The 144,179-nt window shown below is 44.8% G+C and overlaps 1 protein-coding gene across 2 annotated transcripts; it reads left to right on the top strand.

Moving 5' to 3' along the window:
• Positions 1–73,948: 73,948 nt before the first annotated feature.
• On the top strand, positions 73,949–141,074 carry SPRED2 (sprouty related EVH1 domain containing 2). Of its 2 annotated transcripts, none has more exons than XM_074579273.1 (6): positions 73,949–74,427; positions 112,930–113,107; positions 114,440–114,608; positions 118,357–118,421; positions 136,969–137,118; positions 137,570–141,074. In XM_074579273.1, exons 1-6 carry the CDS (start codon positions 74,381–74,383, stop codon positions 138,218–138,220), a joined length of 1,260 nt encoding a protein of 419 aa, XP_074435374.1. In that variant the 5' UTR covers positions 73,949–74,380; the 3' UTR covers positions 138,221–141,074. The 2 variants fall into 2 exon arrangements, with proteins under 2 accessions (XP_074435374.1, XP_074435375.1); XM_074579274.1 differs by lacking the exon at positions 73,949–74,427 and adding an exon at positions 102,813–102,966.
• Positions 141,075–144,179: the final 3,105 nt, after the last annotated feature.

Here is a 144,179-nt window from a genome sequence, read left to right as displayed (position 1 = left end):
TTACGACAGCTCACACATGGACATCTGTTTTAAGACATTCTTATGACCGCAGGGACTCAGGAGGGCTTTCTTCCTCCCAACCTGGACATAAGACTTCCGCTGTCCATTGGGGACCTCCCTAACATTACCTGTGCTTTTATCACGTCGCTGATGTGTGGCCACAGTCTATTCCATGCACAGGCACATCATGGATTACTAAAAGCAAAATCCAAAGAAGAGTATAGCAGGTCCACTTTTTTGCACCACTTTTCAAGGGGTGTATTTGGTACGCATATCATGCAATTTCTTTCCCCTACAAGACACTGGTTACTACCTGGAGACAGCCCTGTACAACAAGGACTCATGCCAATGAATTATGTGGCCCAATAGGTCAGGATTCTTCTGTTTGCAGTGACTGCATTAAAGGGAGGCACTGGGAAACTCGGCCAAATGTAATAAAGCTGTGCTAATTTAACATAGTTGCTGTGTGGAGCGCTTAGGCAGACATGGGGCTTAATTTGGAACGTCCATCTAGCTTCCTCAAGGTACTGCTGTTTAAGGTTAACCTTACACAAGGACTACACAAGGACTGCACAGAGAAAAAGTGTTGGGCTCCTAAACTTTCTGACAAAATAAGATTCAGTGAGATTTTGTCGCTTTCAAGACCCACTCCAGACATTTCTTCCTTTTCCCGGTGCCCCCCTTTCTTTCCTCTTCCCAGAATCGCACTGCTGGTAAACTGTTTTCTTCCAATATATAACATTAGAAACCTATGGGTATTTTCCTTTCCTCTGCAGTTCCAGCCTCTTCTGGGGAATTAAGTTATGCATACTGCATGAAAATAGGACCACAGGCTGGGCCTCTACAAGCTGCTAATTGAAAACCTTGTCAGAAGTAGGAGGAAGTGGCAAGAAACTTGGCAGGCCCTCACGCTTTTCATGCCGTACTTAGCTCTTGGTACTTATGAATGGCAGCTCTGCAGTGCTTTGCAGAGGTTTACAAGTTGTGCCAGTGCTGTCTCTGCAATTATAGAACAACATGTTCTTCTCTACGAGCTGAAAAAAGAAGAGAGCGATTATATCCAGAAGGCCACCTCCTGTGTTTTTCATCCAGGTAATGCTGCCACTGAAATGAAAGTGAAGAAGACAGAAGACAAGACCTCACATCAAACATATCAGACAAGCATGGCTATCAGCTACAGAAAAAGCTGATGAGGCAATGTTATTCTTAGAAAAAAAAAAATAACGTGTGCTAGATTCCTGGCCAGTCTTAGGCTGTAGTAGGTAAGGAAGTGAAAGAGGGCAAAAAGGAAGATGCCTGGACCTGATCCCGTGGTTCTCAGTTGAATCCTGCTTCAAAACAGCAACTCACACGGGAGCTGAAGAATCCAGCCCCATTAAAAATTACTACAAATTACCTGATATGAAATGCTTACATTATGAAAACAGGGATGATTTTGCATCTGTTAATGAGGATAATGACTAATATATTCAGGCAGTAGACGTGACAGCTGTCTGTATGTTTTTAGGGGCATGTATTTTTAGATGCCATTTACCTCCAAACATATTAACTACTACATTCTTCCAAAGTGCTCCAAACCTCCAAAGCTTAAGAATGCAGGTTAAATTTCTTTCTGCTTCTGCATCACTCAGTTACATCACTCTGTCTCATTATTTGAAAGCTCTCCTGAATCTGCCACTCAGATCCTCAGCTAAGTGCTATGGTAAAGGGAAATGGCTAATGCCAACATGAAACAAAACAAATGTGAAATCACAGTCCACAGAAACACTGCTTAGAGACAACTGCACTGCCCGCTGCTCCATTTTAACTAGTTTAATCGCTTGCTGACCAAGCAGGGCTTATAACTGTTAAGGAATATATGTTTGTATTTCTCTCCTATTTTTCAAAACCAAAGATTTGCAAGACGAACTCCAGTTTTAAGACAAAAGTCACCCCATTAAATCTTAACAGATGTTTCTCAAGTTTAGAAGATTAAGAAAGATTTCAGCATCAAAAATCAAAGAAAATATTCTATGACCTTAAAAAAGGATAAATCGCAAAGCTCTAAACAAACCAGAAGTCCACTTTGACAGCTGCATCTGACTGAATTGATGAGGTGCTATTGATGTTTGGATTAAACTATGCCTCTGTGATCAAGTACTCAAACATGGGATAAAAGAGGAATATATTCTTTAATCCCACCAACTAATTTTGTGTAGGCAGCAGTTGCAGAAAGCAGTGGTTACAGAACAAACGTTGGAAGTGGCTTCACTTTTGCTTATTGACAAAGCTATTTTTATTTCATTAATTCACCAAGTATACTATCAGCGTTTAAACTAACACGGGGAAATCTATATCAGGCACAGTATTCTCCACAAACAAATCACTGAAAATTTCAAAGTCATTAAAGGTAGAATCGATAGGATATGATTCTGAAGGGCTAGGAAGATGCAGTGCTAAAGTGTAATAGAAAAATTAGATATTGATTTTTTTATATAATCTTGATAAACAGAGTAAACAACACAGGAGATTCCAGTTCTGTTTTTATAGCATCTCTTCTCCAAAAAGGGAAAGGGTTAAGAGACAGTTAAGTCACTTGTTAATTACTGTCTTCATCTATCACTCTGTAACCCTAGAAACTTGCCACCTCTAGCAGAAGACTACATTACCTGTGCTTTCCAAAACTCCTAGCAAGGGCGGAACCAAAGCAAAGTTATGCATTAGATGCTACGTTACTAGGAATCCAGATCGGAGAAACTCTAAACTTAAAAACTAGCCAGCTGGACGCCTGGATCCTCATCAGGCCACAATTGGGAAAGGGCTTTGGAGCAAATGAGAAGCAGACCTGTAACGTTTAAAGGGTGGCACTGTGTCCGCTGCTGTGTGCTGGGATACCTCCTGGAGTTCAGACCCATCATGAGAAGGATGCTGTATGAAGGGATGGGAAAGAGTCTGGCTACTTGCAGAAAGTCCAGTCCCAGGCTGACGCTGGGTTGTGCCATGGACTGTCAACACACGAAGCCCTGCAACCCGAGCAAGCAGCTGGGCACACCATTTTCTGGAGCAGAAAGGCCTGTGTTGAAAAAAAGGCTCTTGGGACATAGGGATCCCAGATCCACAGGAGGCAGGCACAGAGAGAGGGAAAACTCACATGTAGTAAATTTGTGTTCCAAGTAAATCTTCCCCACTCATGCACACAAAACAACATCTGAATATTTTTTTCACTTGAGGCACTCAAGAATGTGATTCTGAAGTAATTTACTGGAGAATGATGTCATTTTAGGGGAATGACTCCCATCAGTAAATATTTACTGTTAGCATCCTTTCACTAAAATAAAGGGGAAAAATGTCTCCTGAAGAGATCAAAGGATACAGTAAAGGTAGGCAGCCAGTCACAGAGCAGACTCTGTGGTCGGCGGGTGAATCCACTGAAGTCAGTGGCAAACTTCTCATTGGTTTCAAAAAAGCAAGGACTTCACCTCTAATTCTTTCCCCATCTGCCTCTTTTTGTAACTTCTGTTTCTCTTAACATACAGGTATGTTAAGATAAAATACCTGCTCTTTCCATACAGGTATGGAACACCTACTTTCAGATCCAGATTTGCACGCACTGTTATTTTATTGGGCATGCGTAAGTAGAAGAAAGATTTATAATTCTGAGAACTGCTTCTGAGAAGAGCCAAGCACTCCCAAGTTGAACTGAACTAACCCATACATTTTGCAGGGTTAGGCCCAAATTAACCAAAAGCAGCTGCCTTGCATTCAAGAGAGGCAGCAAAAGGGACAAATGATACCATGAACCGTAAAAGGGAATAATGAAAAGTATGGATGGTCTCTTCACCTGACTCGGAAACCTAAAAAAGGTATATTCTCAGCTTTGGGATAGTCTAGACTCTTTATCATTTCTCCAAGCACAATTATATACACATTTGCATGAAGAGGTTGGATACAAGAAGAACTTTACATTGCTATCAGTTTAGCCTGTCTTTACAGTCACTTGTGCTTGAAGGCTGCAAAAACACACAACAATATGACTGGAAAACACCAGATGAGAAAATGTATATGGTAATATGTCCATGTATTAATGGTTATTTATATAGAAGTATCGTGGTTTTATGTTGTAGGAAAATACACAGAATATTGACAAAATGCCTGAGCCTATTGCCGTGGTTTTTTTATTTTCAGCCGGATAAAATAAATTTTTGCAATTTTTTTTCAAATTCTTTTAAATTCACAAATAGATCTACTTATGCTTCCATAATCATAAATATGAAACCAAGCAACACCACTGGTTATGATTTATATAGCTGATCTGTGACTATTACGCAAAGACAGGTTTTACCATTACAATTATACTTATGTAATTCTGACAGTTTTCTTTGTGTTGCTAGGGAATTCTGTAAACAAACCAAATAAAACCACAGAGTACTTCAATAGCAGTGACAAAATTTCGTAGCCACAATACTGAGAATATAGTCTAATTATTCTATAAACACACTTTGATTTGTTTACTTCAGTGTCAAATTAACTTCAAATATGTAACAACAGTCACTGATTTGATATGGTATACAATACTGCCAGTGACTGCTTTCATTGTAGTGTGTGTAAATCTATCTCTTTTTAAAATGAGTTCATTTCTGAAAGCATCTCTGCCGTACATTGTGAATACTAAACAGGGAAACACATATGCAACTTATTTAAAAGAAAAGTATTTCCAATGAATTTTGCTATGATCCAGCATATTTCAGCTCCATTTTATTTTTCCTTTTGCACAGTAGAAGGAATAATTTTTAGGAAGATTAATAACTCGTGACTTAGAGAAACAAATTATAATCTCACTGGGGAAAAATGAGCCAAACTAACCTCATCTCCATCCACGCAATTGCCCCAAATCAGTAGACTGTGCTACTTTAAAAGAAAGACAGAACTCTGACCGTTAAAACCAATATATAAAACTGGGACAAAATCAAATTTTTTGAGCAGTTGCAAAGAACATGCACTGAAGCTGCAAAGAGATGCGCTGAAGAAACAAATGATTACACTGTGTTTTTCATTTCATACTATATTTAACTGAACTGTAATCTAGGGAAAACACCAATGGCTTGCAAAAAGATTCAGATGTGGGATTTTTGTTCTTTTTCGGGAGCTCTTTTCTGGGGAGTGGTACAAGGGTTGCTGCATACCATGACCATCAGTGGTGGCAAGTAACAAATTCGGTAATGACAGCCACTGCCTCTGCACAAATTACTTTGAAGTGGCTTGTGATATGTACACCAAAGCTTGGAAAACCCTGGCTTGGATCATAAAGTGCCTTTCACAGAGAAGGATCTCCAAATGGTTTACAAACTGCACGCTCTATAGACAGGTCAGAAGCCCACCCACTGAAGCAAGGCCAGCTAAGGACAGAAGGAGACCGCCAAATGGCATCTGTAAAGCTAAATAAGATAATTATGCAGAAAAAAAGAAAGAACATTAGTCCCATATTCTGCCAGTGACGGCTGTTTCTGCTCATTTGCCCACATAGTACTGGGAGGTGTGACAATATCCAGTGGACAAATTTCCCTTTCAGCAAGTAAGGAGTTAATGTCTCGCTCACCGGAGTCATGTGTATAAAGCAGAGAAAAGAAGGCAGGATCAGACCTGTCCCAGAAACCAGAAGGTAAACGAACAGAGGGTGGAAGCAAGGGCAGGTAGCCTGGGAGGAACGCAGAGAAGTTGTCCAAGCAGCCAGGGATCAGGTTAGGAAAGCTAAAGCCAGATAGAGTTAAATTTGCCAGGGATGTCAAGGGCAACAAGAAAAGCTTCTACAGGTACATCACTGATAAAACGAAGACTAGGGAAAATGTAGGCCCACTCCAGAAAGAAATGGGAGACCTCGTTACCTGGGATATGGAGAAGGCTGAGGTACTCAACGACATCCAGAGGGACCTGGACAGGCTTGAGAGGTGGGCCTGTGCAAACCTCATAAAGTTCAACAAGGCCATGTCCTGCACCTGGGTCTGGGCAATCCCAAGCACAAATCCAGGCTGGGAGGTGAATAGATTGAGAGTAGCCCTAAGTAGAAGGACTTCAGGGTGTTGGTGGATGAGAAGCTTAACATGACCCAGCAAAGCGTGCTCACAGCCCAGAAAGCCAACCCCACGCTGGGCTGCATCCCCAGCAGCGTGGCCAGCAGGGCGAGGGAGGGGATTCTGCCCCTCTGCTCCACTCTGGGGAGATCCCCCGCAGGGCTGCCTCCAGCTCTGGGGCCACCAACATCAGAAGGACACGGACCTGTTGGAGCGGGGCCAAAGGAGGCCCCGAAGGCGCTCAGAGGGCTGGAGCACCTCTGCTGTGAGGACAGGCTGAGAGAGTTGGGGCTGTTCAGCCTGGAGAAGAGAAGGCTCCGGGGAGACCTTAGCTCTAAGTCCCTAAAGCTTCCAGTCCCTAAAGGGACTACAGGAAAGATGGGGAGGGACTCTTGATCAGGGAGTGTAGTGATGAGATGAGGGGTAACGGTTTTACACTTAAAGAGGGGAGATTTAGATTAGGTATCAGGAAGCAATTCTTGACTGTGAGGGTGGTGAGACACTGGCCCAGGTTGCCCAGAGCAGCTGTGGCTGCCCCATCCCTGGAGGTGTTCAAGGCCAGGCTGGATGGGGCTTTGAGCAACCTGGTCTGGTGGGAGGTGTCCCTGCCCAGGGCAGGGGGTTGGAACTGGGTGATCTTCAAGGTCCCTTCCAACTCAAACCATTCTGTGACTCTATGATTCTATGAAAAATGTTAGTAATGAGAGCTATCACTCATGTCCACGGTCTCTTGGGACTGGACTGGCAAATTTTCTCCCCCTGGGCATAAAGTTTTGTGGTTTCAGTAGGCAAGGCAGAATGCAATAATCCATGCTGGAATTTCTTCGGGAGACCAACCACCCCCTTCTTCCCTCTCTGGAAATAGCAAGACCTGCAATAAGGTGGAAAAGATGAAACCGCATTTTCTAATCCTCATAATAGTAGGCCTACATCAGGTCTGTGTAAGACACTGACTCAAATGCATACATCCCTTTAACTCCCTGCCACGTGGCTTTACTACCACGGAAGATGTGACTGCATCCCTGTCTGCTGTGACAAAGAGCAAAACATTTCTGTTGCAACAACTGAAATGTCAAAATATTGCAGAAAAACATTGGAAGTTTTGGGGATCCTATCTCGCCTTGTACAGGAACCTCCCAGGGTTTTGAGAACAAAGAAGACAGAAGACTATCATCTTGGCAATATTTAGAGATGGATGAAACAAACTCCTATGAGTCATTCAGGAAAACAAAGCCAGCTGAACAGCTGATGACAATACTGGACTGGCATCCTTTCTGGCTCTGGCATGGAAAGTGATAATAAACAAATGGATTCTAGGGTAAAACAGTTGTGGAGAAAAGATGTGAAAAAGCCACATAAAGAAGTGTTGTATTTCCTCTGGGACATAAAAACCAGCTCCACAAAGGCTCCCTATTTACCTTTATCTTCAAAGATTGGTGAAGAAATAAATTGAGGAAATGAGCTAGGAAAAGGCAGAGGATGTGCCACCACACCAGGTCAGCCCCCCAGCACACACCGATAGCAGTACTGCTCAGGTTCCTTCAGCCCTCTGGTCTCTACACAAACACTTGTTGAGTTGTCTCACTCCTCTTCTGGTATGGGACACCTAAGGAAGCCTTGACTTCACAGAGATCCCAGTGACTGGGTATTGTGGAAAGCACTTGGTCCCAGGATGTTAATGTGCATGCAGTGTAATCATCAGCAAGACTCCACAGCGGACTCCAGTGTTCCCAGCCGTGCACCTAAACGGCACTGAGCAGAGACACAAGGACTCATGCCCTTTAAAGGTGTAAAATCTGGAAGGAAGAAAATACTGGATTTACTGTCATTAAGCCGAAACAATCTAGGGACTCATGGAGAGCTTAGAGTTTTAATACTTGTGAGGTAGAAATTGCGGAAATTAACAATGAAGTTGTGGAAATTAGAGGCTATTATTACAAAGCCTCTATTTAAGGGATAATGTTCTTGGCAGAGAAATATACGAGGCAATAAATTGCATTAGTAGGTGATTATATTCCCAAAGCAAAAACTGCAGTGATGGCTGAATAAGTAACCACAAACACCATTAAACAACAAAGGAAAGGATAAAAGCCATGAGATCGTGCCTTCTAAAAATATTTCATACACACACATTATTTTCCTCCATTATTAGTGCACTTAGGAGTCTTGTGCTTCATCCTTCTTAGCGTTTCCATATTTACCCAAGTCGTACAGATGGAGTCTAAAGGAATTCAGTTCAGAGGTGGGCCTTGGACACCTGACCCACCTGATACCCATTGGTAAGCATATACAGATGGTTTGCAGATCAAGTTCATGGGTCGGGAAACATTTTCAGCTTCTCAGAGTCCAGTATAGTTCTGCACTACCACTACCACAAGGGGACAGTAAGAAATCAAGGGGAAAGGACCATCTTCCCAGAAATCTGTGGTCCGAGCCAAGTGTGGGGCACTTCCACTTATACAGATAATACCTACCTCTAGGACAGAGCACTAGATCAGCCTCTCAGCCTGACTGGGGTATCATTCTCCCCACTCCGGGCTCTTAGTTCTCCAAAAAACTGACTCCTCCCTCCCACTTATTCAGGGTGAATATCATCCAAAGGAAGTAACTCTTCCAGCACACAACACATATGGTTAGCTGAAGCAAAGCAAACTATGAAATACAGCAAGGGCTGTATCTTCATCTTTCCTGTACTTTCTGTTTTGCAGCTTGAGGCTCTGATGGCTCTTCAGCTATTCCAAGGCTGCTAACAAGGATTCCCTTTCTTCCCTCATTATGTATGGCTGAAAAATTGTAACTGTTTCGCCAGCTCTGAGCCTCACTGCCATTATTCCTGCCTCCCTCACGTCACTATAAGCTTGCTTTATGTGTATGGAGCATGCACCAACCCCAGGCTACACTTAAAAGTTGCTTGGAAATGGGAGCAGAATGCAACATGCCAGTGTTATGCGCAAATACCTAAGAAAATTTTTCCTCTTCTACAATTTGCAGTGACTGCCAATAGGTTTCCATGAGGGGGAGGTGTAAAAGAGCTGATTTTGCCCTATAAATCGCTGCTTAGCTTGCTGTCCATCTACCTGGATATTACTCAGTTTCCAGAAAAGGAGGGGATGCTTGGGCCTCTGGAAAGACCAGTTTCAAGCTGAGGAAGACCAAGTTCTCTGGCCAGCTTCTACAGGAAATAGAGGGAGACTGATTCCTGCAATGAACTGGTGAAAATTGTGATTTTCTGAAGTCAGGTGCCTGGAACGAGTATCTATCCCTGTCTCCAGAGTTTGGGTTCCCTTCACTAGGGTTACCCTCTGTAAACACACTCTGAAACGGTGGCAGGGTTCTGTGCACAAAAGCTGACTGGCCCTGCCATTAACCCCCCTCTAGCTCATTTAATGAGTTTGTGAGAATTCATTTAATGAGTTTGTGAGAAAGCGTCTCTCTTCTGGTATAGTTTTATGGATGCAAAGAGTGAAGGGCAGAGGTGCAGGGTCTGGCACTTTTTACCTCAGCTGGCTTGGCTGAAGGGAGACCTGTCAGATCTGTCATAAGCCAGGATTAGCACACAAGCATGTACACATTCAGCCTACCCTATTCACCAGCTATCTCAATTCAGCAGCACTCCAAGCCTGAGAACACCTTGGTGAGGCAAGCTTCAAACATTCACCTCACCAGCCCTTTGCCATCTGAGGGGTCCCTGGGTACAAACAGCCATGAAACTCTCCTGGGCAGGAAAGGAAGAAAGGCATTAACTGCAAACTCCTTCCCCAAGGTATTTTCTGCGTGTCCTGAAAGTGGCCCCCTCACACACTTTCAGAGAAGTTTGATTTATTTTCAGCCATCATTTGCTAACCCAATAATCAATAAATTGGTCAATGGTTAACAATCCCGGTTTAAACCAGCCCATCTTGCTTTACCTGTAACGGATTAGGGACAATGCATATGATTCCTTTCTCAGGCAGAGTTATAACACTGGGAAAAAAAAAAAACAACTGGATTGTTTTCAGCTCTCGCAGCTGCCCGCAAAGCCTCAGACATGACAGCAGCAGTATTAAGTGAGCAACGCTCTCACTCTGAGGGCCGGAGATGGTCCCTTTGCCATAAGCATGCATTTTTACCTATGAATGGGTTTCCAGGCCTTAACATCTAAATCAGATGTGCCTCCATTACCTGAGGACTGAAAAGAAGCAAAGCCACATCCAGAGCAGACCTGTTCGGAGGAACGCCTACAGAGTTACCTGAAAGCAATATAAGGCTTTAGGGCGGATTTTACCTCTTTTTCTTTATTTTTCCTACTTATCATAAGAGCCTACAAAAAGGAATATGCCCTTGTGAGTAAGTCTTAACTGAAGAAATTGTTTGCCTGTCTTTTTTAGTATCCAACACAAGGACAATCATAACTTTTTTCCCAAGCATTTTTTTTTTGCCCTCAGTGGAGTCTTCTCTCACTACCTCCTCAAATTTTTACACATCTAAGACAATACCAGCTGCATTGCCAGCTATGCTGCCAGGGCTCTGTGCAAGAACAAAAGTCTGGGGATTTCTAGCACATGCATTTGGTGTGTCAGACACTTCATGGAGTGTTGCAAACCCCCAGTGGAGGCTTTGGATTTGCGTACATTGTCTGTAAGCAAACGCATTTCTTCTGGATTCCTCCATGCTCACAGAGGCCTTGTGCCACTCACTCCTCCGTGCGAGTTGACCAAAGTGGCTTTCAGGCATATGCTGCACCAGGTTATATCTCTGATGAAAGTCACCCCAAGGAAAAATAAATTAGTAGATATCACAGTTCTTTCTGTCCCTTTTTTCCTAAGACCAGATACATTTAAGACACAGAATAAGCAGAAAAAAAGAGTGGAAGCCTCTTTAAAATGTTAACCCTCCTACCGTGGTAATGAAGTTTCTGTGTTTTTCTCCTCACTTCACTCTGACCTCTTCCACCTTAAACAGCATGCTCCATTGCTACCAACGGACTGGGCAGTAACACGCCTTCCAAATCACCTGGTGCCAGCTGATGGTGCAGATAAAAGATCTAAAAAACACCCAGTATGTTGAATCACACTGAGAGTTGTTGGGAGAATTGCTGCAAATTATTGTCCTGAGATTCAGAGAGGAAAAAAAGCCCGCTACCACAAGTAACAGGTAAGGATTTCTATTTCTGCACCTTCAGTAGAGCAATTTGTAGCTGACAGGATCTGACAAGCATCCCACTAGGAAAAAATTACTTCCCCAGATGAGCTTCAAACCCATGGGATCACCAAGGCAGAGGACGGGGAGAAGTGTGTGGGGGCGGGTGGCAGAAAGAAGTTCTCTGCACGCTGAAGTGCAGTCAGATGCAATAAATATCATCAGCAACTGTGCATTGACAAATCATCCTGCCAAGGTCTGCAGCTAAGAAAAAACAGGGACTAAAGTATGTTCTTAATTCAGCATATTCTTAATTTCTGCAAGAACACTGCTGATGTACCCTGGGCATACAGCAGTGCTACCAGATCCTTCCATCAATGCAAGATGATATCTGGTGCAAAACTGAGATCCTGATCTCCCTCTAAAAGGAGGAAAAAAGTATTTTCAAATGAAGAAGATCCTGACGCAGTTCTGGACAGGTAACTTTCCAGAATTTCCCCAATATCTTTTTCTTCTGTGTCTGCTCCTGTGTGGGAACCAAAGCTTAGGAGGGTGAGGTCCTCATAGCCAAGGCCTAGGAAAAAGGTCATTCAATAGGAAGGAAGGCAAAACATCTCACACAAGGTTCACAAAAATACCCCTAACACTACAAAATTATCCATAATGCCAAAGGAACTGCTTGTACCATCTTGAACTGCAGCAGAGAAACATTTCCCTGAGCACTCCTGAGGATTCAGGCAAATTCAGATTGGCTTTCCCCACTCTGGACTCTGTAGTAAATCGGAGCTACCAAAAAATCTAAAGTGCATGGAACATAACTGACTTCTCTGAGATGTTCGGTCTTCTGACAAACTTTCTTGCCAAGACATAAGCGAAAGACAAACAACGCTGGTCTCAGCTTAAGAGATGGAACTGAGTACATAAGCAAACTGTTCAGTAAACTTCACTGCAAATTAAAACGGCCAGTAGCCCAGATTCAGCTATAAGATGGACCCAGCGGGTTGTGCCGCTGTCTGAAAAGGAAGGTGCTCTATCTGCCTGTAAAATAGCTTCTCCTTAGCTGGGTTTAGGGGTCTGCAAGGCCGAAGGGAGGCAGGACCCTGTTCTTCTACTGCATGGCAGGAAACAGCCTTCCATACTCAGTTCAGGAGCAATTTTTAAGATGTAGAGCATTTGTGGGATGAGCTCTCCCTGAGGACACAGTGAAATAAGAAGCCAAGCACCAAGCATAGGAGAAACAGAAACTGATCTTCCCAGAAAATCCTGTTATTCTAACAGCAATGCTGTTAGAAGAGGCTTCAGACAAAGAGTTGACCTTTTGTGTAGCCTATGTCAGTACTCAGGCTCAATGAATCATTTAGTCACTACCAGTACTCACTCCATCGCTATTAAATCTCACTACATCCAATTCGACAATCAACTGCTAAAACATTACACAGCACATTCAAAGTCAAATACCCTCAAGCTACCTCGGAGAGGGACAACAGCAAAGAAAAAGATGTTCATTAATTCCAGTTTCCTAAGCTATAGTGGGAACCCACTATACCCACCTATTCTCCTGTACCCGCCCTTTCTGGCTGTATATCCCGCATGAGCTCTGCCTTTTGGAACACAAGCTATAGAAAAGTACTCCTTGTATTGTCTCCTTCAGAGGCTGGGAAATATAATCCAGAGTATCACGGCAGAGATGGAAGGAGATAAATGGTCATAAGCAAAATGGCGGGTAAGGAGTGGGGAGAAAATGTGAGGAAGAATCTTTCTGTCCTTCGGTTACAAGGAAGAAAAAAAACAATTTAAATGGTCCTCTATGGCTACGTTTACGTAGATACCTTCAAGGCAGACGGGGAAATATCAACAAAAGGTGTCTGAGAGGTGTGCTACGTCTTTTTAAATGGTTCCTTAATAGACAGTGGATGTGTAAGAGGGGAGTTGGCTCAGCTGCCGACAGTAGAAATGTTAATGGTTTTGCAACACAGTAAAACACACACGGAGCTGAAAGTAAGTTGGAAGACAGAAACCAAATTTTGGGTCAGAAAATAAAAGGGCCTCTGTACCTGGCAGGAAGAGGGGAGTGTTAAGCTCAGCCAGGAGCTTGGGAACACCATGAGGGAGCCCATGTTAGAAACAGGCTGTTTTGCTGCTGAAATTCTCTCAGTTGTGAGTCTACCTGCCGACTCTGCAAACACATTAATAAAAGCAGACCGAGACAATTTAATAAGCTCACTCCTGCTGCCAATTCCTTTTCCTCCTTTAAAAGAAATAACCCATCCCTCTGGTTCCAGTCTGCTAACCATCTGGCATAAAGCCCAAGTGGGGCTCGGCTCTCCAGCCCTGAAAGGCAAGAGGTGAAATCCAGTCCTCGTTTAATACCAACAGTGTAAAGCCAATTTAAAAGTCTTTAAAAATCTATCTTTGATCGAAAGGAAGATGTTGTTTAATTGAAAAGTCTCCTTTTCTGGAACAGCTGGATTTTCCTCAAGCTGCAGCCACTTCAAAAGGATTCCCAGTAATGTCAGAGCTTCTTAGGTTTAAACTGTCAGCATCGGAAGGGCTGCTACAGGCTTTCGTCTCCTGCAGGTTCCTAAAGACCTCTAGTGTATAAAGATCTATTTTAAATAATATAAATGCTTTAAAAATACAGAAGGGAGGGAAAAGGCTAAGAAAAAAAATCCTTCCAAATATAAAGTTATCATAGTTTCTGCTGAGAACTGATTTCTGCAGCAGTTGGGTATTTTTTTCAATAGTAATCCTTTTGCTTCTTGTTCCTTAATTTGCATAACATGTAAACAGTAATGAGGTACCCATTGCTGTATACACACAAAAACATGTTTTGGAATTGCTGCTTTACTTCAAATGCATCGCATTTAAATGCAGATGGAAAATGCACTTAGGCAGGCATTATTATTCAATAAAGTGTGCCCTGTCATATCTCATCATGCTTGACTAAAACTTTGTAACTCTGGCATAGCTGGCATAAAAATAGGGATGTGCCAGCATCTGGATGGAGACATAACATTCTCCTCCAGGGAGAGCAGACAGCAGCTTAACAATATTGATGTCATTACCAAACTCCACCGAGCCCTTAAAATAAGATAGACTGGCTTCTTTAAAATTTCAGAACTGCCCTCTGCACCTTAACTTTCATGACCCGTGTGAGGATTTACCATTTCTGTATGTATAGCTTTAAATTCCTAGCACACACTGTCTTTATAGATCAGCAAAAACCATAGGCAATTGGCTTTAAAAACAATTCCTCCACACAGACACTGCTGAGGTCTGTTCAAAATTAAAGTAGATGAACTTTAACAACTCTCCTGTATTCTCAAATCCATGGGCTGCTCAGGTTTAAGGACAAAAGATCTGAGACCATTTCGCTGTTGACCAGGGGAGAGCTGTGCTCTAGAGTCTGAAAAACATCGTGCGGGATCAGACCCCCTGCTCCCCCAGCTCTGCCTGGACTCACACAGGCCATATTCAGCTGACCTGGGTTCTACTACACCTCCATGACTTGCCTTTCCTGCACATGGGTGCTAAGAGACTTTCCGTTCAGCAGCTCATGTAAACTTCAGGACTTTCCCTCCCTGGACTTAACATCTTGAGGGTGAGGTCCTCTGCAAATCTCATCCTTGTGTTTCTTTGTGCTTAAATTCCTCACTTGCACGATGAGAACCACGGGACTTCAAAGGGTACTTGTGAGGGCAAGCAGGGCTGCTCAGAGACTGTAGGTCATAAAGTGGGACACTGTAAAACACATGACAGGAAAATCTTCTAAAACATATGCACATATTTAATAACAACTGATTTTTGGGTTCCCCATGCATGAGGACCCCTAAGGAATCTTCTGTCATGTCACATTGTATTAGTCGTAGTCATACCAGTGTATTCCCTTTACAGTGGCTGGGGCGGCTGGTTTTCTGAATACTCATGTTTGCTATCAGTAAATTTGGGAGTGAGAGACAAGGGGTTAGATTAGGACAATTAGAAGCTTATTCCATTACCGATTACTTATATTGCTATGCTATCCCTGGTGTAATTCTATTAAGTTTTTGGAGTTGCAGCAGGGACAAATTTGGATCAATGTGCTTAAATATTTTTTTGTATTTGATACTCGTGGCTGTATTTATATCCAAAGCAATATGTCTCTTATTGCAAACATAAGTCTTTGTTATGGCATAAGGCCTGAATGCATAGGACATTTAGCCCATAAAAATAACCAAGGTCTGATCCAGTCTCCATTGAAATCATCTACAAAACTCCCATAATTTCTAAAGGGAACAGAATCAGGCCCCAGCTTTTCTGCCCTCAGAGGGGAGAGTTGCATTAAGAGTTAGTGGTAATATCCCCATATTGATGAGTCACTCACTTTGCAGTACATAACATTTTATGAAGTAGAGAATCACTTTCCCTAAGCAATTACAATTTTGAGACAGGATCTCAGACACTGGCAAGTTCCTTTGTTTCACAGTCCACTCCTGTGTGGCGCTACAGCCATTCTTAACATGCCTCCCTGGTTATTTGCTAGGGTAAATAATTTGTAAAATGTGCTTCCTGCGGTAAGAAGAGATCCCAGCTCGATATTAAAGTGTGGGTTATGATTTCAATGAGTGACGGTTTCCCTTACACTCCTCACCCCATTTCTTCAAGTTCTTGATTAGGGGCTTGTCAGTAAGAACAAGAACATCCACTGTGAAGCATATTAGCCCTACAGCGAGGAGTCCCCTTTAGCCCTTGTCCAGTATTAAGTGTGAACAACAGAAGCTCATCACATATGTAATAACATGAGCAAGTGCCACTACTACAGAAATCTTGAAAACCCTCTGCCTGTTACCTCAGCACTGACAGAAATGTAGACATTCCTTCCACCACGTTTTGGGAAATATTGCAGACTGCCAGCAAAATCCTCACATCTCTGCAGCCAGGCTGCTAAGATCTAACGTGAGCTCTGCCCACAGGAACAATAGGTTGTACTAAGAGCATTGCAACAACTGAGATTTACTGCTCCATCAGAGGGAAAAGTATGCATTGGTATCAATTGCTCGGCTTTGGTCAGTGAAATAGGAAGATTTAATTATTTGGGATGAAGCCTCCAAACCACACCTCTGTATTAAGAAAGAGAAAAGATGTATAAATGGATAGGGCATCAAATGGCATTTGAATGATTGGGCCAGAGGGTGGCTGTGTTCTTTTCAACTCAGAAACATTTTACAGTACTTAGGCAAAGCATTACCTTGGCCACTTGCTCTCTCTAGTGGCTAGTATGGAGAATAACCTAAGCCTTCAACAGCACGTACAAGGTTTCAAATGTTACTAAAGAAGAAACTCTAAAAGACAGACAAACTACAAGCTATAAACGGAGATCATTAAACACTTGATCTGCCACTCAAAGCTTTGTCGTCTCACCATCACGCTGAGGACAACGTAGGAAACAGGACTGAAATATCTGATTTTCCTCTAACAAACCTCGTTGAGCTGCTAACTGAACTCCCTGCTTCAGTTCTTGACATGGTCAAAGTGTCCGTGAGGCGCCCTGCTGATGCACACAGTGACTTCAGGTGGGGGAGAGGTATGATTCAGTGAAGATCCCTGTTCTGCCTAGCTTTAACTTGGTATTATTATAATATGGAATAGAATCTGCTCAAAGTCCAAGAGCAGCAAAAATGATGCTCTTTTAGAAATAAAATTGCTATGGGCTCTGCAAAAATATCCAATTCTTTTTTGAAAGGTAAATGCAATTATTATAATTCCACAGTCTCATCAGCCAGGCTTTCTGAACCAAAGTATCTGCTTCCTCTTCCACTACAGCTTCTGCTCTTACTAACTTCAGATTGTCCAGCAGTGCTGTAAATCCACTTCTAACATTTGCCAAGGAAGGGCTGTGGACCTTCGAACTATGCTCTACTAGAAGTGGAGAAAAAGACTTTTAAAATGTAAATAAGAAATAGAAGTTAGAGATGAGAGTCTAAAACAAGTGGAAAATAGATGTAAATTAAACACCGACTTACTGCATAATGGCAATGGAAAAGACAGTGCCAAGGCTTTGGTTTTAAATAGAATACTTTCATTCCATATAATTTTTTTAATCCAGAGATTGAAGTTACAAGGCACTACCTCAGTCTATTGTTTAATGACATTTATAACTCTATAATAGTATTTTGCAAAAATTACTGCTCAGGCTTAACATTTCTGATTATGGAATAGACAATACAGTGATGTCATGAACGCAAAGTTAGTATATTATAATCTGTCATTTGGCTTTAAATAAGTGTATTTCTTCCGACAATAGGCATGATGAATATAAGCGCAAATGAACCATGAATCTCTTCAATTATTCTTATTTAGATTCATTTTGCTATGAATTTTCATTTCATTCCAACCGCAATCTCTTTACCGTAAATCGAAGGCAGCCCTGTCTTGTGGCAACATGCCTACTTAATATAATGAAGAAACACCTACATTCATTAAAAATAGCATTTCCGTGATCCAAGGTTCTTTTATAGCAGTACAGCCTTGTGTTTGAGGCTATATTCTGGAGTTTGCAATGTTGTCCCTTCTCCTCTAGCATCAGATTCTTACTGTGAACCACAGCAATTACACAGAAACTACATTAAAAGCCTTTTACCTTTAACACTAAACCCAGGTAGCCTGTGGTGAATAAGGATATGATTCTCCTAGTGCTAGAACCTCAGCTCATCTACCCATCACCATTCACCTCTTGTCCTGACAGCATGGAAATGAGCTGGTATTATCAAAACAGCCCACGTTGCCTCACTTGGACTCAAGCCCAAGGCCTGAGAGATTCCAGATCCAGCTTTTCAGTTCAGGCAGATCCTCAGGGGGACAACGTGGGCCCTAATTGCATCAGTACTAATAAAGATGCTTAGCTTTAGCTGTCCCACTCAGGTCCACAGCCCCCTTGAACATGGCAAGCAGCTGGTCCAAAGTTTCCTAGCCCGAATCCTCGTGCTCCATCTGGCTCACGCTGTCTTTTGAGTTGCAAACTGCACATCTGCAACAGGATTCCCATGCTGCTCATGACACCCTGAAACCCTCCTTCTGGATGTCGTGGTCTCAGCTGAGGTCATGACCCCTTGTGAGAGTAAGCAAATGCATCCTAACCCTCCAAGAGGCTCCAAAAGAATCCTGTCATGCCCTCTGTTGGGACCACTGATTTAAAGCCACACACAAAGCCCCAGGGTCGTAGGGTACAAAAACTGTGCCACAGTTCTTTTGTGTCGCCTCTCCCTCACCTGTTTGCCTCCTAGAACCATATCAGAGTTTAATCTTCTGTTTTCCTAACCTTTGTGGCGTACAGTTGATCAACTTCAGCCCACTTCCCGAGGTGATCCTGGTCACCCGCGGAGCCTCCTGCTCCTCTCTCCCGACACTCTTCTATTGTAAGCTAGCAGAATAGGCAGAAGGCTAGGAGATAATCAGGCAGCCGATGTGGTCTGAATACAAGTCTCGTTATCTCTTTATGCATTCTCTCCTCAAATGGTATGACCTGCATTTCAGGCACCCTTGGGCTTGGGATTTACATTTTTAATACTGGGGGCTTGTGACACCGTCCTCTTGTTGGTTAATTGGTATCAGAGAGCAAGTGTTTTCCCTTCCACTGAAATAAATCTTCCCTAAAGCTGCAATTGCTCATTCTTTTGTTCCATCCTCATTTGAAATGGGTTCTGCAAAGCCTCCACACCATGCTAAATAATCTTCAACTCTCACTTTTTAAAATCTGTTGGTTTATGCCTTAATGGCTTTGATGGGCTTTGCTATTCAGTCTTGTTACTTAAACCACTTTCCTCATATTCCTAAACTCTGTGTTTTCATTCATCCTTACCACAGTGGACTCTTTGAAGCTGAAAGGATTTATTTATTATCCAGAATACTTTTCCCCCCTGATTTTGGAAACATACCTTTTTAAAAGACAATGGGACACAGCTCAGGGTATTTTCTTGGTCTAGAATACTGAGCCTAAAACAAACGCATTTTGTGTTCTGGTTTGCTGAAAAAATCCATCTGTACCTTGCAAGGAATCATTTTTCCAGTGGATCTGTGTCAGCTCCAAACAATAGAAATGTTGCACTCATCATCAGTTTAATGTGATCTGAAATAACATTCTGTTTGAATTCAGTTGTTAGTGGTGTTAATAAAAGCTAATCAGTAGCAATGCTGAATTTCTGGAAGATTACCGCATATGAGCTGTAATTCTCTGTCTTCAATATGCATTGCAATTTTAAATTAAACAAATTTGGACACACATAGGAAATGTCAGCCTGCGTAACGCTGTGTAAACAGACTGAAGTATCACAGAGGAGGATCAGGAACAAATAAAATCGTCTGTGTGACTTTGTTCTTAAATCAATGTTGACACTTTTGCTGCTCCTACAACGATAAAGTAACTTTCAGCTCTTTCTTCATGTGCTGTCCTTATTGTGCAACCATGGAAATATTGAAAAGCGTAATCATCATTTTGTCAGTCATTTATTTGAATATTGTTCTCCAAATATTTGAAAATATCTAAAAACAAGGGCAGAATTTCCGAAGCTCATCTATCAGTCGGAGGCAGTCAGCCCTCTTTCCAACCCACACACAGCTTCTTCAAAAACTGGAAAGATGTCCACGTATTTGAAACATTGCCAGTTGCTTCCAGGCCAGACAGCTGATGTGCCCAAATTCCTCCATTCTCTGGGGGGAAAAAAAAGCAACCAGAATCGTGAGCCAAAGCTGGTTTGCTTTCTCTTATATTTTTACAGTGATTCCAGAAAGAGATGGTGTCACCAAAACACTTCAGTCAAAAAGAGATTTTCTAATGACTGAAGCTGTGATTCAGCCCCAAAAGACACGGACCTTGAGCCAACCTGAAGCCGGAGAGTTCACTTCATCTGGCTTCTGTGGGAAAAGAACTGAATCCACACCGAGCGCAAATTTCTGGGCTGATATAGAACAGCATTTCCCTAATTACAGTCCAGCTGGAGGCTTATTTTATAGCAGCATACAGTGGGCTTTTACTTCTTCAAAGCAATTAGTCATGCCCACAGGCTTGGCCGGAGACCTTTACTTTCTGTCACATAACCAGGACACGATGGCATTTAATGGGACTGTGACTCTTGTCTTGCAAAATGGCCCCTGCAGAGCTCTGACTTTGCCTGCAGTCACGGTCTCTCACCTGCAGTACGTACTTGCTCCAAGCTGCAGGCTGAAATACCAGATTTAGGGGTGTGATCAAATACAGAGGCAGGAGCCAAGGTTTGTATCTGCATTGGGTGGCCTGGGGTTAACCCACTTGGCTACATTGTCATCTTCTTAGCTTTACACTGAGAATAATACCATCTATTTTAATGTCTCACGACAGGGGGGCACTACCAGGATTAGTTGACGCTTGCAAAGTGCTCTTGAGGTTGCAAAGAATTTTAAGTGCAATTTTGTAAAGTTGTGTGCAGAACATGACAACACAGGCCACTCCTTACCAGGTCTGTTGGTCAAGATGGATTTCTCCAGCGTCAGATTTCCAAGTGATACAGTTCCCTGCTCATATTGTGGCTTAAGTTTCACCAGTGAAGAATTTGGAGGGATCCTGCTCTTAGGCAAAAGGGAAAATTGAAATCCCATGAAAAAGCCTTCCAGGTTAGAAACGGGCTTCTGCATTATTGGATACGGTGGAGCCCAGGGGGAGGTAGTCACCAGGACCCTTATCTCCTTGCACAGTGAAGTGTTCAAGACAGGCAGGAAGAAATACGCCTTTCCTCTGCAAAGTCACCATGGACTGGATGTCATTCATGGCCACAGTTCCCCATGCTTCCAGGAGGACTGTAAATGGGACTTCAAAGGGATGTAGCGGGCTATCTCCATACTCCAGTGATACCAATCAGCATCCATTAGGACTGAGGCCTGCTATTAAGCACAGCAAAACGACAGCTCGCCTGCCACAGGTTTTTCCCAATTTTTGTGCAATGAGAGTCTCAGGCCTCAGACACACTTTCAAGACTGTGAGCATCAGCTGAGCTGTGGTAATTGCCCACACATGGACACAGAGTCTAAGGGACGATTTTGACTCATCTGAATTAGCTTAACTTTCAACAACAGAAATTAGCAATGTTCAAAGTACATTACCAGCTTGGGGATCAAGCGCTTGTCCCCGCATACTTACCACAGGTCAGGCAACATGACAAAATATATTATTCCCAAGACTGGTTGACACTCTTTAACCTGATTCAATTATTTCAGATGTGGTATTTATTTTGTAAAGTAACAAAAGTAAATCCATCACAGCCTTAATGCTGACACTTCAATAGAAGAGCAATGGTATAACTTCTACTGCTTTCATATATCCTCTTCCGATCACAGAGGACCTACCTCCGTCACTGCCCACCCTTCCACTTCTGCTAGAAGACAGTAAGGGTGGGAAGGTCACACAACAGCTAAGTTCTGGTCTAAACAAGTCAGGCTAAATAAACCAGCAGCAAGTCCTACTAAAAATGACCCAAGTTTAAAAGGGCAAGGCTTGTTAACAATCGCTTAACTGAACAGTGAAGACTAATTAACTTAAGTGGACTTGTTTGGACTTACACCAGTTCAGGCAGTGACCACACATACAGTTCAGAGAGCAGATGAGAAGGGAAGGAAAGGAATTAGACCCCTATCATTGAGCCCACAGGTATTAAATTGACGGGATGCTAAGAGGGGAGACTCCTTCAGCCAGCGTAACTCTCTACCTTGGAAAGAGACATCTGGGACAGCACCTTTCCTAACTGAGAGTAGCAGTGGCTCTACCTGGAATCTCTACAGGTCACGTTCCATGCCCCACAGCTCCTGCAGCCACCTCCCTGCAGGGTTTAGGTCCTTGTATGGGTAACTGGCTCCTGCCCTGTGCTACTTCAGCTGCTGGCTCTATTTTTGCTTGCATGGCCTCTGCTGCCCCAGCAGTATCAGCCCAGAATTTGATTCGTGAAGTCTGAACCCAGAAAAAAACCCAAGCCTGTACCATCTAAGAGAGACAACATCTCTCTCCCTTTGCTCTCTGATTGGTACATTTTAGCTGCTTCTATTCCCCCTTAAAACTTACAATTCAAGAAGTGGAGAAAAAAACCTCTTCTCATTAGCAATAACAGTCATGTGAAAAAAATACTTGTCTCACTAATTATGGGCATTGTGTTCACAGTCCATTTGCTCTTGATCACCACTTCTTTTCAGTTACTCCTTGTACTGCTGCTTCATCTTTCTCAGTGAGTAGGGCAGCAGCACAAGGGGATCCAGTACCTCTTACTGCTCAGCTACTTCTTTTTGCGCACAACCTTAGTGAGGCCTTTTCACCTCTCTCCCACAGGATAATTAGGTATAGCAAAGGATAATACTAGAAGTCCAGTGACAGAAGTCCTGTGTAATACTACTCTTTACAGGCATAGCATATCCTAAAACAGGTGAGCTAGTAGTATTTTTCTGTGGAGCTTTCTCTGTCACAAAGGAAAAAAAAAAAAGAAAACAATAAGCTAAATCTAGCAAGCCACTTAAACTTACATTATTTCCCTGGTCACCCAAAGGAGCAAGTGAGGACAAGATACCTCTGTGCTTAGGAAATGAAGTTAGAATAAGAGATGAGCTCAGCATCCCAAACTGGAGAGAAAAGAAATTTTGACAATTCCAAACTGCCTTCTGTTCATCTTGTTTGCAAGCAGACAAACCTCATTAGAGCTGAATTTCTGCAGAGCATCATAGTGACATTCAATGGACCACTTGCAAAGTATGCATTTCCTTCAAGTGTCCAGAACAAACTATCTGGACCTGGGGCCAGCTGTTTGTTAGAAAGCCAAGCTTCGGGCAAAACAGCCTTCCAAGCTTCCACACTTGCTCCAATTTGCCAATTAAACATACAAGGCAGTTACAAGGAAGGGGAAGAAGGAAGGAGGGATCACAATGTTGCTTTGCCAGAAAATGTCAAAATAAGCCAGACATAGGAGACAGTAGAGCTACTTACACCACATTATAATATGCAGAGCATTGCCTGCCTCCTGATCCTGATAGTAATTTGTCATTATACTGAAGCCTCACTGCATTTGTTTCCTTTAAGGGAGCCAGAAGTCTCATACGCCACCCCCCATCTTTCAGTGAATGTGGTCAGGCTGCCTATCAAGACATTTCAAAGGAAGGCCAAGATCTGCGCCTTGGAAAGCCGACAGTTTCTCTGTCTGTGCGGAAACCTAATGGACACAACCTAATGTGGAACAGTCTGTCCCAGCGAAGGGCTGAACAACTAATCTCTGGTACTGGCTAAAAGCAGCAAATGCTCCTGCTCTGGAAGCACAGTGAGGGATAGCTCTCAGCCAACACAAGCAAGCAGCCAGCGCTGCAAAGGATGGGATGCCTCTCCAAGTTTCAGTACCTGCCTTCTACCTGCTCCCAGAGGCAGGGAGCCACACACCAGGCAGACTAAAGGCAGGCTTGTGTAAGACCTTCTGTATTAGACTCACCTTGACCTCCAGTTTTGTTTGTGCACCAAGAACACAGCAACTGGACACCACTTAAAAAAGAACAACGCTGAAATATGCTCATTTTATCCATCTCTCTGGCACTATGAGGGAAGTTTCTGGTTGGGAAATGTGACTTAGCCAGGTTGGTTGTCAAAGCATACTGGCAATGATAGCTCTTCCTTATATCTAATCTAAATCTCCCCTCTTTCCGTTTAAATCCGTCACCCCTTGTCCTGTCGCTACACTCCCTGATAAAGATTTCCTCCTCATCTTTCCTGTAGGCCCCCCTTAAGATTATTCCATCCCACCATCCTGTTTTAGACTATAGCAATGAAAAAATGTCATCGGTAATTTGGAATATTGTTGAATATGGTTTGTTTTGTACTCTAAAAGGGAAATCACATAATTGCTTTGGCAAGACTGCACATTGCTACTATATATGGTTATTGCAAAAACCTCCAGCAAAGATATATTTTAAAAAAAGTTTTCAGAGACTCTTAAACCTACCCTCTTGTCCCCAGCACCCTCTTTTTTCCCCACCCCAAAATCTCTGAGCTTTACTTTAGCCCTGACTGCAAAATCAGCATAAAGAGTGAAACCTGACAGGAATTGGGTGAACAGTTTTTAAGTAAAGGCAAAACAAATCTTAAAAGGGTTTTGGTCATTTTTAAATATTTAAAGACTGCAACCACAAAATCAAAGTTTTGTGTTTCGGATACTTTTATGTACTGGTCTAACTGAAAACAGCTTTGTATAAAAATACAGTTTTGCAAGTCAGCCCACTTCCATAAAGAGAACTATCCCCTTAAGCTACTGCTAAAAGTCATTTGGCCTGCAGGGACTTGCCCCCTTCTCTTATACACTCCCGTTAGCAGAATGGGAATGACCCAGCATCCCATAAACCTCTAAGCCCTTGAAATACCAGAGGCACCCAAGTCAAAGAGTAAGAAAAGCCATTAATTTGGCATTCATTTCCCTTTTTAGATGCTTGGTGTGAGCCGTTTCTGGACCTGGATCCTGCAAAAGCTCAAACACAGGTTTAGCTTTACACACTGCATGGGGTTCCATTTACTTCAACAATTGCAAACACTGGGAGGCCCAGGGACTTACAGACAAACTGGAAATCAGGCTCCGCTATCTCTTTAAAAAGGATCCTATCTATCTGGAAAGCCCATTTGCATTTAGGGGGGTTGGGGCTGTTAACCTATTACAGTTACATTACACCATGATTAGTCCAACTGAAAGAAAACAGCAGGAAGAAAAAAAAAATAGCTCCTACTTCCTCTCCACTCCCAAGTTAGTTTATTATGTGTATTTGATGGCCCTTCACGAAGAGGCAGTAAGACCCTGAACCTGCAATGACCCCTGTTTCCACACAGAACATATGGACTTCAGTGCAGGGGTTTGCCTGGACAGGGCTCATTGTCAACTGAGACTCAAACATTCCTGAGCAAGCAGAAACACAAAAACATATTTTAATATTCCCCTTTAAAAAAAAAAAAAAATTAAAAAAAAAACCACCACAAGTCAAGCAGATTTTGAATATTCTGTTTCTATGAGACACTTCCTATCCTGTTGTTTTACAACTGGACACATCCCTGTAGGTGCTGGATGCTCTGCGGGGTCTGCACTATTTATGTGTAAGGCACCATTCTGCAGCATCTTGAACTGTGTTACTCAGCACCATCAACTCTTTCTGAACCCTGCTAGAGCTGAGGGCATTCAGCCCCTCTCCGGATGGGACACAAAACTAGTTTCCTTTGAACTTAAGTACTGGAATTGTTTGTGATTAAATTTAGTTTCATCAAATCCTCAAATTTATCCATTCCCCCTAACATTTGCAACTTCACTGAAAACAATACATGTAGAAATCACTAGCATCACACATCCTACTGAAGATGAAGTTAATTTACAGAATCTAGCCTTTAAAATACAAGGATTTCACAACAAATGTGTTGCTATAGCAACAGAGTAAGCTTATGTGAACTTCAGGCATTCATATTCATAGAAACTCCTGAAGCAAGACTGACTGTTGGCCATAACATCCCTACTCTTGCCAAGTTTCAAATAGTGCATGAATTATGCCAAAAATAAATGGGTGTGACTAATACAAGCACACAGAACACCGAGGGAAAAAGAAACACCCAAGCTTTTGCCTCTAAGGCAGCATTTGTTGATAGAAAAGATGGGCATTTGGAAAGCATGCCTTTTCCTTCCCTCTATCTTTTTGCTTTACTTGCACTTCATAAAAGCCCCACATGCACATTTGCCTCCCATAAATTGTACGACTGCTAGTAATCGCACATCTTTGCAGTCTATAGAACAAATCTTTTTTTAAAGACTTGCTCCCTTTGTACTCCCCTGGTATTTAAGGAGCACGTGTGTGCTGGAGGAGGAAAGTCAATCTGTTTTAACTCATACCCTTCTCTCTCACAGACCTGCAAGCAATTCTTTTTGCAGCCTCTGAAAAAAAGCATGCCTAGCCTTAGCCCGTGACAAGCCCTGCGACATCAAATCCATTTCTCTCACATCCTCTCCTTCCCATCTCATCTCTGCACCCCAGCCCAGCCTGCCCATTCTCATTTACCAAGGTCAGACTTTTCTAAGGGCCAGCCCCGCATTTAACACACTGTATCCAGATCCAGAAACTTCCTGCTAATTACTGTAGTCACACTTCCTAACCCAACAAGCATCAAACTGCACAGTAGTCTCTCAAGTGGAATAGGTCACCTAGCTATCTGCAGCAGGTCATTCAGTTGGCAGATTTTTCTTGATGAAAGATAGTTCTGCGAGGTAGCTGTTCCAACATGAACAGCAATAGACTAATTACATGTGATACACCCACTCTCACTCATGAGATAGCACAGAAGGAAAGGGAGGGAGGAAGGGGAAGGAGATGAAGAGAAACAGGAAGAGTAAGCATGATAAGTCCTTAACTCATCTAAGGAACAGAGGAAAGTTTCACACTTTCCACCATTCCCCATGGAATAGAAAGGTTCTGCAAGTTTTGGATTCCAAAAATTTATTCAGATCAAGATGTTACCCCTCTTTCTCTACCTGTCCCAGCTCCCCTTCCTAGGCTGTATGCTAGCTCCATTTTCCATTATGGTTCAACCAAAACCAAAATTTCCTTCTCAGAAGTCCGTAACTGCTCTTGGGTCTGATGAACTCTATAAATGCTGAACAACTCATTATTTAAAACAAACATGAAGGCAGTGGAAGCATCTCTCTGGCTGACATTTCACCCCATGTTCTCACAAATGATTTTAGAGTCATTCACTCTCCCCAGGTCTTGACTTTTGCTTAATGACGGAATTATCCCAGACACATGTTGAGAGAAGAATGTGAAGGCATGTGAGGGTTCAGGAGACCATGGTAGACCACCACGGAGCAGAGGTCTTGCAGTAGAAAAACATAAGGCCCATGGTATTAACTTTATAACTGATCTTGAAATTCAGTGTGGGATATGGAACAAGGATTTCTTCCTTACGTGCATTCCCTCAACATTCAGTCCACCTTCTCAGATCAAGTGTTAGACCCTGAACTCATGATCTTTCACAGTGTGTTTTAGACAGAATGGTGGCCTCTGACATGTCTCATGTCAGGCACTATGTCAATGTACCTTCCATCCTTTCAAGAGTGATGACATCCACAAAACTTCAGCTCAGCAAGTTCCCTGTGGACAGAATTTCACCCAGGCTTTAAGATGGTCACCTCATATCCCCCACAAGTTATTAGCACAGTTATTTTTCAGCTGTTTTGATAGTAAATGGATTTCAAGTGATTTGCATAGTTGTTCATTCCAGATTCTGTAGAGAAACTGTTTGATAAAAGTCAGCCAGGTCCACAACTGAACATAAGAACATGCCATCTCCTCAGGAACAAGAGGATAGATTAAGTAAGAAACAACTTGTTGTAACATGGTTGCTTCAGGACTGATGCCACTTGGCTGGGTTCCCTTGGATGTGTCCTGTTTCTGGTAGAGGTTGTACTGATCTAGAGAAAAGGAAGCCACCTACGTGTTGCTTGCTAATTATAGCACCTTCTGTTAGGACGTCTATGAACGTTCAAGAATTAAAAGCTGTGAAATACAATAGGTCCTTGTGAATAAGGAGGATGAGAACACAACTTGCTGATCCATTTTGACAGTCCATTGACAAGTCCACTGCTGCATGATAGAGACAGCTGTTTCCAGTTTCCAGGAGCTAGGCCTGGAAGCTGTGAGATCTTGTGTGAAGTATGAAAATAACAGAAAAATAAGAGGGAGAGGAAGAAGGTGAGAAATCACAAAAGCTACTCATGGTCCACGGATTATTTAAGAATACCTGTGTTACCCGAACACTTGACCTTGCTTTGCCCTGGATAATTCATAACGCTGGCATCGAGTTGCCACTTGCCAGGAAAATCATATTGGGTTACTCACCGTCACATGAGATGGGCCTTCCTCCAAACAGTGCAGATTCAACCAAAGCTGAAAATTGCACGTATTCATAAACCTTTGCCAATTGACTGCCTATTTCCCAGCCATAAGGGTTTTGGTAGTTTGCCCTCCAGCCTTGCTGCTAACACTCAACTGAACATAACAACATCTCTTTTGAGCATGCTGGGGCACTGGCAAACACTGCAAAGACAGGTCTGCCCCTGAGGGTTTGCTCAGAGCTCTTAAAAAGGCTTACCTTGGCTAACGTGGGCCTTGGGTCAAACTCCACTCCCTTGTATCAGGCTGCAACAGCCAGCAGTAGGGCGAGGAACCAAGATGTGGACTCACCCACTAGATTTTACACCACCGATCACAGTTGTCTTATGCTTGGTTTACCCTCTCATCTCATTCTGAAATGTTGGTTATGGATTTTGTCTTTTTGTTTCACAATCACATGTTGGTCTTTATTGATGGCTTCTTGAAGTCTCACGGAGTGCTTTCACTCCCATCTGGTCACAGCATAGCACTGTACCACATGAACACATTTTCCTCTCAGAGTTTTAGTAAAGGGCTTCTGCAGGGTGCAAACCCGCACTCCCTCAGGCTTCAGAACATCCGTCCTTTCAGCACTATACTGCCAGCAGCCTGGGGGCAATATGGACAGTCCCTGGAAAGGACTAGCAAGAGAATCTGGAACTTGCTTTCATTTCTACCTGTTACACATTTTGGGGGCCCTATACCCTTTGGCAGAAATACTGAACTACTGGAAAGAAGCAGCAAATTCCTGTAGCTTCATTCTAATAGTAGCCAAGGCTGTGTTGGCAGGCACAAGGAGTACCCATTGCCTTTAAATCAATTAATTCTGCTGTTTGGAAAAGCATGCAAGTGAGCTTTGGCAGAACAGGAATTAAGATTTCAGAGCGGTTGTCCCATAATAGTAGTTTAGCTTAAAGAATTACAGGTGTTCCAGATATGGGCCAGCATGTTCAAACTGGTATTCTTGATACCAGTTCCCAGAACTGCTCAGGACTTGTATCTTCGCCTTTATTCAGGAGCTGTGATTAGCTGACTTCACTGGAAACCTGAGCTTTTGTCCCAGTCAAGTTCCCTTTTCCATTTTTTCCCTTTAGAAAAGATAAATTTATTTCTACCTATTTTAACTTATTGTACTTCTTACTCTTTTCTGGAAGAAAAATGTTGGCTGTTTCTAGCCTGCAGGTTTTTGGAGGAAAAGAAACATTCGTTTCAGGCCAAAAAAAGCATGTAAGTCAGTTTGTAGCTGTTATAGCCAGGAAGCCATTGTTCTTCTGTGAACAATGAAAGGGCAGTCTCCGCAAAAGTGCAGGATGTTCTGGACACTGCCACCAAACTGCCCGCCATCTGAGTCAGAAGCAGCCTATCTAAGCAAGCACAGTAGTCTTGGCCAGGTACACTGGCAGGCCAACCTACCCCTAGAGGAGATACGTTTGGTCCTGAGTGCCCCAAGGCTACCCTTTGCTAGCAATACAGGCAATATCCAAAGATCCTTTGATACTTTGCTCCCAAGTAAATGCCCAAATACTTCTGGGAATTGAGGAGTCCTCTGCAAATTTGCAATGTCAGAAGTATGAGTGACAAAGAACATGCTATTCCTCAGGGCTTCCCATTTTCCAGCTTACAGGATCCAAAAGACCGTGTACTTTTAGTACTGACCTCATTCTGAAGTATCTGGGGCCAATGGAAAAGACTCCCACAAATATTCATGGATGTGAAACAGAGCCACTGCTAAGTGTTTGTAGATGAGTCCTATTACTTGCGCTAAATGAGCTGAACTACTTCTAAAAGAGAGAAAAGAAACTACATTCCTAAGTATTATTTTAAATAACTCCAGTTCTTTAAATAAGTGCACTAAATATCTATTGAAGTGTCAGGTTCAGAATGACTCTTCTCTTGGTAAATGAAGGCTTCAGTTTTCCTGGTAGCAAGATGGAGATCTGGTGCATAGAGATGAAAAACGTTTCTCTCATTAATTTCAATGGGTCTGCCTGGAGACCCAAATCTTAAGCACATGCTTATGTACTTGATTGAACACAGAAAGGACTTAAGCACATGTTTAAGTGTTTTGATGAGTGTTGCCATATGAATTTCAACATGGATTTACAGATCTACGGCTTGACTGACAGACTCAACCCTTTCAAACATATATTATCTAATTAGTGCCTGAAGGGAAAGGCCTAGATATAGAACATTTGTCTTTTAGCACACAACTCACGCAGCATTTCATGACGTCTTGACACTTATTAATTGCATTCAGTTTGAATATAAACACCGTCACATGATCCTTTATCGAGAATTGGCTGAAATACCATAAACAAAGGATTACAAGCAGAGAGCGGGGAGGATGTCTCTCAGGGGATGCCATGGGGAATTTTGGTTGTGTCCAGTCTTGTCCTCAAATGATAAGGAAAACAGAATTAAAAACAAGCCAGAGTTTGCAGATGGTAGAAAACAGACAGGAGAGGAGCTAGAAAAACAGAGTACCTAGAAATGTTTGAAACTTTGTGGAAAGAAAGAAAGTTATAATGGAAAGGAAGAAAGAAATTTCTATCTTCTTCCTCTCAGCTGGAACAGAGACAATATTCTCTACACCTGTACAAAGAGGTAAAAAAATCCACAGATGATCCAAAATATGCACAGAGCAATAGTAGAGACAGTATCACAGTATCATTCAGAGCAATAAGAGCGAGACATTGTCTCCAGGAAGAAAGGCAGAGGAAGAAGGTGTCTATAAAACTACCATGTCTTCTGAAAAAACCCTAGCAGCAGCAATGGCACCGGTCTAAATCCCTTTCCCACCTCCCCTGTGTACGCCAGCCTTCTTCCCCAAGGCTGTTCCAGCTTTGTCATCTCCAGGTCTATGGACTATGGACGTCAGTCATCCCAACTCTTGTTACAGGTTGGGACTTGCAACAGAGGCAAGAGAGACTACTTTTCCTAGGTTGTCATGAAATCTGGGAAATTCCTTCCTTGCTCGAGCAATCACAGCCTGGGACCAGGATGTGACCACCACCAACAGGCAGCGGAAGATGTGGATAACACAGAAGCACTCCTGGGTTTTAGAATCTCCTACGGGCATGTACGACTTTGCATGTGTTCGCAAGAGCACGGAAGCTCCTATGGGATTGCAGGGCAAGAGCCTAACCTTGCACTGGAAACTAAGAGGAGGACTGCAAACTCTGGCACCCTCTTTACGGATGAAATATGCTCTACCCTTCAGCTAAGAGGAAGCAAAATGCTGGAGCCTGCATTCTGTATTTGCAGACCTGCAAGAAGTTAGCCCAAAGGCATTTTTTCACATTAGTTTGGCATTTGCTAAAAGCCACTACAGTTGCATTTATAGCATATCATTTTTCAGATGACCAGAAGACTTATTTTCATCTGCCTGTCAATTAATTCATTTATCATTTGGACCTTTCCTTTAAGTGAAAGTGTTCTCTCATAACTTTCATACCATTGTAAATTTTTACCATGTGGGGGAATCAAGTAAAATTCATCAGAGCTTTCAATCAATGTAAGATATATATAGGTAGAGAGATAAATATATGAAGGAAGCACAGCGATGGTATTAAATTTCAGAGCAAAATCATTTATTCTGCCTAACAATGAAGCTGCTATCTAGAAACAAGACTGATTATTCATAATACTACCCACTGCTATTACCAGAACTCTTTACGGTCCCCGATAAGCTTTTATCCAACGTGTTTAACATGTCAAAGTCAATTTGCCTTTCTACATGTATATTTCATAACTTTACTTAAGTATACAGCCAGACACCCAAGTATTAAATAGAGTATACATTTGTTTGTATTTATTTAATACTGCCCTAGCTCTTGACAACTTTAAAAGAACACACGTCTTATAAATAACTAAAGTTTCCTTAGGAAAAGATCTGCCGTGAAAAGTTATGTTTTTTCTAAGCAACTTAATGGTAGAGGGCTACTATTTTTGAAGTGGGAAGAAAGATTGTGTAATTATATATCTTTATAGTTACATATTGCAATATTCAGTATAATTTACAGAGCTAGAGTAACAAAGGACGAGGACATCTCCCCTAGCAAACAGCCAGCAATGGCGAACTCCAGATAACATGAGAAATAAGGGGTACACCGGGGAGCACACAGCAGACAAACTGACCACATAGATTCAGCTCAGATCCATCAGGCCTCCTTACCCCTACAATGACACTAGTCCCAAGCCAGCTACTGGAATTACTGACAATGCAGGTGGGGCTACAACAGCTCAAGTAAAGCAACAGTACGTAGATACAGATCAGTCAATGCCGAACCGGCCTTTTCAGCCCCACTGACACAGGGGCAGGTTGTCTCTGCCTGTGCTCCCGCTTCTAGAGGCATCAGATCTATCAGCTAACTGCTCAAGGGCTGCTGAAGAGCAATGCCACCACAACTGACTGCTCCTGAAAGACATATAACTATTCTCACTTACTCAAGCAACTGAGCCAACACACCCTACGTCTCTGCAGAGAGCAAACTCACGTTGCCCCACATCCATAGCTCAGGTATAAGCCACGACCCAGCCAGCCACTTGCAGAACCCTGACAACATCCTGCTCATAGCTTCATCTGCCCAAGGAGCACCACAGCTTCACCTGGAGCACCTGCGGGGATAACACCCACCGCTTCCTCCCCACAACACCAAGGCCATCCTCATCAGCTCCCAACACAGACAGTATTGTAACAACAATTGTGAGACCCCACCTACAGTGCTGCGTCCAGCTCTGGGGCCCCCAACATCAGAAGGACATGGACCTGTTGGAGCGGGGCCAGAGGAGGCCACGAAGATGATCAGAGGGCTGGAGCACTTCTAATATGAGGACAGGCTGAGAGAGTTGGGGCTGTTCAGCCCGAAGAAGAGAAGGCTCCGGGGAGACCTTATAGCGGCTTTCCAGTACCTGAAGGGGGCCTACAAGAAAGGTGGAGAGGGACTTTTTACAAGGGCATGTAGTGATAGGACAAGGGGTAATGGCTTCAAACTGGAAGAGGGGAGATTTAGATTAGATTTCAGGAAGAAATTTTTCACTGTGAGGGTGGTGAGACACTGGCCCAGGTTGCCCAGAGAAGCTGTGGCTGCCCCACCCCTGGAAGTGTTCAAGGCCAGGTTGGACAGAGCTTTGAGCAACCTGGCCTAGTGGGAGGTGTCCTAGCCCATGGCAGGGTGAAACTAGATGATCTTCAAGGTCCCTTCCAACCTAAACCATTCTATGAGTCTATGAACAGATCACTTGCCCTCCAGAGAGCAGCTTCTGCTGCCTGTTAACCTCAGGATCCTGCTGCACCTCAAACAGCTACAGGGCACCATCTCCAGAACCCTCCGTCCCACAAGGGCACAGCTCTCCCACTCCACTCCAACTGAGTATCTCTTTATAGCCCAGCCTTCTCATACTGCATAGGACTCCTAGGCTGACTGAGCACCTTTTAATGCTCCTCTGATTGGTGAGGGCAGGAACGTGCGTCCCCACACTGCTTTACAAACACTGAACAACTTCACAGAGGCTCTGCAAGACAGAGAAATTGTCTTGTCCTCAGTGGGGAAACTGAGGCAAGCAGCTTGAGCACCATCTCTGCTGACTGTCAGCAACAAACCTGTGCCTCTCTCACATTAGCAGAGTCAGTCAGGAGTAGCTGTGTGGGCCATAAGCAGATCAGCTCCTCACACACGAAAACCCCTGTCTGAAGTGTCCAACACCAACCACCTCTGAAGCCGATTTCCACAGAGGACCAGCAGGGCTTCCTTTTGGATGAAGCACCTCCACAGCCAAAAATGAAAGCCTGAGGAAAGCTTATTATCCATGAAACACAGACTTACCAAAAAAATACAAAACCCGTCAGCATTTTGAATTTAGCTTACCTTGGAGCATCCCTGATAGTTTAACGGAAAGACACATAAGCACGCAAACACTGAAGTACAGGTTAACAACAGCTAGTGGAAACCCAGGGTGCAGTTTTCTTCCTGTTCACATTTCTGAAATAAGCCCATTTGGGGCTAGGATGTTCCTCTGCTTTCATATCACCAAAATCATGAGCAAAATCTAAACTATTCCTGGTAAAATACTTCTGGGACATTCAGCTTTAAAATACATGTATTCCTCCTTCACACTGTACACTGCATGTACCTGATGGCACAAGAGAATGACAAAATGCAATGTTTTTCTGTGTTCACTTGTGTTCTTCCAAATAAATACAGAAAATACTGGAGATTTTCCCCTAAGTTACTTTGGAAAAGCTCCTGCAGTCATTCTTGCAGCCTATTGAGCGATTCCTCTAATAAATGCAACACCCAGAAAGATTGAGTTCATGTCACAGAGACACATCCTTACAGCTGAGAATCATTTTCAGGCTTTGAATCCAGCTAAAAAGAGATACATTAGCAAATGCAGACAATGCATTACTATTTTCTTTTAAAGGAGGTCTGACCAGTACACATGATGAATTCTTAGACCCCTACATGATGTAAATAAATAGCCATCATTTGTTTAATTATTATCATTTGGAGCATCAGGCAAGCTTTTTCAGTTTGAGATTTAAAGGAGAGAGACCACACTTTCTCCCATTTACAGTGCATACCTTGGACAGCGCTGTTGGCAATTAAAATGGGGTAAAAAGGCTTCCCAAATACCTTGGCATTGTCTGGATGACCACCGAATTTTACTAACAATTTCAATTAATTAAGACAGGAAAATAGCAGAGTCATAAATACAGCGCTATTTTATTGGCAGGCTACTGGGGAAAAAAGAGGATTCATCTGTCAGCCAGCGACAAAAATAAAAAAAACTGCAAGCAGCCTCGGTGCTAGATTCTGCTCTTATTTACACCATCCAGGTAATTCCATTTATTGCAGTGGTATTACTCCAGGCAGATATTGTGGTCATGCAGCTGTTGAACACCTCGTGCAGAACAGAGCCCTCACAGGAGAATTTGGCTCCATGCATTTACGCTTTCTATCAGGCACAGACCCCTAAGGAGCTATAATGAAATGTTAAGTAAATAAAGTAAAATAAAAATAGGGACTTCTGGCTCAGGTTTTAACTCTGCCCTTCTGCACAAGGTTCCAACTGATTTACCAAGTTAGTATTGTGCCTGGGAGGCACAGGAAAGTATGAGGGGTAAAGAGCTCATTTCTCCATTACTAATTCCTATTATTGTTAGCTAGAGTAAGGTGTTAGTAAGAATAAGGTGATTCAGAGTGAAGATGTCAGAAAAAAAGATCAAATAACTTGAACAGGCAATAACAGCACATTGACTAGCTATAGCAGCTGGATTACAGGTGGTAGTTCTTCCTCCCAAAGAATGGCTGGCATAGGAAACAATTTTCAGGGTGAAACACAGGACACTGCTCAGGAGAGCAAGAGAAAATACAGTCTTTGAATGAATTCTCCATTGCAGCAACCCTGAAGTTAGATATCCTCCTTGGAGGAGGAAGACAGACTTTATAGTTTCACATGCCCTTACGTTTCCTTAGGCTTCCTTATGATTCTCAGTCACTGTGGAAGAAGTGTCAGCTGAGGATGAATGTATTGCTGGAAGGTGAGTGAGTGATATGGCTGGGGATCTGTCCCCTGCAAAGGGTCTTTCTGTTGGGCTACACATGAAGATGATGTCTTTGATCACAACCAGTGCACCAGGAAACGTTCGTGCATGTCAGTAGTTCAAAATGGTGTGACCAGGAGTAACAATAGAAATTCACTCACTGCCACTAGCTCAGGCAGCAGAGTCTTCATCTAGGTGGCTGTTTTTACCTGAAGTTTCTCAGTTGTGGTGCACTGGTGGAGCATATTAAAACAGATGTATTGCCTCCATCAGATCCTTTCAGCTCCTAAGTAGGTTCTTGTGACCTCGTCACAGTAAACTATGAAACAAATGATCTGCAATATAAAATTACTTCCAACCAAACCAATTCAATTTCACAGGTCTTTCAGGACCAAATGCTTAAGGACATGGTTTCAAGAGAATGTATGCAGATGCTTTTAATTAGATGCAGAACGAAGTGTTTTGCTGAATGAGAAGCTAATGTGCAGCTGTGAAAGAGAAAGGTTGGTTTGTTAAATGTAAGATTTCTCACATACCTGGAATAATACACCTGCTTACGTATGAGAGCAATAACTGGCTTGTACCTGCACCACCCACTGAAGGCCAGGCAACCAAGTATGGCTTTTGTCTGCACTGAAGTTGCAGAAAAGTCTCAGGCAAACAACTTAGCAGAGAGAAAACAGTGTGTTCCATTGCACAACACGGACGACATTTTTCCTTACAAAACACTGCAGGTCGATGGCAGGATATCGGCACAGAGAAGTTATCTGTACTTGGTGACTAATTCACCTTTGGAAGATATTGCTCCTACAGCTGATAACAGACTCGGACAGGAGTCCTGCCCCTAAAATCATTTCCCATCAATCTCAATCATTCTGAAAGGCTCAGCCACCAAAGGTTCCCAAGTCAGCTGGCACACAAATGTTCGGACCCTGCCAATATTTTGTGATCCACTTACTGTAAACACACAGATAATGAATGTTCATTCTCTTGATGATTCTTTTGGAAAGTGGAGACATGTCTAAGAGCATTTAGGATGTATACAGTACTCCAAAAAACTGATAAATATTCTGTCACATCTGAAAACAGAGGCACCAATGCCTTCGGCCAAATAAATAATGCTATTCTTGTATAAAGACGTGAGTTATCTCGGGAGCATCAACTTATTAATTTCATTATCACTGAACATCACAGTTGTTAAATATCCTGACCCCATAGCTTGAGGAAGGACGGGAACAAGTCTAATGCAGATGAAAATTGTTACCTGTTATGGAAACCTTACATAATTGTGATGGTAGTTTTTTGCCAGTCTGTGAATTACATATTTCCACCATCAGCGATGACCATTGCTGACCCATAATGTCCACTTAGCAGGACCTGAGACAGTGCAGCTATTCCAGCAAACAGCACGTCCCAACTCAAGGAGAAAGGCTGGCCTGCAAGTGGAAATGTGATGTGCCAGGGTTGCTGTCCACCTTCCCACAGAGCTAAGCTAGAACTTGGCAATGCAGCACCAGTAGCCCACAGGAAGACTTGAATCCTATTTGTCTTGATGCCCGGAGGGACTGCTCTTCTAAATAGCTGGGCACAAGATAAAAATTGTTGTATAAATGCACTCGTGTGCATACAGACATGCATACACTTAAACAGAAAGTTGAAAATGATGTTTTAACAATATTGTGCCAAGAATCACCATGAAAAAAAAAAATAGAACTGAATTTCTTTTCACTAGAAATCCCTAAAGGCAGATGATGGGACCCTTTGAACACAGTAAGCATTTGGCAGTATGAAGTAACTTGCAGATGCTGTGTCTGACAGAGCACTTCTCCTATGAGGTTGCATTCACTGGCTGCCATCTTAGTAAGCTTCGAGGCACCAAGGAAGTTGCATGCAACCTTCCGGTCCTCTCAGTCCTTCCACTGAGAGCGTGTCTTCCAAGGAAGGGAACAGGAAACCTGCCTCTGTGTGTGATCATGTTGCCATCTAGTGACCGCAACCTAGCGAATACTCAAGCCCTTACTCCTACACAAGCACAGACATTGATTGCTCTGTGTGAAGCAACAGGGTCTTGTATAACTGGGACCTCAGGGGAAGTCTAAGCTGTTGCCAAGATATACAGGATTATTTCTCCTAAAGTTACAAGTCTCACTTAAGCAGAAACAGCAAGTTCCTTAAGTAGTGTGATAAGGAACTGAAAGCTCATAGAGGTTGTAGCTCTTGCAGTATCATTTTTGTGCCACCCTTCAGCTCTACGGCCAACACGGCGGTTCCCTTTCCGGAATTCACACAGAGAGTTGGCCAGACCAACCACAACAGTCAGTGGTGGACAGCTGATCTCTGTCACTCCTGTGAGATTTGCTCAACTTCTCCTGTTAAGCACAAAGAAGAACAAAATATCCCGGCATAGGTACTGAACAGTGCAAGGGCTCCCCTGCTGCTCATTGCACCTGGATTCAATGGCAGATTTTCGGGGGAAAATGCAGTTATTTTCTACAGCCCAAAGGATCTAAGTACTCAGCACTCTTTTTTTAAATGATCAAGATACGTAGGCAAATAAAATTTGGGGATTCCACATATAGGTGCTTCTGAAATCCAGCTCTCACTACTCTTTAGGCATCTTTTACCAATCCTAGCCCAAGACACTTAATCACAATCAAAATTGTTTGAGAGTTTTTCAAATTTATAATTATGGTGGCACACTTATTTTTTGGCAATTTAAGAAGGCAACCTTTCTTTCACAAATGTATATGTGCTCAGCCCATTAATATGTGGATAACTGTGTATATGTGTGTATGCATAAACAAATTTATACACACAAACAGAGCATCCTCTCCAGGGCCCAATCTTTTTTTTTCCCGCTATACACATTGCTACAAAGTCAGTTGTAGACAACTGGACAAAGATATAGAGATGCACTTATATGTGGCTTTCTGCAGCATCTCTTGTGAGTTTTTCACCCTGCCTAAGCACAAGACATTACCATCCCAAAGTCTCTGTATCCTGAAAATGATTTCTCCCCACGGTATCAGGTTTTCTGCAATTTCTTTTTGTTTTTCACCATGTTGAAAGAACGCCTTCTATTTCTGCCTTAGCAGAGTCAATCTGAATCAGTATCATCTTGTTGGTTCTGTCTACAAACATACACACACATACAGAGTAAAAAAAACAGCACCTGTGTTTTCTTCCTATTATTCTCTGTGTTATCTCTTTCTTTTGCTTTGGCATCTGAAAAGCCACTGATTTGTTTTTACTAAAATATAAATAAATTTTAGGCCATATATTCCCTGATCAAATACAGACAATGAAAAGCTAATTTCAGCATACTTTTCTCCTTAAACTGTTACAGAAGTCTCAGTGTGGTTTCCTGAGAGATATGATACATAGAAGAATTGCTAGCAGATATAATTTACTGGCTCGAATTTATTAGAGATCAAAGAATGGGGAAAATAGGCCTCATCTTTCTTGTTCTTGGCAGTGGAACTTTTAGATCACTTGGAAAACCAAAAGGCAAGAGGAAAAGAAACAACATGAGGATATACAATTGCACTGGGGAGAAAATCATGATCACACTGAAATACCTAAGGGACCTCAGGATGGCTTCCAAAAGCCTTCATAATAATTAAATGCATAAACCAAGTCAGATATAGATTACCAAGCACCACGGCCCTTATCCTCAACAGCCATAAATCAGTCTTGATGTAGCTATGCTAGCGTGAAATAGCTGAAGATCTTCCACCACTGTGGTGGAGGTAGCTCTAGGGTTTGGGGTGGGATGGTTCTAGTGGAACAGGGAGGAGAGCATGCAGCTACATACATCCCTGCCTGGGAAATAACGGAATTACATTTCTTAAAACCTTTTCCATCAAAATGCACTAGCTGATGAAGCTAACCTCTGCCACTCCTGTGAGATCTGCTCAACTTTTCCTGTTAAGCACAAAGAAAAAAAAACACATGAAGCAGAATGAAGGACAGCCATGTGCAGGATTGCTATTTCTGCTCTATTATGCTATATATGATTATTCATGTAGTCTAATTTTTCCCCAAAGTAACTCACTAGCTGAGACTAGAGACTGGAATTTTCTTCTATTCTCTCTTATGGGAACTTATATTCCTCAGGCAATTCCTTAAAATCGGGTTTCCTTTTAGTCTTCAGCAAAGTGCTTCCTTTCCAGAGAGACCACCCAGAAGAAAATAGGAAGTTCCATAGTTCCATATTCTTTGAGGAGCAGAATGCTGGGTTCAAGCCCCATACTCACCCAGCCACCAAGGAGTTAACGTGCTGAGCAGCTACTTCATGTTCTGCAGCTATGTATGTACTGATTAGCAGTGGTTGGAATAAAAGACTACAGCCCAAGGAAGGCGGAGCATTCTCAGAAACAGCAGTCTGGCAAGAAGCTGTCAAGGGAATAGATCCAGAACCCCCAAGAAGAATGAGACGGAGTGACTGGGAACAATTAAGGAAAATCGTTCTGTTCTCTATAAAGGATAGAACAGAGCATCTTTCTAAAGTTGTGGGGTCCCTGGAAATCCCCATTAACATTGGATACAGTGGGGACTACAAGACCAACAGACTTGGACCATTCATAATCTCGTGGAGGATAACAGCAAAACCCCTCACAAGGAGAGTGGAAAGTCTTCCCCAGCATTATCTCCCTATCAAATGTGCTAATGATGGCACCAATGCTTCTAGAGCAGGTTTCACCCCAGTGCAGACCAGACAGCCACTGGCTCCTTGTTTTTGTGGTCATTCACAGTAGTTGTCTATTACTGCCTAGCTATGCAAAATTTCAAATCTCAAAGCAGAATGCTCCAATGCTAGTGGCCAGTCTGTCCCCTCAACCCGTACCTGACCAGAAGCTGCACTATGCTTCTAGTGAAAGCCAGCCAAAAGGCAAGAGTTCACCCCCAAGCCCATTAGTTCTTTGATTACTCTATTGACTGTGCTAATCGTTACCAATGACTATTGAGAGATGTACAATTGCACTGGCTGATTGACTGACATTACCAGCTCCTTTTATGCACACACCTGAACAACCCCCAGCCCCAACTAGGAGCTTTCTTACTGAATTTTACCAGATTCCAGCTTGGGAAGTAGACGGCAGTAGTAATCAAGGAGAAAGATACAGGACGCTAGTGATCAAGAATAATCTGTTTCCCATCCTGGTAGTTGGACTTCAACTTGAATCCATCAGGTTTTGTATCTTTTTCAAAAAACACGTTTAGCATAAACTATTATGAAAATGGTTATCTTAAATAGGCAGACAATTTCTTCTCTCTGTCTCTTGCTGAGTTTTGCTCCCAATATAATCTAGTGGCAATGAGTTCCGCAGACTAATTCCACATTATGTGAAGATGCATTCCCACAGGGCATCCCTTCTAGGAATCAGCAGCTTTGAAGTTTTTCTGTTACAGTGAACATGCCTCTGCAGCTATCTCTGCTTCTTTCTTTCCTCTGTGGGACCTCAGAGGACAAGGGCATGTTCCTGGCTGGACCTGTGTCACAGGATGATGATCACAATATCAAAACAGCCCCCCTGCAAATCAGTTTATTAAAACTATTAAATGATCAGCAAGGAGCAGGTCTCCTTAAAGATCAGAGACCCACCTGGACCCACCTCTCAAGCTGGAGTGAGGGCAGGTTACAGATCGGGCTAATCAGCACACTCGAATTGGGGACTAAGTCATGAAAGCGTGAGACGGAGATATGTGAATGGAGGGCGCAGTGATCGGGGACTCAAAGATGAGCCCCATGGCTACTAAAGAGGATGTGCCAGCAAGTTATATTCCAGAGATGATGGAACAAGGAGAAAATTACTGCCACCATTCCTACACTATTCTTTATTTGGGGAACTTTATCACACCTCATCTCCTTGATCCTTCTAAGGGAAATGAATCTGTCCTACAGCAGTGACTTTCTTCTGGTACATGGGGACTAGACAAGCTGAATGTACTGCATGAACTCAGCACTTGGGTCAAGGACTATACGCCTCTTTTGGGGACAAAGACAGGAGCAAAGCTTGTGACTTCCATCCTGTCAGTCAAGAGGCATTCTCAAATTCCTCTGAACATAACATGCCTGAGTAGAGCAAGACCAGTCCTGTTTTCACAGACTACTATTCTCAGCCCTGGTGTGGAAAAGCCAGGCAAATCCACGGCCTGACTTTCAGAGGTGTCACAGAATCACATAATGGTTGAGGTTGGAAGGGATCTGTGGAGGTCATCTTGTCCTTGCTCCTATTGTTTTCAGTGGGAAGTACTGGTGCATTCAGCATCTGTGCAGGGCAGATCTCTCTCCTTAGGCATGCATTTTATTATATACCAATATATAGATGAGGAAAGCAAGTGATAATATTTCACAGGAAGTAGTGCTGCTTGGAATGGAGACGGAGTCTCATACAAAAGACTGTTTGTAAAGCAGCTATTTCCACATACACAAAAAAAAACAACAACCCAGAAACATTTAAAATATTTATATGCAGGATTAATTCATAGCCTGTGAAACTCTGACTGCAGTCTTGTATCAGAATGAGCTGTCTGCTTATTTATCCATCTTAGTAAACCAAAAATATATAGAATAGCAAAACTGCACAAACCGCCCCCTCCCTTGAAAGAAAATACATATTGCTATCTCAACAGTGAAACAAAAAGAAAAGTCATCTTCTTTGCAAATTAATTTATTTACTGAAATTATTAAAGAACCAATCAGAAACAGTTGTTAAAAAATAAGGCTTCTTAGGCTATGAAACAATTCAGAAATGAGAAATCCTATTATTCTATTTGAAAGGTCTTGAAGTGCTTCTTAAGGGACTGCTATTAACTTTACAGATGGGAAAGCCAAGGCCTTACAAGGTGATATGATTTATCCAAGGTCCTTTCACCACTCAATAGCAGAAAGAGGAATATAAACAAGGTTTTCTAAACCCCAGTCCACTGCCAGCTTCCCTTAGCATTACCTTTATCACAAGTAGGACTGGAATGGTGGTTGATAACTGATGTTTACTCGTGGGCCCTCGCACTATGGTTTCATCAGAATCCATGTGGAAATCTGATGGGATGTAACAACACTGGAGGACACTCTGCCACAAATCATTCTTCCTTATGCAACTACAGACACTAAGATGCAACAGGAACACACTTCTGCTTGAAGAAAAGCTACTGCAATTTCATACTAGACATGAGTGAAAATGACCTTGTGTAGAAAATCCTGGGGAAAGGCTTTGAACAACTTGCCCCCAGTCGAGTAACTTCAGAGCGCTGCTTCTTCCTCCCTAAGGGGAACCTCATTGCAGTCCCTCATTAATTTGCCACCTCTTTCTTGTCTCCCACATCACAAATGGAACAAGAACATGTCAGAGCTCCCGCTCTTGAGGATGTATTTCTGTATACCTGTGCTGCTGTGCTAATCCCAGCCAGATACCCACTGCTATGCTCCCAAATAGCAGGTGACGAGAGGAAATGGCCTCAAGTTGTGCCAGGGGAGGTTTAGATTGGATATTAGGAAAAATTTCTTCACCAAAAGGGTTATCGAACATTGGAGCAGGCTGCCCAGGGAAGTGGTTGAATCACCATCCCTGGAGGTATTTAAAAGACAGGTAGACGTAGTGCTGAGGGACATGGTTTAGTGGTGGGTTTCGCAGTGTTAGGTTGATGGTTGGACTCGATGATCTTAAAGGTCCCTTTCAACCTAAATTATTCTGGGATTCTATGAGTCTATAGCAGCTGCTTGGGCCTCTCCTGTAGGCTGGGGCAAAGGGCCTTGGCTGAAGCGCTGCCACCCCGCGGGTCAGGAGGACCCACCTGAGGAAACCATTTCCTCCAGCGGGTCAGAATCACGTCTTCCAGCACGGGAAGCCGCGGCTGGAAGGAGCCCCTTCAAGAAGCGGCAGGGGCGGGTGCAACGATGGACAACGAGGGGAGTTCGGGGGAGAGACCCCCGCCTCAGCCGTCAACACTTGCCGTGAGGGGCTCCATCTCAGTGCCGCCCCGCCGCGCTCGCCACAAGATGTCGCCGTCCCCTCAGGCAGGGCCGGGGCGGGCGGGGACCCCGCAGGGCCAGCCCCGGCCACCGCCTGCAGGGGAGGTCGGTGGGGGGCATGGCTCACCGGAGCCACCCGAGACCTGCTGCCGGCCTTCCCCGGGAGGGCGGCTGGCTGGCTGGGGCGGGAACGCGCCGCCCGGGCGAGCGGCCGCCATGTCGCGGAGCTGCTGGAAGGCCGCCCCGCCGCGGCCCCGCCGAGGTCGGGCGGGGAGAGGGGCTGTGGGGGGCCCGCTGAGAGAGAGATCTGCCGCCTCTCTCCTGGCGTCCCCCCGGGCAGATCCAACATCTCGCTGGATGAAAAAAAGGGAGCGTATAGGCACTTGGTTTGGGGGAGCAAAAGGGCCTCCTGGGGTGCAGGCTGCCTCCTGCAAAGCCGCCCGGCGCTGGGCTTTGCCACAGGCTCTCGGCACGCAGGGGCTGGAGGGCTCCAGCTTTGGGAGGCTGGTCAGGGGCCTCGCTCCTCTGCTTTGCAAAACTCTTCCTTCCCGTGGGCACTCATTCCGCTCCGCTCCTGTGTCGCCACTGCCCTTCAGCCCAGCTTATTTTTCACTGTGTCTTATGAGCAGTGGAAAAAACCCCAAATCCAGCAGTCTTAAGAGGATGGCTGCTACTTCCTGTTGCTAGGAGCGTGCAGCAGCATCTTATGGTGACTCGGTGTTAAGGTAAAGCTACCATCGTTACTAAATACCCCCCATCTGGACCGAGCACGCCTTCAAAAATGACGAAATGCAACAGCTTGGTCCTAAAATGGGTCTCTTGCAAGGCTCCGCTCCAGTTCAATGGAAGGCAGTTACAAGTTAGGACTAAAAGACCTGGCCGGGATGCAAACAGCTGCTCTGCTAAGATGGATCCACCTCCTACTTGCTTGTCAGCTCCTGTCCGCTGGAGGGTTACCACCTCTCCAACGCTGTAGGTGGGATCACCTTATCTAAGAGCCGCCTAATCCACTTCAGGCATAATCAGACAGGTTGGCTCAAAGAGGCTGAATTGGTGGGCTGTGCTCAGCCAGCAGATTTTCCTTGAAGCCCGTAGTGGATGCCAGACAGACAACTCCATCAAAGCGAGAGCAGTATTATCTTTCCGTAGGTCCATCCAGATGGAGAAGAAAATGAGTGTCCTTTCTGGGTTCTCACTCTCCGGTGGCTTCCCAAGCTGAATGATCCTTTTCAAACGTACCTCTAGAGATGTTTTGGTGATCCTGGAGGAGGCCTCCTATCCCTGCCATACATAACATCCGGATCCAGCCCAGACCACATGCGTTAGTACTCTGGTTCTGAGTCTGAGAGACCCACACACGTGTGACTGTAAGTGTGGGGGAGACGGGAAGAAAGAGGTCACCCACAGCAGCCTCTGAGCAATCCTCTAACGATGGTGCATACGTAAATGACGTAGGAGGATTCAGAACAAGAATCTGCTCTCAGAAAATATTTGCCCTCTGTGACACCAAGAGTCCTGCTGATGTCAATGAAGCAGGAGTGGCAAGCCCTGGTCCTCAGTAAGGAGTCAGATTTCCCTTTTTTTCTATATTCACAGGATTATTATGAACATCTGGTAAACAAATTCTTTCTTAGCGATTGACAAGATTTTGACCATTTCCTTTCAGACAGCTGGCTTAGAGTAGTGAGACACAGATTCTAGGGTTTAGATTCACTCTTCTTTTTCATACGTAGCTTCTTCCACACAAGAACCAAGCAAAGTATCTGCTTACATATAATTGTATTCACCAGCAAACCGTAACTGCTGGGGGAAAAGTTTTCCCTAAGACTATGTTTAAATCCATGCATCCCCCTTCCTTTTCAAACTGTGCTCATTTTTACAAGACAGATGCAATGGTACTAGCTTTGTATGACGCAATGTTTGTTTGGTACCTCTGGAAAAGAAGATTTAACAATCCTAAACTCTGTGCAGGAAGTTAGAGAGAAAGAGTTACACCGCGATTCAATGCACAACAAGGAGATAATTAAACCTGGCGCCCAGGAGAATCCTTTCTAATTGACTCCCTGGATCAGATTTTGCTGGCAACCATTGGAAGTGAAGATTAAAAGAGTTTAACAGCTTCCCTTTTCAAAAAGTGATTTTTAAGAGGAAAATATCACACTTCATTAAGAATTTCATTGGAGCTGCCATGAGTTATGTTCTAAAGAAGTCATACTTCATTGCTATCTTTGCTTACATTGGTTCTGTAGATTCAAGTGCATTCTAGGAGAGGTTATTTTTTGTTGCCATGGTAAAAATTATTTTCACTGTATATGATCAGCATTGCCCCCCTCTGTTTGCTCATAATCTCTTCTACTCCTCCACTTTCCCCTTCCAAATATATAAGCATCAAGATTTTTTTCTTCTTCCTTTCACTCACATAGATAACAGAAAAACAATGTCTCAAACATATCCAGTGATGACACCTGTTTATTAACTAATCTGGATAAAAACCAGCTTTCTTTGTATGGCTAAGTATTCAAGACAAATCCAGAAATTTTAATAGCTAGAAGTTAAACTCTCTTTTTTTAGCCTGGCTTCCTAATGAAATGAGGCTTATGTGATCCTGCTGTCTGTTTTCCTCTCCTTTCCCACCCGCCTCCCCCATTCAAATGCTTTTAAACCTGTTGGCCAATTCCAGCTAAATTTGGCAGAGAGGTAGGAAAATAATATCTTTGCAACCTCCCCAAGCTTAATGAAAATCATCACTGGGCTGAGAAGAGATACTCAAATGAATGCCCTTTTTTTTTTTAGGGACGACAGTGTAGTTTCACAGTCACCTGTTCAGTTTACGGGGTGATGCAGCAGCATGCGCACACCGGTCAGCATGTCTGTATGATTACTTGAGCTCCCCACACCAAGTGTCTGCTGCTTGGCTAGCTGTCACTGTGGTATAGGAAAGCAGGTGAGACTTGGATGATGGCTGGGGGGAACTGGAGGTGGTGCGGGGCTGTGTGAGGCATTGGGTGCAGTTGTAGTTACAGCGTTGTGTATACAGAGGCACGGCAGAAAGATGCAGAGGAAGCAGCTTTCACTGCATCAGCTGCTCCCAGAACAACTACTCGCAGTGACTGATACTACCCACTTGGTCATAGCCACCTGCAAATAGCACAGTAATCCAAACCGGCACGATTCTTTCCCCGTGATACATTTTGCCATTCCATATAAGCAATTTGGGTAGGACACGTATAAGATTTCCTGTACGAAATACTGAACAGGAGTATTCCTTATTTTCTGTAGCCACTGTCTCCAGACAACCTATATTATGCCCTTTGCATCCTGTGTGGGAGCCAGGACTGCTAGAGGGATGAATCAATAACATCCATAAGGAAAATTAAATGGAGGAGGCTCTTATTCAGTACATTTCTCTTTTGTTAATTGTTGCTATATTTCATTCTAGCCCCCCATCCTTCCGAACGGCTGGGATTGTGACTCAGCTTCAGCAGTTTACATGCTCAGAAGAGAGAGGAGTCACCATCCTGGGGCTGATTTCACTGTCACTTTGTAAGCTCCATTGCTCGGCAGGCTTGTCCATCACACGGATCTTTCTGCAGGTCTCATCCATCCCGCATCCCAGATCCCTGTCTTGTCCCAGCAGCCAACCACAATGGACAAGGACAAGGACAGCCACAGCATCAGAGGCCAGCAAGATAACCCTGCTAGCAGGACAGCTGCATAGGGAAACTCCGGCTTTGCTCACCTGGTATTATTGTTCTGTCCTCATCATATGCATTATCTAAATGACAGAGCATAAACTGTGCCTAAAGACAGTGAGAAACAAGCCCCAGTCTCCAACCCTGCTACGGAAATGCCAGCACCTCATGGACAGGCAATACAGACTAAGAAGGGCAATTATTTCTTTGGTTGTGGCACTTAAATCCAGTAGATTTGGTTTGTCATTCATGAGTCAGCTCTGAAGTAAGCTTGTGCCTTCAAGGTATGGTATAGGTGCTTCACAGCTGACACCTCATAAGCCACTCTGTACGTATGGAAAGCTTAACATTGCTGTTCCTACGTAGCAATTACACTAGACAGCAGGTTGGAAAGAGGGGTTCACGCAACTGGTAACCAGAAAGAAGGAGTCAAAATAAAGTTATTGACGTTTCGTTCTAAGATAACTGCTAGGAAAAGCATAGTGAAAGCAAACCAAAAAAGCAATGAATAGCAACAGGAAAATAAACTGGAAACATACCTGAAACAAAGACATAGGCAAAACAAACAGGCCTTTCCAAGCCTCACCCTTTAAGCTCCAGCTCCTGGAGCCAGGAGATGGCATACAGTCCCCAGTGTCATTAAAGTAAGTTATTTTCTCCTTCTATCCTTTGCAAAGAAGGCTTCAAAAACCAGCTAGAAAAGGCACCCAGATTTGGCTAGAAAACACTGGGTCTTTAAAACCGGAGCAACCTGGTAATTCTTTGAGATTTGCCCCACAACTTTTGAACAGTGAGGAACTGTTCAAAATGCTGGTAATACTGCACAAGTTGGATGAGTTAATAGTTTGGACCCTGGAAACAACTGTGCTGCTTTCTGGATATAATGGGGCTATTTTCATTAAAAAGGTGTTTATGTGCAAATATGTAGCTTTCAGGTCAAAGAGAAACCTGGTATCAGAAAGTAAACAACGAGGACAGCGGTGGCTAGAGACATGCTGAACCCTGTAAGGTCTGTAGTATAAGGCTAATGTTTCCAAGTACATTTACATTGCTAAAAGACCCAGCTCACACCACAATGACAATGGGACACTATAATGATATTGGCAGCTGACTGCAAGTCTTCTGCTGCTAATGTTTTAGAATAGGTCAGACACCACAACCCATATTTAGAGCATGCTTTTCAGAGACACTGGCCACCCACAATTCCTACAGGGCTGGGCACAGACATCAAGCCAACAGCTGTAAAGCTCTTATTTCCAATGCTGTGTTTCCAGTCAACACACAAAGCTTAGGTAGGGAACATATTGTCAGGAATGTCTTCTGGGTTTCTCTTTTATTTTTTTTTTCAGCCTGTTTCCCAGCTAGTCTTACTGAGGAACAAGAAAATCAAATTACTTGCATGGAGGTCACAGAGTGAGTCATCAGCTCAGCCCAGTGACGGTCAAATAATGCTTATTTGTAAAACTATAATTTTATAGTGCTCTACTGCATAGCTTTAAAAATGAATGTATGGGAAAAATACACCCACATATGACAAACGTACTTATACTCTCTCCGCTTTGGGTGGACGTTCTGTTAGTCACAGGGAAGCATCTGTGTAAAGCTTTTTTTGTTGCTGCTTTTTGCTTCTCTAGACATTTCATCAAATGGTCCCTGAGTCAGAAGAAGTGGGTTTTGCTATTAAAGTCTGTGTGGAGGCTGCATTCCAAAGCTGTTGGAGGATTCAAAGATAAATATTCCTACTTTGGGGAAAAAGAAAAAATAAATCAAGAATCTTTGATTTAAAAAACAACAACAAACAACAATCCAAACTGAATGTAGTGTTTACAAAGACAGCAAATAACTAATGATCCTGCCTGATAGTCACTTTGGAACTGAAACCCAAGAGGAGTTTCATTAAAGCGCAAGTTCCTTTAAAATTGCTTTCAATTGTATAGTGTATGCGCCTACCACGCTAAAAAAAAAAAGTATTGATTCATATTGAAACTAATTCCAACAGCAACAAAATATTAGCCAGCAACCTCATACAGCCACTGTGCGATGAACAAAGCTCTTTGGAGCAGGAGTCATCTCTCTTCTGTCATTTGTATTTTGTGTGGTGAGGATGGAATGCAAGCCTGTAATAATCTGTCTTAAGAAAATATTTGGGGGTGAGAGTATAGGCTATGGCTCCTTTGGCTTGCTACTTTGGAAGCCTTATGTATCCTCTCAGATACACGGCTTGCATCAACAAAATGAGGGAGAGTTGTGCAGTGGAAGATGGTAGAATCACCCTATCCTGTGAAAGCACTTCCCATACACATATAAAGCCAGCAGCTGCAGAACACACAGGAGATGTAATACAAGGAGGTTGCACCATGCTCGCCTTTGACTTAAATCTAGATATGTTGCTCAAAGTAGCATCCCTGCCTTAGTTCAGGGCAGCTGGTGAGCAGTACCTCCAAACCTAGAGTTCTCCCTGCTGTGGTCTGCCATGGACAGCAGAAATTACAGAGACAGTCTATGCTCTCCCTACATAGTATCGTCGTCCCTTACATGGGGGTACCTAAGTCTAGATGAGCTTGGAAGGATTTTGCCCTCCTGCATGAGGCAGAAAATGTTTTCTTCCTGTTGCCCTGGGTGCACTAATGGGCAGAATGGAAGGAGCAACTTGCTTAAGGAGGGGAAAGCCCGCAGCAAAGCTGGGCCTAAAGGTTGAGTTCTTACCTCATCCCACTTTGCCCACCTCCAGCTGGGATGGAGGCTGGATGATCTACTTCATACTAAAAGAGTGCCCTGGACGAGGGGAGAGGGTTTAAGAAATTCATCCAGCCTCCCTCACTCATGTAGCTTTAACTCTTTTTTGCCTGGCTTCGCAGTGAACAGCCGAAGAGCCCTGCCTCACCAGCAGGTCAAGGTGGAGCTGGACGCAAGGGGAGACGATGAGCCTCTAAAAGCGGAGCTTTGCAGAAGGAAAGCTGTTGAGCGAGACTGCACAGGAAAAGGGGACAGTTTTGTTTGAGTTGGCCTGGTCCCAGCCTCACATTGCCATTGTGATCACAGCCTAGGGAAGAACACACCTCAAGCCACATTGATTAGCCTGGTGCACCTCATCTCCGATAGTCAGATCACCAAGGCAATCATAGCTCATGTTCAAGAAAAGCTAAGAAGATGAATGAATAAAAATGTTGAAATATTAGATCATAAATAGAACAATGAAAAACCCAAACAGATACAAACAATGTTACTGCCTTTTTTCTTTTTTTTTTAACTTCAAGCTGAAAACCTGTTTGGGCCAGAATTCTTTGGAATCGTGCTACTGAATGTGCCTATAGTTAGGAGATAAAAAAAAAAAAAAAAAAAAAAAAAAGAGGCGTTAAAGCTGCTAGGGGATGTGATCATCACAATGAGGGACTGGTTGCAGCCTGCAGGAACCTGAAAAGAAACTGGTGAGTGCAGGAGTTAGAAGGCATTGCTATGACAACAAAGCAAACCACCCCTGAAGAGAATAGAAAATATGTACAGCCATGCCAAGATCATAAGCAAAGAAATGTATATTCTAAGAGGAGGCAAATGAAACATTGACTTGGAAAACAAAATTACGCCTTTAGCATGATTTCTTCTTTACACATGGCACCTCTTCAGGAAAAGCATGCATTTAGCAGAGGGAAAGAAACTTTCGTCAAAGCGCCTCTTTGCCCAGTCCTCACGCTTTGAGGAGGTAGCAGAAAGATCTGTGCTCTATGTTTGCACTCTCAGGTTTCGGTTAGCTGTGGTTGTTTAAGCTATCCATAAGGTGGTCTCTATGCTTTTTTCCAACAAACACTTACTGCACTTGTGAATGAATTTAATGCTAGCTTTCTTACATTTTCCCTCCTAATAAAATTAATCTCATTTACCAGAAGATGCCTTTTTAGTCACATTCGAAGTCTAGAATATTCCATGGAGGGTTAAACCTAGAAATTCCTCCAGCATTCTGGCAGAGAAGGTTTCCATGTTCTTCTACAGCTGCACATAAGTCATTAACAAGATCGGTCCAAGCAGTTGTCTGGACCATACCTAGCAGAAAGCTCCCTGGTGACACTGATGCTTGATGACAGTCAACTCTTGAAATTAGAGCCAGCATGGATGTTGACATAACAGTCCACACTTCGTGTGCTCAGCCGGGAGGGGGAAAATCCTCTCGTTCCCAAAGTGAAGGAGCAAATGAGCAGGCTGGAGGAATACGCTCTAAGAGAGTGTGCTAAAGAGCTGGTGAGCAGCATCTAGGGTTTGCTGCTGGCAGCAGAGCTGGGCAGCTTTGTGCCACGGGATTGTTCTGCATAGGAGATGTCCTACACGGGGAGAATTGAACAGATACTGCTGGAGACAGAGCAGTATCAGGCCCTACCTGGACAGTCTTATGATAGCTTTTGAGATTTATCTTCTAATTTAGCTTTGGAATAGTAGGAGAGAGGGTGTCATATACACAGGCTCAAGTGGGATGTCCTCTGTCTCTATGAGATCTCCACGATGTAGCCCCGTGCCTCCCTTCAGCAGACCTGAGCAGTTCTGCATCACTTTCTGCCATAAATACTTCCCTTCTTCAGCCTCAGAGATTTCATTCCCCTACGGCACTCCTTAGCCAGAGACTCAACTGTTACAAACATACATTGTACCCCATAATACATCTGGAACATCAGCAAACTAACGCATGAAAAATGTCTTGGGATAGGACATCTTGCAGTAATGACAACGACAACAAAAAAAGTGTAATTGTCCTTGCCTGCCCTGTAAAAGCTACTGCCGTGGAGCAGCATGGGTTGAATCCCCTTAGCAGGGACACGGCCTGTTCCACCAAAGGGAATTTCAGCCTACGGCAACGCCACCTACGTACCCAGACACGCTAAACCGTCAGAAACACTCATCTGTCAGCAGAGCTCTGTCTACACCAGCGCCTTGCCAGCAGTGGGGGAGTTGATTTCTTTCCACACCCTAGAATTACACTGGCAAACTCTGTAGGTTACACTAAGCCACAGAGTGCAGGCCACGTGTGCATACACTTTATTGGCCTTCATTTGATCCTGTGCATTAAAGGCAGCTGGGCTTCCTCTCTTTCCAACTAAATAATAATTACACCTATTGTTCCCAGTGGGCAAAGAGACCCTGTTCGCACATATCCAGAAAGACGAGGCATATAATTAACACCTTGCTGGGATAGAGAGCTTTTGTTCGGGTTAGTTATTACATGTCTTGCAGCCTGAAAACAGTGCTCCTTACATTCATTTCAGCTCATTTCCTCCCTGTCTCAGAGATTAACTCCCTGCTTCTTCCCAGGTCTTTGTGCATGAATGTGTCCAGCAGCAGTGCTCAGTAGGCTGAGGCCAACAGCTTAATCCAGATGTCCAGAGCAGGGGGTCTCAAACTATCACGTGCATCCCATGTTCTTGCATGCAGGTGGGTGCCATGGCTGTCGTTGCTGCTGCCAGATCCATCTGCAAATGAATGGCAAAGGTCTCTGCCAAAGATGCAAGGCAGAGGACAGGTCTCTCACCTTGAGACTTGGACTACAGGAAGAAGGTGAAGTTCCACCAAATGGCTGGGCTTAAATAACAGCTCATTGCTCTCTTTGTCCTTCCTTTCTCTTTTCTTCCTCATCCCATTTCCAACCTCACTGCAGCTCTCATTTTCACTCTGGGTTCTGTCCCTTCCCTTCCCATGTGCTGAACCTTACCCTCTGCTGACCAGTGAGGTCAAAAAATCTCCTTTTTCTTGTGCGTGTGTATTTAGGTTTTTTACTTTTTCACTTTACGTTTCATTTTTCAAGCCTCTGGTTCAGCTCATTCACCTGAAGGATCCCAAACAGGCTGAAGACTGGCACAAAGGGGGAAGCAGAATAGTCACGGTTAAGGGCAGCAAGGGAGTGGACAGGGAAAGGGGCGATATGCTCCCCTCTTCTAGCAGCGATCTGCCATTAGCCCAGCTCACGCTCTCTTCTGTAACTTTGCCATTTGTTTTACCAACCCAGCCGTTTGTATTACAGTGCTACGAGGAGGTTGGGAAGGTTGAACTACATCATTTTGTCAGTAATAATGTTGCCTAGGTACAGTTATAGCAGCAAAGAATCACTTCATTTCAGGGCCAAAATCCCATAGGCAAAAGCATTGTATTGCCAGAGTAAGGTCTAGCTTTATGACAGGCGCTTTCCAGGAAGGCAGCTCTCAAGAACCCTTGTGGATATGGTGCTCCCCAGCACACTCAAAGGCCCCATGACCGATCCAGGCAGAGGAGGGAAATCCCCCCCACTCCTGTGCTCCCGTATCACAGCCTCTGTACGTGAACTGCTGACAAGACCACCGCTTGCACTGATAGGCACCAGCACTCAGGAATACAAGGCAGAGAGCAGGAGCTGAAGAGCAGAAGCTACACTCAAGACATGAGGAACCAGAGCAAGAACAGCCCCCAAATGGTTTGGCACAATCAATACAGGTTTTGGCCATTGACTGACAAAGGAGCAGCCATACAGTAGTAGATCCTGGCAAGCAGCAGGCTTACCAACACCCAACCGACAGGCGCTTACATAGCCAACATTTCGTCACTTCGCTCCATGCTCAGTCCAGCTGGTACTACCTGATTTGGCAAGGTCTCTGCAACCCCAGGGCAGTGTTTTGCCCACTGACAGCTTTAACTATAAATACCCAAAGCATCACAGCAATACAACCCCAGTGAGAAGGAGCACTTACATCAGTTTAAAGACACCTAAGTACCAAGTTCCTCTGATAGGACCACTCTCTGCTGCCTGTCATCAACGTGAAGCTAGAGGTCAGCTCTGTATCAGGGCACTCCCAAGTCAACTGGATTAACTTAAAACCCCTTTGTCAGCTCCATAAACTAACATAGTGCACAGCTGGGTTGGTAGCGTGTAACATTTTAACTGCCTCAATACAGATAAAGCAGCAGCGGTGCTTTGAGGAGAAAAGGACTTAAAAAGACCATTTCACACCTGTACTAACTTAATAAAAACAGTAATAGCTGTATTTTGTAACTGGAAAGTGCAGCCACAGACTAAAAACTCCTGCAGTGCACACAGTTCTGTCTTCTTTTGCAGCCTCTAAATGCAGTGGCATCTGGTGCCTTGGGGTTTCAGCCCTTCCAATTAACTAACAAGCTTTATCTCCCACTGGTGCAACTGAAAGGTGATTCTGTGATCTCAGGAAACACTAATTGCTCTTTTTTTTCCCCTGTTCTAATTTAAATAACATCCCTGTAGTCCCACCCTACTATATAGCCACTGTAAGGAGCTTTAAAAAGGTCTCTACTTAGCACAATGAGATTGCAGCAGACAGGTAAGCAATTAGGCAAAATAAGCATTAAGTTCTTCTAATACAACAGCCATGCAAAGGTACTGTTCATTTCCTGTGACAACTACTGTATCTAAATGATGTAGGATATTTAAATGGATTTGACACCTAACATTTTGGTAATGATGTCTGGTTTCAGACCTCAGTGTTATGAAGTAGCATGAAGATCCCTTACGTACATACCCCACCAAAATCGGTAGGACATAGACAAACATTTAAAACCATCATGATAGCAATGTCCCTAAAACACATGGTGGTATTACTGGACTATGATTTGAAATGCTATTGTTAGAATTAGCAGCCTAAAGCCTGATGCAGCAAAAAACCCAACCCAAGACAAAACAAAGCGAGCTTCAGCTTCAGTTCTCGCTATTTTCTAATTCTATGCTCAACGGTATTTCAGCAGCTGCCTCTGAAGAGGCTAAAATATCCGTGCACGAGTCAGGCACTGCCAGGAGAAGGACACAGACTGCTGGAGATGGGCACTACTTCCCCTGTCCTGTGACACTAGCCCAGGTCAGCAGCCAAAAGAGTGGTATTTCAGATACTTTTGTAACAGCAAGTCGGGAGAGTTCAGCGGTTCCCAACAAGCCAGGCAGAGGCAGAAAGGATTTGTCCCAACTGCCCAGGGCACTCCTTTCCTACTTTCCATGGGAGGTTCCTAATCTGCTTTTGCTGCTGGTGGCTGGAGATAATAGTAGCTGCACTGCCTTGGACATTCTTCTCCAGGATCTCATCCTGTCCCCTGAATGGAGACAGCAGATGCACTTCCCTAGATACCCAGTCCATTCCCTGAATGAAAAGTTATCTGCTGTCCCAGTTATCTCAAAAGGACGTCTCTGGGAAGCGTGGCTTAGCCCTGAAAAAGGCCCTGTTGTGAGGAGGCAGGGGTAGTAAGATTAAAGAGGAAAGCAGCAGCAAAGCTGGACTACAACATCTGATTGAAATCTCAGGTTTTACTCACAGTTTACTGAAACTCCCTCCCACTTCCAAATTTTCTCATGACAGAATGAATTGCTCTATCAACAAGTGTAAAAGGAAATTATTAATTTACCCCTCCCATCCAAACTGATTACCAAGACTTCCATATCTTCAGGACCTGAGTAATGAATGAGCTTCCTGTGATTATAGCCAGGCACACCAAGAGGGCTCCGGTGTTAGCATTCGCGCCTCTGGGTCAAAAGCTGCAAGGACCACACAGCGTATCTGTGCTCATCAGAGACAGCAGCAACACTTTAGCATGGCAAACGTTCTCCTGTATTCTTTGACCTTGTGCACATTAGCAATCTTGTTTTTTTGTAAAAGAATAATCTCTGTTTCACACCACACAAGCACATGGCGCACTAGGCTAATGGGAAAATGCTGGAGTCGTGGTTTCCCTGCCATGCAGACCAGAGCAAAGGTAGCATGCCAGCTTGGACTTTCTTTCCGAAATGTGAGGCTCAGCTTGCTGGGAGAAACACAAGAAGAATTGGAAGGTCCTATCACAAAGACAAAATGCTGCCAGCAATTAATGGATGGTATCTTGCTTCTTTACATGACAAGCCTCACTCCTAGTGAGATGGGAATTCAGCGTGAGCTGGAAGCTGCAATTTCTTACAGCTCCTTCTCTTGTGGTGGCATGGTTCCCAGTTGCTGATCTTACCATGTGCCAGGCAAAACTCTGTCCTCCTGCTATCTTTGGCCTCCATGCTATCAAACGCTGACCCTGATTCAGAGCTGCACTGGTCTGAGTTAAATGGCATACCAGCGAGACAGCGGGGCTTCTCTGCACTCATGCACCCCCGGTTGCTAACAGTGATGGGAAAACCAGGCTGGAGATGCAAGTGGGGACATGATGGTCACCTTCCTCTGTCTGTCCTTCAGATCAGATGTAGAGCCAAAACCTCTTCTCCTGCTGCTTTCAAGGTAGAAATTACAAACTGTCGCCGTCATTCTCAAAAAGAATAAAAAGCGAACCTCAGCCTTAGCGCACAAGCCAGCATCCCCCTTTCCCCCTGGAGGAAAATGGTTTCTCTGTTAAACTTTCACAACTAAACCTGAAACCCAGTGATGTTTGTTTTAGGTTTTGTTACAAACCTAGAACACAGGCCAAGTTTGGAAAAAAAAAAAAACAAAAACAAAAAAAAACAAAAAACCCCCCAAAAACGGGCAAAGGTTCAAGCAAATCAAGACCGATTTATGGTTTTGAGTGGAAACCGTACTCAATTCACTACTTTCACAGGGGTTTGATCTGAAACCAGGCACAATCTGGCAGCCTCAAGCTGACTTTTGTTTCAGGTTAAATTGAAAGCCAAACCCAGCACATCTCCCCAAGTACCCAGGCCTATAGGGTCCTTGCAGGAAGGAAGGTTTCACAATCACAGATGCTCTAGACATCCCATAATTGCACAGCAGTACCTACACACCCATGTAAGTCATTCCAGTCTCGCATGGGCAACAGATCTGCTTTCAAGACAGTACTGTAATGTACGCTGAGAGCTTTCAGTATAAAATACATCATATAACTCAAATTCTAGCCTGTAATTTTTTATTTGTTGGGGGTTTTATTCCCCATTTCCTTTAATTGTTTGTTTTGCTTTTAATCTCTTCGCTGCTTTGGTACAGTTGGCTTTTTATCAGATTGCAGACAAAAATTGTGGTGGTCTTGTATCAAAGGCTGTAAGTTGTTGCAGTAATTGAGAATGCTGTTGCGGCACTGATAGTAAGTCACCAATTTTACTAAGAGATAAGGTGCATGCCTTACTATGTGTATGTACTGCATTATCTCTGAGCTTTCTCTCCCTCTGCCTAATACTGATACTTCTGTACGTTTTAGGCCTGCTTTCGAAATATTAAACAAAAGTGTCCATTTGAAAAAAGTGATGGCAACTGTGCCATTGCTAGACAGATGGTGCAGGAGTCAGCATTTCACAGAGACAGAAGGAAGGCTGAAATAAATAATGGACAACCAAAGCCATTATTTAATGATCCCGTGCCTGGCTTCTACCATTATTTCACATCGTTAAATGTAACATCTTGCCTCTCCCTGCCAGCCCTCCATTTTCCAAGTCCTACTTAATACCTTGTAGATCCAGACAGTGAGGGTTTATGCATCCTCGAGTCTGATGAGACGCTCCAGACATGCAAACATTCACAACGCAACAGCCCTAAGTCAGCACATCAGTATTAGGGCCGTGCAGTCCGTGCCTTATACAGATGTACGTGTGTGCTTGGCTATACGCTGAGAGTAGACTTTCATGGGATTAGCTACCGGGAACATTAAGTGCATGGTTACGTTCTTGTGGGACTGGCAGGCCTATCTATTAACAAAAGAAACAGATACATAAATACTACTTTGCACGTATCCAGTCCCCCATCCTAATTCTTTGTATTTTAATCAGATTAAATTTTGCAGAAACATATTATTTCATGACAAAAACGCCACGAGGAACAATCCTTTGTATAGAATATCAAAGAACCATCTTGAGACATGGCTCCAGTCGAGTTGGCACGGAAGAGGTAAAGCATCCCTAGCCACGAATCCTCCCCAAGCCGGCAGGAAGCCACAGGGAAGTTTGCTTGCTGGAGCCAGGCTCCTGGAAACGTGCTGCGCTCTGTAGTGGTTTCAACAACAACAACAACAAAAAATCTGATAGCAAGTATGATGGACTTAACATATGAGCCGTTCCCCATGCAGCCGGCTTGATGTGCTTCAGTGGGTGCAGGGAGATAGTTTTGTTGCTACCAATTTCCCCAGGTCCCTGCTGAGATGGGCTTTGCCTCCCAGGTGGTCTTTTCCCAGCAGGAGGATACGGATGGAGATACACATCCTCCTCCGGCTGCAGCCGTGCTGGCTGAGTGACTCCCACCACCACCGTCCCCACAGGTCCCTCAACCTGCTCCCTTCAAAATCCTCGTTTCAAGCTGATTATTGGGCTCATTTTCACCCGTAGACAGGCTGCAAGCAGCAAACAGCTGCCTGCACCTTCACAGGCACATCTCCTGCAGGCTGGCAGGGCCTGCGGGATGCCTTGGCTTTCTTCTCTGCAACACCTTAAGCCCCAGCAAGCTGTGACAGCCACCTCCGGGCACTCCTCCGAGCTGGGGGACCAGCCAGTGGGTTTTGCCCACAATTCTTCACCTCTACATGGACTTTGCTGGGGGTTAAACCCAAGTAGTGAATAGCCCAGCACTGCCAAGAAACCTGAGTAACCCTAGTCCTTGCCAGACAGAAGGCAGTTTGGGTTGGTATTCCTTTACTTATCCTTCCAAATGTACCAGGCTATGTGATCTTTTCAAGCGTCAATCACCTGAGGTGACTAAGGTTAGGAATGAATTTCTAGATGTTAATAATACCACTGACGATGCCACCATTCAGCTTGTGCACAGAGCTGCCAAGTAGCAGACCAAATTCCTCCCTAATATAATCCTAATGAAAGGAAAGTTATTCCAGCAAGGGTAATTTTTACTTCTTCATGCTAGACGTGCCACTTCTTAAACCCAGTTTTCTATTTACATTTTAAGTATCCTCCTCAGAAGATAAGGGAATTAGGCAGCCGCGCTGTCTACTAAGGCTGACTGAAAAAATGAAAAGAGAAAACTATTCCAGCTGAAGCACAGCTGGACAACTTTTCTTGTTCTTATTATTTGATGCCCTTCAGGATATAAAAAAAGTCCGTGCTCCATTGTTCCAGTGACAGAATAAGGCCTGCTGAGACCCCACCACTTCATTACAAAACATTGCATGCTGGAGCAACCACAGAAGGCCACAGCTGGCCAGCTCTGGGAAAATCAGAAAAAGAGTTTGCTAACTTCAAATGGCTTGAATTCTGAATTTCTGTCCCCTGCTAGTCAGAGCACACAGCATTATTTGTTGGTCTGGAAGGAAATGCCCGTCATCTAAGCTGCCAGTTACCATACATCTGGCTTTAAAGGGCTACTGCCTTCACATTAGATGTTACGGCTACAAAGAGAAGCTCTAGGACTTGACTGTCTGCTGGACATCGAAGTGCAGCCACGGTCCCCCTGGACCAGCTCCCGCCTGCCCCTGCCCGGGAGTGCCAACAAGTCGGGCAAACACTCGAGCTGCAAACCACATTTCTGCTTCAGTCAGTTGCTTGGGATGTTTCTCTCATGCCTATCAGCATCACCTCTCTTATCTGGAGTGAGCACAAGGCATTTTGCTTCTCCATATGTCCCTAGCCTGCCTGCTGGTGAGCAAGCAAGCCCCCAGCTCGAGCAGGGAGGTAGCTCCGAGTGCACCTCTGCACTTGTAGCCCTAACAGGGCAAACCCGCTGAAGGAGAGAGCCCTGCACAGCCCCACAGGGGATGGGATGCATACTAATAAAACTATCTCCCAACACCTCTTGCGTGACCCTACACATCTAACTCTATGCAACCTGCCAGCAAACTGAGAAAACCTGGAGTTCATTGGGATGAAAGGTTGGTGCTGGCGATCTGGTTGTTAGATCAACCAGCACAGCCATTTAAAAGCAAGCACCGTAAAGCTGCACGCATCCATCCCCTGCTGCCTCAACTCTTTTCTCGCTCTGCTTCTTTGCTGGGAAATAAGAGGGTAATGCTCTTGCCTTCAGCCATAGCCTGGGCTCTGCCCCAGGCACTGTTGCGAGCTTTGTCCTGTGCCCTGAAGACACAACCCAGAGTTACAAGCACTCCCGGGGCATTTTGCTAACATGAGCTGTGACCCCCACATTCCCCAGGTTACATGCCTCCCTTTTCTTGTTTCTGCAGAAGCAATTGCTCAGCAGGAATTGAATGAGGCCAAAAAAAACCCCAAAAATGTCTAGGGAAAAAAAGACAAACCCAAAACATGCAATTTCGGAGCTTCCAAAATGAATGAAACATGGCAAACATTTTCAGCTGTACTCAAAATATAGGGGGAAAGGACGTATACATCTACATTTCTTGAAAGAAACTGTTTTGAAAATGCCACAGCATTTTCTTTCAATGCCTCTTAAACACAACCCTTTGATTTTCTATTTTGAAGTGACATTTTCCACTCAAAAGAGACCTGAAATAAAAGAAAGTGTGAGAAGCAAGAGGGGTAACTAACCTCAAAACGAAACATTACATTCAAAATGTGATTCGGGTTGACCCAAAATAACAGGTTGGGTTTTTTCTCATTTCCCCCAAACAAAAAAAAAAAAGAAAGAAAAATGGCCATTTCTTTCATTTTAACCCAATGCAGTTCTTTTTCTCACCATTTTCCAGCTTAGACCCTGAACTGAGGGAGCTATCATTTTCCCAGGTCTTTCCAGAGGGCATATTCTCTGCTTTGTGCCTCCCTGCCACACAATCCGTGGACAAACACAGAGTGAGCAACAAATCTCTGCTCCTTTGGGACAATTCAAACCCTCAGGTGCCTTGTTTTTACTCAATCTTAACTTCTGCACAAGAAGTGAGTTGGTATTATCCAGGCTGCCAGACTCATGAATTTCAGGAGTATCTAAAGCGCTCAATGCAGATACAGTCTTTGGATGAGTGTGTGAAGCAGGCAGGGTAAGGGGAATCTGTTCATATTTAATCTTCTTTCTAACTCTGTCACACTTACTGTGTGGCTTTGGCAAGTCAATTTGCTCCCATGGCTCAGTTTCCCCGAGTGCAGAGCAGAAACAAGCTTTTATCAGCACAGCAAGCTGCTGTGCCTGCTCATGGGAGTACTCTCCTGAAAACAGCACGTTAACCATTGCACTGTTATGCAGTGAAATTTCTTTCCTTTTATTTCAGCATCTACAGAACGCTGAAAGATTTTAATGGTCTGAAAGTGCCTAATGCTTGTGTGTCTTTTGGGATGTTACTCGGCTTGCAAGAGCAGCCAAGCTTTGAGAAAAACAGCTTCTTCCCTCCCCGTCTTTCCCCTTTTCACTTTTTTTTTTTTTTTTTTTTTGCATCTTCCTCCGCGGGTTTCCGGCGGTTCCTTACAGCCCCACAACAGACAGCTGTGCTCACTGTACCTGCGTGTGTGTCTGACTTTTCCTCCCCAGGAGATTTGTCTAGAAGATAAGCAGAAGCTTGCGGAAATCCTGTGGCACCGACCTTAGGGCAGTTCTTTGTAGCGGGGATCCCAGTGACATTTTGTCCTGGAGGTCCCACTGACAGACACATCCATGCATTTTGCACCCCCTGAAAATCTGAAGTAAAGCTTTGGGTGCCTTATATCATCTCCCAAAACACACGAGGCTCCACCGCTGCTCTGTGGTTTTGCTGTGGCCAAGCTTACTTTCATTTTCACGTGGTGGAGGTGAACGTGGCATCTGCGTTTCAGCCAGGGAATCCTGCATTGAGGTTCTGAGTGCTGCACCCTAAAGACACTGCACACACAAAAACAAACCGGTTCTGGGCTTCCCAGTTCAATAAAGACAGGGAACTACTGGAGAGAGTCCAGTGGAGGGCTACAAAGATGATCAAGGGACTGGAGCATCTCTCTTATGAGGAAAGGCTGAGAGACCTGGGTCTGTTTAGCCTGGAGAAGAGAAGGCTGAGAGGGGATCTTATCAATGCTTATCAATATCTAAAGGTGGGTGGCAAGAGGATGGGGCCAGACTCTTTTCAGTGGTGCCTGGTGACAGGACAAGGGGCAACGGGCACGAACTGGAACACAGGAAATTCCGTCTGAACATGAGGAAAAACTTCTTTACTTTGAGGGTGCCAGAGCACTGGAAGAGGCTGCCCAGAGAGGTTGTGGAGTCTCTTTCCCTGGAGATATTCAAAACCCGCGTAGATGCATTCCTGTCCAACCTGCTCTAGGTGACCCTGCTTTGGCAGGGGGGTTGGACTAGATGATCTCGGAAGGTCCCGTCCAACCCCTAACATTCTGTGATTCTGTGTGGGATCGACAGGGAATTTACCCTTCAAGATCTGAGAGAACAGGGGTATAAACGCACCACAGTTGAGGTGCTTAGTTGAGTGATGACTCTGAAGGGAGAAAGGAGCAGTGAAGGGAGGAAGAGTTGGAGAGGGTGGTGAGGTGGGTCAGGCATGTGTCTCTTGCGCAGCGGAATCCTGTCTTCTCAGCATGGAATAAAGTCAGTTCATTGCGTATTAAGAAGAGCTTGTTGTGATAAAACACATATCCAGAAAAGAGAATCAGGACAAAACAATATCCCAAAGATGCTTGGTAGGACACCAGGATGGACGCAAGCCTTGGGTGTCTGGTTGCCCTGAGTCAGAGAGAAGCAGAGCCCTCACAGTCTGACTGAGGTTACAGAGGAGTTCAGGGGCACCCAAGGGCAGGCAGACAGATTTCAACCTTTCCAAAGGAGCCACCTTAGTGCCTGAGACGGCCACCTTCTCCTCAACATAACGACAAAACTTCCCAAGACAGACCCTAAAATATTCATCACAAAGCCACACAAATACACATAAAAAGACAAAGCCAGATGCTCCTTTCCCTGAAGCTGGCACTGCGTACAACGTATCAGACTTTCCCAGTTCCACTCCAACCAAAGGGGTATATGCATGCATTTTTCTCCTAGTTCAGAAAAGCAAAAAATATTTCCTGGGCTTTTGTTTCAAAAATCACTACACTGTGACATTTTTCAGCAAAATATTTCAATTAGGGTTTTATTGTTCTTTTTTTTTTTTTTTCACCAAGACAGATTTAGTATCTAGTTCCACAGACTCAGCAAGAGAGTAAATCGGAATTTATAGGAAACTGGGAAGTCCCAAGTGGACCTACCCGGGTACAGAGCAAAGATTTAAAACTTATTTGAGGACATGGAAGTAAAAAGAACAACAACATTTCCTTTGGGAGGAGCAGCTCTTGTGTTCACAGCTTCCAGTTTAAACAGAAATGTCTTCCCTCAGCAATTTCACATCACAGGCAACTTGGGAGATGTAGCGCAACTGGAAGAGGACAGGGAGGGGAATCCCTAGGACTCGATGACAATGTTAAGTAATTCCAGAGACTCTCCTACAGGAAACAAGAGTCAAAAGAGGAAAAGAAAAAAGGTCAACGACACCTTCCAGTTCAAAACTCTCTGTAAGCCATTGTTTTGCAGATGAAAATGTCAAGGGAGGCAGTGTCTTCTGGTGGTGAATATTCCCATATTTCCTCTTCCTTTCAAGCTTGGCTAGCACACTTGTGTTGAGCCCGGTAACCCCGCAGGCAGCTGAATAATATTTACTGCAATGTCTAGACACGGGAGAGCACTGTGCCTCCTAAATTAGCCTAGGATACTCTCCAACCACGATGCTCTAGGAGAGGGATTGCCAATGTGTGATACCTGAAATGGATTGCAAAATCTTTCCCCCCAACAGCAAGTTATGAGTAAAGACTGCTGTCAAGTAGAGGCAGAAAGGCAGAAGAGGAAGTCCCATTCCGACTGGAATTTGGGGGGTCCCTTGGTATACCTGCAGGCTGATGGAGTCGATGACTCTTTGAAGCTGCCCATTCTGCTCCTGGGAACCACGGAGGTAGAGAACAAATTTGGCATCGATCCCATGAACCTAGAAAGGAGGAGTCTGGTTCTGCAGGGATGCACAGCCTGTGGCAAGGTTTCCATAGCTGCATACCTTCAGGGAGCTACATTAAAGGCCAGCTGCTGGTCTCACCATGGTATACATATCCAAAATAAAGGCACCAGTGATATTACTCCTGATCTATACCACCATACTGGAGAGGAAAACTTTTCTCCAATGGTCTTACTGAAGAGAAAGCCATCTAGGGATAAAAAAAATAATTCTTTACACCAGGCATGATCACCTCTTCTCAGCCTGCAAACCAATAAGCAAAATATTCACACCATGGAGAGCCACTAGACCTTGACTTCCAAGCCATGAGGAGGAGGTGCTGGGAGGCAGACAGGGAGAGTTACCCCATCCCTGAGCTCTGCAGCTCCCCGGGTCGTGCCAGGCGCCTGGCCACAGGAGTTCCTGCGCAAGCTCACATCCTCCAGGCAGTCGGACACCCCTGATTCAGCGCTGGGCTCAATTTTTGCAGTCGCACACGTCTTCAAACCAGTGGGAATTAGAGGCTTTATGATCCGACTTCCATGATTCAGAAGCTTGCAATTTTGCGGGATGTGGGTGCTTCCCTCGCGTGGGACATCTGAAAGGCCAAGCCTTGCTCATCTTCGAAATTACATATAGTGTTTGGATATCTTTCATGTCGCAGTGCAATTTCCAGGATGAATGCATATGCTGCACCCCTTTATGGTAAGTGTGTTTTAATTTAGGCCTCTGTGATGTAAGACCCTGAAAAGTGCATTTAAAATTGAAAAGGCAGCTGGTCCTCAACACTAAAGGCACAAATATGATACCACAAAACATTTTCTGAAGGGCGTGCCTTCTTCAAACACACCTTCATTAGAAAGACTAAAATTCAGAAGAGAGACAGCCTATGTCTTACAGTCATTATTAAAAAAAAAAAAAGTTGGGGGAAGCATTATAACTACGAATCTAAGTTTAATTCTTTATCCAAGTTACATGTTGGCACAAGTGCAAAGGAAAGGGCTCTTGTTTAGGCAGCAAAAAGTATTTGTAGGTAAAAACACTTCTTTGGAGGGTGAAAAATGTGTTTCATCTGTAGAGAGTTATTTTCAAACTTAGAAATCAAGGCGTAAAGAATTTTCCTAGGATGGAAATGCACACTGAAGCACTTTTACTCAGGCCACACTGGGCAAACGACTACAACCACGTTCAGTTTGATGGGGCAGCTTCACAGCAGCATTTCCTTTTAATCCATGCTGATATAAACTATGAGAAGAGAATAAGCAGTGTGGTATTTAGGCTTGAAGAATTTAACTTTACTCCAGAATTCTTTTAAGTTTGGAGTAATTTCGGTACGTCTCACAAACACGTTAGAATTTATTTCTGTCCTTTATGATAGTAAATTACAGGGGAATAGAGGGGCTTAGGTGATTTAAATACTCCGTACAGCCAAGCAATTAGACACACGTAAATAAGCACAGGGAATTAAGCTCAAGTGGATGTTATTTTCCTGTCCTAGATGACTCCCAAGTGCTCCTGAGTCTGAGTTCTCCCCCCGACACCTGGCTATCTCCTTGGGCTGTGATTTCTTCTGCTGTAAGGGAAGACCAATGCTCTTCTCTGTTCTTACAAACAACTGCGAAGGATACTAATGAGAATTAGCGTATAAGACCAGACATGATTACACAGATGCACTAACTATATCAAAAGTTGCAATATATCATTTATTACCTGGATGATTATCTTTTTTCAAGATCTCATGCTCCTCAGTGATTATCTCCTGATACTTGGAAAATGAATATGAGAAAATTCTGTATAACGAAGCGCCATTGTTAAAAGGTCAAAGCCCATTTTGGGTAATTGTGTGCAGGAAAGTAAGTTACTGCAAAGCTTCCACCGCTTTCCGGTATAGTAGACTTTACAATGAAGTAAAGCTCTGGCCATGATTTTGGTGACAGCTGTATAGCGGTGGCACAAAGTCCTTTCCACTCTTAGTATTCTTCAGAAAACAAAAGGCAGCAGGCTCTGGTGCCCTTTCTCAAAGGGTGCCTTGCTCATCCCGTTACTAGCGGAGGTAAAGTCCATCTGCAGAGGGGATAGAGTTGACCTTGACTTGCTACAGCAAGGTGAAAATCATCTCTGCTTTGCACCCTCCCAGGCTGCTAAAGCAAGACATCTATCCATCTTTCTTTCAAGAAGACAAAGACTTATCCTGGTTTGCCTGCAACCCCAAGAGAGGAGAAAGGCCAAAATTTGGACTGCCATCTCCCAGGCCTTTGATCAAGTCTTGTCAGAGAGCTTTCACGTTTGCTACCTCTTTAGACTCAGGAATGTCAAAAGACCCAAATCTCTTTAGAGCTGAGCAGGAACCAATTTATAAGCAGCTTTTCAACGTCACAGTTATCCAGAGCATTTTATGCACTAATAAATTAAATACTGGTAGCGTGGTGATGGCTTTGGTACGAGGAGCCACGGTTATATGCAAGGTAATGCATACGGGCCATGCGGTTAGGGTAATTCTGTCTCTCCTCAATGAGTTTTGGACTACATTGTATAGGAGGAACAAATGGGGTGGGTGAGAAGAAGCAGAAAGTGAAAAATAAAGGAAGAGCCCAGACTCTCTGATAGGTCTGATGAAGACAAACACAATGGCATTAAAAAAAATACCACCAGTCACTGAAACGTCTTCTTCATTAGCTCTCCAGCTCCCTGTTTAAAAAAAAAAGAAGTGATAAAATGCTTAAAATGCCAGACAGTGCTGCCGAGTTGGAGATGTATAAGAAGCTCAGGTGTTTGGATACTGTTAAGGATCTTGTTCTTCGCTCCCCCAGAAATGTAGGGCAATTGAAAACTTTTTGGAAGAGAAGCCCATAATTTTGCAGAGATTCATGCCCACGTTGAACATGTGTGACCCTGAAGACGTGCATGGTCATACCATACATATGTGTTCTCCATGTCATCAATGGGACCTCTCCGCTGTGTGAAATCAGGAGACAGGAATTTGCCATAGGCTACTGAAGGTACGTTATGGCTATTTAAAATAAAACCTCTCTTCTGGATGGTCTGATCCTGCTGCCACTACCTTCAGTGGAGCTGAATCAGGCAGTTATCATCAGTGCCACGTAACTCCTCCTGTAAAAACCACCCCTCCAGCCATACTTTATAAAGCTGCAGTCAAACAATTATCACGTGTTAAAAGTACGTGCAGGAGGGAATGAGATTCTCTTCCTAAACACAGCTTTCAGCACATCCATTTAAGTGTAAATGCTGGGGTTTGTAGACTCCAAGAGAAACACAGGATCAAAGCTAAATGTTTACCTGCCATGGATCTAGGTTTCCTTCACAGTCCCTACAACATAAGTCAAGTACTCCTGACTATAGAAACAAAGCCTATTTTCTAGAATGCCTTCCATTTTCTGTTTTCTGGTACTTTCTAAATAATTCTTCTTTGCAGAATAAACCTTAAATTAAGCCCCATTCCTCCCCACTGTAGAATTAACTGTAGAATGAACAAAAAAATGCCCTTCAACTGATACTTCAGTACGCCCTGTATCTTGGATTGGTTTTACTTCCAGCTTTTAAGGTCAGAACATGCACCCAGCAATAAGCAGCCCTCCCTTTTTTTTTTTTTTTGTCAAGAGAATGGAGAGGCTGCTATCTGAAACAAGGGAGTTTTGTGAGCAGGCTCTGAGCTCTGAGGAGGCAAGCTCCTGCTTTTAGCTTTGCAGGCATGAAGCTCTCATAACCTGGGCTTGCAATTCTGGCCTTCATTAATCCTGGCAGCAAACGCTGCTGGAGATGCGGCTGGCGCTAAGCATGTCAAAGGCCTTGCACCCACTTTGTGCAAATGGCAGCGTCTGTTAATAACCACGCACGGAGCAGAGCTGTACGTCTTCATTCCCTTGTAGATAGAGTTGGAATGCATATGTACAGTCCCAAAAGATTCGTGTGGGGTGATTAATTGCTTTTCTCTTTAGAAGTGGGCAGGTAAGCATAATATGTTCATGATTACAAGGACATAAAAAGAGTATGTGATTATTTTCCATGGGAATGCTCTGGAACAGCAATGCAAGCCTCTTGGAGGATGGCTCTCTAAGGTGGTGCTCTCTGCAGGACCATTAAACTCTCCTCCCAGCTTCTTCATCTTGTGCTGCAACTTATCCCTGGCAAAGCTACCCAGTGGTGCATGAGGTTAACCATGAACTTTCTTTAGCTCTAACTCCCCACCTCTCAGTCCTTCCAGGACACTCATAAGCCATGTGCTATATTTGCCTAGCTGGAGTTGTTATGAGGACAGTGACACAAGGGAAAATATCTGCCTGGAGAAGAGCGTGGACTTCTACCCTTTGAAATTAAATATTGTCACGCATCTGTAAAGGACTGCGTGGGTCAGTGTCACTGAGCAGCCCTGAAGCCGAGGGCTTGGTTAAGGAGGACACAGGCAGGGTACATAAAACACTTGTTCCACTTGTTTCCCCTGTGTACCATACACCACTAAATGTGTGATCTAGCCATGTCCTCATTTCCATATTTCAAAAGCCTAATTTAACTCCAGAAGCCCTTCCTGATCTATACCTGTGTGCCCGTTTCTGCCATGGCTGGGCCTGGACTGGGTAAACCTGCAATTATAACTGCTCACATACTGAACTAGGACCCTCAACTCACAGCAAGACGTTAGGTGAGAAAAGCAGGTCAAGCCATGAAAACTGGTTTTGCCAAAGTAAGTAGTCAACAGTTCATCCTGTTACCGGCTGAGGCCAACTAAAGAGCTTTACAGTAAAGGAGATGGGTGTTCAGGTGGGATGGTCTCCCATTAGCTGTGCGAGAAAGGGTTATTGAGTGAAGCTTGATATCAGAAGGCAACTTTCTTAGAATACACTTAAGGGTTCAAGCCTAATTAAAATAATCCCCAAGGAGGGGAGGAAAAGGTGTGCACCGCTCCAGTATTATTCCCAGATCTGTCCACTTTTATGGTCCCTGAAGTAAAAACAGATCTGTTTATTCAGCTCCCATGAGGCCCTGGAAACAGCTGTATCATAAATGCAGAAACCTCTCAAGGGTGGAAAGGCATCTTGAGAGCAGCCCTTCCCTCATGCCAAAAGTAGCCCAGCTTTAGCACTAATCCTATGGTTGCCAGTGCATCCGTGACTCTGGCAGAGTTTGTGCACACTTATTTTTCGATCTGATGGGGCAGGGCATGCTTTGAGCCAGGAACGCATAGAAGCAATGCACTGCTGCGGAACCAATGGTGATACGTGAAGGTTTTGTAACAGTTTTTCCTTCCAAGCGTTCAGCAAAAAAAGCGTGTGAGAAATTGAAGAAGCAGCACACATCTCTTGTCAAACGAGTCCACAAGACTCAACTCTAGTGAGACTCCCGAAAAACATCATCCTGCATCACTATGCCTGAAGGAACACCAATGATGCTGTCTCACTAGACCTGTTAATACCACCCTGTCACCAGGGTGAAATCTGGGGGGTGTGGGGAGGCTGAAGTGCTAAGCTCAGGAGCAGAGCATTTTCCTGCTATCGGCACCACAAAGACAATGTGTCATGTGCTTGTGAGATTACAATTTGGGTTTGTTATCATCCCTTTATATCAAAAGGAAGTTATGCACACAAAGGAAACACCAAACCATCATGTCAGGAGGGCTATAAATCACTTACTGTTGAATATTAAGAGGACATCTGAGAGCCCAGTAGGAAAACAAGAGTTTTGAAAAGCCCTCTTTTCCTCACAATCCCTTCAATTCAATAAACCTTGCCTTTATTTTGGGAGAGGGTGAAGGAAAGCACATGGTTTTGTGAATACAGCTAGGAACGAAACCAGGTTCATCCCATACGTGTGACGCATGGCTGACTGTAAGCACTGGTCAATGCCTTCCCAGCTGTCGGGACTTTGCTGTTGCCCAGGTGGATCCCGTGGTGCCCAGAAAGGCTGAGCTCCTGCTCCACCTTTGCTTTCAGTTGAAAGCACTGAGTTGCTCCTCTAACCAGCCATTTATTTTATTTGAACTGGCAAGCACTGGGTTATTTTGGAGATCTCTCCTTCCCCATTCCTCCCTCCCCCTTCTTCCCACCAGCCCCAGCATCTCAAAGTTGTACAGAGGTGCATGCATGCAGTAGCGAAGAGATCGCATAAGCTTTGTCGCCATTTTCTGTCCAACTAAAACACATGGTTAGAGAATTCAGAAATGGACAAAACAGTGGGATAGTCAGGTCTTGGGCAAAGCAGCCCATCTGGCAGCAAGGGTCCCTTTCTGCTTTCCTGCTCTGTTCCATCACCCTTCAAAAGGACATCCTGGGAAGACTGTGAGGAGCCTTCCACCTCCTCTTCTCTGGCAGGTGCCCGAAATCCTCCTGACCGTTCTCCAAACCGCATGCTGAAATCCCACTTCTGCTGAAAAAAACCCTTTGTATTTCCAAACTCTGTGACCTCCCAAAATGTGTCACTGCTGAAAGCTTTCAAGCTGACTGCAGATGTTGCAGATCGTTGCTGTAGCTCCTAAATTCTGAGCGATTATAACAGGGGAAAACACGGATGTAATAATTGCTTTTAAAATATGATTGCTGCTCGAAAGAATTATCGGGGAGGGGGGTAATTGTCTGGAGGATGGTGTGATTCAGGACTGCTGACTTCTACTCCTCACTCATTCAAAGTCACCATGTGAGTCAGTGGAAAAGTCATTGAAACTAGCACAGTCAACAAGGTACTGACATTCATATTTAGGTTCCTAAATCAACAGCGTGGAAGATTTCAGCTCAAAGATACGGGTTTTAAAAGCAAGAGTGGGTGAAGGGGCAGGCTACGTTGCAAGCCTGCAGCAAATGCCATCCTAAACTCTGCCGCTTCAAATTCCAGCACTTCTCACCCCAAAAACCTGCCAGCTAAAGGTGTAACAGCACTCTGGGGAAGTCCATTTTCAGTCCAAGCAGAAACAAGGTCCACATACCAGGTTCTCTGCAACGACTAAAATATTACGCTGCAAAATAAATGTTCCTTTTGAATATAAAGCGCAGAATAGTCATAGCACGCAAATCTTTAGTGCATAGAAGCTGCTGTCTTGAAGCTCTGCCACCAATGGCTAATTAATTCCAGGTACCATAACGATCGCATCACAGGGAAGCGCTATTCTTTGCGTAAGCAGCAGCTCTGTATATGAACAGTACAACGCACAAACAGAAATCGCACCTTTCATTCAGAAAAGTCAGTCATCTTGAAAGCGCTACTTGCAAGAACCGGCACAGTAACCTGAGTATTAGAAAAACGAAATTCAATATTTATCAGTATGAAAGTAATAGTCAGAGGGTTGTGCAGTGAGAGAAATTGTTCGGCGAATACATAGCTTAGCAACTTCCAAATTAGCAGGACAGTGAAAGCAGAGATCAAATGCGCGATCTCTCAAATCCACAGGAAATGACTCAAGAAACTAGATCGAGTAAAACTTTAGCTTACAAACCTCAGACACCTTTGCTTCTCGCCATTGGGGCAAATGTACTCATTCACAACACAAGTACGTAAAAATACATCCAGATCATGCAGTCAAGCTCTCAAGCATTAATCAGACAGTGATTAATACCCACTCTTCCTCAGCAGTATATGCATTATAATGACCTTTTAATTACATGATTGTGCCCTGGGTTTTTCACGTGGCCATAAGTCTCCCCTTATTCTGGTTCTGTAGTAGCCAACTGCTAAATGCCATGCTCCCCACTTCATGTCCCCACTTTCCATGCTGACCATGGAAATTTTTGGCGTGAAAGATTTGAAGGATGTTAGACGGCTGTGCAATCTCAGCATCGTTTTGGGGGAAAAAAAAAAGACACAGGATGGGTGGAAGTGTGTCAAATCTTTACATCTGGTCTTTTATGGTACAGCAGCTGAAGACCTTCGTGCCATTGCCTTGCCCCCAACCGCTTACTCCTGCCCTGACACTTCCTTTTGCTGCCAGCTCAGCTCTGCCAAGATGTTTATCATGCCATTCTGCAAGCTGGATCCTCGAATAACTTTCCAAAATAAAGAGGTATTGGGGAGTATTCTTAGTTGGGACCATTTAGCAGATCCAGCAGTGTAACTCCCCAATGGGGAGATGAATTAGCACAGCCAAGGGGGTGTCAAACTGTGCTTAGCAGAGGAATGAATGGGTGGGAAGGGGAGGGGGAAAGAAGCGGCATTGCCACCCGAATGAGCACACCACAGGCTGCCAAGGGGAGGGAAGTGGGCTTGTGCTCTCACACGTTATCTGGTGTGATGGCCGAACCTCTAGCAATGACAAGTGCATTACTATAATATTGTAATGCCACCAAAGCTGCAGATTCTGGTACCATCTCCAAAGGACACGCTGCTTCTCCCTAGGGCTAACCTCCCATAAAGAAGACCTCAAAGCTTTCATCAGGTCTTGCCTCCATCGCATTACTAGCAGTCCACAGATTTTTCTCCAAGTTTCCACTTCTGTTCCTGAAAAGAAAATGTACAGCACTTAGAAACTGAAGCCCAACAGAGCAGAAACACAATTTCCACCCCAAAATCTGAAGGTCCCTTCGAGACTAAATCCCATAGACTAGACTTGAACGATAAATCGGTAAGTGGCTTCCTTAGGAATCGCAGCCACACGGGGTTTGAATATCCCTACAAAGTGAGAGCAGCAGATGGGACATCTCCCCGCTCACGATGGGGAAAAAGAAGCTGTAGCTGAGGAACCTGTGGAGGCCAGAAGGGCAGGGTGATGTGCATGGGTGAGACAGACAGATTTCTTCTCCCAGGATTGCCTGGGGCCTGGGACAGAGGACCTGATGGAGAAAGCAAACCCAAACCTCACTACTAGTTATTTAATGTCATGGTTCAAACTTTCTTTTCAAAAGTTGGCTCCTCTCACCCCCTCCTCTGTGGACGAAGCAAGTTTCCAGGGTGGGAGAAGATGTCACAGTGTAGCTGTGGACACTGGGAGTTGGGAGAGTGTTCATGGTTACAGCACTGTTCACAGTAGCAAAAAACATTTCAACTGACCTACAAAAAAAGCTGCGCTGTGCTACCAGCATGCCTGTGCTCACCCCGTAGCATTGCTGAGCATGGCTCCAAGGGATGTCTTGAGCTCTTGCAGAGGGCAACGTGGGGTGGGAAGAACACAAGGGTGGTGAGAAACCCAGCTGTGTGGGCAGAGGAGCCCTGTCACCTCGGGACACAGCTCCACGGGGTCAACGCTGCCTCCCTGAGCTCTTCTTCTACCGACCAGCTGTTAAACCCCTGGCTGTCCACACGGCATCGCGCTAATCGCCTACAGGGGGGTAAATCCTCCACATGGGCCTTGTCAGCCATGACAGGGAGCTGCGCCCAGCCAGGCTGGAACCAAGCCCGACCGAGTTGGGGTGGCTTGAACCCGGCCGAGCTGGGCAAGCTCAGGCTGAGGCGAGCTGGCCCTGGCAGGGCTGAGATGGGCTGGATCGGGCTGAGCCAGGCCTTACAGGGCGAGGAGGAACTGGGACCGAGCGGGGCAGAGTGACACTGAACCCGGCCGGGGCAAGCTGAGGTGAGCCGAGCGAGCCGAGCCGAAGAGAGGCGGACGGAGCCGAAGCCGAGACGAATCGGACCGAACCGAGCCGAACTGAGCCGAATCGAACCGAACCGAGCCGAAGAGAGCCGAAGGGTGGCGGACCGAGCCGAAGCCGAGCCGAGCGGCGGCGGAGGCGGGCGGGGCGCGGCGGCCGCACCCCGGTGGCTGCGCCGCGGGGGCTCGGTGGGGCGGGCCGGGGCGGGCCGCGCCGCCGCGGGGGAGGCGCCACCGCCGGCCGCGTCTCCTCCTTCCTCCCCGCCGCCGCCGCCGCTCCCTCCCTCCTTCCCTCCCTCCCGGGTCCGGCGCTGCCCTGCCCGCTCCCGGCGGCCGCGGCCGCTCGGCAGCGCCGCCGCTTCCTGCCGGGACTTCCCACCCCCCACCCCCTTCTCCCTCCTTCCCTCCCTGCTCCGCCGCCACCCGCGGCGCCCCGCCATGGCGTGAGCGCGGCCATGGGGCTGGCCCGGCGCCGCCGCCGCCGCCTGCCCCCGGGCGCTGCGCCGCTCCCCCGGGCCCGCACCCCGCGCCGCCGCCGCCGCCGCCCCCGCGGCGCGCTGACCGACGCCTCTCCGCCGCCCCCGGCCGCCGCCGACCGGCGACAAGCGCGGCCGTAGACACCTCCCCCCCCCTTCCCTTCCACCCCTTTTCCCCCCCGCCGCCGCCGCCCGCCCTCCCGCGCCGTCGGGCCCGGCGCGGCGCGGCCTCCCCCCACCCCCCCACCCTCCCCGCCATGTGAAGCGCCAGGAAGATGCGGAGGCGCAGCCCGGCCGCCCGCGGCGAGGGATGAGCCTAGACGGGGAGAAGATGACCGAGGAAGCCTACCCTGACGAGTGAGCGGGGCCGGGGGCGGTGGCGGGAGGGCGGGCGAGCGGGGGTGGAGGAGCACCCCCCCCGCTTTGTTGCTCCGGTGGGAGCCGGTGCGGATCCCTCACAACCCACCCCCCCCCCCTTACACGGACAGACGGACAGAGGGACACGGACACGCGCGTACGTGTGCGCGCTGCCCGCCCGCGCATCCGCCATTTCGCGCTCCCCCCCCCCCCCCCCAGCACCCCCTCCCGGGCCGCGCTCATTTGCATACCGCGTTTTCATTCATAAAAAATACCCCGGGAGGCGCGGGGGGGGGCACCCCGGACACCCACACGCACCCCCCCCCCCGCCGCCATCTCACCCCCCGCTCCTCCCCCATCCCGTCTTGGGGTCGTCGGGGCGGCCGGTGCGGGGAGAGAAGGGGGTTGGCGGGGCGCTCCCCTACCCTGCACCCCCGGGGATTTAGGGGGGTAGGGGGGGGGGGGATCAGGAATCGCGGGAGTTGGGGGGGGGGGGGGGGACACGACGTCGCGGATCCCCGCCCCGGCCGCCGTTTTTTGTGAATAGGAGGGCGGCCGCCGCCGCCGTCACATGACGCCGCATTCATAAACCCGGTCACCGGCCGCCTCCCCCATTCACCGCCCCCCCACCCCACCCCGGGGGGGGCTGCGGGTCCCTGCTGCACCCCCCAGCCCCCAAAGCCACCCCCGCCACCTCCCCAGCGTTAAAACCCCCCGCAAAGAGGCCGCAACGAGGCTTTCAAAATGCCTGACGGTGCTCTTTTTTTTCCCCCCTTTTAAACAAATTGTTTTATTTTTTTTTTTTAATTTTTTTTCTCCCCCAAAGTCAAACTCTCCCAGCGAAATTACAGGAAGGGCTTTTTTACAAGCGGCGCTGGCCCAAACGTTGTTCCTGGCTATCTCTTTCTGCGTTTTGACAGTCGAGAAAAATGACTCACTTGCGTGCAGGACTGGTTCCCTGCCAAGCGCCATAGGATGTACCGCGCTTTAAAAATGACTTCTCTCAGGGCTTAGAAAGTGGCGTCAAAATTGTGCAACTTTTTAGCTTGGTTTTTTTTTTTTTTTAATTGTCCAAAAAAAAAAAAAATCGTAATCAGTGGCATGCACTGCGCTTATACCGTTTGTAACGTCAAACTTGTTTTAAAGCGATTTACCGGCGAAAACGTGAGCGGCAAAGGAAATGGCTTCTGCCTGCAACGCGTGTGTTAAGAGGAATTGTTATTTTGGCACTCGTTAATGAAGAGGCTATAAATATGTGTTTATATGTAGCTTCTGAAATTGTGGTTATTTTGAAGTTGGTATGGTTCTTCCCCCAAAAAAAAAAAAAGTATAGTTTCTCTCTCACGGATTGCCATGACCTAGCACGCTGGAAAAATGTGGCCAGCTCATTTTCAATAAAAACCCGCCAGTTCTTAGTTTGGGTTTTGGGTTATTTTTTGGCTTCATTTCTCAAATTGGACAAGAGGAGGAGAGGTGGGTCCCTGCCTCTGGGTTTGAGAGCGCAGGGGCAAACCTAACCCCATTCAGTAGCCAAAAGCTGGTGCTCGCCAGCTGTCATCTTGCAGGAGGACGTTGCTCCAAATGCATTTTCCTGCTGGGTTCGTTGCGGAGGTGAGTGTCTGTTCCAATGGTTGGCGTTTTTTTTCCCTCCTTAATTGTAGGCTGTAGTTTGTTTTGGAGTAAATTCTTCCTCCACATGCCACCACGCTGCCATGCTGAGGAAGGCCTTTGGCTTATGGGTTCTGCGTGCATCCTACCTGGGCTGGGGAGGGAGGCTCTCGGGTCATGCTGCCTCTCCTGGAGCCACCAGTCAACCCAGCAACGTGGTGCTTTGGTCCCTGGGAGATGGGGACCGCTGGTGGCCACGGGGAGCTGGTACCCAACCCATTTCCCAGGCCAACATTAGCTATTTTCTTGGTTTGTGTTGGATTTCGGCGTGAACGAGGCACCGTGGTCCTCACCTCGGTGCAGATCCCTGTTTTGGAGGCTGCAGTTGGGCTTCTAGCAGTTTAGTCCAGGCCTCCTTCTCCTTGTAGGGCACGGTGAGGTGTTTTAGGTAAGCCATGGTTTCCTCCATTAAGCTCTTCGCTTCCAGCCTTGCATTGATTGATAGCGTCGCTGAAGCCGGTGACTCATGGGTTGTTTTTCATTTCGGTAGTGGGTGAAGTGATTTAAATTTTTTTTTTTATTTCTTTTTTTTCCCCTGATATATATGGTGTTAAAAGAAATAAGGACAGGCTCTCCTGATAAGTTTTCTCAAGCTGTCAGAACAATGGTAGTATAGCGTGCTATTTGCCCTAGATATCTGGCTTTAATTTGCATAGCTATTCTCATTTCACTGAGTGCACTGTGAGCAAATGTTAACAGCCAGATTACAAAAAAAAAAAAGGACCACTGTCAGGATGCATTTGAAAATAATCCTCTTCAAGTAAATTAGGAGGGTCTTTTCCCCCCGTTTTTGGCTTTTTTTTTTTAATTCCTTGAGAACAGCTTGATAAGATTGCGAGTTTTTGAAACAATTTATAAAACCGAGGAGGGGGAAAAATAGGGCTTAGGATGCTGGAAACTCATTGGTCCCTTCAGGACTGCACCATTTCAGATCGATACTTAGAGGTCAATTTGTCATTGCGAAGCCAGCGCCTCTTTCTGCATCTCAGCCGTCATTTCTGCTTCCCTCCTTCCTCCCCCCTCCCCCCTATCACCGCTGCGCTTCTCCTTTGCAGGGCTGGGGGGAAAATGGGGAAGCTCGGTAATAAATCGGAGGCACGGAGCATGAGTGGTGGGAGAGTTTTGAGCCGCGCTGCCTGCACCCATTGCCAGCGATGACCCTCTCCGCAGCTCCCGGGTGGGCTCCTGGCATCTTTCCACTTGGAAAAGGATGGAGTCGAAGTCTTAAAGCCGTTCGGTTACGCCCGGAGGCTCGTTCCGATGCATGGTTCCAAGAAAGTCGCAGGAAGTAATTAAATTGAAAAGGTCAGAGAAGGAGGAAGTGTTGGTCCGCAGCCTTTCGCTGCTTGGGATGGAGCCGGGACGCCCTGCCCTGGCCAGGCAGCGCCTGCGTCCCCAGGGTGTCCCCGACGAACCCCCACCTTGATTTATTCCGGCGAGCCCAGAGCGTGCCTTCCAAGTGGTTCGCAAGTGGGATGGGTCCCCCGGAGGTTTTTAACGGGCTGGGTTAAGTGGGATATGTCTCCGGCGGTGGAAGGGGTTGCTGTGTGACAGCAAAATGCAGCGTGAGATCACGCTGATGCTTCAGGGGGATGCATTTTTCCCAGTCCAGGGAAAGAAAATTAAGCTCAACTCACGGTCGTTTCTCCTTTTGCTGGTCCCAAAAATCCCTCTTCCCTCCATCGCTAACCAGGGACCGGCGATGCTTGTTCTGAATACCCAGCCTGTGAATATTGCAGTTTGCCCTTAACATGGAAAAAGCAATTTCTTTCTTTATTTTTTTTTTCTTCATTTTCACCATGCTTTTGCCCAATACTGATGATTTTTCTGTAGGTGCCATAAGCGGCTCATTCAGCTAAATTTTTTTTGCTGCAAGCTTGAGCCAGGGAGGAAGGCAGAGGACACGCTGTGTGTCATGACATTATTGCTCGCAAATAGGACAGGAAATAAAGGATTGCCAAAATATAACTGTTTATTTCTTGGCCTGAAAACATGCCTGTTTAAAATACGACATGTAAGTAGCTGCTTTGTTCGGTTACTGGGAGAAGCTGCTGTTTATAAGGGAATAATAGCTCTCTTGGATGAAGGAGAAGGGAGAAAAAAAAAAAGGGGATTTACCCTTTCTATTTCTGTCTCGGAAATGCCTTGGAAAAGAGCTGTAGGTGGAAGACGTATGGAGAGGGTGTTTGGTCGGACAACTGGAAGGGAGACCTGTGGGAAGAGCGTTGCCACAAGTGGGAGGGAGCTGGACTTGAATTTCTCAGCACATTAGTCCACGTTCTGGCCGCAGGCAGCCCTTGGATAACCCCAATCCTGTATTGAAGAGGAAAAACCTAAACGAACCCACCTTTGGGCCAGAAAGCAAGGTTTTGGTTTTTTTTTTTTCAGCGTGGCTCCTCTCAGCAGGAAGCGTGGTGGGATGGTGGTGGTGGATAGTGTCCGAACGTGGCACAGATGCTGCGCTGGCGATGGGATCATCTTCGACCTGTTTTTGCAGCCTGTTTTTTATCTCGCTGGGGCGCACCCTCGAGCGTGGGTTAAAAGGTAGGCTTTATCTGCCCGTTTAATTAAATCCTGAGGCTGCAAACAAAACTACACCAGGCGGCAAGGCTCACTCTTAATGTGGCCTCGGTTCGCTGGTAGCTGGATTTAAACCACAAAATTGTTTCCTGTTGGCCACCAAACTGCAGGGAGATGATGGTAATTGTCCTTTTTGTTATGGACCAGGCTGGAAAATAGGAGCTGAGGAACGAGACACAACTTAACTATCGGTTTCAGTCATTCCTTTTGCTTTCTCACACGTTCCGGCATGCTTGAGGAATCGATAAATTCCATTTCCTTCGCTCCAGTAGAATCTTGTGGCTCGTCGGCAAAGGTGCACCTCTTGCTTTCTCTGCTGTTAGGACCAGCTTTGGCCATAGGAGCTGTTCCCTACAACAAATTCATTGAAAAATGTGGTTTGTTTTATTTTTCCTTCCCCCCCTGCTTTTTAAGAGTGGAAGGTAATCCTTCTTGCGAGAGATGCGCAGGAGCAGCGAGGGCACAGAGATCAGTAAAACTAAAAGTACAGCTCTGGAGACTGCGTTTTTGATATATGCCCTGTCTAAGTGGAGCATCTGATTTTTGGAGGACTTGCACTTCTGAAGCAGTACTGAAATTTAAAAAGAAATAAAATAAAAAAGGTCAGTTGACTATAAAAAAGCACAAATAGACCGCGGAGTTCATTGACAGCAGATGTGAGCCGCAGTGGTCCCCACTTTTGTGGACTCCCAAAAGCAAGCGAGGAGCTGTTGTCACGTAAATCCCGGCACTGGTAAGAGAGGTCTTCTCCAAGCCTGCCCACAAGCAGAGCAATGCAGCATCTCCCACCACTTTGCTTGCACCGACCCTTTCTTCCCACCCTGGCCATGGGTAAACACAGCTGATGGTTTCTAACGCTCTTTTTTTGGTTTGTTTCTTTTCTTACCTATTGGTTTTCTGCCAAGATTTTGTGAGTTTTCTTTTCCTTCCCTTCCCTTTTCCCTACCTATGTCCACTCCCTTTCTGTGTCAAATTTCCTTCAGTCATTTATTTTTCTGGTGCCTTCATGGTACTGAAAACCTGACCCTCTGAAGCTGCAGAGAAATGCAGCTGGGCTGTGCTGTCCGCCTTCTTGATGCCTTACCTTTGTGCCTAGCCCTCGCTTTCGATTTTTACATCAGCATTTTGGAGCAAAGGTTGGGTTTGCCCACCTGGTTTCTCCCATTCCAGCTGGCCATCTGCTGGTCCCCTCCACTCAGTGAGTCGAGGGTGCCGGGTTGCAGGAATGGAGCTGGGTGGAGAGGGCAAGCCCTGCCAATGCAGCAAGAATAGCAAAGCAGTGCCCAAACACCGCCATTTCTGCCCGCTAGCTCAGTCGTTTCTGGCTTTTTTATCATATCGGTGTTGGTACCCACAGGTGTCATAGTAATGCTTCTCACCTCCAGCTTGATGCCAAACAAATGTTGGGTGGACAGAGGAAGATCATCTCCTTTGGGTCCAGGAGGATCTCTGCTCTGTCTCACCTCGTCACTCCTCTTGCCAAGTCACCGGCGGTTCCTCCCTCGTACCCTGGGAAGCAGGGCTTGTCCCAGCGGCACCCGCTAGCCGCAGGAGACGTAGCTTCGCCTCCGGCTGAGGCTGGGAGCAGCTGATGAGGGGCTGCTCCCTCCTTCTGCTGGGTTTCTGCACTTTCCTGCCAGCTTTCTCCGTTTCGCTTCTTGTTTTGTGCTCTTTCATTTCCTTTCCTCTGCCCTCTTGGGGGTTTTTCTTGCCTCTTGCTTCATTTATTTCCATTCCTTCACATGTCACTCTTGTCTGGAAGCAGGACTTCTGCCATCGCAGCAACTCCTGCTGCAAACCAAACCCCGCTGGCAATATTTTCTCCCCAGCATGAGGGGAAGGTGGCCTCCCATAATGATGTGCAACTGATGCACCCATTGGAGAGAAACGCTGTCAGCTTCATGCAGCAGCAGGAGATGCTTCACCTTAGAAGTAAGCTGTGTTTTATCAAAAGCAGCATTACAAAGCCTGCTTTCAAGGCTGCTAAAGACCTTTCTGCCAACAGCCGGCAGGTTCTACCTGTTGCAGTAGGTCCAAGTGAGATTTAACCCAAATTATTATTTTTGTCTCTGGTCTGCTTGTTCTTAGGCTTTTTGAATAACTTTCTTCTTTGACTTTCTTTGCTTGCAACTCACACTTCAAGGACTATGTTTTGGGTTTGGGTTTTGTTTCGTGGGGTTTTTTTTTCTCTCCTTTGTTCTCAACTCCTACGTGTGCTGTAATCGGAGAAGAGATCTTGAGTCTATCAAGGAAGCCCGATAGCTGGTGGCTGTTCCAGCTAGGAAGGTAACTTCTTACTGGCAGGCGTGGGGAGAGGGGAGTTACAGGGCTTCCTAACAAAATTACTTGATTTCTCTATCTGTGGTGTTTTCGAAAGTGAGATTGCGGAGTCGCCCACCTCCACAAAGTACCTGGACAGCCATGCCTAGCAAGGAGGAAGGTGCTTCATGGTCTGAATACTATCGTGGTGGTAGAGCTTGTACCTTGATCACAGTGCTTTTTGTCCAGGGTGCTCCGGAAACTAGGCAGAATGCAAGCCAAAAATAGCATCTTCAATGAACTACCTAAACAATTAAATGGATTTTTTTCGCTTGTGCATGTACTAAATGGCCTTTCAAAAGTAATATTAGGACTTGCTTCCCGTGTACATCTCTAGGAACAAAAATGTGTGCCTCTTGTTCAGGCAACCACTTCCCCCCCTGTGTGTTTTTTTTTTTTTTTAAGAGGAAGGTTGAGTTGGTCGCCGTTACACCTCTGCTCTTGCTCTTTGTGGGACTCTCGTTGATGGCGCTGGGAGATCTGTTGTAAAACCTGATAGTGTCTTTTGATCTGGCGTATGGGAAACACGTCTCTCTGCTTGTAAGGACCTGTGCTGCCGTGCAAGGACAGGAGCATGTTCTGCACATGCACTCAAGTCCCGAGGACGTCTGGAAACGCTTAGATTATTGTTTTTAATTGCCTTATACATATGTCCTATTTGGATAGTCCCATTACTTCTTTTTTTCCTTTTTTTTTTTTTTTTGCTGGTTAAAAGTGGCTCTGAAGACTAGTCAGCTTCCCTCCCTGCGCTGTACATTAAAATGTTTAGCGTTGCTTGCCTGTTCGGGGAGTAGTTAGGAGTAAGATTAGTTTCCTTTGCAATAGCTGAAACACAGTGAAGGTGTTTGCACAGCAGTCAAGAGTTTCAAAACGCTGTGGGACATCGCAGAGCTTCTTCCCTAAACACCGGAGCCTGTTGCAGCACCACGGTCTCGCCTGCCAGCTCCTTCCTCGTCCTCCCCTCGCCTGCGGAAAGACAACATGTCTTAAATGATGTGGTTTTATAGGAATTAAGTCCATGCTTAGGATTAGTTGATGCCACTAGCAGCAATTAGCATCTGAGCTAAAGCACATCTGTGTAATTTTTTTTTTCTTTCTCTTTTTGAGTCTGTAGACCATTTATGCTTTTTATTTATTTATTAATTCACATACTGAATGCTGAGAGCTCAGCTTACCTCCGCTCACTGCATTTCTTCCGCTGACATGTCCGAACACTCCCACCTGGGTTTTTAAGCGCTTGGAAGGCAAGCTGGCTGTTTATGTGGTTTTATGAGTGGAAAGGTATGCCCTTAAGCTGATAGAAGGTTACTAATGCTTCAAGTTGCAGCATATAGGGAAGTGTGTGCTTTGCCTCGAGTTGGGACAATGATCAGAGAGCTGGAGCACCTCTGCTGTGAGGACAGGCTGAGAGAGTTGGGGCTGTTCAGCCTGGAGAAGAGAAGGCTCCGGGGAGACCTTATAGCAGCTTTCCAGTATCTGAAGGGTGCCTATAACAAAGCTGGAGAGGGGCTGTTTACAAAGGCATGTAGCGATAGGCTAAGGAGTGATGGCTTCAAAGTGGAAGAGGACAGATTTAGATTAAATATTAGGAAGAAATTCTTTCCTGTGAGGGCGGTGAGACACTGGCCCAGGTTGCCCAGAGCAGCTGTGGATGCCCCATCCCTGGAGGTGTTCAAGGCCAGGCTGGATGGGGCTTTGAGCAGCCTGCTCTGGTGGGAGGTGTCCCTGCCCATGGCAGGGGGGTTGGAACTGTGTGATCTTCAAGGTCCCTTCAAACCCAAACCATTCTATGATTCTATGAAATGAGGCAAGAGGAAGGTAATAGCTGGGTTCATGCCCCAGTAGCAAGCAGCAGCCTGGGCGGCTCGTCACGTGCATCCTTCCTCCCTTGCAGCCCATCACCCCACCTCTGGGCTGAGGTGCCAGGAGGATACCAGTGGGATGTTTGTTCGTGAGGTCTTTATAAGATCTCTGAGGGCTGAGAAGAGAAAAAAAGTACCCAGGTGTTAATAGTAGAGAGCTACTCTTTCGTTTTCCAGCAATCAAAGGATTGCCATAATGAGTTGCTGGAAGGCATAAGCAGAGCTGGTGAGTAGACTTGGTCACTGCTGTGGGGCTTCTGGGTGTGGGATTGCAGGATATTTACAAACAGTCTGGTTCTTAAAAACTACATGGAGATCTGAAAGTACCACCTGGGCTAATTCAAAGCATGCTCAGAGTTTTTTCATCCGTCTATCTTGTTTTTTGTTCAATAGCATGACTCCTGTAACTCTTAGACCTTTGCATCTCTCTGTCATTCGCCTGTACTGCATGGGTGGGGGTGTGAGGACAGAGGTCCAGCAGCACGATGGGGAGATGAATCCCTAATTTCACCTTAGATGCCCAATGCAGTGGGTCCTCAAGATGCCGGCAAGCTGAGAAATTCACCCTTCTCTGCTGCCAGGTTGGCCATTGAAGAGTTGCATGGAGAAGAGCTGCATGAAGAGCTGAAAGTGAGGGCTATACCTGCCTTCTACCGTCTTCTCCACAGTTTTGTCAGCGCAGACACCTTACGTGATCATATTTCCTAAAACTAAAGTTGCCTGATTCCTTAGCACTGATTTTTATTTTATTTTTTATTTTTATTTTTTAACTTTTATTAAAACCCCTGCTGCCTCAGTGGGGATGGAGAGCCAGGGTACAGCCATCCCTGCTTAGACCACAGCGTAAATCCCTCTATTTCAGAGCTTGTTACATTCCGTGTATTCAAAGAGTGTGTCTCTTGCAGAAAATTGCAGAAAAGCTGCTGATACTTCGGTGGAGCGTGCTTGAGCTTTTTTTTTTTTTTTAAATACTGATGAAATTACAGCAAAAACTTTGTCGCTGGAGATTTATAGCACTGCCAGCATAATTCATCCTTGACTGAAACTTGGCATGGGAGGTGTTAAGCTGGTTGCAGCCCGTCATTGCTTTACGTGTTGTTACTGGATGTGTGCAGTTTGGTGGCTGTAAAGATAGAAAGGTTAGGGAATGGTATAGAGTTTTGTAAAATAGAAATTTTGATATTTGTATTACATGAATGACCTTGTGTTTTCAAGAAGGCATCTGATATTTCGTTGGACTAGAGGAAAAACTTAGTGCAGAGCTTGTTTTCTGTGTTTAAAAACAAGAGTAAAAGGCTGCAGTATAATTAAACCACTAGATCTGCTTAAGAGAATTTCCTGTCTGTTGTTTTTTTTGTTTTTTTTTCTCTGCAAGTATTTACCATTTTGGTATTGTAATACTGCATGAGAGCCCAAATGTTGAGTGGCTGGCAAGTTATTAAGTGGTGCTGGAGTTGAGCTTCTGTTCGTTGTGTGAAGGAAGTGAAATGTAGAGACTATCCCAGATTGGTTAGGAACAATAAATGAAATAAAAAATTAAAGGGGGAGTGATAGGAGAGAGGGCAAAAGGAGACTAAATACATCTTAAAGATGCAGTTAAAAACCCAAAAGGCCTTATGTGTTATATGAACAAGGATAACTTGCAGATTTTTTTTTGAGGAAAAAGCACAATAAGAGGAGTGTAATTTTCCTGTATCGTGTCCACCTCGATGATTTGGAGCTTGGTCCTGCTGAACCGCGGGACTTCTCGTGGAGCATCTACAGCCTCTGTTCCTCCAAGGCGCCGGGTGTGAATACTGCGGAGGGGGCAGGCTGGCGTGGGGAGGAGCCGGAGGTGCGCGGAGAGCATGGTCTCACAAATGCAGCCAGGAAGTTCTAGAAATACCCTGTATAAACACTGCATCCTACAGGAAGAACCCTAAAGCCCAAATAAACCATTTCCCCCTATGTCTATGTATACGTAAACTCTATTAGTTTGGAAGATCTTATCGGGTCAGCGATGTGCCTTTTTACAGTAGTTCCTAAAACAAGTTATATGATAAATATAAACTTTTTTTTTGAGCTGTTCGTCAGGTCTGTCTGTGCTTTTATTAGTTATTAAAAAGTCTGTGTCTCCCTTCCCTATACCCAGAAGTCATAAACCTTCCCAGGTCAGTTCATCTGGATAAGTGACCATTTTTGGTTAAAATCCTTCCAAACACGGTTACACAGCTTAGTGCGGACGGGCAGACTTGATGTGTGTGTGTCGGGGAAGGTCTTTTCCCACCTAAAAGTTGTGTTTATATGTGTGTGGTTACGTGTAGGAATGGTTAACAGACAGCAGATAAAGGGGAGGCAGATACAGGCTTATTTTGATGCCTTGGAGTGAACTCCCTGGGATTGACGTGGCCATATTGTGTGATGCTGGGCTGGACGATGTTAAAATAGTTGTGCTCGCACTACAGTGATGTTTTTACCCAACTTTTACCACCAAGGTCACATGCAAGGTCCTGCACATGGGTCGGGGCAACCCTTGCTATCAATAAAGGCTGGGGGTTGAAGGGATTGAGAGCAGCCCTGATGAGATGGACTTGAGGGTGTTGATGAATGAGAAGTTCAACGTGACCCGGCAATGTGCGCAATGTGGTAGGGGGTTAGAACTAGATGATCGTCAAATGTCCCTTCCAACCCAAACTATTCTATGATTCTCTCCTGTGCCTGCACATTGAAAATTTTGTTGCTTCTCTCCCAGTTTTATTGTTAGGTCCCAGAAATGCAAGTGTTACCCAGAGGCCAAGATCTAGCTGGGGTCTCCCAATTTTTGGGTGTGGAGCTAGCGGTTGGTGTGCCTGTTGACCTCAGCCATGCCAGTCCTCCCCCACGAGCGGTTGAGGAGCCCTTTGAAATCACATCTTATGAATGAAAAAAATTACAGCTTAATGAAGTCTGCCACTGATCACTCATTTGGTTTGGTTCTGCACACACGCCTTTAAACAAGATCCCTGAAATAAATTTCTAGGGTGTGTGGAAAAGCCCCCTTCTGCCACCCAAACCCCTATAAACAACAAAAAAGACTGTTCCCTAAAGTTAGCAGCTGCATGGATTATTTTTGAAATGGTGATCATTAAGATCTATAAATTGAAGCATGAAAAGCCCTGCCTGAGGCATTTTTATCTTGGATGCAAGGGTTTGACTATAGAACGCCAAAATTCTGTGGTGCTCAGTGCCTCTGTGTCCGTGTACCTCTGCTTTCTTTTTCAGGAAAGCTCTAGGTGGATTACAAACTGGATTAATCTATTGATAAAATTCGCTGTTCTGTACAAGAGTCATTAAAATGTATTTCTAGCAGCTTTGTTGCTTGTGGGGGTGTTTGGGTGGGTTGGTTTTTTTTTTCCTCGTTCCCTTTACAATATCTCTAAGGAAGTGTGGGCTACCTTTATCGGAGTATTGGTGGAATAGCTTCCCCAACCTTTCATAAGGTCGAATAAAAAAACAAACACTCCTCCTTATGGGAAGGAAGGGATGGGGAAAGAAGGGTGTTTGTGTACGCTTTCCCATTCATGTTTTAGAAAGAAAATATACAAACTTCTGGAGTCAGTGCTGTGTAACTCATGTGATTATAGGAGTTGAGAGTCCAAAGCTTAATTTGCTTTTCCAGCACTGACTTAAAGAAACGAAAACGTAATAGCAGTGAGCAGGAGAGCACTTGCTGCTTTGGTTTTGCTTCTGTTGTACAAAAGGCACTCCAAGTTCTGCAATAAAATCACTGGGTTCTTTTGCAGATAATTTATTTTTGGATTATAAAGGTATTAAGGTTTATGTGTTGATGTGGAGTAAGATGATACAGAGGAAAATGTGTCCTTTGTTCCAGCACTTAAATTTTGAGATTTCAGTAAAACACATACTTTTTTGTACCTTTTCCTTGCATATCGAGAAAAAATCAATTAAATATTACTAGGTCATTTCCCTCTTCTGATTCCTGCCTGCTGGAGGAATAGGAGGAATAATTTTTCACAAGACCATTTATCAGGTTGTGGTTCTACATGAGACTGGTACCCTTCTGAAAATACTCAACTGCAAGTAGTACTTCCCTTTACATGTTTTAAGAAGGAAGAAGTTGCTCCGTCTTCTGTGCTTTTGGGGTACGAATGGTAGAGATGGGACTAGAAATGAGTGTCCCTGGTTGGACCTTCTCCAGATGATCATTTGCCTTGGGTGACTGGTGATGAGCCCTGGCTACCTACTATATATAGTCTATACTTTAAATGTATAGGTGTTTAAAGCAGCCTGTTGCCACATTTGTCCAACAGTAAAGCAGCCCCTGCCCTGTAAGCAAGGGTGGAAAAACCCAGCTGCTTTGCGAGGGGCTCCTGGATCTGTTGTCTCTGACCCACTGTCTGTAGAACAGTTGGAGGCAATATATAACATATGCTGTTTGTGGCAATTAATGCTATAAGGGACTCATTCAATGGACTTCCAAGGATCTAGCTGAAAACTGCTGCTGGTGGTTGCAGGGAACATGCCTGTACCTGGAAGAGATTGTCTCTTCAGATGGCTAACGTTAACTGGCCTTCAGCTATGAAGTAAGCATCAAAGAGAAATCCTCATCTCATCTTTTTGTGAAAGTGACAGTCCAAATATTAGGATACATTAAAAAATACTTGGTAAATAGCTACCAACATTGCTTTTGAGTACGGTTAGTACTGGATTTTCTTGCAATGTATATGGAAGTAAACATCCCTGTGTGTAACGGCAGCACTGGGGAGAGAAGGGAAGGATGGGATGGCGGAGAAACTTGTTGACGTAGTTGGTGATGGGTCAGCAGAAAAAGTACTAATGTGTTTTGTACTGATTCATTTCAGTTAGTGGTTTTATGAACTGCCACAATGTGAACCTGAGCCAATTGGGTCACCCGTTGCTCTAAGGGGCATAGGAAGGTGGTGACTATATTTTTCTTAGACCAGTAGAAGTGAATCATCTTCATGTCTGCAGACAGTGTCTTCCAGTGTCAGATGGTGTGCATCTTCCTTAGCTTATCATTCAGAGTGTTGTTTCTTACCAGGTGCAGAGCACCTGGCTTTTTTCTTACCCATTAAGCCTAGTACCATGGCTTACTTTTGTATTCTGGCAGAGTGCAGATGCCCAACAGGGTAGCAGGGGATGTGCTTTTGACTTCAGCCCCAACTGCTAGTTCAAGCCTGCAAGCCGTAGCTTCATCCTCATTGCCTTACTTGCTCAGTGTCATCCACGTGCATCATGCCAGTGTGGCGTCAGGTGACTCCAGAGGTACAATGACAGCAGCTGCATGCATTTGCTTGGCAGTGCTGAGTTGCTGTGATGTTTGTAGGGGAAAACACTTCTTCAGCCTGGAGAAGGCTCCAAGGAGACCTTCCAGCCTCTTCCAGTCCCTAAAGGGGCTACAGGAAAGATGGGGAGGGACTCTTGGACAGGGAGTGTCGCAATAGGATGAGGGGTGACGGTTTTAAACTGAAAGTGGGAAGATTTAGATTAGATATGAGGAAGAAATTCCTTACTGTGAGGGTGGTGAGACACTGGCCCAGGTTGCCCAGAGCAGTTGTGTCTGCCCCATCCCTGGAGGTGTTCAAGGCCAGGCTGGATGGGGCTTTGAGCAGCCTGGTCTGGTGGGAGGTGTCCCAGCCCATGGCGGGGGGTGGGAACTAGATGGTCTTTAAGGTCCCTTCCAACCCAAACCATTCTGTGATTGTATGAAAGCCAATTCTGCTTTCTTTGGTGAAGTGGTGGGGAGTACAAGGTCACGCCAAGCCCCTGTTTGCAAAATAGCCAAAGAGAGGGATGCTTTGGGTTTTGCAAGTTCTTAATTGAAAGAAGCTCCCAACAACTAATACCTGACTGCTTTTTTAAGCTGTTGCTTCCTTAGGTGGATGGAATAAATGCTCAGCCTCTTTCCTCTACTTCTTCATGTGACTTTTTTTCAGCAGGAAACTGCTGCAGCTGCCTGAACTTCTGAGTAAAACCAGCTCCTCAGGACAGAAAAGGGAAACTCCTTGAGAGCACTCTCCAGCATTAAAATGCACTGTATAAAAGCACATTTGTACATTTTGTTACACGAAGGAATTCCTGGCTGTACCCAGCCTTAAGTAAATAGCCAGGGAGAGGCGACTGCAGCATGACGAATGGCTGTGGTTGGTGAGGGAAGGCGCATGGCGTGGAAGTCCACGGTGCAAAGCAAACGAGAAAGGGAACCGTGCTGCATTTTACAGAAGTGGTGTTGTGTTAGGAGAAAACTGTCCAGTGCCTAGAGCAGTGCACAAGGTCTTCTGCAATAAATACAGAAAACGCAGAAAGGTGTTCTTCCATCCATAGGTAAACTTTTCCTGTTATGTCTTGCATTACAAGAGGCTTGAAAATCATAAGTCTTCATCAATGAGGGGAAGTAATCCATTGGGATGCTTTGCTGATTTGATGTTTAACTTCAAATTCTGGACAGAAAAAACCTCTGGAAGTTTAAAATCCTTTTCTAGAGGATGCATAACATAAGGTCCAGGGAAGTCCTACCTATAGATTGCCTGAGATGCCCTGGGTTGATGAGGTGGCAGAAAACCAAGCAGAGTTTTCCTTGGTTGGCTCCAATAGGAATGTGCCTGGTTGAGCACCTGGTTCAGGCATGTGTTGCTGTATAATTCATAAAGGGGATTCAGAAACTCCCTTGACAGGAAAGGTAAATTTTTAAAACCCAGAGAACACTCAAGACTGGAAAGAGAGGAAAATGTGGCTCGTTGGAAGGTGCTGTGTTGCAGGGAACGTGAACGTTACTGTGCAAGAAGCTGAAAGGTTGTGCCTGTTCGCTGCTTGTACACGGTCTTGCTGTTTTATATTTAACTACAGAAAATTGTAGACCTTAAATATAGGGAAGGAAATACTTAAAGGCTAAAATCCAGTCTCTGTGTATTTGTTTTATTTTGGAACATCTCGAATACAGGAACTTCTTTGCAGGAATGTGGCTTTGTCATTCGTGATCTAATTAAAATGCTAAATATACTAACCTCTTTTGTGCTTACGGAAGATATTTGCTTATGTATGTGGTAACTTCCCTCTGCAGGATAGCCTTAATTTTCTGAAGAGTGGCTTGTTGTAAAGGTCAGAAGGCGGTTACCGTCTTCCCTCCGATCAAATGTGTGCAGGCAGACATGGAAAAAGTCTCTCTGAGATTGGGCTTTGTGGTTTTTTGTACAAAAACACACAACAACCTGGCACAGGGATATATAAGCTTGCAAGAAACCTGTTTATATAAGGAGCTATTTCCTACATGTTTGGTGACTGGGAGGAGGCTGCAGATACAGTCTCCTGCCCCAGTGCGGGTGGCAGCCTGTGGAGACCATGCCTTTGGTTGCACCCATTGATTGCGGCACTTCAAGAGTGAGATTTGCAATGGGCTCTATCAGCATGTTGGTGCAGACGTGCATGGTAGCTTCAAGGTGTTTTGGTAGCTTCAAGCATTGTGCAGACTTTCTTCCCACATTGCATAGCACAGGACTTTTGACTTAAGTTGTCTATGGCTGTATCTCTGGGTTTGTGACCGCTTTTTGCCATTTAGGGCTCCTCTGTGCTATGGATCATGCGTAAATTAGTCTGCTCATGTCATGGAGCAGAATCGTGGCAGAGTGGATTTTTATTTTATTTTTATTTCTTTAGCTAGGCAGTGTGCTGAACATGTTCTTCCTTTTGGCTAAAATTAAACCTTCTCCCCACTCCGAGCTGCTCTCCCACCCTTGGACCTCCACCACGCAAGGCATGAGAGACATGCGGAGCACACCATAGGTTGGTGCGATGTTTCAATTAACTATTAAATTCTTTAGCCTGGGATATGACCTAATTAAGCTTGAAGAGCTTGCTTGCCCCGGGTGGATAGAAAGCCTGCCCGAACAAGCACTGGGATACCAAGCAAAAATTACTCCATATCAAAGGAAAAGCTTAATTTTAGCCCTACAAATCTAAATGCAATGTAGCACCTTCAGCAGCCCGTGGATGTAGGTTATAGCGCTGACAGCTGTTAGCAGGTTAAAGTCAGTAAAATCTGCTGTTTGGAAACAGCATGGGCACTGCCACGCTCATAAGAACCGTCCGTGCCCATTTTGTAGCAGCGTTTCAGGAAAGCAAGTGAGGAGCCACTTCGAGCTCGCAATGCCACTTGCTTGGCAGAGGCTCACAAGGAAGTCCGAAGTGCTCTCCAGGAGCGGGATTTTTGGAATAGTCCCCGTACCATCCTCCATACCGGCAACAGCTGTTCATCGTAGGCATGATGGGCGTCCGGGGTCCCTGGCACCAGAGCCCAGCCTTCCCCGTTGCTGCCTTGGTTGGCAGGAGAGTCCAGAGTCTGCAAGTGCCTTGGAAATTTTAAAAGCTGCTTGATTTTTTTAATTAATATTTTTTTATTTTATTTCTGGTGTCGCTGGCATGCATCTCTGACTTCCTGAATCACCCATGGACTTCAGACACTGGTTGATTTAATGGATAAGGCAAAAACACGCTGTGCAGCTGGGGCAACGCAAAGCCAAGAAGCCATGAGATACCCCAGAAGAGATGCCCAACACCTTCAGCATTGGCGTTGTGCACCACATGCTTTGTTACCAGGGCTGCCGAAGCTTGGAAGTTTTTTTGGAAGACTGGGGTTTTTTTGGCATTCTATTGTGCTTTTTTGTTACTTCTTACTATTTTTATATGCTTTGAAGAAAGTAACCGACTTGAAGAAGCTTGGAAGACTGGCAGCTTTTTTGTCATTTTATTACGCTTTTTTGTTACTTCACACTATTTTCATAGGCTTTGAAGAAAGAAACGGACTTGAAGAGCCCATCAATGGCTTCTGAAAGTATCTGTTGAGTATTGATAGATGATGGAGAAAAATAGACTGTGGTATTTTGCTAATTGGCTCACACCTGATGAACTGCCATAATGGCAGGCATCAAAGTTTGGTATTTTTGTGGAAGTATTGTCTAGGTTTTTTTGGTAGCTCAGTCCTTCATCTAGTGCAAAGAAGGGGTGAAGCCAGAATATCTGGGCATCATTTTCAGGGTTGGAATGACATTTCTGGGTGATGTTTCATGGTGCAAAGCACAGGGAACCTTGGCGAGCACTGAATATTGGGTGCAGCTTCTCACTGCTGCCTCAAATAGTTAATTAGCTGGAGAGCGTGAACCTTAACAGCGCTCTTGGTAGTGATTTCCTAGAAGCTGGTGCTCAAGGACTCTGTGTCTGTTGTTACTATTCCAATTTCTGCTTGTAATTGATGTGAGTTGGTTAATTACCAATACCATCAGTTAACATGAGGAGCTACAAAGTAGTGTAAAACACTTCCTCACGCAAAACCCTGGTACGCTAACACACGTGGGAGACAAAAATTAGGAAAGACGAACAGCTGGCCTTTTTGGGTGTGCAGTGATTTGGCAGGATCTTAATGTATGTAATCACTTGAAAAAGGAATGTGGATTGGCGTAATGCAGGTACTCCCGAGCTAGCCTGGTGGGATCAGGTAGGCTTTTGAGCACAGACTTCGCTTATCCCTCAGCATCGGCGTGCGTGTTGATGCGCTTGATGCCACTGTAGCAGCATCGTCATTTCTCTAGGCAGGAATAATTTGTGTGAACTGAAATTTTAAATTGTTTTCAGAGTCAGATCGTTGCTTCTCTGATCTTACTGCAATTTAATTGATACTGTTGTTATAGTCGGTTGCTGTCCTAGTCAATAGGTACAAAACAAGAAATCATGTGGTTTGGTATGGTCTGTGTCAGGCAAATAGCAAATGCTTAATATTTAATACAATGTATAGATATTTATATGTTTATACAAATGTTCCATGCAGTAAGCATGCAAATAACATCTAGGTCTTCACTGCAGTTGTGGTAGAGGTCAAATCCAAGTGGAAAGCTGAGTTGATAGTATTGCACTTGCTTTTTTTTTTTTTTAATGTAGATAATTTTCCCCCTAAAGTTAAATAACATTTGCTAACTAATGTGGAAATGTAATTATATTTTCTAAGCGATGAATGCCCTAGTTCAAAGGGATCACTTCCAGGGGACAAAAATAATCCAACTATATATGGTACTAAAGAGCGAAATGACGAGAACATATTAGAAGCATAAATATTTAAACCTTTTTTTTCAGGTTAAGTTAAACTCAATTTCTGTACTGATGGCTTTCTATGCTCTGGGAATTCTGCAGGCAGATGTGAGCTTAATTCAGCTCTTAGGGTGGCATTCAGTATATGTGCATAGCATTGGCTGCAATGGGAATGATCTAAATTTCTTGCAGGCTTTTGCAAGGAGGTGGAGAAGTTGCTTCAGTACGTTCCTGGATGAGGACAAATTGATGTGGTGTCCCTGTCCCCTACTTTTCACACTTCCTTTAATAGCAGAAGAACCCTGGGCAGTGCTGCATCTCAACCTGATTCACTGAAGTAGGATAACTTATGTATAAGACATGACACGAGGCCGAGGGCTCCTCGTGATGCCACCGTGAGCTAGCACGAGATGTTTCTGAGATGAAAGAAAAGGTTAGTGCCTCTAGACAAAGCAGTGGTGTCTGTTCAGCTCTGGGGGCTTGTGATGGTCCCAAAATAATTGTGCCACCAAGTTGTTGGAGAAGCAGTGGTTGGCCTCAGCACATCCCTACTCCATCCTTCGAGGAAGTGTAATTCATGGCGGTGGTAGCTTTCTTTTCATTGGAACAGAAACTGAGGCGTCAGGGTCCAGAACCGCTTTTCTTGATAGTTTCTGTTTGTGGTGAAACCCTTTCTTTCCAACTAGAACTATTTTAATATCAAGTATTACAGTAAATGTACCAAAAATACATATCTGGAGGGGAGCACATTCATCCTGTGGCTGTGGGGGGAAATGCAACAGCAAAATAACTTGATTTATTGGTATCACCTACAGAACATTGTCCACGCAGCAACAGCTCTTGTAATGACTTTAAATGAGGTGAAAACCGAATAACAGTGTTGGCCAGGGAGGCAGCTAATCCGTGATGTGCAGGATGGCCTGCCCGGACTGACGGCTCTGGGGACTTGGGTGAGGAAACTCTCTGCAGCTGCTTTTGTATAGAGAATAGTGTGACCTGCAGATGGAGGCTTTTGCCGGTATCTTAAGCTTCAGAAAAACAAATATTCCCTCAAAATAACATTAAAAAAAATAAACTTCCACTTCTTCCTGTTTTTATAGTTCGCTTATTTCCTCAGTGTCATGGTTTTGTGTCCAGTACTGTAGATTATTAATCTTCAGAGGATCAGGACCTTCGTAGAAGTATTTCCTGTACATGTTTATCTGTCTCTTTAACAAATTAGTATCTACTTGTTCTCTTCTGAATTTTCCTGCAAAGAATAGGAAACTCTCCCTTAATAATAAGGCTTTTTGTTAGAAAAAATATCCAGATGAATCCCTGCCAGGGGTTAAAGTATCTTTTGTATGACTTAGTCGATGGCATCCTTTAGGACATCTGCGAGTAGCCCCAAATTCCAGGGGTCACTGTCTTTGTGTTGGTTTTGGCGAAGCATTGTTTCAGCTAAACTTCGTTTATTTGATTTTAAGTGCATCTGGAGGTCTCCTGTACAAGTGTTACCTAGACACCTAGAAGAGGGATGCTGCTACATCTACAGCTTGTTTTGAGACAGCCATGGATTTACACCTAGTTTTATTAGTAAGGTGAGCGTTGGCCATTAGTCAACAGAGAAGTGCCTGTTTTCTACATCCAACTCTTGTGCTGCCTTATAGTGGGATGGAGGCAATCTTTTCAGGCGCTGCATTACTAACTTTTACTTCTAGCTAATCTCAGCTTTTAAATGCATGCATTAAATACGTGCGTTTAAATATATTCCTCCTAAAACATGCATGCATGTGTGTGGTGGATGGGGACTCAGTTCCCAAGTTCTCCATGAACTTGTTACAGCCCGAACACATCTAGGCAGGCTGAAGCAAGGATGCGGTTTCTCTGTTCTACTTCAGAATTGATGGTATGCATCATCCATGCATCTCCAAGGGAGAGTGTTGGCTTGGGATGAGTAGCTGGCTTCCCACCTTGGCTTTCTAGTTTGGATGGAGCTGTCATCATCTGACTCCGTCACTGAAACAGCTGAAGCTGGGTCTGTTACGCCGCCCATAACTCAGTGCCGGTGCTGGCACCACCTCGGATTTCCATGGCATGGGCCGGGTTGCATTGATATCCACAGCGTTGGCCTGGTGGCTCCTCCAGGGCTGTCCCTCCCCACGGTGGAGGAAATACGACTGGGGCACCTGCCTCATCATGGTGCCAGCATTAATAAAAAGGCATCCCTGGACAAAGAATTAGCTTGTGGGTCCTTCAAGGCATAACCCTTTGAATTGCCTCTTGCCCCACCTTGCAAAGTAATATTGGAAATAGCATTTGATCAGACTCAGAAAGGCGTGCGGGGGGTACTTTTTTATTTTATTTTTTTTCAGACAACTTGACAACTCATGATTTCCCATCACGGTGTGAATTGTTTAGCAAAGCTCATATTCAGCTTGCTTTTGGGCAATGCGTGCTGTATTTCTCTCCCTTAGTATGCCAAAACGCTATTGCTGTTTTCTCTGAATATTAATTTCCAGCAGACAACAAGGCCTTGCAGGGCAGTCTTGGCATGTCACGGTTCTATCGCTGTCTTGTCTAGGAGCCAAAAGATCCTGCTGGAGCGCTGGGCTGTCCTCCCTTTGCATGAATGGAGCAGAGACCCATCTTCAGAGCAGGGCTCTTCCTTTCCAAAATTTCTCTTGCTCCAAGATGCTAGTGGACACAGTGTCAGAGGCAGGGAAATCCCAAGCAAGGAAGCCAGAGACTCATAACTGGATGAAACCTCATTAAGGGAAAAGAAAACCAAGTTCATATATGAGGCATCAAAGGATAAGTGCACGCCTCCTGTTGCTTTCATGTCCTTGGTAAACAGGAATTAAAACCCTAGTTAAATCTGAGTTTAAGGGGAGGGGGAAAAAAATAGCCATTTTGGATTGAGATAAACACTTGTGGTTCCATTATCCACTGAACACATGTGGAGTGGTGGTAACACAGCTTGAGAGAGTGAAAAACAAGTGGGAAGTTGGGGGAGAAAAAAAATTGGGGTATATCTTCTTCTTCCCTTCTAGACATTACCTTACTAATTTATTGGGGGTGGGCAAGGTATAGTATAGATGGGGCTTTGCCCAAAGATAAAAGGTGAATGCTTTCTTCTCGCAGAGAAGCTGTGGCTGCCCCATCCCTGGAGGTGTTCAAGGCCAGGCTGGATGGGGCTTTGAGCAACCTGGTCTGGTGGGAGGTGTCCCTGCCCATGGCAGGGGGTTGGAACTAGATGATCTTCAAGGTCCCTTCCAACCCAAACCATTCTGTGATTCTATGTTCAGCAAGAAGATAATGTCACTTTTCTTCACTATTTGTTTTTTGATGTTTTTAAGCAGTCTTGGGTTAAAAGCATGCTTAAACAGAGTGATGCGGCCTGTTAAATGGATAGGCTTGGATAAGCTGTTACAGGGTATTTTCTAAGCTCAAGCAGTTTTTTTGGTCTTGTGTGGGGCATTGGCATTCTGGTATTCCCTGATAAATGCAGATGGCTGAGATTGAAGCTTCATGAGCAGGATGAGAAGCTCCTTCACCATCTATGCTGTGCAAATGAAGGACCATGGGAAGCTCCAGTCACCCTCTAGTATGCCACAGGACTCCAGCTGTCCCTAGGCAGATGTACCAAAACTTAGCCTTTTGGAAGGAATTGGCGTGAAAACACGAACGTGCCATACACTGAACAACTCACCCTCGCCCATCAGCATGGGGATATGGTATGATCCCCAGGTGATCTCCCCTGATGGACTTCTCTGCTGTATGCCAACAAAATTGCTCTTGCCAGCGATCTATTCAGCAGGCACTGGATCGTCTAGCATTTAAAAAAGCTGCCTGTTAAAATGGAATGCAGGAAATAGAAGCCGTTAAATGCGAGTGACACTTGTGACCAGGCAAAGGAAGAGAAGCACACAACTGCTGGCAGCTTGAGGAAACTTCGCTTGTTTGTTTGTGGGTTTTTGTTTTTTGTTTTTTTTTCCAAAGCCCTTCAGCTTTGCAAGGGAAGCGACAGCTGAGATGTAAACAGGAAAGCTGGCTGCAGGGAGAACAAAGTAAGAGGTTGGGAGATCTGCACACTTGGCCGCAGGAAGTCAAAGGTATTGGTGAGAAGTCTCTGGCTGCCGTAGGACTTCAAGAATAACATCAGAAAGCTGAATAGTAGTTAAAGGTGGATGTCCTGGTACGGGGCAGGCATGGCAAGGCTTGCAGTAATCTGTGCAGGAGGGGAAACCTGCCCCGTATCATTTCTGTGCTCTGAAAGAAGCAGACTGCGAGAATCACTATCCTAAATGAGCAATAAAATAATTCCCACGATACTAAAAATGAAAGCAGAATCTCAAGCATTAACCATCTTCCTTTAAGTCTATAAAACAGCAGCTCATTCCCGAGAGCACGGGAAAGAGCTGGACAAGGTACATCTTAAGGGCAAGATAATGTTTTACTAACGCTTACGGGAGAAGCAGCGTGATCTTGAAAATTTAAACTGGTTGGCGTAAGTCAGTCCCCAGCAAAGCCGGGGGCTGGCTGAAAGGAGGTGCAGTCACCATCAGCTGGAGTGTATGAACTTGGAGCTGGTCAACACAGTTTTACGGAAGTATTCAGTGGATTTAAATATCTAGCTGGATAAAGGTTATCATATCGTGGTGCTTGTCTCTTGGGCTACTGTGTCGTGCTGCCTTTGCAGGCGCTTTTAGCATGGAGGATTGAGTCCTGGCATGAGGGCTTTGGACAGATAGCGCCGACCCTCAGAGCAGCAAAGAGTATTTGAAATCTGGAAAGGAAAAATTGGAGAAGACAAGAAAATGTATATATGTGGTCTGGGGTACACATAATTAATCTGAGAGTGCTTGCATTTGAAAAAAAAATTGTCCTGCAGAGAGGGAAAGAAGATTCACACTTTAAAAAAAATAATTATACATATCTATATATTTTTAGGGATGTTGTGGATTCTTCATCACTTGAGATCTTTTGCAGATAAACTGGAGTTAACGCTGAAATGAAACAAAAGTTTTGATTTAGAAAGAACCAGCCAAGTCAAGCTCTTCAACCTGTGTTGTGAGTGATCGGTGTTCTCAGGCAGTCGGAGGTATGAATCCATTCGTGGCATTCCAGTCTGGCCAGTCTATGAGATACCAATACGAGAAAAATGCAAATTCAGATGCAAACCGTGGTGAGGCAGGACATCAAAAACACCTCACCTTTGAGCTAAGTATTTAAGTGTGAGAAAAGGGAAAAAAGGGAGGAGGGAGGTCTTGGTTTTTTACTAGCTTTTTTTTTTTTAACCAGTTTTTTTATCAAGAAAATGAAAATTTGCAGCCTGCCCTGTGATAATGGAGTCCATGTCACAGGAGTAAAGCAAAGTACAGGGTTAGATTTCCTGGAGGGTATCACAGCTGTTTGTCCAGGTATCAATTAGAAGCTACGGAGGAAGGGTTTAATTAGAAGAAAAGCACACGAGGCTTTTCTGGTGCAGAGGAGCTGTGTGCATGTCGTTTGTGTAACCTCTTTTCTGGTCATGGATGTTTATTTGGAGTCGAGTAAGACACTCTGGGCAGCTTTCCTTTGATCTGTCTGCAGGAAAATTAAATCCACATGGCCTCCACCCAGAACCTTTCTGCGTCCTGGATGGAAATACCCATCCATGCTGGGGTCGGTTTTTATTGTCATCCATACGTACAAAGGTCCATTCATCTGTGAGAATGATGTGTCTGTCCAAGGCCTAAGCTTTAAAACACCCAGAAAGGAAAAATGTTTCTTGCGAGCTGCCAGTCACAGGGAGATGAGCTTTTTAAACTGGTATATAAGGAGTTGCCTTGGTTTGCACAGTTTGAAGTGGCGAAGAAATGCTGCCTTCAACTTGCCATGCTCGTTTAGCATCTCTGTGATTTATAAGTAGGTTGTGCCTTTGCTAGGACGTGGGATTGCACCATATGTAATGATCTGGTCCGGCTGGGACGATGAGCCCAGCCTGGGCAAAGCAATTGCTGCCAGGTGTTAATGGCAGGATGCTCCCACCGTGCTGGTGGCTTGCAGCTTGCTGGAGCCAACTGCAAAAAGAAAAAGGCATGGATCCTCTCTTGTTTTGGATCAGATGATGTCTACAAGAGATTCAGTACTGCAGCTTTCCTCTTTCCGTAGCTGTGCTGGAGTACTCGGGGTGCATTTGTGCCAGGGAAGTGTCCTGCTCAGTGATGCCTAACATCTACGTGAAGTCTGTATTGAGAAATGCTTAAGCAGAATTGAGCTGTGCCATGACCAGAACTGCTCCCACATGGGCTTTTATGGACTGTCTGTCCCCCAGCAGAATCTTCAGCTGCTGAAGTGCTATTCAGCTGTACTTTTCATCATACCTTGCTTTTGTGCTGGCAAAACTGTACTCTAGTTTCATGGAAAATATGGAAACCGTTGTAAAGGTAGGTAGGGAGGAGCATTTCAGTGCTCCTGAATATTCAGCAGTCCCAAGCACATCATGAATGACATGAAATCATTCCTAAGGATCAACTTTTGTGCCCTTTCTCCTATTTCTCTGGCATTTTCAGCTCTTCCCTGCAATGCGAGTTGAATGAACGCTGTGTTCAAGAAAGCTCTGTGGGCAACAGGGACAGCATGAATGAAATGGGTGTCTCTGAAGTGCTGGGCAAAAAGCTACGCTGACCATGTCTATGAAGTCTTTTGGGGTGGGTTGTTTGTTGTGTTTTTTTTAAATTAATACAAAAATGGAAAAAAGGACCCTTCTTTACCCCTCAAAAGGCAGAGTAAGCAACGTTTAGGCGATATTGCTATAGGAAATCTGAATGCTACACCTAAGGTAGCTTGCCTAGTATTCCCAGATGATGAGACATTACAAGTCTTGGAGTGTCCTATACGGACCTGGGGCTGCAGATACTCAGAAGCCAGCACTGCACCCAGATTGTGTGCTGAAACATCTTTTTGCGTGGTTCACAAGCTGTCGGGGCTTGGTCCTGTGCGCTTTGTCAATGCCGTGCTGCAGAAGTTCACCCCGTTAATACAACTGGCATTAACGAGGTGACCGAGTTTCATTCAGTCACAAATACTCCAGCACGTCCAGTGAAACTGGGCTCCTCTTGCTCCAACCACAGTCTCGGCTCTTTGAACCGTGCCTGTAGTTGGCCAGCAGGCAGCGGAAAGCAGATCCACTGCCTTGTTGGCTCTCCCGTTTGCAATGTTTAGATTTCCAATGGCAAAACCCTGTAGCAGCGTGCATCTCGTGGGAAGCTGGGAAAAATATTTGTGTATTAGAGCAGCCACTCACTGGTCCAAGTGAGGAAACACACAAAAGCTTTGGAGGATATTTCACTGTAGGACCAAGCTAGTTGTGGTGGGTGTGGCAAGACGATGGTGGAGAGGGCAGGCATGAAGGGGAAAAGAATAAATCAGAAGTGTGGCAGCATTGCCAGCCCTGGAGCTGAGGGTTATTAGCATAGCCTTAAGTTTAAAGAACATCTGAAAAAGCGAGAACCCAACCAGTGATTCAGTTGATGCTAACAACTATCCGGTGACTTGATATCTGCTTCCTTTCGGAGAGAACCCTTGGGAGTAGGGTTTGAAGCTGACCAAATTAGGTGGTGGTGGTTCTTCTTGGCTGACGCAACAGCTTCTAAGTGTAGACAGAAAGCCAGGGCGTGACTTGCTCCAGTTGCATCCCTATGGATGGTATACACTGTAAAATGGAGAGCTTTTCTGTGTCTTGTATTTTCACGCGCAGAGTGTTTTTCACCCTGCGTGCCCCTGCTCCTGGCACACCAACAAACCGGTGATTTTGCAGAAAATACCCAAGTCGCGGCTCAGCCCAGCCCTGTGAGCTGAGAGCTGCCCTGCAGCGCCATGTTCGCTTTGCAGCCTGATGGCTTTTCCATCTAAATCTGTCCTTGGATGTGTAATGCTGGGATTCTGTCTGTTAATGGTGCTGCGTGATGTCGGTGCTCAGTCCTGTGTCTCACTGTGGGCTGTACTTTGAGTTTCCAGGAGGACCAGTGGCGGGCTGGTCCATGGAGCAGTGGGAAGGCAAGAGAGCAGGGAAGCTTTGGGGAGATGTAACTGCTCAAGCTGTTGTTTCAAAAACACGATTACAACACAGCTTATTCAAAGATAGTTTTGTCTTTCACTGGGAGGCTAATTTCATTGTCCCTTGGGAGAAAGACTTTAGAAACTGGACTTGCAGCAAAAAGGGCTTTAATTTTTCTGGCTGGTGTTGGTGCTGAGTTCTTTGTGGAGACAGCTGAGGACAGAGATGATGAGCACGAGTGTAAAAGCAGTGCTGCATAGGGAAGCAAGGCGGCACGTCCTGGCGCATCTGGGTAGGACAAGTTGTGGACTGGGCATGTGCAATTAAAATTTAAAAAAAAAAAAAGCACAACTTTTTTTTTTTAAATTAGTTGTCTCTGACCAGCTAATGATTTACCTAGTGGTTGCAAATGCACTTCTACCAAAACGGAGGACCCTTTGCCCATTAAATTAAAGACGTTTTTGTGTTGTATATTGAAATAGGGTATACGCAGCTGTCACTTGATCCCACTATAACAAACTTAAAATGCTGCCTGTTGCCTTCAGTGTGCCTTTGGACTGTAGCTTGGTTCCACTGTCCTGACAAGATCCAGCCAAGCTGTGAATAGATGCCTGCAGCTACACCTCAGATGAGAAGCAGTGAAGAAATGCTTCTGTCCTGGAGACTTGGGATGTCTTCAGCATCCTCCGTGCAGCCTGGTGTCCATGCTCTACAACTGGGTTCAAGCCTCAGTGGTGTCCGGCTCAGGGTTTCCATCATCCAGGCTTGAAGCTTTCAAGAGCGTGTGTGATTTTAGGTTATTATATCTGTAAATTCAGGGTGCAGCTTTCCTGAAGGATGCTTTCAGGCACCATCACCTAGGCCACTGCTCTCCATCCTGGGAAAAAGGGAATTTTTTTGCCCCAAATTGAAGTAAAAACAGTTTGGATTTGAGGAATGCAGAAGCAGCCGAGCCTGGAAACACCTCAGTTAGCTTTCTTCCCCTCTCCTGTCTAATCATCAGTGTAGATTAGTTCCAAAATCAGGTAAACATTTTTAGAAGCTGCTTTCAGAGTTCCAATGTCACAGTTTTTATTCTTGTCGTTGGTGCCGAGGCAGTTCTTGGGCAACATCTCTGCTTTAAAAAAAAAATGAGAGGTCATTCAGGGATGATCGTGTGACTTCTGGTGGGGACCCATGCTGGCTGAGCGAGGAGTTAAACAAAGCAGCTGTGAAAAGTTTTTGAGCAGCAAAGTGAGCTCTTGAGACCTTCTCCCTGAAATGAAGCTCGTGGTTCAGGATGCTGCTGTGCTGGCACTTCTGCCCACAAAGGTATGGGTATACAAGGACATAGAGCTGGTGTCTGGTTGCAAACTGGAAATACTTAAAATCCTGTTAAAAGCTGTGATGGAGGCGGGTTCATGGGGAGGGCTGAGTGCTTACCCCCAAGCCTGATGAGCTGTTTGGACCCGACCCTTGGTCCCAGCGCTGTGTTAGCAGCTTTCGGGGAATAAAGTACAGCCCAGGGTTGCCGGAGGAGATGACGCCCGCTTTCAACTTTGGACTTGTTTGCAGTCCTGGGTGGACGGGTGACGTTCCCACCAGTCTGGTGCAACCTCCCAGCAGCACGTTTCCTCCATCAGCCGCTGCTGAACGCCCCCGTTATTGGTTTATGGCGGTTGTATCGTAATTATTTTATTTTTTTCCCCAGCCTTATAGGCGGGGTGGGGAAGCGAGGATCTTTGCTCGGTGAGTGCCGTGAGGATGTCGGGAATGAGTAATGGTCCGGCCAGGGCTGTAATATGCAGAATACCTCTGGGATGACTCACCCGGTACAATGCAGCACATCCCTCAAGGAGACTGAATCACCAAGCCGGGAAAAGCCGCTCGCTGAATCCCTTGTGCTGGATCGCTCGGCAGCAGCCAGCTGGGACGCCGGGGCAGCCAGCGCCGGGCGGGAGGCTGGTAGTGGCAATGACAGTAGAAGGGAGCAATCGGGGTGGAAAATGTAGAGGAGATGGCATCCCCCAGCAGGTATGTGCGTGTGCTCTCGCCAAGGATAATTTCATATTTTTTACTCTTGGGGTTTTTTTTTCCCTCCGCCTGCCCCCCATCTGCCCCCACAGCCCTTCTGAATCTTCTAAATCAGCATATAATTTATCAGTGAATATGTATGACTACTTCTGTAAAACACAGGCTTTCTTTTATGATTACATTTAAAAAAATTTTTCAGAAGTAACAGTTTAATGTACACCTTCTCTGAAATACCGAGGGGGAAACAGATGAATCTGCTTCCCTTGATGTCCCTCTCCACGGATGCTTATTGGGGTTGGGGGACATTAAAGAGAGGTGGAAGGCAAACTCAATGGGCGTGCTGGTTTTGATGTAGTTTAAAATGTTGTCTTTTATTCTATTTTTTTTAAATGCATTTACCTGGCAAAAGATAAAAACCCTTTAGGTTTAGACCACAGTTATCCTGCTTAGTCCCTCCCCCCTTCTCTGATATAGATTCAGCTGGAATTGAGTCAGAGAAAAATTTTTTTTATATTTGCAAAATATTTTCTGCCCTTTGTAGTTGTATCATATGTGTCACAGAGGATGTTTACAGGGGGATAAATATAGTTGCATTCTGCGCTCATCAAAATGGAGGAGAGTGGGGGAAAATGTGAATTGCTTAGGGTGAGCAATTCTGGGGTTTTTTTCCTTGTCTTTGTAAACTTTGATTTTTTTTTTTTCAGAAATTGCTATGTGTATGTGTGCATACATAATTATTTTCATGTGCCGGACTATCATTGATTCTGTAGCTGAAGATGAGTACCCCTTGCTTTATTTTCACTGGCGCTGTAGTAGGGCTGCGTTAGGACAGGCAGCACTTGATCTGCAAAACGTGATGTTATATGGCGGTGATGGGATACCTTGTCTGGGCAGCGTGTTTGGTGGCATCACAGCTGTCTATGGCGTGACAGCAAAAACTCGTTGGGTCGGGGAGAGGGTCACGTGGAGATAGCATCATCTTGTGAATTGAATAGATTTCTCCGTTATGTTCCTCTGTAATTTTTGGCAAGTGATATCAAATTCTAGTTTCCTTTTTACAGGATAAGGAGGGCGATAAAACTTATAAAGCTGGAATGCAGTCGCTGTGCTTGTTTTCTTATTTTTGCTAAGTATTACCATTCATTAGCTAACATAGGATAACACTGTGGTTTTGGTCAGTATATGTTGGGAAAAAGTTAGGGTGGAACTTGGTTGTGACTTCTTTCAGGGGAGGGGGGAAAAAAAGAAACAATTCAGGATGCAGATCTCACGCAACTACCTGTTTGGCTGGCTAAGCTTTTATGCGATTTTTTGCTTATCTTGCATGTGATGTAAAACAAATACCATCTGTCATGCAATAGCAACTTCCTTTCTCATTACAGTAAATGATAGTACTAATTAGCTTTCCTTGAAATCTGTTAATATTTTATACCCTTGCACAAGAATAGGAGGACTTGAGTGTGCAGCTCTTGGCTGTGCTACATGCCGGCTTCGTGAGGATAAATTGTTTAAATGCATTATCTTATTAAACTGATTTTTTTTTTGTTTATTTTGCTACTCCTTACAGCTTTCCCAGACATACTGACATGTGCAGCTATGACGATTTATTGCTGAATCGATCCATTAAACAATTTTGGAGAAAATTTTTTTTGCGGTGTTGTTTTTTAAATAAACAGCAAACCTGTAATTTGTGATCACTGACAAAGCAGCCACTGTGCAAAGCTGTGAGGAGGCTGGTCCAGAGGTAATTCACTTCTCCAGTGAGAAGGAGGTTCACTGTGATATTTTTGAAGAGGTTTCATTAAATGGTTGCTCATTAAAAGTTCTGTTGTTAGTGTGCGTCCCAGTGGTGTCATGGCTGTCTTTCAGAAAAAAGATAATTTTGGAGGTGTTTTTCCTAACATCTTTTGTCATGGGTTTTGATAGTTCTAACACAGTTTCAACAGTATATTACACAGGTGCTTTAATACGACTGTGAATAGTAAATAAATCTGCCCCTTACGCAGTTAGACTTTCATTTTAATTCAATATTTTTTGTGTAGTAAGCTAATTTCTGGGGATAGCCCTTAAAATCCATGTGCTTGAGCTGTGTCAGTGGATGTCTCCTTGCCTGTCGGCGTGTTTGCAGGCCTGCTTTTTTCCCTAAAAAGGTGCTTGCCAGTGTGTTTGGGGTTTTGCCCACACGTACGATGCTTTGTGGGGATGGCCGAGCAAGCCTGGTGCAGGAGGAGAGGTTATGCCAGCCGAAAAAAACAGGTTTAGCCCGTGGAGGGCTAAACCACCCAAACCTACCGCTGTGTGAATAGCAGTCGTGTTACCCTGCCTGCGCCAAACCCCTGCTCCGTAAGGAGTGTGGGCCGAGGGACCCGTCGGCAGCAGAACATCGCTCTCATCCCCTGGTTTGGTGCATCCAAATGTAAAAATGCGCTGCGGGAGTTATTCTCAGGGCAGAAGTTGATGCTTTTGCGTGTGTCATTTAAAAAAATTAAAATATGTGTGTGTATATATCTATATATGAAGTATATATAATATAAGAAAATGTTAATGTATTTTTTTTACATATATATAAAAAAATCAATTTTCCATGTAGATCGTGAAAGGATCTGAAATTATTATGGGATTATGAAATCCCATTTGAGCAAGTTAGGATAAAGCTGTTTGTCGTAAACTCAATAAAATCAGTCTTAAGTCATAGAATCACAGAGTGGTTTGAGTTGGAAGGAACCTTGAAGATCACCCAGTTCCACCCCCCTGCCATGGGCAGGGACACCTCCCACCAGACCAGGTTGCTCAAAGCCCCATCCAGCCTGGCCTTGAACACCTCCAGGGATGGGGCAGCCACAGCTTCTCTGGGCAACCTGGGCCACTGTTTCACCACCCTCACAGTAAGGAATTTCTTCCTAATATCTAATCTAAATCTCCCCTCTTTCAGTTTAAATATTTAGAAACACTTCAGTGAAAGGGTCCTTTGTTCATCATGGCCTCAGTGTTTAAGGGAGATGTGGAGGCAGGTGGCTGGATTGTTGCAGGTGTCTTGGTTATTTGAGAAGTCCTTTTCCTCCTGTGAAAAAAAACAAAACTGCTGTTATTCTTTCTTTGGGAGGGTTTTTGGATGGGCTGTATCACTGGAAGCCAACCCAAGCCTGCTGGGCACTGGCCATGGAAGATCTGGCCCCTCTTTGGGGCTGCTGTAGAGCCAGAAAGGTGTCAAGGAACGTAAAATAAAATCAAAGTGTACTCCTTTTGGTTTGCCCCAGCCTCCTGGAACTGTGCTGCTTGCGTGAGGCCATGTATCATCTAAGAAGACAAACTTTTGAGGGTTGAAGTCACTTGAGCCTTTGAGCATCTCTGCCACATCCAGATCCCTCCCAGTTCCTCAGGGTGATCACCCTGCTGCAGCTAACAGTGTTCTTAGAATTAATATAGTATTTTTTTCTTTTTTTTTATGAAATTTTTAGTGTACAAGCTGAATACATGCTGCTGAATGCAGTTCAGCAGCCAGGTGTGAATTTAGGAGTTGGAAGAGAAAACTCCTTTCCATTCAGAAATGCTAATAGCCAACAACGGTTTCTCATCTTGTTGAAAGAGAGCGAAATGTCCCAAAACTGAGCTTGTGAGGTTAATATTGTTTTTACAGTGAAGTGGAACAGGACAGACGTCCTGCAGGACTTGGCCAGCATCGCTGGAGCGAGGCGAGTGGAGATTCAACTGTCTTTTGTTTATTCTGACCAGGTGGAACCCAGAATTTCCCAGAACACCTTTTTATGAAAGACAGCAAAACACCATTTGCAAATTTGCTATACTAGAGATGTGTTATGGATATGGTGGTTCTGTGTTCCTGGGGTGATGCAGAGGTGAGGGCAAGGGAAACTTTTGGGAGGTTTTCCATAGTTTTCTACAGGCTCCATTTTAACGTTGGGTCTGACCAGAGTGGTGCAGGTGGCTTTTTTTTTTTCTTGCTGGTATTTAATGAAAAACTTCAAACCTGCTGGAAATCTAAATGGTATCAAAATATCAACTTTATTTTGTGGTGGCTCTGCGCACTCAGAAGTTTTCTTTCTAAGAAAGTGATAAGTTAGGGTTTTGAAGAAGAAAACGCTGGTTGTAACCTGTGGGTTTCTCACCCTTGCTAGAAGGTTCATAAACCGAGCATCAGATCAAGAAAGCGGGACTCCAGAAACAGCAGTTTTTCATGACTTCCATTAAAATGCCGCGGCTTTCCGACTGCAGGATGAACTCCAGAGAGGATCCTTGCAGTATCGTTCCCAGCAATCACCTGGGCAGGACGGGGTGGCTTTAACTCTGGCTGTCGGAATTGTTGGGGCAGGGACAGAGGGCAAAATAAGCGTGCCGTGAAATACATCCAGCTCAGCCAAAGACAGGTTATGCCCCTGTAGCTGTAAAGTTAAATTTGCATGGATCCAAAGAGTTTAAATTGTGTTTAAGCAACCGCTGTCTGTGGTTCAGTTCAGCTGAACGGCCCGACCTCTTCCCACCGATGCATTAGCAGCCTCCTGCTGTCATTTTGGCTCTTCCCTGAAATCTGGGAATGTTGGTGCGTTCAAGACAGCAGTCCGTATTTTTGAAGCCCATTCCATGCGATTACCTTTCTGTCAGAGACCCCAATCTCTCCTGGCCTTATAAGCTGCAAAGTCGAGAAGGGAGAGGAATACTGAAGTGCCGTATGGCTGCATTAGCATGAAAGTTTAAGTTTATATTTTGGTCAACTAGCCTGGCTAGAGGGAAAAATATTCTTGAATTATGGAGGGTGCCCAGGAAGTGTTTTAGATGCTAAATGTGACTCAAAGGAAAGTAGTAAATGTGGTGGGCTGGACTACTTTTCCCACCCCCCTTGGGATTTTTAGACATCTCAGATGGAATTTGCAGTTGCTGCGTTTGAAGCAAAGTGGAAAAGAAGAGTGGCTGGTGGAAGGGAGCTGCGTACTCCAACCCTCCTTTTACAAAGACACTGGCAAAATCAAAGCCTTAACTAACGAAGGAATTATTTGCCGTGTAGTCCTGGATGCGTGATTGCAGCCATAAGCCCACGCCGGGCGTACGACAAGGTTCCAGGGCTTTGTCCCTCGTTGGTTTTGCAGCCATGTCATTGCTGTAAGCCATGTGGCTGCTGTCGGAGAGCGTTGGATGGTGTTGGCCGCATTTCACAATGCGGTTCATGTGTGCTGGAGGAAAGCACTTATCTGTCCCCCTTAAATGTCACCTGTAAAAGGTGACTTTTAGCTTTGTAAAAGTGAGGCTATAGGTAATGCAACCGTGGTTCAGTTATCGCAAAGGTAATCATTCAGTCACTTGTTTAGGAAAAATCTCAATATCCTTCAGAATAGCAATTACACACATGCATTCTTCTTGTTAATTTTTATATATGTGTGTATATATATATGTATGCACACCCACGAGCTATAATTTTTAAAGCTCTTTTCCTTCCAGTAAAAACAGCACGTGGTTTTCTGCGCTACCTTTACTCCCCACATTCATTATGGTTTTTCGCTCTGGGTGGGGCGGGCTCACAACCTGGAGCAGCCCTGGAACACGCTGGCCGGCTGCCACGCAGCTGGGTAATCCCTGCAGATACTTTCTTCCCAAGCTTTTAAGGCTGTTGAAGACAAATTTGTAGGGTTAAGATAGCAAAGTGTTCCATTTAAGAGCATAATTAAGGATAGTTTGCATGAAACGCGGAGCACGTAGGCCATAAACCCGACAATTAGAGCGGTCTTAAAGTTTAAGAAGCAAATAAAAATGAGGGGAGCTAAGGCTACTGCGGGGTTTTTTTTAGCTGTTTCATTTTTAACTATATGAAAGTCTCATGTTATCTAATCTCAGCAGCAGTCGGTATCTCATTAATGGGAACGGCCCAAATATTTTCATGTACCTCATTAACCTGTTTCTCCTGGAACAGTTGAATTGCACAGTTACCATGATAAACGTGCAGGGGGCTGACTTGAACGTGGTTGTTTCGCTCCCAAAACCGCAGTACACCAGAGCAGTGACAGGCCTATGGGATTTGCAGATCGCTCCTTCTCACCGGAGGATTTTGAGCGCTTGCAACCAGCCAGAGCCCCGGTGCAGTCACGTAAAATTAAATAGCAAAGAAAATAAACAGCTTTTACGCTAAGGAAGCAAGGTCCTTATATGGACCTGAAATATTTGAATACCTCCCAAGTATTTATCAACACTGGCATGAGGGAAAGAAGCATTGCCTATTCTAGGCTTGTGTATGGAAACAGCAGGGAGGATTTTAACATAGAAAACTGGAAGGAAGTGGTGCATAGCCTTGAAAATTCGACGTGCAGCTTCTGAGTCCTAGTCCAGTGAGTAAACCAAGCTGTCGAGCCCTAAGAAGCATTAACCACCTTCTTTTTTCTTTCTTTTTCCCAAATCCCTCAGCGTAGGTTGCATGTGGCTCCTGGGTGGGAGTGGGGACAGGGCTCTCCAGGGAGTGCAACGTCACTGGTGACTTTTGGTCGTGCAGGAAAGTGTGCCAAGGGATTACATTAACGGAGCCAAAGCTCTGCGTACCTTGCCAAAGGTGAACCCTTCTGCTGGACAAGGTCCTTTCCTAATAGGGGAGCAGAGGTCTTCTTCCTGTGGTAGGGGAGCTGGAAACTAGCTTTTCTGGCTTGATATACTTCAGGAGGTAGCTCTTCAGGCTGGGAGAAACGCACTTTATATCATGTTCTCCTGGGTATTTGGGGCTGACAGACAAATGCAGTGAGTAATGAGGAAAGGAGTAAAATTTTAACATCTTGCACTTTGTGCTCAGGTTCCTTTAAGTTCGTCCTCCACCACATATTATTGAAAAGCCAGCAAATTATTTGCCACCGTCAATCCATCCACTTTGCATTAAAACAAATGACCAGATTGCTCTGTTTGGGTCAAAAAACTGCTATTCCAGCTTGTTTCCCCATGCCTTTGCCCCGCAGTCCCCAACCCTTGTGCATCACAGTAGCATCTTGGATGTAGGTGGATGCTAACTGCCAAGCCCTGGTCCAAATCCTCTCCATCTTCTCGCCCATCTCCAAGACCCTGAACTGGGTGCATGAAGCATCCCTGGGTGAGGATGCTGACTTCCAAAAAATGCCACTCAAAAGTAGAACCAGCAGTTTTGAGTTAACGAAGCAAGTGTCTTTTCCCCTAGTAAGCGTCACATCTAGTCCCAGAGCTGTTGGGCACGTGGGTGAAATCGGTGGCCTTGGTGGCAGAGGTTATAAGAGCCGTAGGTCATGGTATCGCTATGGATATGAAGATGAAAACCGTATGGCTCTGTGCCCCACCAGATTGTGATTATAATGGGCAGGAATAGTAGTTGAGGGACCTAAATTTAATGTGTAGGCATCCACTAGTTTTCAAACGTAATTACGAGCCTAGAGAAATCGCCAAGAGGTGATGGAAACATAGAAATAATTGGTAGAAATCACCAAGTATTGAGCAGCTGCTGCTTTCTTAATTTTCCTTTAAGTGGACGATTCCTGCAGCAAAGTAACTGAAAAAAATGTTACTTTTGGGACAGACGAAGGCTTCGGCTGCTGCCGTAAAAGTGAATGGTAAATCCCGGAGGAAGCTGTATTGCCAGGGGCAATTTGTAAGTGTGGAAGGAGAAGCAGCAATTTGTGTGGATGACATTCACAGGAGGATGGGAAGGAAAGTTGTATTGAGCGGCTCTGACTTCGGAAGAGAGCTTGAAATTTATTGGGAGTTTCCCAGAAGTGAGAAGAGTTAAAAATAAGTCCAGAAAGGATCTTTGGGGAACAGGAGAACTATATAGAAAGGTGTGGTTGGCTTTCTTTTTTCTTTATCCATATTGCTATCTTTATCTTATTGCTAATCTTTGTAGACCATATGGGAAAGGTATAGAGAAGAAAACAAAAATTGTCTTGGATGTAAGCAGCTCAATTTTTGCACAGTAGGAAATTAGCTGAAGCATGCTGCTTAATCCTGAGTATCAGGAAGCCAAGAGATTAAAGTTGCTGCTGGTAAAACCTAGAAATGGGGTTTCATTAGAAAATAAAAAAGTAACTGGATTTGCTCATAGATGTACTTGCTCTGTTTCCTGTACCAGGATGCTGCTTTAAGAACTCAAGAACAAAAACATTCTTAAAAATGTTGTTTCTGGGTTCTGTGGACACCTTGCGTGTGTCAGCTGTGGTACAGGACGTGTATCTGAGAACGCTGAAAAGCTTTTTATCAGCCAGTGCAAGGTCCTCAGAGCAACAGGGGATGAACCTTAAGCATCTTTGCACTGCCTTCATCCTGTAGGTCCGGTGGGAAAGTTTGTGTTTCTGTAAAATAAAGCCAGTGAAGGGAAAATTGCAGCGTTTGTTTTGTGCAGGAGGGATTAGCTGGTCCCAGGCGCCTCTGCCCAGAAGATGTTTCCTGCCTCTCTTGACCTATCCTCAAAACTTCTTTCAAGTAGGATCTGTGAGGCTGCTTGCTTAGGTATTAAATAAAATCTGATCGTATTAGAGAAAGCGGAACTCAGACTTCAAATATTAGCACTCGGATTATTAAAGTGATGCAAAAATAATGTCAGGAAACAAGAGCCTGTTTTACCTGGTGCAGGATGAGGACAGCTACTGCTGCTTGTGATTTTTGGATAGAAAGGTCCTGTTCTCTTTCCCTAAAGGATTATACCTGTAGTTGTGAAAGGCCTCCTCTTGGAGCTCTCTACAGGTTGAGCTTTCTTCTGGTGAGCTCACCTGGTGGCCTGCAGATGGATAATTCCTGGGCAATTTTCTTTGCACATCCTTTTTCTTAGCACCGTTGATGTTCCTGGTTTTGCCCAGCTTTGAGTGCCCTGCAGCACCTTTGCAGGCACTGGTGGGTGTCTCGGCAGCTCTGCAGCCGGCATTGCTGTGGTTGTGCATGGTTGACATCTAACCATGCTGTGGTGACCTCCCTGTGAGGGTGTCACAGCCATTGGCGCTGCTCCTGAGCAGTTACTGGGTTAATTGATGTCTAATGCATGACAAGTTACACCGAGCCGGGACTCAGCAGCTGTGTGAGGATGGAAAAGCTAATTTTGGTATTTCCCAGAAGCTCTGGGGTGGGGACAGCCCATTTTAGCTTGCTTGTCCCATGCTTTTGCTTACGTCTTGTAGTAGCCTTTCTGCTCCCAAATGATCCCCTGCCTGGTGCTGTCCCCAGCAGATGCTGGAGGAGATGCTCTGTGGAAAGGGTATGGGAGGAGGCCTGGGGAAACAGTGCCTCCTGCTGTGGGAGCTCTTTTGACCCCTTGTGATGGGCACCTGAATTATTCCCATGTATCTCAGGTGCTTCTAGAATAGCTTCTTGTGAGGTTATGACATGCCACCTTTGAAAGCCCCTTGAAAGGCTTGTGGAGCTGTTTTAGCGATGTGGAGTCATCCTGATGACCTGAGATGAGATGATTCCCATCTCCTTTCTTCTGAGGTACCAGTTGGAGCCACGTTTGTGGGGTTTTTTTTCCCATAAGGCTGTCCCAGTTGTGGACTTATTTGAGTGTCATCTTCCAAAGCCCACTTCACTAATTTGATCACAAACACCTTAAAACACTTTGTTCATGGCTTATTTGAGCTCCACAGGTTCTTCCAACGCTTTGGAAACCTCATGCCCCAATACATTCTCTATGGGTGGTGGTACTGGGGTGCTGCGTGGCTACCTGGCTCTCTTGGTCCCTGTCTCCAACCGCATGAGGGAAAAAGGAGTCTGGGACTATGGGTTGTTTGGTCTGTGTGTTGGTACTTGGAAAGTGTCCAAAGTGTTGGACACTTGATGGGTGTCTTTCCTATGGTGGCTTGAGTGGTTAAGATCATTCATCGTGGAGGTGGACTTCCATCCTGGGCAGAAACTGTGTGTTGGGACTGGAACAAGTGCTGCCTAAATATCTCCCTCAAGAAAAACAGCCTGGCAAGATGGTGTGATGCTCACAAAAGGTTTTGTTTTGTTTTTGTTTTGTTACCATTGCAGTGACAGCTATATTGTACGAGTCAAAGCTGTGGTTATGACCCGAGATGACTCCAGTGGGGGATGGTTGCCACAAGAAGGAGGCGGTCTCAGTAGAGTTGGCGTCTGCAAGGTCACGTACCCGGAGGGCAATGGAAGAAGTGGATTTCTAATCCATGGTGAAAGGCAGAAAGACAAACTGGTAATAGAACCTAATTCAACTTTTGTCTGTTCTTATAATGAGAATTATCCCAAATCTATTGCTATTGTATTCTTGTGCAAGTTTTTTTTTAAATGTAAAAAACAGGCATGCGCAAATAGTACCAGATTGGACAAAAAAACCCCGTCCTCATCTAGAATTACCATCTTTTGCTATCTAGGTTGTCGTGCCGCCACCTGGACGGAGCAGGTAAATTTTCGACATCCATGTGCAAAGACATCCTTTGATTAAAAAAGGGCCTGGGTTTTTTGGTTTTGGTTTTTTTCTAAGACCTAGCAGAGGTACGTGAGAAGTGAATTGAAGTGTAAAGAGCCCATGAAGCCAGTCACATTGCACTGAGTAATGCAGTGCAAACCTTTAAAACAGCCATGAATTATTCATGCTGCGTGCCGTTCAAGGTTTGAACAAGCAGAGTGAGACTATGAAGACAAGTTGACTCTTATGAATTGACGCGCTGGGTTTCTCCTGGTAGCTGTTCATCTAAAAAGGAGCTCACTTCTTTCCCCGCACGAATCAAATTAATAAAGCCTTTTCCCTATTTCCAGGGTCCGTTTTAGATGTTATAGTTTATTATCTCCTTTCTATATATTTCATTCTTCTGAAATTCGTTCCTATGAAGAGATGGGCTAGCTTAAAAATACACTCACTGCACAGGCTCTGTGAACTCAGCATTTGGGCAAAAAAATATGCATTATTTCAGGCAGAAATTATCTTGCTTTCAAAAAGGCTGGTGTTTTAAAGCCGTTTCAGTACAGTTTGTCTTGCAATACTATTTTGCTTAGGATGCCTTTTTTTTGACGCTATTTTGGAGCCATGCTTATGGTTTTGGGGGACGAGGTAATGCTTACAAGCCATTCCTGTTCTCCCTGAGCATCTCCCTAGAGATGGTTTTTGGCACAGCAAAGCTTGAGACGAGTGCCTGGCTGGGGGTGAGGGGAGTGTTACAGCACCTCCTAAATCTGCTCGTGAATAAAATTTGTGTTGAGCGAAATTGTTGAGGGAAGAGGTTCTCCCTCCAGCTGAGCCTCAGCTTGCTGTAACCTGTGCCACCCTGTTTCGGGTTGGGGTCCGAAATAGGCTCCTGGGGTAGGGGGGAGGCACCTACTCAAAGCACAAGCAAAAGATGAATGTGCGATGGTTACGAGAACAATGACAGTGTCTGGTGTTTATTAGTCATCGTTTGGTAGGAAAGGATGTTCCCCTGCGCGAGGCATGACTTGGCTTGCTTTTGGGTCCGGGCCGAGATGGTGCGGGTTGTGTCCTTGGGGTGGGAAAAGTGACTTTGCTCTTCTCTTTGGGTTCGTGCCCTCCCAGGTGGTGCTGGAGTGCTTTGTGAAGAAGGACCTGGTGTACACGAAGGCGAACCCCACCTTCCACCACTGGAAAGTTGACAACAGAAAGTTCGGGCTCACTTTTCAAAGCCCCGCCGACGCTCGAGCCTTCGACAGAGGAGTGAGGAAAGCCATCGAGGACCTCATTGAAGGTACCTGCATTGAAGCAGCATCTGCTTCCACCTGTTGACGAATGGGGAAGGGCGTTTGAAGCCTGAAGGTGGGACAAGGAGTGGATTTAAAATCAGTTCTTAGACTTGGATATCTCTTGTGCTTGTGTCCGAGTGCAGCCAGGCACTTTACCCTGCTCTGAGCAAACCCCAGCTTACTTTTAGAACCGGAGTTTTCTCATCCCTTAAGGAGAGAAGGGATTTCAGTCCAAGTATTTTCCAATCCTATCTGGCCTGGTCTGTCCAGATTTCCCCCCCTTAATTATCATCCAGTCTGTTATTACTGATTTTTTGATAGGCTTGGGTTTCACGCTAGCAATGGCAACTCAGACAGCCCAGGCTCTTCTTTATATGCAGCCAAATCTCATTTTACTGAGTCTTTGTTAAATCATGGTATGAATTCCTGCCTGGAGTTAAATAAAACTTTGGTTTGTTTTTGGTTTTTTTGCAGTAATTAGTTTTGTCTGCATCCTCTTAGTTGAATGGTAGTTCTTGAAGACTTTGTTGTGTTTTGGTTTTTTTTTTTTTAAATTCTGTAAAAAATGCGTTTGAATTGCCTGTGCTTTGAAGTTGTCATAAATTTTTCCTTTTCCCATTTCATTACAATCAGGCAATTATAATACAGCTATAATTCAATAGTGCTTTATTTTAATGAAATTTAATTCTTCATGGGTTTTTGCTTGATTTTTTTTTTTTTAACCACGCCACTTAATGTTGGGACTTAGTGGTCCAAAGCCTTTTTTATTCTCACCCGATGTGTTCAGGATATTTTTATATTTAGATGGTGTTATTTTTTGAGGATACTAGCTCAAATAATACATACAGACACGTATTCTTTTGGAGTACATCAGCTACATAAGATGTCTTAACATTCTGGATGCCCTGTCCTTGCTTTAACATGGAAATGGTAGGTACTGGGAGAGAATTAGTCCCCTGGAGCTCTTTCTTGATCAATACCTTGTCTATTAGAGGAAGAATCTTCTCAACTAGTTATTAATTTGCTTTTTCACTTGCCATTAACATGAAAAAGTTACAGGTAGGCCTTCTGCTTTCTTCTTCTTGCTTGCTGAAACTGGGAAGCATTTTGAGTCGTAACAGTGATGTTTTATGTAAGTGGCACGGGATTGTGCAAAGTTTGAAGGAGATGCTAACTAGTCTGTATTGAGTAGTGCTTTGGAGATCCTGGTACGTGGCAACTCCTGTTCTGCTCTTTCTGATCCATTTTCCAGTGGAGGTATTTAAAAAAGAAGTTCTGCTATATCTCAGATACTTCAAAATCAGCAAATCTATATTTATCCCTTTAACAGCACAGACAGATCCTCATGAATGTGTTCCTCCTTAACTTCCAAATAAGGCTTTCTGAATGAAAAACAATAACCAGCTTGTGCACACAGAGCATTAGGCAGAGGTTTTCATTTATTGTGCATTTTTTGTTCATGTAGTTGATTAAATTTAGCAGGTAATTTGAAGCACGACAAACCATGTCCATTTGAAACTCCACTTCATGAAATCACTGCTTTATTAGAATCGTTGTTATTAATATTTAACCAATAGCTTGTTCCCTGTAACATCAGAAGTATAGAAGTTTTGTGCACAAGTACAGGAATCCTGTGCGGCTCTGTAGAAAGTCTGGATTTTTTTACTTTTAAAGCTAATGTGGCAAATGTTACTTAGTGTTTTAAGTGGGCTTTCACACTTAGCTCTGTACATCTTCATGATGATGCAACCGAGAGCAGCCAAGGCTGGTGCGGATAGCATTATATAAGGCACATGATTTTTAAAAAATTCCAGAATGAAGGTGGTACAAACAGCTCAAGTATTTTAGTTAGGGATGTGGTGTGGCCCCAATTCAGTGTAACAGTGGGTTTACATTAAAAAAAAGAAAGCCTTTGACTTGGGGATTTTCCCCCCACAGGACATTTTGCTGCACCCACCGACCTTGGCAGCCTCAGGTGAACCCAGCTGGGAAAGGGATCTGGGACCCTTGGCCGGGGATGAGAGAGAGAAATCTGGCCACCCCTGGCCAGGTTTAACTCTATCTGGGCTTTAGCTTTCCTAACCTGATCCCTGGCTGCTCGGACAGTTTCTCTATAATCCTCCCAGGCACCTCCTTTTAGCTACAGCATGAACTTCACTGCCAAGTCCAGTGATGGCGTGTGCTGCCCTCACTGCCCTTCTGCGATGTGGGTGCTGACCAGGCTCCTCGAGCAGCTCCAGAGGGCACACCCGTGGGGTGACGGAGGAGGTTGGAGAAAGGCCGTGGGTTTTTTTCATGTGATTTCCCACTTTTCCAGATGTTTGCCATGCAGTTAATGAGAACTGCACCCTAGTATTTTGCTCTTGGTACTTAGACATTTCAGCTCTTTTCAAATACTTTGCTTATGTGGGGCAAGGTGGTTCTCTGAGAAGCAACAGATGACAGAGAAGACTTTTACAATATATAACAACTTCTGAAATTAGAAGGAAAAAAAAAGCCAAGCTAACTCTTCATTAGAATCATAGAATGGTTTGGGTTGGAAGGGACCTTAAAGATCATCTGGTTCCAACCCCCTGCCCTGGGCAGGGACACCTCCCACCAGACCAGGCTGCTCAAAGCCCCATCCAGCCTGGCCTTGAACACCTCCAGGGATGGGGCAGCCACAGCTTCCCTGGGCAACCTGTTCCAGTGTCTCACCGCCCTCATAGTGCCTTAGCAGAGTTTCCAGGAGGATCTGCTCCATGATCTTGCCAGGCACAGAGGTGAGACTGACCAGCCTGTAGTTCCCCGTGTCTTCCTTTTTTCCCTTTTTAAAAATGGGGGTCGTTTCCCCTTTTCCAGTCAGTGGGAACTTCACCAGACTGCCACGACTTCTCAGATATGATGGATAGTGGCTTGGCAGCTTCATCCACCAGTTCCCTCAGGACCCATGAGTGAATCCCATCAGGTCCCATGGAGTTGTACACCTTCAGGTTCCTCAGATGGTCGTGAACCTGGTCTTCCCCTACAGTGGGTGATACCTCATTCCCCCAGTCCCTGCCTTTGCCTTCTGTGACTTGGACAGTGCGGTTAGAGCCCTTACCAGTTAAGACTGAGACAAAAAAGTCATCGAGTACCTCAGCTTTCTCCTTGTCCCAGGTAACCAGGTCTTCTCTTTCCTTATGGAGTGGCCCTACATTTTCCCTAGTCTTCCTTTTGTCACTGACATACCTATAGAAGGCCCTTGAGACCCCTGGCCAGATTTAACTCTATCTGGGCTTTAGCTTTCCTAATCTGATCCCTGGCTGCTCGGACAATTTCTCTGTAATCCTCCCAGGCATTGTCAAAGTGAGATTTATTTTTTTTAAATAAAAAGTCATTTTCCCCCCAGGTTTAGGGAATAGGTGAAGAATAACTCATATATGGTTTCTTGACAGCTGAGGATCTGGTCTTGAGCACTGATATAGTACATAGCCTTACCATTCTTCAGAAATGAAAGTCTTCTGTAATTAGAAGTGTTAACTGCTATTTTTAACGTAGTTAATTAGCATTGGCAGCCGCGCAGTTGCATGTCAAGAAACACTTTCGGATTTTACCTTTCCAGTCCAGCTACCAGTAAATGGGTTTTTCTTCCTTAATTTGAGCCACTCTTTTACACATCTACAACATACAAGGTTGTGAGAATCCAAATGTTTACCAGCCTAATAAAAAAAAATGGCTGCACAGGGGTGCCATGTGTTTAAAAAGCTGCTGTTTGGCTGTTTTTTTTCCTAGGGTCTACAACTTCCTCGTCAACACTTCACAATGAGGCCGAGGTTGGCGATGATGATGTCTTCACAGTAAGTACATCTCACCCGAGGTTGTTGTCTTTTATACTCCAGTTTACACGGTCAGGTTGGAAAGGGTTTTTCTTTTTATGCCTCGGGGTTGGCTTCCAGCCATCATCGTGTTTGGCCAGTGGGTGTTTTATTTGATGGAAGTATATCCTCTACAGAAGGTAAAGCCTTGGCTTTCTGTTGGCCTCCCATCATCACGTGAAAAGCGTGGCAGAGCAGATGTTGTCAGAGCTAGAAGAGGGTGAATAATAACTCTCAAATTTCCTGTGGCTTGGTCTGAGTGGTGCACACGCCTCTTAATACCTCTCTCTCTCTTTGAGAAGCTTCCCACAAACTCAAGTAGGTGGCTGCTACTCAGGTGCATACTGAAGGAAATAAGATTTTGAATTGCAATTGTTAACAAAAGCCAACTTTACAAGTGTTTCACCTGTGTGTGAAACGTAGAAAGTTCAAACAAGTTTTTCATCTGGAGGAAGGCACTGTAGCATGCCATCTACCTAACCAGTGGTGACTTAAATAGGGGTGAGTTGTTTGTATTTAATTTGTGGTAATGTCTAAAATGCGTTTCAGAGCTTTTCTGAAGCAGAAGCAGCCTGCTGTCCCTGCTACACATGCACACTTTAAAAGGAAAAAAAAAATAATTATGTCAGACCAAATTGTAATCTGATCACAGATATTCCACGGACTGAAAACAAGACACTCACAACTAATACTTTGTCTTAGTAAATTAATTTGCGTGGCTCCGATCGCAATCCCCTGCGCACACGTGTACATGGATTAGTTATAAATGCTCTCCTTGTCCCGTGGTGCAGGTGGGGACTGGACGGCAGGAGGGTGGAAGCTGGGACATCTTCAGTGCAGCAGCATCAGGAAGCTCAACTAAAGTTATCTTTGGGATGCTTCCCTGCATCTTTAGGGTGAATGAGGGAACACTGAGGACCAGCATCAAGCTGTTTGAAAACATGTGCCGGGAAGCACCTGAAGCCGAAAGGTGTTTTTGAGGGTGCTGTTTCACCGCTATGGGGCCAGGGCAGGCTCCCTGCTGTGTTTTGACCAGATCCTGCTGACGGCTGGCATGTTGTCCGCATCTGTCCTTTTGTCACGGCTCCGGGAGACAAACAACAGCAGGCAGGGTTAAAAGGTGACTTCCTGTGCTCCGCAGCAAAACTGTCATTAGCAGCTGCTTCCCAACTACCTGCCAGCAGTGATTTATGGGCGCTGGGATGGGACAGGTTGGGGGGGAGGCACCCACTGGAGACAGAGCAGTTTACCAATTTGTGCTGTTTTGTCTCCAAATTCACCAGCTGGGGCTGGATGTCACACTGGACTCGCATGCCGCTCTTCTGTGCTCGTCAGAAAGGGGATGACCATCGAAACATGCCTTGGGCGACTGTGACCCAGCTCTTGCTGGGTGAGACGTGGAAATACTCTGCATTAAAGCAGTGAAAAGTAGTCTGTGGAAAATGGGAAGGGCATTTTTGCTGGAGTCCAACCGGCTGACATGTAGGGACCTGGGAGTGCTCCTGTATTTCTCCGCATTCTTGATTTTGTGGCTGAGTGTTGATTTTTAAACTTGTAGGGTGCTCTTTTACTGGGAGGAAGAAGTTGTTGCCTTAAAGTAGGTATTGCTTTACATTGGGAAAGTTGGATGAAGGGTGCTCCAGCTGTATCAAAATCACTCAAACTCCTGCATTAAAACTGAAGAGACAAAACTGCGAGAGATTTTTTCCCCCCTAGTTGACCCCAGGGAGGTGACAGATAACCCCCTGCCGTGTAGATATTTATGGCGGAGGAGGAGGAGGAACCAAGCTACTTGATAGCATTAGCAAGGAGGGAAGCTTCAGCTGCGGTCGGCACCTTGTTGGGATCCAGGGGGACATCCGCACCGGGGTTGTGCCCTGCCTGGCAACTCTCTCTGCGTGTTGCGTGACCTACAGAGTAGTGAGAGGGACTACACCAATGGTGGTAGCTCGCGTGGTGCCGTTGGTCAAGCTGTCACATCGGGGCAGGTGTATTGTCGTACTCCAAAAATCAGGCTTTAGGAGCACCTTTGTTTCGCTGAATATTTATTCTTTGCTTTCCTGGGATGGGATCTCTCCTTTTCCTGCAGTCTTTAAGCTCTTTGAAGCTCTCAACTTCCTGTTTATCTGGTAGGTGATGGTGGAGCATGAAGTCTGCATAAGCCTGAAGCGTGGAGGGGTTTTAGACTGGAAGAAATTGATAGGGATGTGATATGTTTTATTTTTACCCTTCCGTTTCATTCTTTCTTTGCACTTCTTTTTTGACTTGTGTATCATAATCCATCTGGTCATCCTTGCACACAAAACTTCTTTACTACTTCCCTGTAAACTCTTTTCCCCAGCCACAGCGGTGGATTTTTTGGGTTTGAGGTTGGTTTTTTTTGCTCTGTTTTAAAGAGAAAGTACATTTGTTCTTTTTTATTTCCTAAGGTGGTTATTAAAATCTTCACAGTCCTCCCCCTCTCCCACACATGCATGAATAAACTTAACTGTGTGCGGCAGAATTTTCAAAAGCATCTGCATGATTGAGTCATTTAATCAGTCATTTACCCATCTCTGAAAATCCCAGCCATTGCTGTTGCCTCAAATATTTGGCCCGAGGTCCTGCCCCTCCTTGAAGATGTTTCAATCTGTTCAACCACAGCAGTCTGAAACTTCACATTTCTTATGCTGCTTTGCAGATGGCCACCCCAGCTTTATCTTGCATGTCACCACTGATGTTTGCACCAATATAACGATACCAGCTTTAAAACAACCACTCTCATCACATGTGAGCACCGACCCTGATACAGCTGTTGGATATTGATTGACACGGGGCTCTTATACTGCCCCTGATCCTGTTAGCTTCAATACTGCTCTGTGGGATGATGAATTTGGGCATATTGTTGGTGTGCAACTCGTACATCATCTGTTTCGTTTATTTGTCAGCACATAACCCTTCCGGGCATCCAGCAAGTTATTTACATGGGGAAGAGAAGGTTTTCCTCAGAGGCAGAGCTCTGCCTCAGGCTGTGGTCTTGTGTGGCTTAATGGAGAATCATTTTGTTGTACCAGAAGGTGGGTTTTCTGTTTGTAAGGGGGTGAATTTTATGCAGCTGTTGACTGCATGAGCATTTGCTTGGGAGGCATCCCTGGTGTCGGTAGCCTTATCTCTTCCCATCACTGTAACTTGTGATGCCGAGACGATAACTTGGGGAATCTTTAAAAACAGGACTTTGCCATCTAATAATTTTCCTGTAGATTAGATCTACAGCAACTAGATGAATCAATACAACCTGCTGTTCTGAAACTGATACCTGACAGGGCAGAAAGCAAAAGAATATAGAAATAAATGTCACTGACTTGAGGAGAAGAATGCTTATTTCTAAAATGAAATCTCCGTTTAGAAGTTTTAACAATATGTCGTTGTGTTTCTTTAATTCCAGATCCTCAGTAGAGCCCATAAATGTTTTCCATATGTTAGCAAATAAATTTCTCCTGTCTTGTACATTATAAATCGTCCTCTCAAGAGATGCAATCTGAGTAAGACTAGCCATCCGTTCTGTCTCCACTGGGGGAGACGTTGTCATTGCAACGGTCTGAGATTGTTCTGTGTGTCTTCATCCATCCAGCCTGCATCGTCAGCCTTCTTTAATTAACATTCGTTTCAGAAATAATGTTTAATAAGACTGAATATATTGTGTAGTTCCTCAGCCACAGAATTTGCCATATAATTGAGTTCTTGTGCAAAATCTACACTTTTACTTTCAATTACAGATAATAATCCCACATGACCGTGAAGCGAAAAATGTGAATTGAGTCCAAGGAAAGAAAGGTCAATGTCTTCCAGAGTCTGCAGAGTGCCTGAAATGGTCTCTTTTAGCAACCCATCTGAAAAAGCAGAGGTGTTTGTTCCGAAACAAACCTTATGACCAGTTCAGTTGAAACGCCACTCATGCGTTTTTCAGATAAATCCTCAGCCTTGCGCCTGCTTCAGTGCTAAAGAAAAGACACCCACTGGCGGGAGCAACAGCTCCCGTGGCAGTTCTGGTTTGTGTACCTAAAAATGACTGCAGTCCCCTTCTGGGTTAATGGGAATGTAAGGGAGAAAACAACAAAACTCAACCTTGCGAAGTTTGATATGGATGCTACAGTTGTAACTGTTCCATGTAATCAGTAATAATCTTTACAAAATCCTAGTTTTTGTTCAAAATGAGGCTTGCAGAGTTTGGCAGGTAGAGGTGATCTAGAGGTGCATGGCTGAGCTGCATGGCTGCATTTCAAGACACCTAGACTCAACCCGTTGCTTCTCTTGCTGACTCCTGGCTAAATGCTTCTTTACCTTGGTTCCCCAACTCCAAGGCGGGGAAACTATTCTCCTGCTTCACTGAGGTGATGTGGACTTGGTTGCTGCCGCCACCACTTTCCTTCTCAGGCTTTTAGCAGAAGTCTTCAGACTCACGTTTTCACCACGAAGTTGCGTGTTTGGAGCGATCTTGCCTTTTTCTCGGCAGGAACGTGTGTTCCTGTGCTGGGGGATGTTCAAGTTAGGAAGTTTGTCATGTGGCTTGGACGCTGCTGACAGTCATTTAAGAGACAGACACAATTACCCATTCTCCGCCGTAGCGGTGCAGATTGTGGCAGATGTTAACGTTACAGTCCTCCTTGCATCTCTTCTGGTTTCCTAATTAAAAAAGCAGATTTCTCCCTGCTGCCTTTTCCATGAAACCTTTTCCCTACTTTCATCTCCCATGTGGGCCTCAAGCGTGTTACAGCCTCACTATTAAAATTTATAAGATTTATGTTAGTTAGATAAACACTAAATCTAATTTTTCTTGCTGGCTTGGTCGTTTCACGTTCAGATGGTTCTTTTAAAGAACCACTGTAGCTCTTTTTCTTTAAAGTAGGCGTGTGGAAACCCAGTCCAATTACTTTGGAATACATTTGTAAGTTCTGTGTGATGCTGGAGCATCTCTCGTCCCACCACTCCGTGGAAAATAATGTTGCCGAGTAGAGAAGCATTGAGTTGCAAGATTTATTTCTTTCACGAGTTGCACTCAGGGATTGAGGAGCCGCGAGAGCCTGCAATTTCCTTTTTCTTAAGGCTAAGCTAGAGTAACAGAAAGGAAAAATGCCTTTTTGGAGGAGCAGAGCTCGGGGCGGGGGGGGGGGGGGGGGGGGTGTTGGGCTGGGGGGGGGGGTTGCGGTGCTTAGGTAGTCACCGTGAGCAAATCCACCTTGTTTGCTCTGTGAGGCTGAGCAAAGCGATTAGGGGGTTGTCGCAGCGATAGGACTAGATGGCTTTACCTATGGTATTCTTCTTGCTCAGCAGCCAGCTGTGATGTCGATGTGTGGCCGAAGGGTGCGTTGCTGCTAGCCACATCCTCAGATGTCTGGATTTTGGGCTTGCGCTGTAAACCACAGCTGTTCTAATTCAGATTTTAAAAGGAAGAAAAAAAAAAAAGTACTTGCCAAGAAGAGAGAAATTCACACACAGAAACCATCAGACTCAAATCCCTTCCTCCAAAAAAAATAAAAAGCCTTTCCTGGCTTTAAGCAATGAACTAATGAACTGGACTAAGATTTATTCATATTTTTTATAGTTGCGTCTCTGGAGTTATACACAGTGCTCTGGGCATCCCCGTCCTACACTTGAACAGTCAGTGCAACACCAGCCCACCAATTGCTCATCATATCTGAACACGGCTGTTGCTCTTCACACTTCAGCGCTGTAAAATCTGCCTTGATTTGTTCCAGCAGACAGACTACCAAGGTAGTCCTGGAATCTGAAGTCATTGGTTTATCTGTGGTTTAATTGTTTTTTGTTTTTTTTTCTTCCTCCCATTAATACCACAGTGTATTGTCTTCTCGATGGAATTCTTCCTGGTTTTTTTGTCAGGAGGGAGGAGAGATGCCACTAAACCAGTGAAAAGATCCTGAATATCCAGCTATTTTAAGGCTAGCCTCTTTTTATTCCTTTTTTTTTCCTGCCTTTCTTCACCTTTGAGTTAACTTTGGCCACAAGAAATTCATGTCACTCAATGGCAATAGTTACAGATGCTCAAAGAGATTTTTCAGTAGGGAAAGTCAAGGGGAAAGTTTTTCTCCAGGTGTCAGGTTTTTTTATAGTGTTGTGTTTCTCCCTTTCTTTCAGGACCTCCTGTTTGTTTTAAGTGATGCTGGAAATTAACCCACTTATTTTCTTACTCTTTCTACCAATACGAGCAAGCTATACTCACTCTGATAATTTAGTACAATGGTTGTTGTAGGAAATATGAAAATTGCTGTGGTGTGGAGGTACGCGGTATATAAAATCAATTTATTCTTACGTATATAACAGATTCATGAGATGTAAATGAAGTGAAGAGCTAAGGGGAACCAATAAGAGCGAGAACCAGGGGTTAGATTTGAAGCTTTATTTGCTTTCCTTAAAAGAAAGGAGGGGGAAGTAGAGGTCTTGCACAGTTTATGTATTGCTTTGTGTACTTACATTTTTTTGCTTTTGGGTCAATCTCTGGTGGGCAAAGCAGGCTTTTCTTGCTAGCAATCAGGAATATGCAGTTCAACACAATTCCCAAACGCACTGAACTTCAGCTGCTTTGGCACTATTTCAGTCTAAGGCTTTAAAACAGTAAAAACACCTCCTCCTTTTTTTTTTTTTTTTTTTTTTTAAAACCAAACTATCAGTCTGGTTGTTTTACCAAACACAGTCTTCAAACTCCTGAGTCCCTGGCAAGAACAGGATCACCCAACCGGCACTACAATGATTCCCGAGGGTCTGGCATTTGATGTTATTTTTTTTTTTTTAATTTATTTTTTTTTCATGTTAGCCCAAGTACAGGAAGCTGTCCTTCCCTGCAAATATCAGCCCACTGAGAGCTTGGGGTGTTCAGGGTGTCTGTGTGAAGACAAGGCAAGGAACATCTGTCATTCGGTAACAAATTATTAAGCAGAAAATATCTGTATTGCTATCAGATATTCCAAGTCTCGCTGTCATGTAGTTTTTACATAGCTAATTATAGCAGTGACTTGAATGTGTCGAGCTACTTTGCTGAGGGTAAGCAATTTCTCTTGTCACAATTCTTCCTCTCAAGACCATTTTTTTTGTAGTGTATTTTCTGGCTCTGTACCGTTCCCACATACAAACACAGTTGGTTCTGCACTGGGATTGGGATATATCCTGCAGGAAACTGAAATATGATCTTCTGCTGTGATGGAAGTTTCCTTATAGCTGTATCTTGCCAGAACTTGTAGGTGTTGTAATTTGCGCACCAGTTAAGTATTGGGTTTTGTTCAGTTTGCCCCAGCAGTTCAAAAGAGATTTTTGTCAGATTTTTTTTGTTTCTTTCTCTTTTTAACATGCGTTCTCCCCTTTCCCTGTGCTTAAATGATGATCTGGTGGCATATTTTAGTGTGCTGGAGCTTCCGATTTTATACTCTGTTTAATTATTATGTATAACTAGACTTGCATTCATTTCAGTAATCTTCAGATTACTGAAAGCCTGTTTTCTTGTAATGTGCCATCACCTGCGGCTTCAGGATGAGAAGGGTCACCAGCAAACCTGCCGGTAGGATTCCTTGTCCAAAGGTGAATTGGCCGGTGCCTTCCCAGCGGTAGTTTCTAGCCTGATGCGTTTGTGATCTCCGTGCGTTGTAGCACCGTTTCACAGTTGCAATCAGCTAGCTGCGTGTTTGTCTTCCGAAAAAAATAATTTGGCTGCGTAGTAATGTACTTAAACTATGTGATGAGTTAAAGTGTGAAGCTGTTTATGAGCGTCTTCCCTTTTAATTTGTCTGGAGCTGAAGGCTTTAGTGCCTTTGTGTGCTTAAGGCACAAATGTGTCAGAAGCAAAACATAGCCAAGACAAAATTGCCCTTTCTTAACATACAGAAGAATGGAGGGGAAGAGATTTCTCGTTCTTTACTTTTTTGTTTTAAAGGATTATTTTTTAACCTGGATCAGCTTGCTAGTTGGACTTAGCGCATGGCCCCGCAGGCAACAGCAGCAGCCCAGAAAAAAAGGGGGGTGAGCATCCCGACGGGGAGCCTGAATTGCTTGCTGCTGACAAAGCCACCCCCGAGACCCCTTGCTGAAGGTGGGCTTGCTGTTCCTCCCCAAAAGCGGCCACCGTGGCCCTTTCTGTTTCCCTCTGATCCCTTGCCCTCAGCCGGGAGGAGCGTTTGCAAGTATGGCTCGTCTTTTCCGTGTTTGCCGCTGCGGTTTTGCCTCCCTCGGCTTGTCATCGAAGCTTCACAGGCTGGGTTTGCGGCCTTCTCGTTTTGGCCTTGCTTTTGTTCAGCTGTGGTTCCCCAGGCATTTCTTTGGCATTATGTAAAGGGGACCTGATTTGAGGCAAGACACCCGTGAAAAGCAAGTTATTTTGCAGCCGGCTCGCTTCCCCCCACCTTGCTTTTGCAGCCCAGCCGTGCCAAGAGCGGAGCCGGCGTTGGCGAGCAGGAAAGAGGTTGCAGAGATTATTCGATGTGAAACCCCAGCCGAGGGATGCAACTTGACTTGATGCATCTTTAGCCTCACTGTCGCTGAGAGCCAGCCGAGCGGAGAGGGGCTCCCGCCGTCCCCCTTTTACCAGCACGGCTGACCCCATGCTGAGCCAGCCCAGGTAAGTGAACCAAAAACTAGCCCTATAAAAGAAAGCGAATACTTTTCCGGTGGTTTAGCTCCTCCAGCCAGCTCGCTGTAGGGCCGGAGAAGCAGAAGTGCTGGCTCAAGGGAAACCGTAAGAGTGATCGGCTAAGCAGGCGGCAAAAAGTATCTGCCGCCCCGCTAATGTTCATCGTGCCGCCTGAAATTTGTCACGTAGCCCCTAGCCGTGGATACACCACCTTCTGCAGGACACCTTCACTGCAGACCTTTGCTGTGCTTGTGCCGGTGGTACAAGTAAGGTTGTTCTTGCAGTCATGGCTGAGGCTGGCTTAGTATTTATGGCATTTGTCTCCTTCATGTTGCTGCTGCGAAATTCATCCTTCAATTGAGACGAGAAGGAGATGACAGGGTAGCTGAGGGGGGGGTGTTATGGCCGAACGTTATGCTTTTACCTTGAAAATACATAGTTGATGTTACTGTAGTTTTCCATTAGGTTCTTTCTTTAATCCGGGCTATGTAGTGTTTTGGCCGCGGGCTGCTTGAAAATTTCACAAAGACAGAAGATGGCCTTTTCCATTATTTTAATACAGAACCGAAGGAAGTCGCTGCTTTCAGCAAGCAGCTGTATCTGTAAGCCGCAATCTCTCCTGCTGCTGCGTCCGAACAAAACATTTTGTCCCAGGGCACTCATGGGAGGAGGCATCGGGGACGCCAGCCGGATTTGGGGTGTCTCACCCGGCCCCGGGCCCTGCCTCTGAAGGTGACAGGCGGAGCAGACCCCACGCGGGGTCTAAATGCGGCTGGAAAGAGGCAACCTTGGCTGGGGGACAGAGCGATGATTGACAACTTCCCGCGCTGCAGCAGAAAGGATTAGGGAATCGCCGCCCAGCACATAACCCGGCTGCACTGGTGGGGCCAGAAGGATGCGAGTCTGGAGCGAGCTGGCAAAGCTGTGGTCAGCCCCAGCACCCCAGCCTCTCTGTGTAATTTAGAGGGGGGAAAGCATTTGTCCCCTCCGGGTGCCGAGCTCAAGCATTGGTGGTAATATGAAGGGACCTGGGTCAGAACCACGGGGCAAATGACTTTGCCCTGCTCTTCGGAGGGAGCTTGTAGTTTCCACATACTGTTTAAACGCTTGCAGTTCTAATTAGAATCTGTTGTCTCATGTAACAGGTAGAAAATAAAAGAAAGAAAAAAAAAAAAAACACACCAAAACACAGAGAGTTCAGGTCACTTGGAGCGCATGCCCAAGTTTTGCTAGTCTAACTGTAATTTGGTTGCATCCTCTCAAATGTTTTTTGGGTTTTTTTGTTTGGAGTTTCTTTTTTTGGAGAGCTTGGAAAGGAAGAGGAGGAGTTTGGTAAAGCTAAGCAATGAAACGTGCTTTTACATAAAGCTTCAAGAATGACTTTCCTTTAAAGTGGTAGGCTACTTGCACCCCTGTAATGGAAAAAAAACCCAAAACCGAACCCTCTGACGGACAAAATACTGCAGGATGGTACTCTCCCCCTGCCCCCAGGCACGTGTTTGGTAGTAACTGAGAATGACGAACAGAATACATGAGTCTGGGGAGCTCAAAATGGACTTCTGCCCAGTACAGAAATGCATTATAAACAACTGCATCTAAATAGCCCTGTTTCCTTCCCTCACCTGCCTAATGTGTTTTGCCAAGGGTCTGCTCGCCCTGTATCTCGTAAATATTTTACGAAAATTAAATCAGAAGTAATTATAGGGAGCAGTTCATCTGTCTCTGGTTCTGTCTGCGAAAGGGGAAGGAAAGGCAGAAGTAAATAAGGACCATTGCATTTTTAAGTGGAGCCTGACATATTTGCAGTGCATGTGAAGAAGGTATTTTAAAAGTTTGCATCAGCTGTTGCGTTCTATTTTGGTGATAGATTCCAGCTAAAATAATGTGGATGCTCGTAACTGTGTGAATAAATGACCCCTAACTGGCTTCTTAAAATATCGTATCAGTCTGCTGTGGGAAGTTTGCATTTAACTGTTTTTTCCCCTCTGTTTGTAACCTGATGTATTATATAGGAGGAGCGCGCCGCTGAGTTTAGAGGCTGCAGTGTTGAATTTGTATGAAGTGAAGACGTTAACGATTAGGTACACCGATTCTTCTAGCTTAGCTAATCTAATTTTTGTTAGCATTGTTTTCTTTCCCCCCACCCCCCAATCTTATTTTCTTCCTCTCCCCCGCCTCTTGTAAACCTCAGTGTAGAAGAGCTGAGATTCAGCGGTGAGTTATGTGGAGCCATCTGTTCCCAGCTGCGCTCAGCAGCAGCGCAGGCTCGTGCCATCCCCTGTGCACGTGCAGTGTTTAACACCCCCCTGGCTGAGCTTCGTTCCTTTATTTCCTAGCATCCCTACCCGTCTTCCGAAAGGAAGGCATTTCACCAGCATTGGATGTGCTAAGTTCCCTGTTGGTGTCTTAAAATTAGGAGCTAGCGCTTTCCAAGCAGCTCTGTTGATAAGTGGGTCAAAGACAGAAGAGTTTAAAGAGGAGCTGGCACCCACCTCCCTTTCCAGACCCCCCGTCTCTGCCTCCTGCTTCTCCTGGGGACCCTCCTCTGCCATCAGGGCACAAACCTCTATGGGTGGTCAACTGGGGTCAGGGAGCTGATATGTAAAATGATTTTGGGCTGGATTCCTGTGGTTCTCCACCCAAGCATGCACACAGAGCAGGTGATGGGGCCGGTGGGAGGGAGAATCAGGCACCATCGCCTCCCCACAGTGGAACGGACCTCAGTGGCCATCTCTCATGGCCTTCGCAGAGGACAGCTGTGGCAATGTGGTTAATATTACTTGATAGGGGAGGGAGGCTTTGCTAATCTGCGGAGCTGTACGAACACAAATATTGGGCAGCTGATCATCCCGACAATGTTGTAGTCCGCACTGGCATGTCATTTCCAAGGCATAAACAGATTAACAGAGCCCTTTATGCAAAAAGCAAAAGCTTGCCTCTGTCCCTGGGTGGTTTTGAGCAATCGGTTGGTTTAAACAGTTCACAGGTTTTGGTAAAAAGATCCCGCTGAAGCGATGTAGTTCATTCCAGCATGGAGAAATCCAACCAGGCCAATCCAGCAAGGAGGAGTTTTAGGAACGAAGAAGGAAACGTAAGAGTCCTGGTAAGGAGAGGCTGTGCAGATTCACAGGGACACGAGCACCTCATGGGTTGGCAGAGCCATCCCACTCTCACCACTCTACCGTGGGATCGCTGTGCTGCCTGGGAAGCGGCCCCACTCACTGGGGCTTGTGGTTTGGGGTCCGTCCCCCCCCCAACATCCTGGTTCTCCTTTCTAAGCACCTGATACAAAGGCTTTTCCATCCATCACAGAGGTGTGCCCAGTGGTGCAGTAAGGGCAGCACAAGGGGCATCGTATAGGAAGGAAATGTCACGTGTACCTGCTGCTCCTGGGCTGAGTCCAAGCAAAATCGGGTCTGTCTTAACTCCTCCCTCCGACTTTTGCAGGCATTTCTCTTCGTATCTTTTCAAATGCCTGCTTTTGCAGAGATGCGTCTGATGCCTTGTGTCACTGGCAAGTAGTGAAACGGGAAAATCTCACTGAGGTTTCCCCCTGACCACATCAGAGGGTTTGCCATATTGTCTGATTCTCGTATATTCTTTTTCCTCCTCGAAGTGAGCTGTTAAGCCGCGTCTGTGGCCCATGCAGAACTGACCGATGGTGCCAGGAGTGGGTTTAGCATTAGCTTAACAGAGATGATCTTGTGCACCGAATCCTTGTAAATGTTCCTTAAGTTTTGCTGACTTAAGAGAGCGCAGCCACCAGCATCCTTCTGGCACTAAAAGCCAAAACCACAACATTTAAAAATAAGAATAAAAAAGGTAGCAGTAAAACTATCTAGCTTTCTGCACTTTATTATTGGTATTTGTGTAAGTGGTGACTAGGAAACAGTCCAAACATTTGAGAAATTATAGTCCTGCTCTGGGTTTAGAAAAATCTGAATCCGTGCTTATTGTAATGGTTGTGTATAGCCACTTTGTCTTGGAGCTATACTGGAATATGATCTAATGTGAAGCTTTTCCTTCAGGCTCTCTGCAAGGGAACAGGACTGGATTCAGCTCCAGCGGTCCTCAGTGGATGAGAGTGTCAAAATGTTTCAAAAAAGTATGGAAGTGGTTTTCTTCAGTATTAATATCTGTCTCGTCTTCAGTGATAGGAAACAAACAGGAATTTGATGGAAGCATTTTCTTCCGTGGCTTTATCTTGCCATGACAAATTAAAAGCTTGTGCTCAGGAGCCAGGAGTCTCAAATCTTTTTTGATTTTTTTTTACACTGAACCTTTTTTTAATACTTAGATAATTTAAGCCCCCTTTGAAGTGGGCTGCCCTGAATATAGGGGGCACAATTAGAGGTTTATGGAAAATGTCAATTGTTTCCTTTCCTCGTTTTCTTGAATAGAAAGAGGTGTTTTGAGACAAAAATTAGGATTTTTGTTCTTCCCCTCTCTGTGAAACTCCAAAGTGCTGTATCTCTTTAGGCTTAAAAAGAAAATCTAGAGCGGAAAGGAAAGACTTGTTCTGGCAAGATTAAGCTGAGGGAGTTCTGCGAGACTATATTTTATCTTAATTTCTTTGGAAAAGTGGAAGTTTCTTTGCCTTGCGTCCGAAATAGCTCTCAGACTTCCTCTTTGTGAAGTTCATAAACAGCAGAGGCTCTGCAGATAAACTTCAGATTGGCGCTTAGCTTGGTATTGCTCGCTTGCTGTACCATTTCGCCGACTTTATCATTTTTCCTTTCCGTATTGATAGCACAGCTGTGTTTCCCCTTATTCCAGCAAATGAAAAGGGCCAAGTGAAGAAGAGCTGGCTTGTGCCGGGGCTCCTAAGGGATCGCACCTGGGCATAGCACACAAACAAAGGGCTCTGGCTGCCTGCGGGGAGCTCATCGCACCGGTCTCAGCCGGAGGTCGTCGGGCTACGGTCGGGGGGGAGGATGCAGCTTGCTGGCTGTCATTTTTCCAGGCTCATCCTCAAGCCGTGAATTGGTGAGAGAGCTGCGTTTCTTGTCCTGGGGACAGTGAGGATGTCTTTTCAGTTGAGGAGATGGCCATGGGCTCCGCTTTAACATGCCCAAGCTTCCCAAAGTGAACACAGGAGCCGCTGCAAGGAGGTTTCGTTGTTGCAGAAGGCTGCCTTGGTAAAGATGAGATTTTGAGCCCCCAGGGAGCAGGTTGGCTTGTAGAGGGCTTGGGCTTTTGCAAAGGCCAGGCTGGCACGGGTTTTTGATTTCTTTAGGACCGTTATTTGCGAAACTACTTGTTCAACATCATGATACTTCTGTTCCCCCTTGTCCTCTCCACCTCATGTAACCATTAAACATTTTTCCTAGAGGGAAAAAAAAACCCATCTTGTCTTGCTTGACCCACGATTATTTTTGACAGCAAACTTGTGAATGCTTTAGCTGGCTGAAAGCACTTCTGCAAGTTACAAGTGACAGAACTCCATAATTCCCCTCTGGCAACTGATTTCTGACAAGCAGATTGTATTGCTTTGTAATTTTGAGATGAATCTTTCTTCTTTTTCATAGTCACCCTCGGATGTTGCATCACACAAGGTGAACCTATTCTGTAAAGCCATTAGGGGCAAGGTGATCAGTCCAGTTCGGGAGCAGGAGAAGGCTTCTTTTTCTCATGGTTTTTATGATAGATACTTATCTCAGAATATTACTTAGGCACCTGATTAGCCGCCCGTTCTTGTGTAACAAATCCATTTCAATGAGAAGTAAACTGCAGTAAATGATTAACATAATCTTCTTTACTAATGACTAGGGTTTTTTAATTTAATGAGTCACATCTGAAAGTCTGAGGGGAAAACAGGGACACTTTTTTTTTTTTTTTAAGTGATCACAGTGCAATCATTTGCATGTAGAAGCCCGGTGTTGTTTCTCAAAGCAGCCATATCAAACATGCGGTATGTGTGCTTGCTCAGATACGTACAGCTCACTTGCAAAAGGAAATGTGTTGCACGGGTTTTATAAAATTACTATTATGGTCATGATTAATGATTTTGTTATCCAAGCAGTGAAACCGCAAGACTTTGCGACCGCCACAGCGATCGCAAAGCTCTAGTACGTGCAGCACAAATTTCTCTAATTGAGCGTTTGAGGGCGTGTTGAAACAGAGTTTGTTGCTGGACTCCCTGTTCCAACAACTTTAGTTTTGGGTTCATTTCTCTTATGTGGCTACTGGGCATGTTTTCAATAGATTCCCCTCAAAACCAAATACTGGAGCTGGATTGGTTTCAACAAGCTTTAGAGGAAGACAGCGTTTCTCTGACAGACCAGTGGCTTGATGGTTTGGGACATGTTTTTCCATCGGTGAAATAGCCTGGCTCTGGAGACCACGACCTTTCTAGACATATTCCTGTAGGCAAGTGTGGTCTGTTTGGGTGACCTGCAACAAACCTCTCATGTCTGCCACTTCCACCATCCTCCCCAAAATTTTCACTGCTATGCTGGTGGTAGAAAATCCCAGCCAAGACCCAGGCTTGTCGTGGGAGACAGAAGTTGTTCCCAGCTTCCGTTACTGAAAAATTTTGGCCATCACTACAAACAGTAGTGGCAGCTGGCTGAAGGTGAGGGTGCCTTTTCTTTGAGAATGTGCCTGATTTTCACCAGTCACCAAGTCCAGGGTCAGTCCCAGTGGAGTGGTATGGAGAGGACAGTATGCTTTTGAAGGCCGGAGCATCATCATGCCTTTGATTCTTGGTCACTTACTTTCTTCTGGGGGCTTCCATATGGCTTCAGATTTTAATTATGGGTTCTGTCAGAAGTACCTCCTTCTGTTTGAATATCTAAGCCTGTTCCAGTGAATGCCTCACGATATTCTGTTTTGAAGAATACCAGAAGAATAATCTCTTCCTGCTTACATTCCCACGGGACTCACAGTTCAGCAGACTTCTTCTCTTCCCATTTTCTACCCTTTTTCCCCAATCTTCAAACCATTAATTCCTATGTGTCGAGAGCCTTTTCTCCTACAGGAGTTTGAAACTTTGATGGGGGACCTTGTTGGAAAGCAACAGTGCTTTTCCCAGGCCATGGTCAGCAAGGTAACCCTGCAGACACTGCGTTTGTCAACCAATTGCCTTTAGCGTCACCAACCAGGAGGCAGCGTGAACTTTTTTACAGACGATTGAACAGAGACCTAGTCTCGGATAGCTTGCTTTCTCCTGTTCTGAGTGCTTAGAGTAAGTGTTTGTGTTGGCAAACTGCCCCTCTAATCTTGAGGACATTGAACGTGGAAATGCAGCAATTTTTAATAAGGTGAAAGCGGAGGCCAGAGCCGCAGCCTCTGTGGTATGCTGCAAACAGGTTTTGTAGCCATGTCAACACTTGTGGGGGAGAGGCTCGGTTGCCCTGCTGGGTCTGAAGGAGAATAAGGTGTGGAGGAAAGCAAGGGTAGATAAGAATCGGGCAAGATAAAAATCACTACAGCCTCTTTTCCAATTGCCTGTTGCAGAAATACTGCCTTCCCCGAGAGGCAGCAAATAGCAGGCGGCTTGGAGGGCTGGTTACAGCTCCCAGCTGCCCCGCTGAGATTATCTAGCAGTTCTATCCAGTTTGGGATTTTTATTTTCATCTAGGTGGGTGAGGGGGTTGCAGGCCAGTATGTGCAACCTCCTCCAGTTGGATAATTTTCCCAGGCTTCGTTATTTTGACCATGAGCACCTATGATGTTTTCAGAGGGTATCCACAAAAGGCTTGTCCCAGCAGGGCTTGGCCGCGGTGCCAGTGGAGGTGAGTGGTCCTGCTGGCTGGCACAGCACCATGTTATGGCCCTGCCTCCTTTTTGTTTCATGCCAGTCAAAGTGTAACTTTGAGAGCACTGGATGAGGCTTGCCAGGACTATGGGGTGTGTGCCTCTGTTGTTGTTCTGAGAAGCTTGAATTAGAACTTGGCATCTGGGTCTGCACCACACACGGCGCTGCAAAAAGGTACTCATGTGAGGTGGCTGTTGTAACTAAACCCTAACTCTTCCCAGGTTTTCCAGTTAGGTTGGAAGCATAATGTTATTATGAAGTACTGGCTTGTAGGAGCTGCTCATTTTCTTTTGAAACATCCCCAGAATGTGCTAGATATTGTAGGACCTAAAGGTACAGGCACAAGAAATTAGCTTTGAAGGGTTTAAACCCCAGATTTGAAGTGCCTTTGTCTAATAAGTTATGAAGACTGGGCTGATGAAACCCCGTTTTAAAAAGAGCCTGACTATCAGTGCAGTTACATTTTAGAGGTGTTGTTAACTATCTTCAAGAATTGTTCTGCTTCTAGGTACTTGTGTAAAACAAACAAACAAAAAACCACAAAAAAAAACAACAACCCACACACACCCAAAACAAACACGTGCATTAAAAGTCTGTTCCTCATGGGTGGGTCAGCCATTCATTCATTCAAAACTTATCCTGCTTGTTGTACCTCTCAGATAACCCAGCCTGGCTTTACATCACACTGCAAACACATCTGAATATTTGCTTTCAATAAAGTAAGTTGGGAGTTCAGTGCTTTTAACTGCTACACCGGTTAAAGAGAATCAACATCTATTTTGTGTTGTAATGCTTTAAGGTGTGCTCACCTTTGGACAGAGTCTTGCAGAGCGCTGTTTTCAGAATAAACAAATATCCACAATGAGTGTTCTTGTATTCTTGGAGTAACAGATGTGTCTAGTACGATTCATTGGAAAATAATATTTAGAGATTGCATTCTTGACAAGGGGAGAAGGTTTTTCAGGTAAAACCAGTCTTCTCGCGCTACTGATACAACTTTTCTCCGCTTTTGAGGTTGTGTCTTTAGCCAACTGTTGTGTCAAATAGGAAACCTTTCCCTTGGACTCATCCTAGCTGCAGCACAGCTTGTTAGCTGGAGGGGGATGGAGATTTTTCTTAGTTCAAAGCACCAATATTTTAGGTATTTCAGGCAGGTGCAATGTTATAACTCTTCTAATCATTGTGCATGGAGGTTCTTTTTCCTGCTCCTCATCTGTTAGTGCATTTAACAGCTGTCCTCTTGATATTGATGGTAATATGAAAAACCCCAACCAATCTATGAAAAGAATTAGTGGTCAAAACTCTGAATGTCTAGATATTGTATGGAAACTATTTTAACCAAGGAGGGGCTATGGAGAGAGGGTAGCTAAGACTGGTACCCCACTGTGTATTTCTCCAGGAGGAGAAATATGTATACTAAGAAGCTGCGGGTGTTGGCAACAGCATGTTATTGAGTGATATTTCACCCTTTCATGATTGTTGTTGTGTAATGATGTAACTAATTAACCTAAAGAAAGCGCTCACCGTGAGCCAGGAATGTATAAAAACACAAGTAACATTCATTGCACATTAGAGAAAATGAGGAAAAAAAAAAAGAACCCTGAATTTTTTAAAGGAAAGCTGGCTATTCAAGTAGGCTGTGATGAACTGGAATTTGGTGAGTGTTCGGAGAAGAATGTGTAAAGGAGTTTTTGGCTTAATGGGGCGCTTGCAAGTCATCAAAATTGCCAGTATTTTTGTAGCCTGGGCACACAGATCCTCTGTCTGAGTCTGCCCGCAGGACTTACACAATTGCATCATTTGATGGAGTTTAACTTTGCTCTTCAGAGGTAGCTTCTAGCATGAAAGCTCATCATCCCGCAATGCCCAGTATAACAAGTAACATGCCAAGCAAATACGAGTGGTGTTGGTGAAAATGTCATGGGTAGGCTATGGCATATTATTTTTCCATGTGTGTGGCAACAGCTTTAATGGCCTGGCAACAGATCTGCCTCTTTCAAGTATTTTATGTGAAACTTTATGAAGCTGCCTGCTGTCAGGTGTTGCCAGTATTGCAGGTGTGCGCAGAGTCAGCGAGTGGCAAAACATCTCTTTTAATACCGCGTGCAGTAACAGCTGAATGTATGACGATTTTTTTCCCCTATTTCCATTTAAAACAGAATGCTACAGATAGCTCCTCTAACTCCTCTCAAAAAAGGGAACAGCCTGTGCGAACTCTGGCTTCTCCTGCATCCTGCGAACATCGAAGAATTTGCACTCGTGGACACCTTCACGACCATTATAGCTCTGACCACTACCATCTAGAACAAGTAAGGTTTCTTCCTAGTGTTGCGACCTAAAGGGCTGTGTCTGCTATAGCTAAGACTGGTGTTTAGTTTTCCCCCCACATCCCTGGAAGACCCCCCCCTCCCTTCCTCCCCTTTTCCTTCTCAGTTAGCTTTACATGGCTTCCAATTCCTGAAAAAAAAAAAGGGGGGGGGGGGAGTGATTTACACTGCGATTTAATATGTTATGTTGTACCATGTAAACAGTAAACACAGACCATTGTAGGTCTGTGACAATTGTACTCATTCCTAATTGTACTCGTTCCTGAGCCAAAGGCTGAAACTCTGTGATGGGTCATGGTGAAGGGCGTACAAAGAAGGAAAGACAAAACTGTTAAATACTGGCTTTTCACTAAGCAAGGAGACAGTGATTGCTGGTAGCAAAGTGAGCTTATTTATCTTTTTTTCCTCTTCATCTCCATCTCTACTTCCGCAGTCAGTACCGCGATCCTACCGGCACGTCAACTTTCCAGACGATGACGAGGAGATAGTGCGCATCAATCCTCGGGAAAAGATTTGGATGACTGGATACGAGGACTATCGCCATGCCCCAGCACGAGGAAAGAACTTTGATCCTGATGACATGGACTCCTACGTACGTTTTGCCAAAAGCGAGGCCTCAAAACACGAATACACTTATCCTTACGTAGACAACTCGGACTTTGACCTGGGTGAAGATATCAAGGGTGCTGTGATAAAGACTCAACCTGTCAAATTCAAGCCCAGGCGGAAGGAAGATGGTGAGAGGTCGCGGTGCGTGTACTGCAGGGATATGTTCAACCACGAGGAGAACAAACGGGGTCAATGCCAGGATGCTCCAGACCGCGTCAAGACTTGCATCCATCGAGTGAGCTGTATGTGGTGCGCAGACACTATGCTCTATCACTGTATGTCCGATCCAGAAGGAGACTATACAGATCCTTGCTCGTGTGACACCAGTGATGAAATGTTTTGCCTCCGGTGGATGGCCCTTATAGCCTTGTCTTTCATTGCTCCATGTATGTGCTGTTACTTGCCGCTTCGGGCTTGTTACCACTGTGGGGTCATGTGCAGGTGCTGTGGTGGAAAACACAAAGCTGCTGGATGACTACAGATGCATTCAAAGTGTTACGTTTTTCCTGTAGTTCAAGGAACACGTTGGTTTTGGAGCATTGAGATCACTTATTTTGATGCAGCCACTGTGCCCAACAGCATCCAGAAACCACCAGTTTGGATCACTTTACATTCGGTCGTCTGGGGCTCACACTGCATTGATTTGCTCATCAAGTGTTCTAACTAACTAACCTACAGCATAGACTTTTGTATTATTAATCTGTAATCAAAACAGACTGTCTTGTACATGTTCTTTCTTTTTCTTTTTTTTTTTTCCAGTTAAAATGAGTTTGAGAAAAGAACTGCTTTAAATGGTGGTGGATTGTAGAACATCTCCAGGCTGTGTCCGTCTTGCCTCTGCGGTACCATCAGCATGTTAGCAAGCTTTGGCATTTCTAGAAACGGGGTGGTGTAGTGAATGAAATCTCACTCGGAAGATATTTTAACTTGCTGTCAAGTTATTGTGTGTGTATAGAAGGTGTGCTAGTAACAAACTTGTACCACAACACAGTATTTCTGTCACTGGTTTTCTTTGGGTTTTTTGTTCTGTTTTCCAAAGCCAAAATAGCCATCTAAGCTGCAGTTTCTCTTCTAGAGTCCATTGTCATTTCCTTCAGCAAACATCTTAAATTACTTCTCTGTTCGTAAAGCTCTGTGAACAGAAAGCAAGGCTCAGTTTCCATAGTCACATAACCATTGAGAAATCTGGTAGTTCTCCTTACCTGTAATCATTTCAGACCACTACTTGAAAGGGAAACTTAAATTTTAGGGTTTTCTTTTTTCCCTAAATAACATTGGAAAAACAAAACTGTGTTTTCAGAGTTCTGCCCAAAAGAAAGGGAACTTCTTCATTAGCCAGCCATGTAATGATCTGTGAATAAAACACTAAGGTTCCAGATGAGGAAAATTGTTGTTATGCAAAGAATTACTAACAATGCAACGTCAAAAGCACTATTATGGCAATTCCGGGGAAATGCTGCATTAAGTGGTGGATTATATGGAAAATTGTATCTGTCTGTTTGTTTTCTGTACAACACATGAGCATGAGAACATACGCGTCCACGGTAGAAACTACATTTAGCAATCTAAACAGGTATTTAAAATCAGAAAGCCAGGATGTTGACCACCACTTCCATTTCCTGACCTGCGGTCCCAATCCTCCAGATGCTTTCACGAGTCTCAAACGTATTGCGCGTGCAACCGTTGTTCCTGTGACTCTGTGTGGAGGATTAAGCATGTGAGTCTTTGCAGGAGCCAGACCGAAGCGTCTCCCTGGCTTTCCTCTCCCCAGTTCACCACCCAGATTAATCAAGTGGATGCATAAGGTGCATACAGCAGGATAAGATTACTTTAATATTTTTTTTTTAATTTTTTTTTCTTCTAAATGTCATGTTGTCTTGTGTACAAGGCTTGTAATTAGCTTGGAAAAAGAGTATTTTTCTAATATATTACAAGGAATAGCCAAATAATTTTTATTAAAAAAAAAAATGATTTAGTGCAGTGAGCTCTAACTAGCATAGTACAATCTGAATACTTTGAGGCAGCTAGGGATTGGCTTGTCAAAGCTGGCACTGCTGTTCCTGCCATAATTTCTTTCTGCAGTAAATTGCCAGTGGGCGCATGTCCTTTCCCTCCCTCTATTGCACATTGACATCAGTCTTAAAAGAGGAATTTTTTATTTTTTTTAATTAATTTGCCAAATAAATGTAAAAGGAACGCTTGCCATTCTTTCTTGGTGGAATGTCCCAACGGTTCCTCTGAGAGTTAATCACAGCTTTTTAGTCAACCATGAATTAAGTATGCAATGTGCTTATACACTATAGAGTTTGGTAGGCTTAATTCGTAGCAGTTGCTGGGGATTTTTTCGGTTGGGAAAAACAAAACAAAACAAAAAGAATGATAGTGGAAAAGGGATGGAGTGTTACACTCTGGGTGATGTGTCTGGGTTTGCTGAATGAAATATAAATATTTTGTGCCTAATAGCAGTTGACAAATCTCTCAATGGTGTCTAGTAAACATCAAGCCAGCCTCGAAAAAAAAATAAAATTAATGGAACAACCTTTTCCTTTTATTTCTGTTCTCAAAGTTGTTTCATGTAAACAAACATCTGTAAGATCTTCTCTCTATAAAGCACAACACTACAAAAAGATCTTACAGCTTTTTGTCCGGTCTTGAAGTGCCCCTATTTATTTAAGTAAAGTAGACATACTCCAAGCCTTTCTGTATGTCTGGAAATAAAAGTTAAAAAAAAAATCCCTTTTTTTTTTTTTTTTATTTTTTTCTTCCCCCCTCCTGCCTCCCTCTTCTCTTGGGTTTCTGTAATACTTGTAGATTTTGCTGCGTGTGTTATTTGGTTTGTGAAGGCAGTGGTGTAAGGGCACAATGATAGAAATGGGTGTTTTTTTGTAAATATTTCTCCTTAATTTCCACACTGCTGCTGAACAGTGTGTAGTGTTCTCCCAGTCAGCTTTGCAATACTGACATCAATCATTTGAGAGAAATTATTCAGATTTTATTTTTGTATCTGTGGTAACAAAACATTAACCAAATTATTTTTTTTTCTGTTGTGGAAAGTTTTTTGGGTTTTTTTTCCAAGCTATCGCTCAACGTTAACAAATTAAAGTGCCTGAAGCCTCATCATTATTGTATCTATATACTAAAAGTTAAAACCCTGTTGTATTGATTTTTATAAGCCTTTTTACCTCTGTGTAAAAAAAAATATATATACAAGTGTATGATGTACATTTTAGTTCTTAACTTCTTTTTTTATTGTTTCTAATATGTATGATCAGTGTAGCTATTGCTTTAAAATGTACCATGTAAATATAAATACATCATATCAAAAATGACACGTTTATTGTTATTCGGCTGACTGGAAAATGAGGGGAAAACAAAGTGGTGCCAGGAAACGCAGGGCCGTTGCCAGAGACGCCTCCCCAAGACCCTGGTGTTTCTGAGAAAAAAAAAAATGGATTTATCTTACATTTTTTGGTGGCAAATGTGGCTAGCCTTGGGCGTGGGCCAGTAGGGAGCATGGGTGCAGGTGTTTTTTAGGTGGTTTTCAGGTGTTTTGCATGTTTTGGTGGAGGATGCCCCTGGGGTGGCCTGGCCTGGTGGTTCCCCGCAGGCCGCAGCGGCCATGACAGGTGCTGAGATTCCCCTCCTTCGTTTCTCATCCCATGCGCAGCTTTGGGCTGGAATTAAATAAGCTGCGGGGAGGTTTTGTATTTTATTTTGTTTCGCTCAAGCAGAGCAGTCCCAAAAAGAAAGGGGAAAGCGGAGAGAAAGGCCTGCAGATGTGGCCGCTGAGCGAGGGCCACTTTGCTTTTTGAGGGCTGGCTGCTTTGAGGACGACACTGAGGAGAGACGCCTGGGGTAGCTGGCACTGCATCCCCGCCCAGCGGGGTTTAATGTGGGCGATGGAAGAGGAATATCCCAGTTAAACCGGACACTGATCAACTGAGAAAACCAGAGGGAAACTAGTGAGTATATCAGAATTTTACAGTTATTTCCAGTGGGAGCTAGTCAGACCCGCTTCTGAAAAAGACCAGTTTTATTTTTCTGTAGATAAGTGAGAACCCAGTGAAGCCATTGCTCGTTTTTCATAGAATCACAGAATGGTTTGGGTTGGAAGGGACCTTGAAGATCACCCAGTTCCACCCCCCTGCCATGGGCAGGGACACCTCCCACCAGACCAGGCTGCTCAAAGCCCCATCCAGCCTGGCCTGGAACACCTCCAGGGATGGGGCAGCCACAACTTTTCTATGTGCTGCTGCTTGTTTTTGCTGCTGAATAATGAAGCTGCCTCAAGGGGCATGTAAAAGGGGAGGCAAAAAACATGCCAAACTATATGTGTTCTTCTCAGATAAAAAGTTTGCTCCCTGCAATGACAGTGCTTTGTGTCATCCGCACCCACCCAAGCGCATGGGGTGATGTGCCAGTTGCATGAAAAACCTCGATGGTTTAATTTGTCACAGCTTTGCTGAGATCCTGAGTCCACATTTCCTTTTTATTGGTTTATATTTGTATTTGTGTATTTCTAGAAATATTACATCCTTATGTACAAGTGTGTATTTGTTACCATTTTTTTTAAAGAAGGATTTTGCAGGCCTCATGAGAAGCGCGTGCACTGTGAGTCAGGTGTTGTGTTCAGGAGGACTCTTGTTGCACACAAAATCCCTTGGTCTGTGTTGGCGTTTGCTGCATCTGTGGCTAAGCTGAGGGCCAAGGAACTCTGATGGCCTGTTGTTTCCGGTTCATCATACTCTTGACTAATTACAGCAGGAAGACTTCAGTGCTGTTCCCTGGCCATTCAAATTCAGCTTGTCCTGCAGAAGGCCTGGCTAAGCCGTGTTTATCTTCTTGCAGCCTGCAACGTCCTCTTCCTTTTGTCTGTGAATCAAAGGGGTCGCTTATGCCTGGGGATTTCTAAACAAACCAGTAAATGGTTCGTTTGGACCCTGGATATGTGGGTGTAAGCTTGCAACCATATGAAACAAGGTTGTATATTTTATGGCTTTAAAAAAATAAGTTCACTAGTAAATGTAATACAAATTGCACTTCAGAATAGTGTCCTTTCACCCAGGCTGAGTTTTAGCTGCTGACAAATGCAGCTTGGCATTTTATAGCAAAGAGACTTGACACCAAATGTGCCTGGGTCAGAATGGCTCTTCCCAGCCTCTCCTCTCCCCGCTTTGGCAGCAGGAGCAATGCCGACACTGCCCACCCCCAGGCCTTTCTCCTGGAGTGGCATCCTTGGGTTCAGACAAATGTTATCACACCAGTCCCACCTCTGTGAACTTTTCTCCTTGTAGCCTGTGAAACTGAAGAGACAGAGGGCCAGGAGAGAATTTGCTTGGCTGTACTCACTCAGGAAACCTGCAAATACTTCCAACAAGCCTCTCCTCATAAAAGCAGTATCAGGTCAGAAATCACAGGAGGAATGGAGGGCGACTGTGAGGGATAACCGGTGAGTGTGGATCTCTCCAGGTACAACAGCTCTGTTTTCCCGCAAGGCACGACAGTAAGTGTCAAGTGTTTATCTGGAGTGAGTGCAGCTGCCCAGCATTACCTTCAGGGGCAGAATTTTTGCATGAGGATGGTTCACCCGGCCTCCTTCAATCGCTCAGTAATAAAAGGTTTTTCTCATTCTGCTCAGAGAGCTGTAATTTAAATAGGCAAAATGGACTTATCCCTGTTGGGAAAATGAGTAAGTCCAAGAGAGTTAGAATGACTTGCATAATGTCACATAGAGAATTTGTGGCACAAGAATCCTAAGCACAAGTCCACCACTGTCTTCATCCAAAGGTCATCTCTCCTGTCACTGTCTGAAGATTAACTGGGAGGTTTGGGCTTCTGCCGGAGCCTCGCTGCTTGCAGCACAAACCAAACCAATCAGCCCAGTCAGCAAGGAATGTTAAATCTCCTTTCTCTGCTAATTCCACTTAGAAATGCAAATTGGAAGTAGCTGTCAGGATGCCTGGAAACAAGAGGTATCATCGCATGTGTTCCCCATGCTTATCGCAGGCAGAACTTGGCTTCTCACACAGACCAAATGCAGCCTTTTTCACAAATCGTTTGAGAGCAAGCTTGCAGCACTAGCAACCGGAAATGCTTTCCTTTCTTCATCACACGATGCTAGATGAGTTAACATCCTCCTAACACCTTGTCCTTTTCCAGGATGTTCAGCCTTCTGGTATTTTCTTAACATTTTGAATTAGGCAATATAATTCCTTAGTATCTTGGTGGCATACATGGAAATAAATAGAAAAATGTTTGGCTTCCACCCAGAGACAAGATATTTAAATGGTGGAAAGTATGTGTGTATTTTGGGGGTGGTGTACTTAGATCTCTACAAATATTTTTAGTTGCTTCCCTGCACTCATGCACAACCATCCCATGCCATTCATCTCATTCCCTCATTCCTCACTTGTAAATTCATTTAGGAAGAGTTG

Source organism: Larus michahellis, chromosome 3, assembly GCF_964199755.1.
Source record: "Larus michahellis chromosome 3, bLarMic1.1, whole genome shotgun sequence".
Lineage (NCBI taxonomy): Eukaryota > Metazoa > Chordata > Aves > Charadriiformes > Laridae > Larus > Larus michahellis.
Note: the sequence above shows the minus strand (reverse complement) of the source record. Positions and strands in the feature narration are given on the sequence as shown.

Excerpts from the sequence above, each read along its gene's own strand:
- SPRED2 (XM_074579273.1), top strand. The coding sequence starts at position 74,381 with ATGAGCCTAGACGGGGAGAAGATGACCGAGGAAGCCTACCCTGACGA. Across the intron at positions 114,609-118,356 it reads CATCGAGGACCTCATTGAAG|GGTCTACAACTTCCTCGTCA; the intron begins GTACCTGCATTG and ends TTTTTTTCCTAG. Across the intron at positions 137,119-137,569 it reads ACCACTACCATCTAGAACAA|TCAGTACCGCGATCCTACCG; the intron begins GTAAGGTTTCTT and ends CTACTTCCGCAG.